Source organism: Mauremys reevesii, linkage group 4 (genome assembly GCF_016161935.1).
Source record: "Mauremys reevesii isolate NIE-2019 linkage group 4, ASM1616193v1, whole genome shotgun sequence".
Lineage (NCBI taxonomy): Eukaryota > Metazoa > Chordata > Testudines > Geoemydidae > Mauremys > Mauremys reevesii.
Window position 1 is genome coordinate 145,625,276 of NC_052626.1, and position 142,461 is coordinate 145,767,736.

Consider the following 142,461-nt stretch of genomic DNA (forward strand, 5'->3'; position numbering starts at 1 on the left):
GTTAGTTCGAATTAACGCTGCTAAATTCGACCTAAAGTCCTAGTGTAGACCAGGCCTGAGACAGAGACAGACACATGACATTATTGAGACACACAAATCACACACACAAAACAACACTAAGTCACCCAAATACACACACACAATATGACACTGAGACAACCAGACACGGACAGTCACAATCCAATGCTCCACTGACAGATAGACACACAAAAACCACACAGACACCCACTCACACACCCCTGCACTGAGACAACCACACACTTTTCTTACACCCTTAGCTGATTACTCTCGTTATAGTTAGTATGGCAACACCCATTTTTTCACGTCCTCTGTGTATATATATCTTCCTACTGTATTTTCCACTGCATGCATCCGATGAAGTAGGCTGTAGCCCACGAAAGTTTATGTTCAAAGGTGCCACAAGTACTCTTGTTCTTTTTGCTGATACAGACTAACATGGATACCACTCTGAACCCTATAGAAAAGGCATCACCCCCTACTGACCACTGTAGGCTGCATATTTCTGTTGCTTGTGTCTCGATTACATTGGACAGACCAGCGAGCCCACTACAGAGACAGGCTGGGCTTGTGGTTCAGGAATTAAACTGGACTCAGGAACCTAGGCCCTGTTCCTGGCTCTGCTACAGACTCCCTGTATGAGATCACACAAGTTACTGAATCTCTCTGGGGCTCAGTTTTCCCCACTACGGATAATGAGCCTTCCTGTGTCTACGTAGACTGAGTTCTTTATGGCACCGGTCGTCTCTCACTGTGCGTCTGCGCAGCACCCACACAGGTTGGACCCGGACCTTAGTCAGGCTCCGTGCAGCACCCCAGCCGTAGCTCCTTGTCTGGATGCTCCCAGCCAGCAACTCTGACTCCGGCCCCCAGTGTGTTACAATACAGCCATACTCTGGTCTCCACCAGCCTGGGTTACCGCTAGCCAAGTGACCCCAACATACCCCCAGCCCCAAATTTCCCAAAAACCTTCTGCCTTGAAATGTCCAGCCCTGTCCTGGGACATTCAGAGGAGTAATACAGACCACAGGTGCCAATTTTCTTGTTCCCAGGTGGGTGCTCCACTCCACCCCAACTCTTCCTGCCCCCTCCCCCAAGCATGCCCCACCCTCACTTCGCCCCCTCCTACAGCATCTCCCACGAAACAGATGATCGTCAGGTGGGTGCTTAGCACCCACTTTTTTTTTAGCACCCGTGGAGTCAGCACCTATGATACAGGCTCTGGCTCCTTTAAAGAGATAAAAGCCCAGCAGTTTGTTCCTTTAACTGGAGTGAATATTTACTTATAGGCAAACCCAGCATGCAGCTGATTTAGACTAAAAGCAAAACAAGTTTATTTCATCAAAATGAGCGAGGTTTTAAGTGAGTTCAGGGGTCAGGGATAAAGTCAGAAATCGTTACAAGCAAATGAAGTGAAAACCCCCTTTCTAGTGACTCAGGTTTAACAAAACTACAGTCTTGGTTCAAAGTAAGATTCTTACCACGCGTCCTTCCAGCTAGACGGCTGCCCACCCCCTAGTCAGGATCTCCCACAAAGTCCAACACGCTCAGCTCCTTTGGCATCTTAGGTGAAAAATCCCTTGGGGGACTTTGCCTCTCTCCTTTATAGTCTAGTGCAGTTTTGAGATGTATCCTCCACTGAGACCGATGCCCCAGCCTGGGGGAAGGTGCCAGGGAGTCTGATGGAGAACTTTCCAGCCTGGTCTCTTCCCTGCGGGTGCTTTCCACAATGCAGAGTGGATTTATCCATTCCCGCAGCCTCAGATATGCTCATGAGTGGCCACTTGACTGCGATCGCACCTGGATCTCATGGATATCCTTGACCTAGGCAATGGAGCATCCTGAAGATAAAAATCTGAGGTCTCAAACTTGAGTCTATTCTCAGGGAAGTCAGTGTAGAGAGCACAGGGCGTGTTACATTCAGATGTAGTATCCCTGTAGTGAGGCGGCCTGGCTCCCCGCCGCACCTGAGAAGGACGAGCCAGACCAGGTGCCGGAGTGGACGGAGCCACCGCTGCCTGTCCCCACCCCCTGGAAGTCAAGGGGAGGGACAGGAAGTATAAAAGCCTGGCCCCAGGGCTCAGTTAGGTGGAGGCTGCTGGAGAGGACAGATGTTGGTGTTTGAGCGTCTGCTGGGCTCAGCCTTCCCTGTGCCTGGTATCCAGAGGAGCGCTGGCCTGAGCCCCCCTATGCCTGGTATCCTGAAGAGCCCATGGTCTGGGACCCACTGGATGATGCTGGCGAGAGACAGGTACCTAGGGAGGGGGAGGTTGGAAGCAGCCTGGGGGTAGCTGACCCCAGTCAGGCTCCAGGGGACCCTGAGTCCATGTCAGTGTGTTGTGGCCAGGATCCCCACTGACTGCAGCGGATCTTTGCTGCTGCTAGGGCCCTGGGCTGGAATGCAGTGGAGTGGGAGGGCCTGTGTCCCCCCCTACCACCCCTCCAAGGGTGGCAGACTCCCCCTCCCCCTGGCCTGAGGAGGCCTTAGATACTGTGTTTGCTCAGTCTGCTGAAAGGCCTGAGCCTGAACTGCTACTGCCCTGCCCTGCCCAAGGGCCTGGGCTTAGATACTGTGTTTACTCGGGCCCTGCTAAAGGGCCAGACCTCTGCCTTGTTTAGAGACTGTTGGTTTGCTCTGCCCCTGCTGAGGGGTCTGAGCCCGAGAAGGATTGCTGCCCGTAGTGAGGCGCCCTGGCTCCCCGCCGTGCCTGAGAAGGACGAGCCCCTTACTGGACTCTTACAATCCCATACTGGGGAAGTGATGTTCTGCAGTGTTCTGGACTAGTTGGGTTTTCCTTAACACCTATGGCTTCATGCCCAGGTGACGGTCCATCAGATTACTGTAGTGCATCTGAGAGGTGGTGAATAGGTGTATAACTGAGGCCAGGTCTTTGTCCACTAGGGTGGGATGAAGTGATCTAGCCAACCGGAGATGGTGGAAAAGGTGACCCGCAGACGCTGCTATGTGAGAGATTAGCATCAACAGGGAACCCAAGAGTTCTCCTAGGCTATGGACTGAACTGACCAATTGTGAGTGCACTTGTCCAACTGGAGGAGACTGCGCCAGGGCTGTGAACTCTTCAAAGTACTTTCCTTTGCCCACCAGCAACATTCCTTGTCTTGCTTAGGTTCAGCTTCAGCCAGCTGTTCTTAACCATCTCGTCCAAGCACGGGCCATTTTTGATGGTAGTGGTGTGTTGGTATGTGGGCAAGGGTTTGTAGAGCTGTGTCTCATCTGCATATTGCTTACACTTGAGTCCATCTGACCAGTTCACATAGCAGTTGCAGGATTAAACAGACTGTGAATGGCTTGCCAACTACAAAAGCAGTTTCTCCTCCCTTGGTTTTCACACCTCAACTGCTAGAAGAGGGCCCCATCCTCCATGATTGAACTAACCTCGTTATCTCTAGCCTGCTTCTTGCTTGCATATATATACCTGCCCCTGGAAATTTCCACTACATGCATCCGACAAAGTGGGTATTCACCCACGAAAGCTCATGCTCCAATACGCCTGTTAGTCTATAAGGTGCCACAGGACTCTTTGCTGCTTTTACAGATCCAGACTAACATGGCTACCCTTCTGATACTATAGCAGTTGCATGTAGATATCGAAAAGGACTGGACAGAGTTGATCCTTGTGGGACTCCAATATCTTTCTGGGTATCAAAGTTCCTCAGTCCTCATGGTTTAAACTTCTGAGTGGCCTTCCCTTGTTGCTTACCGGCTTGGGCAGTGGCTTCCCATTTCTGGCTCTCACTACATAAAGGGACATTTAATTGCTCCTTCAATTTAGTCTGAAAGAAAGGTGCTTAACACTCCTAACAGCTTTGCCAATGAATGAAAGGATCCACTTGATGGCAGCTGTTAGCCCTTTCTTAGGGCATGTTTGTAAATAGCGTTGTCTCCTTTGAATTGAGTGGCTAGTCAATATTCAGGGTCTTATGGGTTTTTTCTCTGAGGTTACATTGATGATGGAGTCAGATATTCCTTTGATGCAATCCTGTTTGTTTACAAAGAACATACACAATCCTGTTTCCCTGAACACAGCAGGACTCAAACAGCAAAGACAATTTCTTTGCTCCCAACCCCCACTCCAACCAACCCTCACCCCACCCCCTTTTCTAGCTAGCACTCTTCCAAAAACCTCTCGCCTTTTAGTCAGGGTCAGGCTTTCAGTGCTTCTGTGGCTAATGTTTCCTTGCTGACTTCTGTTTCCTTCTGTTCACACAAAGAGCACCCAAAAACCCTTCCCCCACTCACAGCTCAGTTTCTGGCCGGCCTTTCTTTCATGACCTGCATTTTGAGCAGCGGCTCCTATGGTTTCAGCTAGCTATTTCATAAAGGAGATTGATGGTTCATTTCTTACTTGTATCCTGAATGAAGGGCAGTTTGAATTAGGGTTTATCCAACCCAGAACAATACCGTCCCCTCTCAGAAAAGCCATAATTTAGCAAATTACCAATGATACAGTCTTTAGTATTTCTATATTGACACAGTAACTTTCTGTCGAGATGTTTTTTCACACCAACTCAGATTTGATCTTACAAAATATTGTATCGGAGATGGAAGTGTTCCTGCTGTGCACAGACAGTATCACCTCTCCATACTACAGTAAAAACTATCTTCAACAGTGGCTGTGTTTGCCGAATGATTTTCCAGTCTATGCTGATATCGGGGTCTTCTATTTGGGAATCTTTCTGTTGTTCTGGAGTCCACTCCTGCAACCCCCCATGCCCCCCTTCACAGGTCCAACAGGTGAGTCAGGAACATTTGCATTTCTGCAAGTTATAGGGAGAGAGAGGAGACAGCCACTTCTCCCTAATGTCACTCATCCTCCTCCAGCACCAATTCCTTGCTCTCTGCGTAGGGCAGTGCTTGCCGTTCACATCTCAGCAAGGCCCTCTAAACATGCGCCCAGCCCTGCGCGGGACTGTGAAATCGTAGCTCTGCAGTGCTGCTAACCACGCAGCAAGTCGCCCCTCAGGATTCCTGAGTCTAAAGAGCCGTTTCAGAGACGCATGATCTGTCCTGATCAGAAACATCCTCCCATCCAAACCGGGCTGAAAAGGTTCTATAGATTTTACCACTGCCAGGAGCTGCCTTGGGCTGGTGCCATCATTTCTCTCTGGCAGACTTGGACTTTGGCTGTAATAAGCTCCAGCCCTCCCCAGTGCTTTGCGTCAATGCTGCCCTCGAGCCACCTGAGTCCATTTGGAACCTGGGTCGGCCCAGACAGGAGCAGTCACAGGAGCCTTTTTCCAACTCTGAGAAGGTTACGTTGCATTCTGCTGGCCACTGGAACATCTCACCCAGCCTACGCAATGGGTTTGCAACACTGGCACAGCCACAGCCAAATCTTCTGCAATAGGAGCAGAGCCCTACAATGGGATTTAGGCCATTTAAACACCCCCAACCCGGCCCTTTAGCTCAGAAAGCAGAGAGCGGCTTTACGCTAAAGTTCACTCCTTGCAGATGACTTGCCCCGAAGAAATGCCGAGAGGTGGCATCTGAGGGTGAAGTGCTCCCTGTCCAATACAGGGTCTTGGACAGCACTCATCACGGGCGTATCTGAGCGCCTTCCACTCATGCATGCTGCAATGGGACTGAGAGGGATGGGACAGATACACAGGGAGCTTGTGGGGTAGGGTTCCTCCAGCCCCAGAACCGGATGAGAGCGCGCGCACACACACACACACTAACAGAGCAAGTCTGAGTGGACTGGGTCAAGCAGCATTTTCAAGCTGACACCCTTATATGCCAAAGGTACCGCACAGGAATAGAGTAAGCCTGAGCAGACTGGGTCAAACAGCACCTCCAGACTGCCACCCTTATATGCCCCTGTACTCAGCGGACTGGGTCGAGCAGCACTTTCAAGCTGCCACCCTCGTATGTCACAGGTTCAGCATGTCCCTATCCCCACTTTCACATCACAAGTGTTCTGGTAGTAACCCACTTGATGAGCAAACCCCACAGGATTTTTGGGCTCTCCAGGGATCTTTAGCTTAGGTAAAAAGTGTTGCTGCAGAGTAAATGGGGAAGCTCAAAATACAAAAGAGTAAAGTTTGGTGGGGGGCGGGGGGTGGGGGGGAAAGCAACCAGCTTAACCATAAATGTTATTTATTGGATAGTAGTGATAGCTACACAAGGAGAGCCTAAACCAACACAACAGTTACATTATTAAAGGTGAGGGAGTGTATCAACAGCCTGTTCTCCTGCTCAAACTAGGCATGAAGTGGGAGCCAAACCTGCTTTCTGCAACCCTTCTGCCCCAACAAGTCACTTCAGAAATTCCCAAAATCAGATCCACTTATCAGGAGCCTCCTCTCCTGTTTGCACTTCACCAATGTTCGCCTGCTGTGTCTGGCTAGGCTCCTCCAGGGTAGAAAAGGGCTCCTGACTGCATGCATCTCCGATCTCCGAGTCAACCTCTGCCTCTGTTCCATCTCCCCCTCTTCATTCAAGATTGTCTCCTCCTGGCTCGGTCCACTCTCTACTGGCAATGAAGCCAACGAAGTATCCACAGGGGACTTCACAGTGGAGGTGGGGTCACCACCGAGTATCGCTTCCAGCTCTTTGTAGAACCGGCAGCTCGTTGGCACAGCACCGGTGTGGCGGTTTGCCTCCCGTGCCTTGTGGTAGGCGTTCCGCAGCTCCTTCACTTTGACCCTGCACTGCAGTGTGTCCCGGTCACGGCCCTTTTCTATCATGCATCTAGAAATCTGTCCATAGGTATCATAATTCCGACGGCTGGAGCACAGCTGTGACTGCACTGCCTCCTCTCCCCAAATACCGATGAGGTCCAGCAGCTCGGCATTGCTCCAAGCAGGGGGATCTCCTGGTGCATGGAGCAGGCACAGCCACCTGGAAAGATGAGCTGAGACCACTGCATGTATCACTGAGCAAACAGGAAGGGGACTTTCAAATTTGCAAAGGAATGTACGGGGTGGGGCTGACGGTTGGTCGCCTGAGGGCAGGGCAGTAGAGTTCAAACCGATGGCCAGAGAGGTGAGAACAGGCATAGTGGGACACCTCCCGGAGGCCAATCACAGTGCTGTAATCACCATGGTGTCTACACTGGCACCGCAGCGCTGTAGCCCCGGCACAGAAAACACTACGCCTCTCATCGAAGTGGTTTTTTTAGAGCGCTGCATCTGCACAGTGGTTTGGCGGTGTGTACATCTCGGGAGTTACAGCGCTCAAAGCTGTTTTACTGCACACAAACTTGACAGTGTAGATGGGGCCTTAGAGCTTGGCTGTAGACAATGGATCGTGTGATGTGGTCTGGATGAAAGCTGGAGGCATGTTGGTAAGTATAGCGGTCAGTAAGTTTCCAGTATAGGGTGGTGTTTATGTGGCCATCACTTAGTTGCACTGTACTGTCCAGGAAATGGATCTCTTGTGTGGACTGGTCCAGGCTGAGGTTGATGGTGGGAAGGAGTTCAGTCACAAATGTAACTAATGCATTTTTTTTTAACGACCATCATCAGCATGGAAGCATGTCTTCTGGAATGGTGGCCAAAGCATGAAGGGGCATATGAATATTTAGCATATTTGGCACATAAATAACTTGCAATGCCATCTTCAAAAGTGCCATGCAAACATCTGTTCTCACTTTCAGGTGACATTGTAAATAAGAAACGGGCGGCATTATCTCCTGTAAATGTAAAGAAACTTGTTTCTCTTAGCGATTGGCTGAACAAGAAGTAGGACTGAGTGGACTTATACGCTCTAAAGTTTTACACTGTTTTGTTTTTGGGTGCAGTTATGTAACAAAATCTACATTTGTAAGCTCTCACGAGAAAGAGATTGTACTACAGTACATGTACGAGGTGAATTGAAAAATACTAAAGATACTAAAAATACAAAAGAATAAATGGATACAAATTTGACATCAGGAATCATAACATTCAAAAACCAGTGGGAGAACACTTCAACCTCTTTAACCACTCAGTGACAGACTTGAAGGTGGCAATTTTGCAACAAAAAAACTTCAAAAACAGACTCCAAAGAGAGAATGCTGAATTCCAATTAATATGCAAAGTAGATACAATTAACTTAGGTTTAAACAGAGACTGGGAATGGTTGGGTCATTACACTAATTGAATCTATTTCTCTATGTTCTCCTCACACCTTCTATGGATCATCTCAATTATCACATCAAAAGTTTTTTTTTTCTCCTGCTGATGATAACTCATCTCAATTGATTGGATTCTTCCTGTTGGTATGCATACTTCCACCTTTTCATGTTCTCTGTATGTATAAATATCTCCTGTCTGTGTGTTCCATTCTATGCATCCGAAGAAGTGAACTGTAGCTCAAGAAAGCTTATGCTGAAATAAATTTGTTAGTCTCTAAGGTGCCACAAGTACTCCTGTTCTTTTTGTGGATACAGACTAACACAGCTGCTACTCTGAAACCTGTCACTATTTCTTTTATCATTTTACAGTGCAAATATTTTAACGGTGAGGGGAATTAACCATCAGAAGAACTCACCCAGGGCTATGGTGGAGTCTCCTTCACTGGCAATTTTTAAGTTACGATTGGAAATTTATATAAAAGTTCAGCTCCGGGAATTATTTTGGGGACATTCTCTGGCCTGTGTTATACAGGAGGTCAGATGAGATTACCACAGTGGCCTTGGAATCAATAGTGGTCCATCACATTACTGTAGTCCAGCTGAGAGGTGGTGAATATAACTGAGGCCAGGTTTTTGTCCACCAGGGTGGGATGGAGTGTTCTAGCCAACCAGAGATGATAGCAGCATCTATGTGAGAGATCAGCATCAACAGGGAATCCAAGAGTACTCCTAGACTATGGACTGAACTGACCAATTGTAAATGTGCTTGTTCAGGTGGAGGAGACTGTACCAGGGCTGTGAACTCTTCAAAGTACTTTCCTCTGCCCACCAGCAATACCCCTTATCTTGCTCAGGTTCTTCATCAGTCAGTTGTTTTTAACCATGAGTTGATCACATCCAAGCACTGGCCATTTTTGGTGGTAGTGGTATGTTGGTGTGTGGGCAATGGTTTTTAGAGCTGTGTCTCATTGAGTCCATCTGACCAGTTCACCTAGCAGTTGCATGTAGATATTGAAAAGGACTAGACAGAATTGATCCTTGTGGGACTCCAGTATCTTTCTGGATATCAAAGTCCCTCAGTCCTCATGGTTTAAACTTCTGAGTGGCCCATCTGGCTTGGGCAGTGGCTTCCCATTTCCAACTCTCACTACATAAAGGGACATTTAATTGTTCCTTCAATTTAGTCTGAAAGAAAGGTGCTTAACACTCCTAACAGCTTTGCCAGTGAATCAAAGACCCACTTGATGGCAGCTATTAGCCTCTTCCTTGGGGCATGTTTGTAAATAGCATTGTTCCTTTTGAATCGAGTGGTTAGTCAATAGTCAGGGTCTTGTGGGTTTTTTCTGTGAGAAGGTTACAGTGATGATGGAGTCAGGTATTTCTCTGATGCAATCCTGTTTGTTTACAAAGAACATACAAAATCCTATTTCCCTGAACACAGCAGGAATCAAACAGCAGGAGACGGTTTCTTTGTTCCCATCCCCAACCCCCTTTTTTAGCTAGCTTATGTCCAAAACCTCTCTCACCTTTTAGTCAGGGTCAGGCTTTCAGTGCTTCTGTGGCTAGTGTTTCCTTGCTGACTTCTGTTTCCTTCTGTTCACACACAGAGCACCCAAAAACCCCTCCCCCGCTCACAGCTCAGTTTCTGGCCGGCCTTTCTTTCATGACCTGCATTTTGAGCAGTGGCTCCTATGGTTTCAGCTAGCTATTTCATAAAGGAGATTGATGGTTAGTTTCTTACATGGATCCTGAATGAAGGGAAGTTTGAATTAGGCTTTATCCAACCCAGAACAATACCCTCCCCTCTCTGAAAAGACAGAGTTTAGCAAATTACCAACGATACAGTCTTAAGTATTTCTATATTAAAACAGCGTCTTTCTGTCAAGATGTTTTTCATGCCAACTCAGAGCAGGGAGCCAATCAGGAGCCTTGGGGCTGCTGCCCGTCGAACCCTTGAGGTGGAACAGCCCATTGTCTGTGTCCACAGCAGGCCATGGGAGGTGAAGCAGACATCCACCATAGCTGCTGCTGGGTGGTAGCCTAGAGCTATCAGCTGCCTGGTAGCACTACTAGTCTGGGTTCTTGACCCAGGGGGCCTCACGTTTGCTTGTCTCCCCCCCCCGCTCCCTGCCCCCCCCCCACACGCTAGGGCTGTCACCTGCAGGCCTTGGTTTGGAAGGTTTGTAAGATTTTGTGCCAAAACCACAGCCCAAACTGTGGACCCCCAATCATGGAAGGCTGGTGCGAAGTTGGGCGGATGGTCTTGGGATGCAGGCTCCCAGGATTGCTCTTCCAGGCCAGAGCCCTCCCAGCCTATAAGGAGTTGTGACTGATTTTTGAGTCAATTGTCGGAGAAAAACTCAGTTCTCGCTTTTTCTTTGGGTGCAGCAAAATCAAATACTTTATTATTTCTCCAGTAATTACAATAGAGGGAGGGAGTGCCCTAGGACACAGGGTCACCTCAGTCCTGGACAGGTCTCTCAACAGGTAAACAATTACAGCAGCATTTATACCTTTGTTACAGACTATAACAAGCAATAATACAGACAATAATAAGCAACAACTGCATTTTGTTTATACATAAGCCATCCTGCTATCTTATTTTTCTCACTTCTAGGAGACACCAGTCTACATATTTGGTTATCAGTTGCAAGGTCGTAATAACTTCTTACACAGTTCTTTCCCTCTCGCCTCACACCATCCTCATTTCTACAAGTCTCACGTCATTAGGGTTACAGTGTGGCCTAACTCTTGTTAACTACTAGTCTGACTCTCGCTAACTGACTGACATGCATTAAGATCCCCTTCAAATCCTTGTTAATTCTTCCCCTACTTCCACACCAGTATCTCTTGCACTTCGTACTCATTGTGTCCTCAGACCCGTACTGGAGGGGGTGGTGATTGAGCCTGGTGATTCCAAATATGGCCGAGGTCAAGCCAGGAGTTCCAGAGCATAGAACGGGAACAGTCGTAGCAGCTACCAAAGAGCCATGCTGTCACCTGGACACGTCCTGGACCACCCCTTGGGTTTTTATGGGACAGGGAGCCAATCAGGAGCCATGGGGCTTCTGCCTCAAACCCATGAGGCAGAACTTCCCATGGTCCGAGTCCACAATATAACCTCATAACATGGGGTACAGGTATTTCAGTGAGACCAGTGCCTGCGGCATCTTACACAAACATTCCATAAAGTCTAAACACTACACACATTTGTCAAAATCTAATACCTAATTTATCAATTTTAACACACAGGTGAGCCAGACTGGTTCCCAGGTGTGCATGTGTCAGTGTGCAATGAGGCCTGGAGGCCTGGGCATGAGCTGGGAGCTGGTCTGCCAGAGTCACAGATGGGTTTTAACGTGGCCAAATGCAAAGCTGAACATCCAGGACCAACGAGACTATCTTTGACACACTTACTGGATGGGGTGACTGGAAAGCAGTGACTCTGGAAAGCTCGTAGGGGGTGTGGTTAGGGCTGTAGGCACGTCATGGTACTAAAACAGTCTGCTGCGGTGGAGCCTGATGCGCAAAGAATATGTCATGTAAATTGCACCTATTAAGGAAAATATAGTAGCAGATGCCCTGCCCTGGAATGAGGGTTCTGAGCCAATACCTACAGATCAGCCAGTGACTGACCCTCTGCAGCTTTTTTTTTTGCAAGAGAGAATGGGTGACCCTGGGAGCCCCTTGGGTCACCTCCCATACCATAACTCATACCAGGCCTGATGCACTCACTGCCACCAACACACTGTTAAAATACCTTACACGACATTTTTTATGTAAACTAGTGACACGCTGGGCACAAAAATCCACTGTGTTATGTACATAGGGGTTGTGTTCAGAGTTACAGATGTGTGCCGGAAATATGTTCTTGGAATGTGTTTGGGAGGGTGTTCCTGCCCAGAGTCCACCCTAGACAAAGGAACGTGGATTTACCTGCGTCACCGGCAGGCCAAGGATAATGAAAATACATTGACATAGAAGTTAAATGAACAAATTGAGCTAACAAGCAATGGAGAGAAGAGCTTAGTGAGCTCACCGGGGGACAGAGTCTGGCACTCCTGGCAATCACCTTGGCTCTTAAGGCAGAGACAATGGGCTTTGGGGAAGTATAAGGAGACCCAAAAGATATTCTAGTTTCCAGCACATTGGGGACAGCACCCTCTGATTCTATGACCACTGCGACCCTGGGCCTGGGGAGAGCTAGAGATGCTGGTAACTAGGCATAAGTGAGAAAACTACTCAAGCAAAGATTGTAACTCACTAAGATTAAGTTTTAGGCCCTTGAAAGTGTGTTTGGTTCATAGCCAGACCTGTCCTTTTTTCTCTTGCTTAGTATCACTTAAATCTCTGTTCTTTGTTAAATAACTTAATTTTACTATAAACCATCTCCGTGCTGTTGTATTGACGTATGAAGAGAGTCCTCAGCTAAGTAAACAGGCTGGTGTGTGGACATAGAAAAATTCTGTGAACGTCCAGGGAGAGGGACTGGACACTGCAGAGAAACATGTCTGGGGAACTCGGGAACTGGGGTTGCTGATCATTACCAGCAAGGCAAGGCAAAGACTGGCAGAGCTTTGAGGAGTTGGCTGGAGAGGTGGATAGATGGGTGCAGGGAGCTGCCATGCAGTCTAATCTCCAGTATAGCTGACTCCTTCTAAGACAGAGGGGTGACACAGTGGCACACAGTTGTTGGTGTCCTATAAAGAACATCACACCCGTAGGCGGCTACATCTCAGAGTTGGGCAAGGGATCCCTGTATAAATGCTAAGCAGGGCCAGCGCAACCCATTAGGCGGTCGCCTAGGGCGCTAACATTTGGGGGGCGATGACTGCAGCCAGATGTTCGGCCGTTCCGGTCGTCGGCGGTATTTCGGGGGCGGGACCTTCCGCCGCCTCTGTTGGGGGTGCCATTTTGGGGGAGGGACCTTCTGCTACCTAGGGTGTCAAAAAAGCTGGCGGCACTCCTGATGCTCAGCCTGGAAAGTGTGTTGCTTTTGTGCACGTTTGAAGGCACAAGGAGACGAATGAGGGTCCCGCTGTCTATTTTTTGAAGGGGGAACAGGGTCCTGGCTCTCGGTTTTGGTTTTGCCACTTCCCTTTCTCTCGTGCGATCAGATGCCTCAGGCTGGTTCCAGATAAGAATTGGGGAAATTAGAAGCCAGGTTGCCTCACTAGTTCCCCATTTTTCTGAAATGACCAACTCCCCTCCATGTTTTTCTTTCCATTTCTGCATGTTCCGACAAAATATGTCAGACAAAAAAGAACGATCAAAGACAGCCAAGCTCCACAGCTCAGTGGAGAAGGTGAGCTGGTAACAGAAGATGATAAGAAGGCAGAGTTGCTCAATGCCTACTTTGCTTCAGTCGTCTCACAAAAAATAACATGTGACCGGATGACTAGCGAAGTTACCACAGACCATAAAGGGGAAGGGATGCTAATCGGGATAAGTAAAGAACACATCAGAGCTCTTCTGGCCAATGTGAATTAATTCAAATCAGCAGAGCCAGATGCTGTTCACTGGAGGGTACTGAAGCGATATTTCCAATCACTCCTGTTAAAAAATCATGAGGCAGGCTCACCAAAAATCATGAGATTGTTTTTAAAATCATGAGATTATGTAAAAACCGGAAATTTTGAGTTCCTTTTATTTGCCTTCTGCATTTTGAGCCTTTAGGCTGCACTGGGGGTCACATTTTGAAGCTTTCTCTACAGCCACAAGGGCTATAAATGTACTTTTTCTTTAAGCATGAAGGCTGAAATCATCACATATCCACTTGACTCCAGGAGCTGGGGCTATAAGGAAAACAATAATTATCATGAACCTTATGACAAAATCATAAGAGTTGGCAATTCTGCTGAAGAAATTAGCTGAAGAAACCTCAGTGCCATTAGCAATAATATTTACAAATTCGTGGATGACAGGAGAGGTCCCGGAAGGCTTGGGAAGGGCTAATGTGGTGCCCATCCTTAAAGAGGGGAAAAGGGAGGAGCTGGGAAACCAAAGGCCAGTCAGCCTAACTTCGGTACCTGGGAAAGTACTAGAGCAACATATAAAGCGTTCAATTTGCGAATACCTGGAGGATGATGGGGTAATCGATAGCAGCCAGCATGGAGTTTCCAAGAACAAATCATGCCAAACCTGCTTGATTTTCTTCTTTGATAGGGTAGCTGGTTTGGTGGATGGGGGAATGTGGTGGACATAATATACGTGGATTTCAGCAAGGCTTTTACACAGGACCACATGACATTCTCATAAGTAAGCCGGAGAAATGCAGTCTCGGCAGAACTACCATTAAATGGATACAAAATTGGTTCAACAACCCCAAACAAAGAGTATCTATTAATGGAATGATGTCAGATTGGAGGGAGGTCTCAAGTGGGATTCCACAAGGATCTGTTCTGGACCCGGTGTTGTTAAACATCTTTATTAATGATGTAGGAATCGAAAGCTTTCTGATCAAGTCTGCAGATGACACAAAGCTTGGGAACAGGGGAGGGAGGTTGCCAATACTTTTAAGGATAGAGCTAAAATTCAGAGGGATCTCGATAACTTGTTGAACTGGGCTATAGACAACAAAATGAAATTCAACAAAGACAAATATAAAGTGCTATACACAGGGAAGAAAAACCAAGGGCACAGATACAGAATGGGGGGAAACTGGCTTGGCAGCAGCACTGCTGAGAAGGATCTGGGAGTTGCGGTGGATCACAACCACAACATGTGTCAGCAAAGCAATGCTGTTGCAAAAAAAGCAAATGCTATTTTAGGTTACATAGCATGCAAGTTATGGGAGGTGATAGTACCACTCTACTCAGTGCTGAGTATGTTACCAATTTTGGTCACAGCTGTGTAGAATGGATACAGAGAAACTGGAAAGGATCCAGAGACTAGCAAGAAAGATGATATAAGGGGTGTAATGCAAGTAATACGAGGAAAGGCTGAAGGAACTGGGTATGTTTAAGCTTGGAGAAGAGGAGATTAAGGGGGGACATGATGATGGTCTTCAAATACTTGATAGCCTGCCATAAAAAATGTGGAGAAAACTTGTTCTCTCTTGCCACAGAGGGCAGGACAAGCAGCAGTGCGTTCAAGCTACAGCACAGTAGGTTTAGATTAAATCTCAGGAAAAACTTCCTAACTGTAAGAACAGTAGGACAATGGAACGGCCCTGCCTAGGGAGGCTATGGAAGCTCCTTCACTGGAGTTTTTCAAAAGGAGGCTGGAGCCATCTGTTCTAGATGGTTTAGACACCACAAATCTTGCATCTTGGCAGGGGGTTAGACCAGATGGCCATTGTGGTCCCTGCAAACCCTATGGTTCTAAGTTCCTCTGGACCGCAGAGTGAATGGGAATCAACCACACCTGGGATGGGGCGTGGGGACTGTTTATACAGTCATCACTTGACCAGCGCTGAGATGCAGCCACTGGGAGGGTGGACCACAGGGGTTAGCTGTCACCCAGGAACGCAACTTAGAAGAAGTGAAACCCACTGTGCTGTTGAAACCTACTCTGCTCCCCAAGTTTCCTCCATCATGGCCATGGCCTAGCAGAGCCCTGCTCCACTCCTGTGAGTTGCAACAGGGTGCAGCTGCCAAGGGGCTCAGGTACGAGCTTCTCACTGGTGCAGATCAGGTGGGAGCCCTCTGGCCTTCTCACGCCGAGCAGCTCACAGCCAAAGGGGAGGCACCGGCCCAGAGGGGTTTGCTCCTGTGGGAACGGCTGGGTGGGAACATTTGTCTAGTGGTCATCACTGGGTTTAAGAAAAGTGTGTGTGGTTGTGTGAGTGCAGGAGTGTGTGGGATTGTGACTATCTGTGTCCGGTTGTTTCTGTCATATTGTGTGTGCGATTATAATGGTGTCTAACTGTGCATGTTTTTGGGTGACAGTGTTTTGTGTGTGTGATTTGTGTGTCTCAGTATTGTTGTGTGTCTAGCTCTGGCTCAGTGTAGTTGTGTATATGTGTCTGTGTGTTTAGCTCTGTGTGTGTCCCACTGCAGTTATGTGTCTCTGTCTAATTGTGCATGTGTCTGTTTATCTCTGTGTAGTTGTGTGTGTCTCTCTCAGTGTAGGGGTATTTCTCTGTCTAGTTGTCTCTATCTATCTAGTGTTTTTTTGTCTGTCTAGTTGCGTGCCTCTGTGTGTGTGTGTGTCTGTGTATGTTTGCCTTGTGTTTGCCTCTCTCTCAATGTAGAGGTATGTGTCTGTATATCTCAGTGTAGTTGTGTGCATCTGTGTAGTTGCTTGTGTCTGTTTCAGTGTAGGTGTGTTTTTTGTCTCTTGGTGAACTGTGTGTGTGTGTGTGTGTGTGTGTGTGTGTGTGTGTAACAGGGTGCTGGGTAGGAGAAACAAGCCAGGCTCCTGTTAGCCCTGTTCCGGGGGAAGAAGGATTATTTGGGCTGGCTGAGGGCCCATGCCTTAATTACCAGAGTGGATCCACATGCAGGTCTGAGTAGCCAGCCGGCCCTATAAAGCTGGCTAAGATACAGGAAGCTGGGGGAGACAGGAAAAGGAGGAGTGTGGTCTCCAGAGCCCTGTTGTCTGTGAAGTTAGCAATCTCCCAGAGTGTTGGTCTCTGTAAATATCTGTAAATAATAGGTGGTGGGAACGGACACAAACAATAAAAGGACATGGGTGCGGCACTTCAGTCGGTCTCTGACTCCATTTGTGGAGGGGCTGAGAGCAGGCACTGCTACAGTGTGTCTGACTAGTTGTGTGTCTCAGTGTTGCTTTCTTTCTTCCACCTCCTCATAACACGCTCTCCTTCCTCTGGTCAGTGTTTCTCTCTTTTCAGGTATCACTTCTTTCCTCTGCACTCTGCTGCCTCCTCTCCAGGCAGTGTCCTTGAACCTCACTCCCTGCTCCCCACACACCCTTCACCCAGCACAGGATGGACCCCCTGCTTCTGCTCCTCTACCTGTGTGCAGGCAAGTGCCAGCCAGAGGGACTGGGAAAAGCTGGGCTCCTCCACATGGGTGCCCAGTGAGTACCCCTCTGGCAGGCGGATGGGAACAACTGGACGGGACTCCTGGGTCCTCTCCCTGGCTGGCTCTGGGGGTGTGTGCGGAGTGGGGTATGGTTACAAAAGGGCACCTGTGCATCAGGACTCCTCCTGGGTTCTCTCCTCAGATTGGGGAGGGGAATGGGACTGTCATGGCTTAGAGGAGGGATGGTGCGGGGCTGATAATCAGGACTCCTGGGTTCAGTTCCCTCTGTGTTCTGTTCCCCCAGACTCTCTGGGATGGGAGTGGGTCACAGGTGTGACTCCCCTTCTCTGTGGGGTGTGTGTGCTCTGTAGGATGTGGTGGCAGGTCTGGCAGGTGTGAAGTGGATGCAGTGTTTGCAATTGTGCAATCCTGCTATAAAACCACAGCTGCTTCCTCCTGCTTCAATGTCACGTCTCTTTCCTCTGTGAGGCCTGGACCCATCAGGGAATGGAGGGGGTCAGACTTAGGGGTGGCTGAGAGTGAGGGGGATGGACTGGGAAGGAGATACAGACTGGGAGAGGGGGTCTGAAAAGGGAAGAATGGGGGAGGCCACCTCAGCTCCTCCCACACTCCTAGGACCATCTCCGCCCCTGTCTTTCCCCTTTACCCCCCCAGCCCCACCCACCTGCACCCACTTTGCCCCATATCTGCTCCCCCTACAGCTCTGCAGGGTCTTTGCCCACCTCTCAGGGTTGGTGGCACCAAGGGGATTCTCCTTCCCAGGGCAGGGCTTGCAGGGATGGAGGGGGATGGAGGGGGCAGAAGGGAGGAGAGCTGTGCATCGGGGGAGTTGGCTATGCTGTGCATTAGGGATTCACCGATTGGCTGTTGGGTCTTTCTTGTACGACATGAGTTTGGTGGGTCTCAACTCTGGCTCCCACGGCACAAGCTTCCCAGACCCTGCACTAATTGATAGACTCGGCAGAGAGACCGAGAACTGCCCAGGAGCTCCCAGTGTGATACTGAGGTCAACCCTTGGATGCATGAATGGGGGAATCTCAAGTAGGAGTGAAGAGGGCCTACTCCCTCTGTATTTGGCAGTGGTGCGAGTGCTGCTGGAATCCTGTGTCCACTTCCGGTGCCCACAGTTCATTAAGGATGTTGATACATTGCAGAGGGGTCAGAGAAGAGGCATGAGAATGATGAGAAGATTAGAAAATTGTCTGATAGTGACAAGGAACAAATATTTGGCGACGGGCTCTTCAGTCTAGCAGAGAAAGGTCTAACGTGCTCCTGTGGCTGGAAGTTGAAGCTAGACAAATTCAGACTGGAAATAAGGTGTAACATTTTTAACAGTGAGAGTTATTAACCTCCAGAACAATTTACCAAGGGTTGTGGTGGATTCTTCATCACTGGATGTTTCTCACATGTTCTGGTCTGGTTCAGTTCAGGGAAGTTTGCTGGCTCGTGTTACACAGGAAGTCAGGCTAGATGACCACAGTGGTTCCCTCTGGCAGTACGTTCTGTAAATCTGTGAAGGCTGATTTGCAAGAAATTGCCCTCAAGGGGCTAGACATAAGGGAAGTTTTACTGAGCTGCTGGGGGAGGGGTGCTGGGAGTCAGGACTCCTGGGTTCTATCCCCAGCTTTGGGAGGGGAGTGGAATCTAGTGGCTTAAAGCAGGGGGCCTCGGAGTCAGTCCTAGAAACAGGAGGGGCTGGTCCCTGAGCCCCCACCACTGGCTCCACTCTGCATAGGGGAAGCTCTAATGGATGGGTGTTTAACCCCTGCAGTGCTGGCACCGAGCCGTGGATTCAGTGTGGATGTGGAGGGACCCATCACCTTCCAGGAGGCTGCTGCGGGATTCGGGCAGAGCGTGGTGCAGTTCGGGAATGCCAGCACTGGGAGGTAAGGGCCGAACATGGGCTCAGGGCCCCAAAGCTACGTGCCTCACACCCATCCCTGAGGGGCCCAGCTGGCTGGGCTGCCCTGCCTGGCCCCCGCTCCCCAGGGTTTGACGGGACATCCCCTGAGCCCCCTCTGCTCTCTCCCTGCAGGCTGATCGTCGGGGCCCCACTGCAGACGGGAGATGTGAATGAAACTGGCAAAGTCTACAAGTGTGACCCGGGCTCTGGACAATGCCAGGAGATCCCCATCCAGAGTAGGGGCCCCCTGTGCTGTGGGGTGCAGTGGGTTAGAGCAAGTGGTCTGGGAGTCAGGACTCCTGGGTTCTATCTCCAGGACTGTGAGATCTAGTGGGTTGGAGTGGGGTGGTGGGGGCGGGGCTGAGAGTCAGGACTCCTGGGTTCTATCCAGGGGGTGGGGTTTATTTGCTCACTCTGGTGTGTGTTTTTGCCCTCTCAGGGCCCCCTGATGCTGTGAAGATGTCCCTTGGTTTGTCTCTGGCTGCCCAGGGCTCCCAGCTCCTGGTAGGTACCGTGCATGGGGCGGGGCGGGGGAAGGTGCTGGGACTGGGGTCTGACACTTGGTTCCTGGGAATGCCATGGGCCAGCCCCCCTGCACAAGCCCCACTCCTCACAGCTGGTACTAACTGGGCCATGTCAGTGCAACTGGGACACCTGGGCAGAGTTCATGACTGGGTGACATCATTGTGATGTAACTCGAGGGGGGGGGTCCTTTGGTAACTCCTGTAATTAGTAGTGTTGCGTAATGCTGTGGTGGAGAAAGGTGGTCACCAGGTGATGTCGGCAAGGCAACAGTGACTGTGAACTGACTTAGCAGTGAGCATGGTGACCAGCTGACATCGCCATGGAGACAGTGGCTGTGCAATGTTGTAAGAGATGGAGGTAACTAGGTGATGTTGCCATGGCGATATCGGTTGTCCACTGCCATAGCAGGGTGTGTGGCAACTGGATGACTTCACCATGGTGACCTTGACTGTGCACTGCCATAGCAGGGAGAGCTGTAAACGGTTGATGTAGCCATGGCGACAGTGATTGTGTGCTGCCATAGCAGGGAATGCGGTAACCAGGTGATGTCCCCATGTCACTCCCCTGTGCCTTCTGAGAAACAAGTGCTGGGTCTTGGGGTCCCATCTGCCCTATGTGAGTCCCCTGTTCTGGCAGGAACTTTCTCTGCATGTCCATGGGGGAGCAGGCCCTGGGTCTCCCACACTGGGGATCTACTCAGGAGAGCCCAGTGACCCCGTCCCTCTCTCGTGCCCCAGGTGTGCAGCCCCACGGTGCACCAGGCCTGCGGGGAGAACATGTACGTCAAAGGCTACTGCTTCCTCCTGGACCAGAGCCTCCGGCAGCTCCGGCGCATCCCGGACAGTCTGCCAGGTGAGGGGCAGTCCAGTGGGTGGGGAACCAGAACCCAGGTGATGGGGGGGGGGATGTGGGCCAGAGGGGGAAGAAAGGAAGAGGCTAGATGGGCCCTTGGTCTGATCTGGGGCAGCAGGGAGGGGACCTGGCTAGATGGGTCCATGGGCCTGTTTGAGGGTGGCGGGGAAGGGGTGGGATACCAGGCTAGATGGGCAGATGTCTTGGCAGTTTCACTGCCATTTGGTGTCTCTTGGCCCATCTAGCTGAATTTGAATGTGTAACCCCCCTGTTCCCCAGAGTGCCCCAAACGCTCCACAGACATCATGTTCCTCATCGACGGCTCAGGCAGCATTGGTTACTCTGACTTTGAAACGATGAAGACGTTTGTCATCGAGGTCATAAGGCGTTTCCGTGGCACCGACACACTGGTAACTGGCAGCTGCTAATTCCAGATCCTTGAGCCGCCGGCATCCCCTGCCCCTGGCAGGCAGGGCAGCGTCAGAGGGTGCTGAGCTGCAGGGAGCGGGCTGGGGGCTCATACGGGGCCCTTTCCCCTCACAGTTATGTTGACCCCAGCATCTCTGCTGTTCTGACCCACTCTTTCTCCACCCTGCCCTGTTCCCCCTCTTGTCTCCCAGTTTGCCCTCATGCAGTTCTCCAGCATTTTCCAGGAGCACTTTGACTTCAACAAGTTCAAGAGCACCAGCAACATAGATTCACTCGTCGGTCAAGTTAGACAGCTCGGACAACTTACCTACACAGCCACTGCCATCCAGGAAGTGGTGTAGGTACCTCCTCTTCCCCTACAAGCGCTTCCCCTCCCAACCCACAGACATGGAGGCTGAAAGAACTAACCCCTCTGCCTGTGCCCCATTTCCAGGAGGAAGATGTTTATCTCACGGAAAGGATCCCGGGATGGAGCTGCCAGGATTCTCATTGTGGTAACAGACGGCATGAAAAATGATTACACTCGATACTCAGCCGTGATTCCAGAAGCAGAGAGAGCTGGGATCATCCGCTACGCCATCGGGGTGAGATCTATGTATCATAATGCTCACCTACAGAATCAGAGATTTGTTGGGACACTGCAACAAATTCAACCATGCAGACATCACTTTTAGTTGGATCTAAATGACAGGGAGTGCAGGGTTCATGTCCTTTAGGTCCGGCCTGTCTATTGTGGACAGACTGACTGCTTAAGATGGCAGTGGGCTGAGGTCCCAAGCACACCCTGGCAATTCCACCTCCACAACTGATCTCCCATTATGAGCTACCAGAACCTGCTGGGATATCTCTAAATTTTCTTCTACATCCTTCTGGGATAGTGGTTGAGCAGCCTCCTGGTTCACCCTCCTTTCTCCTTCAATTAATCTGTTTGCTGACTCTCAATGCATTACAAAGGGGCACACCCTTGTGTCCTATATGAGAACAGACAAGTTGTTTAGTTTCTTAGTCATGGTGTAAGGTCCCCACCGAAAAGAAGGAAGTTGGGTTTTTATCCAGGCTGCTTTTTCCAGGTGTATAACCAAAGCTTCTCTCCTTTGTGGATGGGCACGAAATTTTCCTGACGTCTTGTGCCTGTGTGGTAAGGCGCAGCACTCACTGGCGCAGTGCCTCCTGCTGGTTACCTCGGGAATTAGCTCTTCCAGCACTGGAGCGCCTTCTGCTAGCTGGTGTGTCTCCTGCTGTCACTACTTGTCTTACCACTGATGTCAGTGTATAGGCTCCGCATCCTCCCTGGCCCACAGTGCCCCTTCTCTGGGGTACTGCCCCACACTCTGGGTCTCCCCTCCCAGGGGAACCCCAACCCCCTATACCCACCTTGCCTCAGTGGCTACTGCCAGTTGTCATCTAGCCCCTTCTTTCAGGGGACAACTGCAGTCTGAAATGGCCGCTCATCACTGGCAAGGGTTGGACCTGTTGTCTTTCTAGCCCCACCTGCCTCCCTGCAGCCCTAGTACCTCCCCTGGCCTTTAGCCAGGCCTCAGCCTGTGGACTCGCCAGGCCAGAGCTCCTCAGCTCTGCCTGCCCTTCACCAGCCTTGCTCTGTCCCAGGCACCTTGCTTGTTCTCCCAGGCAACCTGGTCCTCTCTGCTCCTGAGCTGGAGCAAGAGTCTTCTCTCACCCTTTCAGCCTGCCCTTTTAATAGGGCCAGCTGTGCCCTAATTGGGTGCCACCACACCTGTGGCTGACCACCCAATCAACCTCCCTTGGCTGCTTTTAATCTCTTTCTGACTGGAGCGGGGTGACTGCCCCACTACCTCCCCGCCCAAAATTCCACGCCTGGGGGTAGGGGTGTCCTCTAGCCTGTGTGACCCGGAGATGTCGCACTTGCTTCTCTTCACTTTCCTTCAACTTCAGGGCCAGGTCTTTCTTCTCCTTGTGGGCTTTCTGCAGCTCCACTTCCACTGTCCAGCCAACCTGTTCCCCGGCCGCAGTCGCTTACGTAGGCTAGCATTCCCCGGACCATCAAACCTCAGAGTCTGGGTCCCCATCATAGCCTGCTTCCTCACAGCCTGGGTCCCGACCTCTCACTGGGTCCCCTCTGTCTCCGTTCCTCTGTCTGTGACCTCCTGTGGGGCATGGTTCCCTGGCAGGTCTACCACCATCACCACAGCATTGACCCTGCTGGCATTTGACCCAACCTGGGTCATTGGGCACCTCTTCCTTCACCCCTCATCCCTTGAGGGGGCAGTGCCTCTTAATTTGGCCCTGCTCATGGCAGCCAAAGCAGGCTTCCTGCCTCTTCGCTACCTTAGGCCTTCACCTTGGGCCTGGATACTCCCACTGCAGGTGTCCTTGTCACCCACAGGCCCAACATGTCTGTTTCCCCCTGGGTTTCCTCACCCAGCAAGGCTCTTGTCCCTCCCACCAGTTGACTTGGTGGTCCTCCCTATAAGGGAGGAGAGCTGCATCCCACCCAGGAGGAGCCTTTTCTCCCTGCTGCCACTAACCCTGCTGCGGCTTGCTTCTCACCCCTTCTCCCTGTCTCTCACTAGAACCAGGGGTTTTAAAGGTCACCGGCGGCCCTTAAATTGGACTCAGGTGTCTGTAGTTAACCTGGGATAACCTCTTTTCAGTTCACTGGGAAAAGGGCCTTCCCCATTCTAGGGTTGATAAACCTGCCTCCCACCACTCTCCTATAGCCGGAAGGTTGGACTTTTTCACATATCCCCCATCTCCTGCTCCATGCTATGGGGTTAGTCTACTTGGACCGAGAAGCGGTGTACTCTTGATAGGCCATCGCTGTTGCCAGACCTGATGCCAGCCCTACATTACACCCTAAAGGAGAAGGGCTGTTGTGACAGGAACCATCTTGTTACCTTTGTATTTTGTTCCAGTGCATCCACTTCAGGGCAGCCTGGCCTGTAACGAGGCTCAATCTCCGTCTGAGCAGGAAATAGCAGAGGCTTTCTGTGGCCCGTTTTACTGCGAGGCATTCCTTCTCCACTAGGGCGCACTTTCCTTCTCCATGAAGGAGTTTCCTACTAAGGTACCAGATTGGATGTTCTTCGTCTCTTACCATTTGAGACAGTATGGCTTCCCCACCTTTCTTCAGAGGCCTCCATTTGTAGTACGAGTTCCTTCTCAAAGTCTGGGGCTACTAGCACTGGGTGACCCACCAACATCACCTTTTGATTCTGGGCCAAGATTTTGGTCTCTAATCTTTTAGTAGGGCCGTTTAGTATGAGGGGACTCCTCGTTTGGAGGGAACTAGATTTCTTCTGCTGTCAGCAGTGGCTGATAATTAATAGTCACCAATTTAACTCCTGTAATACAAATCTTCCCCTTCAACTGTTCTCCATGGATCAGACTTATTTCAGATCCTGAGTCTAACAGCATTGTGGTTTTCCAGCTGTCTGTCTCCAGAAACATGGTAACAGGTATCAGGGAAGCTCTTCACAAGGGCCATGCTAGTAGATGCTGCTGATGGACCTACTACATCAACAACTTTCAGTATCCCTGGTGTGGCTTCTCTCTGCCTGGACAATTCCATCTCCAGTGCCTTTCTGTTGGGATCAAGGAGACGCGGAGTCAAGAGGTTTGTTAAGCAGGCGTCCCGAGCTCTCTTGAGCTGGGTTTTTATTAGTAATTAGATCAAAGAGCATGAGATCATAGTTACTTGTAACATATTGATTGGTTCCCCCACAGCCATCTCCCTTTGTGCAATATATCATGAATGGTGAAGAGACTACGTGAGCTATTAGAGAGGCTACGTGCGCTATTGCCTAGTCTATGCTTAATCAATAACCTGAGCATTGCTTTACCTTAAGCCAGGAGTAAATGTAATAAACACGTGTGTGGTTTGCCAGCACAGCATGTTTTCACTACATCTCCCCCTTTTTGTTTTTAAGCAATTTGCAGGCATAATGAATGCTCTGTTTTGTATTAAGTCGTTGCCAAGGGCAGCCGTGGACAAATAGGCTAATAAGTGAAGGAATACACTGTAATATGCAGCAACAAACTATTAATCCTGCAGCTATAACAATAACATATGCAAACATGTGCTTTAGCCAGGATAGGTCTGGCAGCCATCCTTGTATGGTCGAACGTATCGTGCAGGTACCCAGAGCGGGCCGCTTGGTGTTGATACAGCTGCGTAACCGCGCCCCCAGGTGATTAGTGGCACAGGTCCGCTCCACTCCGGGCCAGGTAGCTGACGATAGGTTACCTTTGGAGCAGGAAGAACTTCGGTCGTCTGATAATGCCGTTGTGCCCTGGTGAAAAATTGAGAATTGAAAGGTAATAGATTTAAATGATTGAGTGTAAACAGTACTTGAGCCAGCCATTCTTCCTTTTCTGTCAGGCTGCCGGGGACAATTCCCCCTTTTTGTTTTTGCCGCAGGAGAGCAGTTTTTAATGTGCGATTAGCTCGTTCTACAATGGCTTGTCCTTGGGAATTGTATGGGATGCCAAAGGTATGCGTGATTCCCCATCGCGTGCAGAACGCTGCCATCGCTGAAGAGCAATAGGCTGGGCCATTGTCAGTTTTTAAAGCTGATGGCTTTCCCATCACTGCAAAGGAACGAATGAGGTGATTACAGACATGTTTCGCCTTTTCCCCTTTTTGTGGCGTTGCCCATATATATCCAGAATAAGTGTCTATGACTACATGCAAATAGGACCAGGGAGCTAATGGTGGGAACCGAGTGACGTCCATTTGCCACAATTGGTTTGCACCTAGCCCCCGAGGATTTACCCCGATAGCGGGGCCTGCGAGGTTTCCAGTACATTCAGGGCACTGCTGAATAATCGCTTGTGCATCAGATAGTGGTATGGAAAATTGCTTGGCCAATGCCCTAGCATTTTGGTGATGTAAGGAGTGACTTTCCATAGGAGAGCAGGGGAAAGCCTTTAAGGTGTTATCAGCATAGGCATTGCCTTGCGAGATTTCTCCGGGGAAAGGCTGATGACTTCTAACATGTGCAATAAAAAATAGATGTCGTCGGTGCCGTAATATCAGTTGTAGGAAAGAAATAAACCAAGCAAATTATTATCCAAAGATGCAGTAACACAACTAGAAGCAATATTACTAACAACATTTGCAGCATACAAACTGTCTGTTATGAGGTTAACCGGTTGATCAGAAAATGTGTTAAAGGCAAGAATTAATGCAGCTAGCTCCGCACGCTGAGGAGAGCGTTGCTATGTAAGGTAAACTGGGATTTCCACTGGTCATTTTTCTTCCAAGCGACCACCCTCTAGAGGGCCACCATCGGTGAAAATGGTAAGAGCTTCTTGTATGGGAACGGAGATACCAAGTAAAATACTTTCAGTGGAATATGCTGAGCAACTTGGAGACGAGGATCCTTGGGAGTATGGTGTTACGGACCCAACATAATTGGCTAGGGCTATTTGCACCTCCTCCGAGTGCATACATGCAACTTCCCAGGTGGCGATGGGGATGGGGATAATAATGTTTACTAAATCCATGGCAAACAAGTTTAGTGCTCGATTGCGTCCTTTAGTGATTAATTGAGCAAACATTCCAGACAATGGGACGAGTGTGTTTTTGTGTGTGTGTGGTAAATACATCCACTCGAGGATAAATTCTCTCTCACTTGTATGTTGAAGTAATGCCCCCATGAATTGCTTAGTGTCCCCAAGAATGATTAAGGACGGGGGCACGTCAGGTACTGCTCTATCTACCCATCTGTCTGCCATGGCTTCGTTGACCTTATGCACTACCTCCTGTTGTTCGTTTGTTAGTGATATTATGTCTCCCGGTTGCTTTCCTAATTTTAGGGCATTAAACAGTGGAGTTAGCATAGATGTGGGAATCTTGTAATACGGTCTTATCCAATTTATGGATCCCAGAATTTGCTGTAGTACTACATATGTTAATTTTTTTGGCAAGGTAAGTTTTGGAAGTATGGGCATGGAGTATGCTGCAAGCATTTTATGACCTAAATATTGAAAAGGTTCGGCTTCCTGTATTTTTTCCGGGGCTACTACCAGACCCGATTGACATAAGATATCAGTTAACTCACTTTTCCATGTGGTGGGTAGGGGCCTACCGGCTATTAAGATATCATCCATATAATGGTATACAAGTAGCTTTTTGAACTTATTTCTGAAAGGCTGAAGAGCAGTATTTACAAAATACTGACACATGGTAGGGCTATTTAACATGCCCTGGGGTAACACTTTCCAATGATAACGTGTTGTGGGTTGGGCGTTGTTCAGGACTGGCACTGTGAATGCAAAATACTTTCTATCCTTTTCCTGTAACGGTATTGTAAAGAAACAATCCTTTAAATCAATTATTGCTACCTGGTAGTCATAAGGGATTAAATTTGGATTGGGGAGGCCACACTGCAGGGGGCCCATTGGTTCTAGTATTTTATTAATTTCCCTCAAATCGTGAAGGAGCCTCCATTTTCCTGATTTTTCTTAATTACAAAAACAGGAGTATTGTACGGGCTTGTAGTATGCTCAATGTGTCCATCTTTTAATTGTTGCTCAACTAATTGCTGCAAAGCTTCTAATTTGTCTTTAGGTAATGGCCATTGTTCTACCCAGACTGGTTTATCAGTTTTCCACTGTAACGGAAGAGCCTGAGGCTTACTCATCTTCCAAAACCAGTTTTGCCCCTATCTGTTCTAACAAATCTCTTCCCCAAATGTTAAACTGTAAAGGCAATATGCAGGGTTGAATATATGCTATTATGGGGCCTTGTTCCTGGGATTTTACCGGTAACCATTGAGAGCTCTTTTTAGATGCTTGGCTTCCTCCTACCCCGAATACCGCAGGGGCTATCTCAGAGGGCCATTTAGGTTCCCAATCCTTTTCAGCTATGACAGAAACATCCGCCCCTGTGTCCAACAAACCGGTCAGCCACTTACCTTGGAGGTTATACTTACGTTGAGGTTTGTGCAGGGATATTCGGTGTACCAACGCCGCCACCTGTGGGTGAAAGGAAGAGTCGCTGTCGCCTTCAGTACGGGTTGATCCAAAGCCTCCTGTATGTGTTACCTGTGATTTTTCTCCAGGGAGCTCATATGGCAACAGTATCAGTTGTGCCCAGGAGTCCCCTTGTCTTAAAGTAAAAGGCAGGTGACTCCAATACTGAACATATATTTTTCCCTGATAATCAGCATCAATCACTCCTGGAACTACCATAATTCCTTGTTTACTTGCTGATGACCGAGGGAGTATAATGCCCACCGTCCCTTCAGGAAGGGGCCCTTTTAGTTGAGTAGGCATTAAAAGAACTTCCCCCGGTAAGAATGAGGATTTTTCTTCTTGATTATACAAGTCTATTCCAGCACTGCCGGTCGTTGCCGGTTGTGCTCTAATCAATTCTTCCGCCCCCGTTGTTTTTCCGGGGCCCGGGGAGGGCCCGTTCACTGGTTTCCCTGCCCTAGTCCTGATCGACATTGATTTGCCCAATGATACCCCTTGTTGCATTTAGGACATTTTTGGAGGGCCTACCCTTCCTGGGGCCTTCCTTTATGTGCTCCTCCGGTGCCCTACACTGGCTTTTAAAGTGTCCCGGTTTTTTGCAATTAAAACAATTTCCTGCTGGTTTATTACCTTGTCTTATAGCCCCTGCCAAAAGAGCCATAGCGTGGGTTTGACTACCGACATCCGCGCAAGCCTGAATCATGTCCGCTAAAGTGTACGAGGGGCGATGTATTATAGATTGCAGTACCTTCTTGCAATCAGCATTAGCTTGCTCATAGGCCAGTCGCTGTAAAAGCTCTGTCTGTGCCTCCTCGTTATCGACCTGCCGATGTACTGCTTCCTTGAGCCTATCTATGAACTGCGGATACGGCTCTGTAGGCTGCTGCCGGGTGGCTGTGAAAGACCTAGTCGGTTTCCCACTTACGGGAACCCTTCTGAAAGCTCTCATAACACTAAGTTTAGTACGAATATATGCATCTGGGTCTAACTCCAACTGTCCCTCTATAGTGCTAAATTGGCCTGCTCCATAAATCTGGTCAGGCGTGGCAGCTGGGGTTGAGTATCCCACAGCAGCTAACCTAAACTCACTGTCCCACACCATATACTGGGCGGGGGTCAGCACCATACGAAATAAGTCTTTCCAATCTTGTGGAGCCATAATGTAGCCATTTCCAATTCCTTCTAAGATGCCTGCCACGAAATTAGACCTAATGCCTGTCTCCGTGATAGCTTTTCTCACTTCCCTCAGTACTGTATACGGTAGCGCCGTCCACTGTCTGACGGCATCGCCCTGTGCATCGACTCCTGCCGCTATAGGCATTAGCATGGGCAACTCCCCCTCCCACTGATGTTCTTCCTCCAAATTCAATTCCCCCGTCTCACGCGCCAACGCAACCGCCGCCCGGACGCAGCCCCCACGATTCCCCCGGAAACAAGGCTGATCAGTTCCTTTATCAACGGGGGGATCCGAGGGCCGCTGCCCCGTATCCGACACCGCAGGCGCTGGTGGTAGCACCCGCGGGTACGGAGGCGGTGTCGTCAGCGCGAGAAGCGGGGCGGCAGTGAGAGACGCCTGTGGCCCCAGTTTTCCCACTGCCTCAGTACAGCGCTGCCACATGAGCAGGTGCTGTACTGCTGCTCTCGGTTTCTCAAAGAGCTGTGTTCCTATCTTTTGCCAATCTTCTTGCTGCAGGGACCCCTCTTCGGGATACCAGGGGCATTGACATTCTATTTCCTTAACAAAATCCTCTACATGCCGCAGCGTAACCGCTGGGCAACCGCTCCCCTCAATGAGCTTAAATAATTCCTTAGCATGAGCCTTTTGTGGCACTGATAAATCGCTCCCCATACTCACGAGTGGCTGTTTCCAGCGGGTGCACCTAGACTATTCCAGTCGGATGAGCAGGGGTCCTCGGGATCCGGTGAATCACGTCGGGGTCACCAGATGTTGGGATCAAGGAGACGCGGAGTCAAGAGGTTTGTTAAGCAGGCGTCCCGAGCTCTCTTGAGCTGGGTTTTTATTAGTAATTAGATCAAAGAGCATGAGATCATAGTTACTTGTAACATATTGATTGGTTCCCCCACAGCCATCTCCCTTTGTGCAATATATCATGAATGGTGAAGAGACTACGTGAGCTATTAGAGGGGCTACGTGCGCTATTGCCTAGTCTATGCTTAATCAATAACCTGAGCATTGCTTTACCTTAAGCCAGGAGTAAATGTAATAAACACGTGTGTGGTTTGCCAGCACAGCATGTTTTCACTACACCTTTCCCCCCATATTGCCTCCAAATACCATCTGGTCTGGGACCCACCTGGGAAACCATCTCTCTCATCTGACCCACAGGAGGCTGAGAATTAACAGCTGATATTTTTAAGGAAACCCCCATTTCTGCTTCCTCATTTTGAACTCTGGGGGTAATCTGGTCTATAGGTTTATCCAGTTTATCCAGCAGGCTAAGAAGTTCCCTTTTTAAACCATTTATAAACTGGCATTTCACACATGATTTTCTCATGGCATGGCACTGGGTATATGCCCCTCTCTGCATTGCCACTCCCAGATTTGGAGAAACAGGTTCTGCTTCACTCCAGCCATCTCCCAGAGAGGGTGATGCAGGGAAAACTCTGTCAAACAATCTATGTAATGCACGCAAATAACTGTGCAGGGATTCCAGCTCTGTTCATTTACCATTCCTTCCGGTATTTCAAAAGGACCAATCCTCCATCAGAGCAGCAGAGAAGCATTTGTGTATTTGTCTGTAAGACCCTGAGCTGCATTGGGAAGCTGATGGTAAAATGCTTTGGCATCACCATCCAAGAGCATGCTAGGTACTGAACTGCTTTCTCATCCGTCCTGTCATTCATGACGACCAACAGCTCAGCGTCTGTCAAGGGCTCACAGATTCGTTTCATCTGCATGCCCAGTACATTTCTTCTCAGGCAAAAGTGTTTTTTCTGCCATCTTGAAGCTGCTGCTGCCGCCACCAGTTGTAACACTTGCTTACAGAAGCACAGAGACTTATTGGGACACAGCAAATACCAACTCCAGCACACACAGGCAAGACTGAACCTCCAATCCCCAGCCCATCAGATCACTGAACAACATAATAACATATAAGACAACAATGTAACACTAAGTTAAAGATCTAGCACCATCTACTGGTAGAGATGTTGTCTACATTAATTATCTATCTCCATACTCCCCCCTCTGGTTCGTACCAGCCCCCCACTTCAAATAAAATGAAGTGTATTTTTAACAATGAAGAATCTCCCTCGTGGGAGCCCAGCACACCTGGCATAAGTGCCAGAAAGGGATATGAGCCAGGATACAAGAGGCTGGATGGAATGGGATTCATGTGTAATTTAATTCTGTGGCATCCAGGGGGAAGCTGGGTCTAGAACCCTGGTCCTGTAACTCTGTGAAGATACGAGCTAAAGGGAGATGCTCCCCAAGCCTTGTAATAGAGCAGTAGTAGGTCTTTTATACTGTCCACGCACTGCAAGCACTAGGGGATAATAAAACAGACGTGTGTGCGTGTGCACACAGAGACACGGGTGGGTATTTGCCCAGGGCTCTTGGCTGTGACTTACTCTGGTGACTGTGAAATGCTCAGGGAGATTAGAGATGCTATAAAAACAGAACACTCGGTAATAATGGGGGATTTCAACGATCCCCATATTAACCGGATACATGTCACCTCAGGACAGGCTGCAGAGATAAAGTCTGTAGATGCCATAAATGACTTATTGGAGCAGCTAGATCTGGAATCCCCAAAGGGGTCATCTGATGAAATTAACAGGCAGCAGGTTTAAAGCAAACGAAAGGAAGTATTTCTTCACACAACTCACCATCAACCAGTGGAACTCATTGCCAGGGGAAGTTGTGAAGGCCAAAAGTATAACTGGGTTAAAAAAAACTAGATAAATTCACGGAGGACAGGTCCTCCAAGGCTGTTAGCCAAGAAGGTCGGGGATGCTACCCCATGCTCTGGGTGTCCTTAAGCCTCTGACTGCCAGATGCTGGGATGGCACAACAGGATGGCTCACTTCTGATTCCCTCTGAAGCACCTGGCAATGGCCACTTTTAGAAGACAGGATAAGGAGCTAGATGGACCATTGGTCTGATCTAGTCTGGTCATGCTTATGTTCTTCTGCTTCTGTTCCCTGGTCTCTCCTGCACCTTTGCCTCTTGAAGATCGGCGATGCCTTCTCCCAGCCTAGTGCCCAGCAGGAGCTCCAAGAGATCGCCTCTCATCCCACCAACGAGCACATCTTCCAGGTGAATGACTTTGACACCCTCCGGGGCATCCAGAATCAGCTGCAGGAGAAGATCTTTGCCATTGAAGGTACTGGACCAGGGAGAAGCACTTCACTTGCCCTGGGGCTGTGTAAACAGGTTCCTGGGGTAGCGATGGGCCAGGGAGCTGCTTGGATTCTGTATCACAAAGGGACCCAGGAACTATCCCTCTAAATAGTCCATTCTGTGCCCATCACCAGAGTATCTGAGCTCCAGGGTGAAGTGCTAGCAACTGCTAGCAAATCTGGCTGCTCCTGTAATGTACTGCTCAGGGGCAGGGGTGGCTCTAAGCACCAGCAAAGCAAGCAGCTGCTTGGGGCAGCCCATTTGCAGGGGCGGCAACTGGCAGGGATCCAGCCTGGGAGCTGTAGTTCCTTGGTTAGCTCCCTGCCTATAGAGCCAGCACTGGAGCAGGGAAAGAACTACATTTCCCAGCATTCTCTTGTCCACTATCAACAGGAAAGGGAGGGGGGAGGTAGCTGAGACCTCATGCTGCAGCTTGCTGTGAGTGGAGAGCTCGCTGCTAGAACCGGGTGGCACTGTGAAGGGGGAACAAGTGTGCCCATGGAGTAGAAGGCTTTGGCCCAGATATCCCCTTCAGAAGCCATCCCCAGACTGGATTACGGATACTGGTGTGACCTGGCCTGGCAGCTCCCAAAGAAGGAATTGTGGGGAATGAATGGACAGTGCCCCTCTCTATCTGAAGCCTAGCAAGGGAGGTACGTGGATCCCACTAGAATTTAAAATGAAAAGTAAGTGAGGGGAGGCTCTACTGGACCTGGGCAGCTTTAGATACAGTACCAGGCACGCAGGAGGATTTCCACTCCTGAGCCATGGAAGCAGAAATTGACTTTTCCTTTCCAGATGTATCTAATATTCAGAAAGGGAATCTAGCGCCTGCCTTCCAGATTTGAACACCGCAAAATTCAGGAGGGCTCAAGCTCAATTTGGGCAGCTGTTACTTCATTTCTCCCAAATCAAATATACTGATCCACTGTAACTTGCTGTAGAAAAAGTAGGATAACATTGAGCAAGAAATGCTTCCCAGTGGTTATTAGGACTGGAATTGCTATTTTCAACGGCCATTGCCTTTTAGTTTTATTTGTTTAAAAGGAAGACAGTGATATTGCATTGGCAAATTCCCCATAGAAACAAAGAGTGGAACAAAAGAATAATAAAGGCACCTCAACTTTTCCTCATTTATGTAGGACAGTCTTATAATATGCATCCAGATATCCTCCAATCACACAAGCTGAAAATTGTTCAATTTTACTGTAGTTCTGTAACCATATGGTAACCAGTCCTGTCTGTGTTCTGTGCACATCCAAAATTCCTGCTGAATGCCCCGCCCTGGAAGCAAGTTACCAGTGACCCAGGGCTGGGGTGGAAGGAGGGTGCGGGGGCGGGGGGAGAGCCCAGGGCTGGGGCAGCACAGGGTGTGAAATCCATCAGGGCCGCAGCATGGGACAAGCACCAGGGCCAGGCATCACTCACAGGGGACAGCAGGGAGCTGAATCCATCCTGAGACATCTCCAGCTGGAAGGAGCTGCCGCTCTGGGACTGGGTGCCTGTGGGGAGAGAAGGACAGACAGACACAGGAGAGATCATCCCTAGAGAGGCCTTGTGTCCCATCCCCACCCCCAAGAGCCAAACCAGTGCTCCTGAAAGGGAAAGGCCTCATGTCTCATACTCTGGCCCCCTGAGCCAGCCAGTCCCCTGCCCTAGGTCTGGACTGGAGCCCAAGACCCTAGAGGGGAAAGGTCCCATGTCCCATTCCCTGATGAGCCAGTCAGCCCCACTGAGTTAATTTGGCCTCCTGAGCAGGGCCGGCTCTAAGTTTTTGCCGCCCCAAGCAAAAAAAAATTTGGCTGCCCCACCCCAGGCCTGAGCTCGCCCCCCACCCCCTGTTGCTCCAGCCCTGGGCTCCCCTGCAACCCACACACACACCCCACACTGCCCCAGATCTTGGCTCGACCCCCCCCCCCCCACACACACGCCCTGGTGCCCCAGCACGGGGCTCTCCCCCCATCCCCCTGACTCCGGAGGGGGAGTGTGGGCTAGATGGTTACAGCAGGTGGGGCTGAGAGCTGGAACTTCTGGGGTCTATCTTTGGCTCTGGAGGGGGAGTGGGGTCTAGTGGGTTACAGGAGGGAGAAAGGGCTGGGAATCAGGACTCCTGGGTTCGGGTTCCAGCTCTGGGACAGGAGTGAGGTCTGTTGGTTTATGGCGGGGGTGGTGCTGAATCTCTCTGGGCCTCAGTTTCCCCACCTATAATAAGGAGAGAATAATAATATACTGTGAGCTGATTGGGGCAGAGCCTGTCTCTCACAATTTATCTGTGCAGTGCCCAGCACAATGACAACCCTGATCTCACCTCGGGCCTCAACGTGCTCTTGTAGTACTTCTAATAAAACCAGCCTCTCAAAGTCCTTTGCCTGACTTGTCTGAATTCTCAGGTCCTTGCAAAGTTTCTCTAAAGAGGGTGTTTGTGAGAGAGAAAGGAGCTGTGTTGTCAGCTCCGGGCCAACTTCCACCTCACGCCAAAAACCGAAATGATTTTTAATAGTACTGATTGAAAAGAAAAAATAGATGACCCTACACTGCGGATTGACCCTGAGGAGTTTGCTGCCCTACGACAGAATTAAGGCCGAGCGCTGCAGCCAGAACTGCAGAGGCTGATGTAGGGGAGAGAGAGAGAGAGAGAGAGAGAGGGAGAGCCAGCCTGGAGCACTGGGTCTGGTCTGAAGTCTGAACCAGAGTCCATAAACCAAAGTCAGGCCATCTCTTAAAGCACATGCTTACACGTTCACTGTTCAGTACGTGAACTTGGCAAAGTTGTTGCTAGTATACGAGGCACTAGATAGTTACATAAACATATTTCAGCTAGTACCAATACATTCCCATCTAGTACAAGATACGGCGGTTTGACAAAATAAGGGTATGCCTATACTACCCGCTGTATCCATGGGCAGCAATCAATCCAGCAGGGATCGATTTATCGCGTCTAGACTAGCTGTTGGTTTAAAATTGTTTAAAACATATACTGTATATAATGTCTTTTGTCTGGCGAAAAAAATTTCACTGGAACCTAACCTCCTCATTTATATTAATTCTTATGGGGAAATTGGATTCGCTTAACATTGTTTCACATAAAGTTGCATTTTTCAGGAACATAACTACAGCGTTAAGTGAGGCGTTACTGTAACAATAGCACTTACTCCAAGGACAGAAGCACTGGGCAGCCTGAACAGTGTTACGGAGGCAACGACATTCCAGCCTTCAGCACTTAACCACACGGGGCAGTACTAGCGAGATCTACCAAACCAGCTATCAGCATCGAGCTGGGACAGCGCGCGAGGAGAGCACACACATGCAAGCCGACTGAGAGGTTTGTATGGATCCTTTCATGTGCTCAGTCACAATGATGGTAAATTAAGGATTCAGTCTGTTTGGCTTATCAGAAAGAAGATTGAGAAGTCACTTGATTACTTTGTATAATGTTAGATAGGATAGGCTATCTATCTTTCTATCTATCACACCCAAGGAGATTACCTAGATTCTGGGGGCTCTGTCTGCTGGCAGCTCAGGGAGAGGCACACCGTCCCTGGTAGGGAGGGGGAGCCAAGGCAAACTCAGAGTCTGCCCAGCAACCACTAGGGAGCGAGAAGCCCTTCCCAGGTAGTTCAGGAAAGGGGAGAAGCCGTTTTGGAGAGGCTGGAGCCAGCCCGGGCAAGGGCAGGACTGGCTGTGTGGGGAGCTGGTGAGTCCCAGGCCTGCATGCAGGGTCCCCCCTGGGAACTGGCCTCTAGAGACCTGACAGCAAGATCCCTCAGCTGGGCTTTTCCTTCTCCACTGATGATTCCCAGTTTGTAGAGTTTTGCTGGGAAACTTCCCCAGCCAGGCTGAGTTCGCCCCCCAGCTCCCTCGGTGAGACCAGTCCCCACATGGTCAGCGCTGCTCTGGCTGCTCTGGCTGCTAGTCCAGGGCTGCTGCCTGCTGGGAGTGTGTCTGGGCACTGGGCCAGGAGACAAGAGTTTGGATGTTAGTACAGTTGTGTAATCTGCACCTTGAGCCCTGCACCCCTTTGTGGTGAGGGGAAATCCTGGGATCAAAGCAGCCTTATTCCTGCTTGAGGAGGATCCTGGCCAGCAGAGATCAGCCCCTCTGCAGTGATTGAGGAGTCCAGAGTCATCTTTGAACCTGAGGATCATTCGTGGAGTTTGCGAGGGCACCATCTTTTAGTTAGTCAGTCAGGGAATTTGTTTTGGGGACCCCCTACTCCCTGAACTGCATCCTCAAGCCAGGGAGTGAGGGTTTGGGGATTTTATAACCTGCTGCATATTAAACCTGTGGTGGGATTTACCACCTTCTCCCACTTGTGAGTCCTTTGAGCTGAACTGAACCCAGCCAGCCAAACTGCTAAACCACGGCAGAGAAGAATTTTGTGGTCATAGGTCATCAAGGGCCCCAACAAAGTACACGTACCAACGGGACACTAATCTTACATTTGCTACATCGAATCATGTGACTGCTGGGGAAAGTCACAGGTATTAGCAGTGCAGGCACCGGTGAACCCTGTTATGTTCTATTTGTCTTCTGTTTAATATAATTAGTGTGTTGAATACATTGCATTTGTTTGTGTTATTTTTTGGAAGTCTCCAACTATCTGGCAAGTAAGTGGGGGTTACCCTGTGGTTAGAATTCCCCTCCCAAGCTGCCCTGGTGACCCTGCCAGGAAGGAGGGAGTGGGGTGGACGCATCGCCAAATAAATTCATAGGAAAAATAAAGACGCTACACCCTGCTGAGTGGGTGTCAGGATCCAGAAGAACCCAGACCTGTCCCTCAAAACCTGTAAGCAGATTGGCATTAAAGAAGGTGACCAGGTGGAGAGGGGGCAATGCATATTTATCTATTGGGCTTTATATTCTTTATACTTATGTTAACAGTGTGTAACTGTGAATCAGATTCCCAGCATGCTTTTCACTGAGGCCAAGCCTGCAGGGAACTGTGTGTAATCCCAGTTCCTTGTGCATGCGGGACCTGCCCGATACTCAATGTATGTTGTGCTGAAGTTTGCCAGATGTGCTGGGTACAGGCCGTACAGCTTGGTAAGGCGAAGAGAGATGATGTTGTTGATGCTTGACCAATATGCAGGCTCACCTAGGGCTAGTGCAGGATGGGGCTGGGTTTGCTGACACCTGGAACCCTGTGTTCAAAACAAGATAGGCAACTCATTAAAAACTGGGTGCAGCCTTTCTTTGTTGTAAACAACTGAGGTATATACACAAGGAGGGTTAAGTTGATGATTTTGGAGAAGACTGAATGTTGCCAGAGAAGATAGATGAGTCTCTGCTTCCCAGATCAGAGTGATAAAGGGTTAACCCTTTCCTTTCTGCCTGTTACCCTTTCCTTTCTGGGTGGGGCTCTTTTGTCTCTGACTAATAAAGCTGATTGAGGCTGGGTTATTTGACATCTTCTCAATATTCTAAAGCAAACCCCAACAATTAGTACTTTCAAGGGGAGAAAACACCAGGTATGTTGCTGCTGCTGCTTTTTATTTTTATTTTTTTGATCGGCTCCTGGCAAGTGGGGGCAAGGGGGGAGAGAGTCGGGGTGCACAGAGGGCCCAACACAGTCCCAGACTGCAGGCCGGGGGCGGGGGGATCTAGTCATGTAGAGTACTGGGGTTCTTAGGGATTGGCTTGTTTTGAAATGGGATTAGCTTGAGTTTGGGCTTCTTGTGGCAATCGGGTGCTTATTTACCCAGGGTGAGAGTTGGCAACTGTGTTTCTCACATCATCCCCTGCTGCAGCTGGCTTTGGGCAGAGCTGGAGGCAGTATACTGGCTAGGGGCCCAGCATTGGTCTGATCCAGGGAGGTCTGGCTTGATAATGGAGCAGGGAGGAGGCTCTGGATTTCCCTGGTTCTTTCCCTGTTGGGAGCTCCCCTGCGGGCTGGAGAATTAGAGGGTTAAAACCAATGAGCTCTGAGCCTGGCCACTTCCCAGAGCGGTGCTGTAAGGGGCGGTTGTAAACAGTGCAGGGACCTTAGCTCCTTCCTGTCCAGCCCCCTGCACCTCGCCTGGATTCGGAGTCACTCCCTGTGCGCAGGGGCGAGTCTCCGTCTGCAGCGGGGCCGGGCGGTGAGTGGGGGCGCTGGGCGCGGGGGGGAGAAGCAGCCAGAGGCGGCTCCAGGGAGGGAGAGAAACGGCAGCAGAGGCAGGAAATCGCTGCCTGGAGGAAGAGGTGCCGGGGACGAGGGGATCGGAGCCAGCTGCAGGGAGCGTGTGTGTGTGTGTGTCACACACCCAGCAGGGTGCCCCCAACTCAGCCAGCTCCAGGGCAACGCACAGATATTAGACACACTGGGTTGGGTCACCAGAGGCCTAGTGGTTAGAACGGGGGTGGGGGGGCTGGGAGCCAGGACTCCTGGGTTCTCTCCCTGGCTCTGGCAGGGGAGTGGGGGCTGGGAGCCAGGACCCCTGGGAGCCAGGACCCCTGGGTTCTTCCCTCAACTCTGGGAAGGCACTGGGGGCTTGTAATTAGATCCCTGAAGATCTGTGTATCAGGATCTAGGACAGGGCTTCTCAACTGGGGGTCAGGACCCCTCAGGGGGTCGTGAGGTTATTACATGGGGGTTGCGAGCTGTCAGCCTCCAGCCCCAACTCCGCTTCGCCGCCATCATTTATAATGGTGTTAAATATAAAAAAAAGCGTTTTTAATGTATAAGGGGGGGTCGCACTCAGAGGCTTGCTGTGGGAAAGGGGTCACCAGTACAAACGTTTGAGAACCGCTGATCTAGGAACAGGACACAGGTGAGGAGTCTGTAGCCCAGAGGGCTGCCTTGCCTTTATTATATTCACTGCTTTGCATTATATTCAGCCACAGGCGCCTGCTTCCTCTTTTTCCTGGAGGTGCTTGACACCCCCTCCCCCAGCCCTGCCCCCACTCATGGGCAGCAGGTGCTGGCTGGTGGACGCTAACCCCCAGCTGCCCCCCCTCCGCTGCAGCTCCACCCCCTTCCCTTGTAGGAGTCCGGAACCCCCCCTCTGCAGGGCCACCAGCCCCCCGTACCTCAGCCCCCCCAAGCACAGAGTGGGCAGCCTGACCACCTCCAGCTCCCCAACTCAGCACCTGGGCCCCCGCAGCACTAGGCAGCCCCAACCCCCCAAGTCCTGGCCGCCCTAGCTCCAGCCCCAGCAGTGCTGAAGAGGAGCAGCAGCCTGGGCTGGGGCCAGGGGGAAGGGCAAGGAGGAGGTGGCTTCGGAGAGGAGCATGGCTGGGGCCATGTGGGGTTGTCTGAGGAGGCACAGCCTTCCCCAGCCTATTGGACACACCACCCAGGCCCCCACTCCACCCCTTCCCCAAGGCTCTGCCCCACCCCTCCTCTTCCTGCCCCCACTCCGCTCTCGCCCCACCTCTTCCTGTCCAGTTCCATCCCCTCCCCAAGTGCGCCCCCTCCGCTGCTCCTTCCCCCCTCCAGTGCCTCCTGCACACCATGGGACAGCTGATCACAGCGGGTGGGGAGCACCGGGAGGGAGAGGGAGGAGTTGATCAGCGGGAGGCACTGGGGGGAGAGGGGTAGCTGGCTGCTGGTGGGTGTTTTCTGTGGGGTCTCCAGCGCCTACGTATTCAGCAGTAATGCAAGGAACCTACAGGCCTGAATCCTGTAAGACGTTAGCTTCAGCCAGTTAGCATAAGGCTTGAGGCCTATGAACTCTGAACAGCTCAACTTTGCGCAGATAAACGGCCCAGTGGAAAACCCCAAGTATTTGGGGAGCTGAAAATAGAATGTTTAAGGGGAAGTTCTGACCACGGGTACATGATCCAACTTCAGAAGTGTCATGGCAACAAATTTACATACATAACAGGTACATGTGCTACATCCGCAGATACCTAACCACTAAAGGGCCATGGAAACAAATTGACAGATATGATGATAAGTTGAGATCACTGATATACTAACCCACAGAAGAAAGACAGTCCAAAATTGGAAAGGCGAGGATATACAAATAAGGAAAAAGGGAAATATCCCTACTGAATATGCATCAAACATAGTGTCGGCAGCGTATCATATTACAAAAGTTTCATCCAGCCTAGGAGCGGTAGGAGACAGAGATGATGTCCTTGGGTTGGACACTGGAGATGACGGGGAAGTTGATAGTAATGTTCTGCAAGGGATGGTGAGAGTATATGGCTGTGGAGCGGTACATTCTGTAGTATCTCTACCTACCTTACTGAGTGGGGTGTTTGTGACTGTACCAAATGTATTAATAGACCATATTTATCAATATAGAAGAGTTCCTATAATGTGAGTGTTGCAACTGTGCACATTGGGGTTCCCAACTATATAATAATTTAAATAATACAGGGCCTGATCTTGGGGGCAAGAACCTGTCAACCCTCAAAGTGATAATTGGGGATTCTTAAGTTTATATATATAATCTGTAGATCAGGCTACAAGTCCTAATAATGATACTTTTTTGGTTGATTTTCACTTCACATGGCCAGGAGGGGACCCAGGCGTGCAGAAGTACGTAGGTGATAGGAGGGAAAGAGTCACCAACTTTGGGGGCGCCTGGGCTGGGTCTGTGTCTCTCCCCACAACACTGGGGCTGGGGACAGGGGGCTGTTCCTGTGTGTCTCATTCCTTCTGTGGCTCTAATTTCTCTCCCTAGAGGTGATCATCCCCTGGGCTGATCTCATCCCCCCTTGGACGTGTCCCCCACCCCTGTACGGATGGTGCTGCAGGGGGTCCATTGCTGATGCCAGGCGATCCCCAGGCAGATACGGCCGTGCTCCGGCTCAGAGACGGGCCATGGCTGCCCAGGTGGCTCCCCCAGCCGCTCTCAGGCTCCCGTTCCAGCCCCCACCGGGATGTGGCCTGGTTCCCAAAGAGGAAGTGGAAGAGCCAGATGCCCACGGAGCCGTCGACATGGAGATGCATCGTCTGCGCTTCAGGGGGTTCCGCTACCAGGAGGCTGAGGGACCCCGGGAGGCATACGGCCACCTCTACCTCCTCTCCCGGGCGTGGCTGAGGCCGGAGCAGCGCTCCAAGGAGCAGATGCTGGAGCTGCTGGTGCTGGAGCAGTTCCTGAGCATCCTGCCCCAGGAGATCCAGAGCTGGGTAGGGGGGTGTCACCCCCAGACCGGGGAGCAGGCTGTGGCTCTGGCAGAGGGTTTCCAGTTAGCCAAGCAAGAGCCCGGAATATGGCAGCAGCAGGAGGTAAGGATGTGAAATCATTAGGGAGTGGGACACGGGGCCTTTCCCCTCTAGGGGGCGCCAGCTCCAATCCACCCATGAGGCGGAGGGGACTGGTTGGCTGAAGGGGGTCTGGGAATGGGACACGGGCCCTTTCACCTTGGGACGGGGAGGCACTGGCTCTGATCTGGCCCCGGGACAGGGGACTGGCTGGCTTTTCCTCCTAGATGGGGGGGACGGGGTGGCTCATGGGGGTGGGGAATGGCACAAGAGTCTCCGGGTCAGGAGTTCCCATCTGACGGTTTGAAGGCTGGCGGGGAAGGAGTGGATCTGGCTAGAGTTGCAGCTCCTGGTGACCAAACTGAAGCAGTGCTTAGGCCATAGGTGAAGGGAGAGACCGCGGCTTGCAAAACTCCTGTGCTAGTACTAGAGAGGCAATTTCCGTACAAGGAATGGAATCCTGCTGAGGAATGTGAAAGCAGCTTGCAAACAGATGGATTAACAAAATGGGAATTGCTTTACTACTCCACTATGATTGTATAAAGTGGCTGTGCAAAGCAAATAAGGCAGATGTATATCCATGAGCGTACTCTCCAAATTCTTTGTACTTGTACTACCATTTCCACTTTGCTGTGGAAAGCTCATGGGAGCTAAACGGTTGCAATCACTCTGCTGCTTACCTGTGCCTCTGTTCTCTGGATGGTTGGAAGCTTAGCAGGACCTATCAGAATGAGGATATCTGAGGCTTGCGAAACCCAGAAGCCTCCGGGTATCTGAGTCTGGCTGCTACAAGACACCTCTGTGTCTGGCAACTCGTAAATGGAGCTACGAGAAAATCAATGAGGTCTCCGTGTTAACCAATCTCATATCCATAATGCCAATCTATATCAATAGCATGTGTTATAGTCATGCTTTATGTGACTATGAATTGTATTCATATTAAGCTCTTCCCAGGGTGCTTTTCAGTTATGCTAAGATTGATTAACTGAGGGCACATATGAAGTGTTGCAATTTCAGTGTCAGGTACAGAGACAGGATAAGACGAATAGTTTTGTTGATGCTTAACAAATATCTGTTCAGTACCAAGGCACGTGTCTCTAAGGGTTGCTGACCTTTAGAGAACTATGTTCAAAACAAGATAAGAAACTGGTGAGGACTGGTACGTCAACCTTCGTTAATATCATGGGATGAGTAGAACTTTCCTTTTGTTGTAAACAACTCAGGAATAAATACGATTGGAGGTAAGCCAATAATTTCAGGACAATCTGTGCTGTGCTTTTTGGCCTCTGACTAATGAAGCCTGATTGAGCCTGGTTGTGGGATGGCTAAACTGAACCATAACATGCCGATCGGGGGCCCTTGTTATTCCAGGAGCTGGTGATGTGGAAGGAGGAGACTGTGTGTTCCTCTATGGCAGAGCAGGCAGAGCTGGATCCAGGACAGGGCGAGATCTGCAGGGAGGTTAAGGAGGAGAATAAGGAAGACACTCTCATTTTGCTGGGTGAGGAACCATTTCAGGAGCTGGGGGTGGGGGTTGGCAGGAGTGACTGAGTAATCAGGCTGCGTTGGGGGCATGTGGCTTGTGAAGCCCCCAGGCCCAGCAGCAAGAGACAGTCACCCTCCAAATGGTGATGCTGCGTCTTCCCAGCAGAGACCAGGCCTGGGGTTAAAATCGGGGCATGTTCTCCATACAAAGCCCTAGGGGGAGATTTCACCAGGTGCGTCTCACCCATTTCCTCCCCACCAGAAGGATTCACCATCCCCGACCCGGCCGCGATCCCCCAGATGGAGCCTGAGGAAGAGCCGAGGGTCCCGAATCTCCAGGGCTCTGAGGAAAGGTTGACCCCGAAAGGCGCCCGCCCAGGTGAGGAGTGAGCGACACCGGCTGGGAGTGAAGGGAACAGGTGGGATCCCAGCCGAGCCAGCGGGAGCCCCCCAGTTCTGCCTCCACTCGCTCTGTATCATTCCCAGCAGGTTCCTGTCCTCACGGCAAGTGTCACTCCTGGACCCCACCCCCGGCAGGAGCCCTCCCCTCCCCCAGCCTTTCTCTGAAGGCTCAGCTGGGATTCTGGGGCAGCCCCGGCCCTTCCTCTCCCCTCATGGAAGGGTTTGGGGGTTTCACTTCCTGCCCATCAGGTTTTCTGCTCAACGACAAACCCCTTTGCTGCCCCCTCTCGCCCGCACAGGGAACGAGCCCCGGCTGGATTCTCTCTCTCTCTCTCTCTCGTAGCAGGTGCCAGGACACATGAGGGGAATCCCCAGTGGGAAGGACCCGTGGGAGCTGAGCCACCTGGGACGTCCCGGAGCCCCGAGCAGGGAGATGCCTGTGGGACAGCATGGCTGCAGGGAGACCCCCCAGGGGAGAAGAGACCTGCTGGGTGTGATGACCCCCAGCCTCAGGGAACCCACATGGGACACAAACCCCGTAAATGCCCCGACTGCGGGAAGAGCTTCAGGTGGAACTCGGCGCTCCTCCACCACCAGCGATCCCACACGGGGGAAAAACCTCATCAGTGCAGGGAATGTGGGCAACGTTTTGGGCAGAAATCCACCCTGACGAGGCACCTGAGGATCCACACTGGAGAGAGACCCTACACATGTCCCCAGTGTGGGAAAAGCTTTAGCCAGAAGTACAGCCTGTCCCAGCATCAGATGACGCACCAGCAAGAGAGACCTCACAAATGCACCGCATGCGGGCAAAGCTTCGCTCTCAAATCGTACCTTGTTCGACACTTGGTGAAACGCCACATGGGACAGAAACCCTATAAATGCCTCCATTGTGGGAAGCAGTTTGCTTGGAGCTCAGACCTGAGGAAGCATCAGACGACCCACACGGGGGAGCGCCCCTATAGATGCCCCCAGTGCGGGGTAGGGTTCACCCAGAGGTTCAGCCTCCTAACACATCAGAGGACCCACCTGAACGAGAGACCCTACAAATGCCCCCACTGTGACAAGAGCTTCAACAGGCGATCAGGGCTTGTCAAGCATCAGAAGACCCACACGGGGGAAAAACCTCATGAGTGCACCGAATGCGGGCAAGGCTTCGGGCAGAAATCAAACCTGACTAGACACCTGAGGATCCACGCTGGGGAGAGACCCTACAAATGTACCAAATGTGGGAAAAGCTTCACTCAGAAATCGAACCTGGTTCAACACTTGATGAAACGCCATATGGGAGAGAAACGTGATGCAGCAAATGTAACTTCAGATTCAGTAGCTCTAGCATTGCGATAGGGACTCCACACACGGTGTGGTACTTCCTGGGCTTGGAGAGGGGCACTTCTTCCCCCATACGTATTAAAAAGTACAAGGTTTAAAGAGCCTGGGTGGGTAGTAGCGGCTTATCGATGGTGATAAGTGTGAGAATTGGGAGCACAGGCACCAGCTTCCCATTTTCCTTGGGGGTGCTCAACCCCCGCTCAGCCCCAGGCCCCACCCTTCCCTGCCCCACTCCTTCCCCACCTCTTCCTGCCGTTGTGCACCCTGTCCCCTCTCCTCTCCTCCCAATACCTCCTGCATGCTATGGAACAGCTGATGATGGGGGCCAGGGGGCGGTGGGAGGGAGGGGAAGGAGTTGATTGTCGGGCTGCCGGTGGGCGGGAGGCACTGGGGGGGAGGAAAGGGGGATCTTGACTGCCAGTGGTGCTAGACACCTGCTAACTTTTCCCATGGGTGCTCCAGCCCTTGAGCACCCACAGGATCAGCAGGGCCATCCAGAGGATTCAGGGGGCCTGTGGCAAAGCAATTTCGGGGGCCCCTTCCATAAAAAAAAGTTGCAATACTATAGAATACTATATTCTCTTGGGGGCCCCTGTGGGGCCTGGGGCAAACTGCCCCACTTGCCCCCCACACACACACTCTGGGCAGCCCTGAGGGTCAGAGCCTATGTTTGGGAGGAAGGAAGAGATCTTTCTCCGAGGGTGGGAGGGGGAGATAGTTAGGGGGAGTTTCAAGGTTAGATGATTGGATGTTGGAGAGAAGTGATCACAAGGGCACTAGTGGTAGAAAACTAGAGCAGAAACTGCAGTGGAGGTACGGACCATTTGGAAAGTGGGATGACGTAGGCGTGGGAATACGTGTGTGTTTCTGTGTGCGTGCGTGTGTATCTTTTAAACACACCTTAGGGCACGTCTACCCCGTGAGGTTTACTAGTATAATTATCCCTCTCTGGGAATACTGGTTATAACTTCCCCAGTGGACACGCTTATTCCAGAATAAGTGTGTCCACCCAGGAAGTTAGAGTTATAATTAGACTTGTATGCGGACGCCTGTAAAATACCCTGTGCTGACCAACCCTCACTGGGGGAAGTTTAAGGTGACAACCGAGTAGGAGTAAATCAGTCGTGCCACACCCAGACAGCAGTTTGCTACCATGCTCCTAACTGGCAAGTAGCATTATGGAATAAAAATGCAGCTCGTTGTCACAGAGCACATGGTGAACAATGGGTTACCAACCATCCCGTCTTAGCCTGCGGCTTCAGCGCTGAGCCGCTCCGTCTATCGCAGGGCTCCTGTAAGTGGTGGGCCCACGGCGGTTTTCCTGTGTGGCTGCTTCCTGTAACTGGTGATTCACAACCTACTTCCTCGCCTAGCTCTGCATCCCACAGTCCACTGTGAGTGTCTGAACTAAATAACGTCCTTGTGGGAGGGAGCTGCTGCTTGGCCAGCGTGGACAAACAGTCCAGGATATTTCACCGTTTACTCCTACAAACGCCGCTGGGCCGAGTGCTGGATGTGAACCCAGTTTTCTCGGCAGTGTAAATGGGGCGTCGGCCAGTCGGTTTCATAGGGATTGAGCAGGACGGTGTCCCAGAAGTGTGGGACTTTTAGGGGAGGGGATTGCAGGGGCACCACGAAGCAGCCATTCCTTTTCCTTTCCCAATAGGCTGATGGAACCAAACAATCACTACTTTACCTAATCAACCCTGCGTGCTGTTCATTAAGCATTAGTGTGCCCTGTGAAGGCAGCTGTACCTATTGCAGAACAGCGAGTTGGTGTATTTCTTTGGCTGTGCTGGGGACTGCTGTGACCCTGCCGCTCCCAACAAAAGACCCCTCCCCATCCCCTCCCCCCCCCCCCCATGGCTCCTCACTAGGGAACACATTGCTTTGAGTCTGGAAGGTGTGTGGGGGGGTGAATCCCTTGTTTCTGAAAAATGGATCCCCTTGGAGTCTCCTCAGCTGCCTGCTCACTGCCGTCCGCTGGGAAGAGACTGGGGGTATGTCTACACCCCACGTGCTACCGCAGCACAACTCCAGTGCTGCAGCTCTGCTGGTGTAGTGCAGACACTACAGTGATGGAAGGGGGTTTTCTGTCACTGTAGCAAATCCACCGCCTCGAGCGGCGGTAGCGAGGTTGGCAGAAGAATTCTGCCAAGATTTCAAGACATTTTTCACAGCCCCAAGCGATACAGCCAGGTCGACGTCAGTTTTGATGTAGACCAAGACTGCGATATGAGTTCTTTCCCTTTGCCCCTCGCCAAAATCAGCTCTCTTTTCTTTCACCATCTGCCATGATGTTCAATCCCCATAGGAACAAGCCACACTGGTGGCCGGTGGCCAATATTTAGGCCCTTCGTAGGAATATGAAAGAAATCCAGTAGTGGACAAAGGTGGCACAATTTGCCCCTCATCCAAGTGTCTTCCTAATCCTGTCAGCTAATTGTTGGGTTGTGCCCAGAAGCAGATTCCTCCTAGAAACATTTTTCACTTGGGCTAGTAGCGTACCTAGGGAGGTTCTCATTATCCATGTTGCTATCTGATCCTCCACTGAGCTCCAGGCCTCAGTGCTATCTAGTGGAAATGAGTTCCACAGGTTAATAATGCATTGTGTGTAAGTATGGGGGGGGGTGTATGAAAGTAGAACCTACATTTTGATGAATTTTCTCCCTCTGAAGTCACCCCTTTACCTTTCTGATAAACTAAACAGAGTGAACCATGTCCCTCCGTGTAAGGCATCGTTTCTAGCCCCTGAATCATTTTTGTGGCTCTTCTCTGCACCCTCTCCAGTTTGTCAACATCCTTGGACATTGTTTTCTAATATTGGTCTCCCCAAAGCCACGCAAAGAGGTCAAATCACCTCCCTCCTCCCCGCTCCTGTTTAAACAGCCATGGATGGCATTGGCCCTTTTTCCCCAGAGCATCTCACTGGGAGCTCATGTCCGGTGGCCTGTCGACAATGACACCAGAATCCCTGTCAGAATCAGTGATTTCCATATGAGAGTCCCGCGTGGGGTCAGTAAGGCCTGTATTCTTTGTTCCCAGGGGGATACCCTTTCATCTGGATGTATTGAAACACATTGTGTTTGCATGTGCCCAGTTTACCAAACGGAGCAGATCCTGCCCACGTTCCCACCAGCGTCACCAGCTCCCATCCGGCCCCAGGGCAGCAGGACTGGCTGGCTAATGGGGGTGGGGAATGGGACATGAGACCATTCTCTTCTAGGACCGCATGGCAGGAGCTCCCATCGGATGGTTTGTTGGCTGATGGGGAGCGAGTGGGTCTGGCGGGGATTGCAGGTGCTGAGCGGGGGTCTTTGTTGTTCCAGGAGCCGGTGACTTGGGAGGAGGAGGCTGCGTGTTCCTCCAGGGCAGAGCGGGCAGCGCTGGCCCCAGAGCAGGGCAAGATCTGCAGGGAGGTGAAGGAGGAGAATAAAGAAGAGCCTTTGATCTCACCGGGTGAGGAGCACTTTCCCCTCAGGGATTAGCAGCTGGGGTAGGGGGGAAGGGAGGTTCTGAAGCCCGTGTGATGCCTTTGGGGCATTGGCCTCTGGATCCCCCAGACCCAGCAGCACAGAGACCATCACCCCACAATGCAGATCCCACTTCCCCCCAGCAGAGAGCAGGGCTGGGGTTAAAATCAAGGAGCAGTTGTCCGTCACGAGCCCTGGGGGGAGATTTCACCGAGCGCCATCTCGCCTGTTTCTTTCCCCCGGGCAGGATTCCCCATCCCCGACCTGGCCATGGTCTCTCAAATGGAGCGAGGGGAAGAGCTGAGGGTCCCGGATCTCCAGGGCCCTGAGGAAAGGAGACCCTGCGAGGCGCCCGCACAGGTGAGGAATGAGCGACACCGGCTCAGAGACTGTCCGGGAGGAAAGGGAAAAGCTGCCAGGGTCTCCCCCCTATCTCCCTTCTGTTCTACCTTGTCTCTATCAGTACCGTCCCCAGCAGGTCCTTGTCATCACAGCAGGTGACACTCCCAGATTCCCACCCCTGGCAGGAGCCCTCCCCTCCTCCAACTTTTCTCAGAGGGCTCAGCTGGGCCATTGGGGCAGAACTGGCCCCTCCTCTCCCCTCAGGGAAGGGTTTGGGGGATTTGTTTCCTGCCCATCAAGTTTTCTCCTCAGCAACAAACCCCTGTGCCCCTCTCCCCGGCACAGGGAACGACCCCGGCTGGATTCTCTCTCTGTCCCAGCAGGTGCCAGGACAGAGGAGGAGAATCCACAGCAGGAAGAGCCTGCAGGAGCAGAGCCGAATGAGATGTCCTGGAGCCCTGAGTGGGAAGACCCCAGCGGAGCAGGATGGCAGCAGGGAGACCCCGTGGGTGAGGAGAGACCTGTTGGGTGTGATGATCATAATCCTCAGAGAGCCCACGTGGGACAGAAACCCCATAAATGCCCCGACTGTGGGAAGAGTTTCAGGGGGAACTCGGCGCTCCGCCATCACCAGCGATCCCACGCGGGGAAAACACCTCATCAGTGCAGGGAATGTGGGCAAAGCTTTGTGCAGAAATCAAACTTGACTAGACACCTGAAGGTCCACACAGGGGAGAGACCCTACACATGTCCCCAGTGTGGGAAAAGCTTTAGTGAGAAATGCAACCTTTCCCAGCATCAGTTAATGCACCGGCAAGAGAGACCTCACAGATGTACCGAATGCGGGCAAAGTTTTGTGCAAAAATCGACCCTGACCAGACACCTGAAGGTCCACACTGGGGAGAAACCCTACACATGTCCCCAGTGTGGGAAAAGCTTTCGTCAGAAGTACAGCCTGTCCCAGCATCAGCTAAGGCACCAGGAAGAGAGACCTCACAAATGTACCACATGTGGGCAAAGCTTCGCTCTCAAATCGTACCTTGTTCACCACCTGATGAAATGCCCCATGGGAGAGAAATCCTATAAATGCCCCGATTGTGGGAAACTGTTTTCTCGGAGCTCATATCTTAGGAAGCACCAAATGACCCACATGGGGGAACTTCCCACAGATATCTCCAGTGCAGGGTAGGGTTCACCCAGAGATTCAACCTTCTGGTGCATCAGAGGACCCACACAAGTGAAAGACCCTACGGCTGCTTGGACTATGGGAACAGCTTCAGTTGGAGATTGGGGCTTGTCCAGCACCAGAAGACTCACACGGGGGAAAAGCCTCATGAGTGCACTGAATGTGGGCAAGGCTTCAGGCAGAAATCAAACCTGACTAAGCACGTGAAGATCCACACCAGGGAGAAGCCCTATAAATGTCCCCAGTGTAGGAAAAGCTTTTGTTAGAAGATTGCCCTTTCCCAGCATCTGGTTATACACACCGGCAACGGAGCCCTCACAAATGCAGCAAGTGTTGGAAAGCTTCACTGTCAAATCAAACTTTGCTGAACACCCGATGCCATAAATGTAAGTTCAGATTAAATGCGTTCAGATGAAATGCGATCTAGCATCGCAATAGGGACTCCACACAAGCTAGAAACCATTGGCATGGTACTTTGTTTTCTTGGAGTGGGGCACTTCTCCACTCATATATATTAAAAATTACAAGGTTCAAAGTTCATGGATGGGTAGTAGCGGCTTATTTATGGTGACAGGTGTGAGATTTGGGAGGGGGAAGGAGCTGGTGAAGGAAGGAAGAGATGTTTCACTGGAGCGAGATGGTTAGTGGAAATTTCAAGGTAATATTATTAGGTGTTGGGGGGAAAGTGATTGCCAGGGACTGGCAGGAACCAAAAACAGAGAGAGCCTGGTTGTGTCTAGGGACTTATGGTGGTATAATTAACCAGGTATATTTGTGATGGTAAAATTCCCCATGTAGACGAGCCCAAATAAGATCCACCTGGACAATAAGAAAATGGTTCATATCATGTGAGACTGAAGGTCTTATAGCGCAAACTGTTACCCCGAGAACCAAAGCACATGTTTTCATCCCAAATGCGAAACTATACATCTGCTGTGCTTATCAATCAAATATACCATGGATGACCTGTTTTGTCCTATCAATATGTCTTCAACCCCAAATTTAGAAGCTGCGCACTTGTCTGCTCTGTGAATCTGATAAACTCTCTCTCTCTATGTAGATAACATCTTCTGGGCTATTGTGAGAACTAAATAGTATGAAATGCGTCTATACAATCAAAGAACGTATGGAATTTATCCACCAAATTTAGAAGACTATAATGGATTTTGTTTGTTTTCTTGGTATATGGTGGTTGCACTCCAGAAGCAATAGGCATTGGATAGCACAAAACGGAAGATTGAAAGATATAACCACCTCACCAGCGTACAGCCTTGAATTATTAAAAGAAATTGCTTAAAAGGGGTGAAATTCCAATAAACAACATCACAAGATGGGCGAGGTGATAAGTTATTTTTACTGGCCATTTGCCAAGGGAGTGCTCAGATTTCAGCTTAGTTTCTCTGCTGTTTCCAGGGGTATCCAGTAGATGGCGGTAGTGTATAACAAAAGTTTTCAATCCTTTTCCTATCAGAGTCTTTTTGTTTGATTCACTTCAAGGATTGTATTTCATATTCACCTGCCTCATTTATTGCATGCAGTGTAGTTGTAGTTGTGTTGGTCCCAGGATGCTAGAGAAATAAGGCTACTCTCATTCCCGTGCTGCTGCTGGTGGCAGCGCTGCCTTCAGCGCAGGGAGGCTGTGAAAAGTGAAATTAACAAACAAACAAACAAACAAACAAACATCTATCACTTTTCACAGCAGACTTGCTAGCGCAGAGGTCAGCAGCAGCGCAGAAGGAAGGGTGGCAATGGGGCGCTAAGTCTGCTGTGAAAAGTGATATTGACAAAATTCCTTTGCGCCACATCAACCGTATTAAACAGGAACTATTTTCCAAAATAACTTTTCTGCTTAGAATATTTCAGTAAAAATGTGTTTTAGTCTTAAGCTGGTCAAATAAAAGATATCACTTCACCCATCTTGTTTCTCTTGTATCCTGGGACCAACATGGGTACAACTACACTGCATGCAATAAATGAGGCAGGTGAATATGAAATACAGTCCTTGAAATGAATCAAACATAAAAAGACTCTGACAGAAAAAGGATTGAAGACTTTTGTTGCACACTACCGCCATCTACTGGTTACCCATGGAAGCAGCAGAGAAACTGAACTGAAATCTGAGCACTCCCTTGGCAAATGACCAGTAGAAATTACAGGGAGGCCCCCCTCCAACAAGGACTGGAGTCAGGGTGACCTCAGTTTTATAGACCCTGTGGGAGGATTCTAGGGTTGACTGAACCCTCGAAGAAGCTGCAGTAGCCCCAGATGTTTGGAAGCATTCTCCCCCTTATCCAGGGTTAACAGGATAAGAAGAAGAGGTGAGATTTCATTTCAAAGATTGTATTTCCCCTTCTGTTCTTTAACATAACTGAAAGTTGTATTGAGTAAGTCAGTATTCTCTAGTGAGACATCACCTAACAACACTATAGATTTTCACTAATGCTATAAGCACGCTCTCCTTTATAAACACAAACAAACGGGCCTGCGAGAGATTTAAAACAATAACTTTAATCAATTGCTTTTAATAGTCTAAATTTGTCTATTTTGGACCAATCCATTCAAGTAGTTCTTCAAAGTGCCTTAAAGATAAGTACCTCCTTGGAACTGCCATAATGTGTCAAGTACTAAAGTACCGATGCCTGATGTCATAATAAATGTCATAAGAAACCTTGGTGACTTGTATTATTCATTGATAATGACTGCAGAGCCTCAATGCTCGCAAGACTGTATTGTGTATATTCAGTACATCCCCAGAACGGGTGGTTGTATCTACACTGGATTGGTGAATTGGTGGTTCTACATTAGGGTGGTTCTCGGTGAATTCATACATTCTTGACTGCTTAAGAATAACCAGTGTCCTGATTGGAAAGACACTGTTCAAGTTTAACGCTGACCTGAAGAGAAGCTAGTGTTAAATGACTGAACTAGCATTCTCTGCATTCAATAGGAAGGGATTATCCTATTAGATTCCATTCTAATATTGGCCACACCCCCTATCCAACGGATCTAGTTTGCTTTAAATCTAACTGGCACATTGGCAAATTAATAAACTGACCCTCTTTCACACTTTCAGCAGGACTAAATCAGTCATGCCCCACTCAGCAGCTTTCTACCATGCACTAACTGACTCGTGTGCTATTGGCTGAATATACAGCTCATGTGCACAAATAATGTTAATAATGTTACCAACGGTGCATCTTAACTCACAGCTTCCATCTCTAGCTGCTCAGTCCATCCCAGGGTTCCTGCAAGTGCCTAGGCACACAGGGATTTTCCTGTGTGGTAGGTACCCTCAACTGGTCATTCAAATCCTACTCCTGCCCATGACTACATCCCACAGTCTGCTGAGAGTGTCTGAAAAACAAAACAAAACAACCCTGCCCCCCATGCCCAAAACACATAGTCCTTGCTGCGTGGCCAGTGTGGAATAGCTGCCCAGGATGTTTCACAATTTACTCCGAAAAACACATCTGCAGAGTGTGAACTGGAAAACAGAAAACGCCCCGTTTGACTTGTAACTGGTAAAGCCTGAGAGTCCCTCCAACCCGTTACAAAAATCCCAGTTCTCTCTGCAGCGTGAATGGGGCCTTGGCCGGTGGGTTTCTTAAGGACGGTATCCCAGAAGTGTGGGGCTTTTAGGGGACACTGAAAGGGAGAGAACTACAGGGCAATGAAAATCTGCCTTTACTTATCCTTCCCAAGAGGCTGATCGAACCAAACGCTCAATCCTTGACCTGATTAACCCTGTGTGCTGTCAATGACACCTGATGTTGCCCTGTGAAGGCAGTTGTGCCTATTGCAAAACAGGTTTGTGTATATTTTTGGTTGTTCTGGGAACAGCTGTGACACCACAGCTCCCAACACAAGCTCCCCCCCACCCCCTGATGGCTTCTCACTAGGGAACACGTTGCTTTGTATCTGGAAGTTTGTGGGGTAAATCAGAAGAATCTCTAAGCAAGCCCCTTGTCCCCAGCCGCCTGCTCCCTGCCGTCCGCTAGGAAGAGACTGGGCGTACGTCTACACTACACTTGCTACCGCAACACAACGCCAGCGTGGCAGCTATGCCTGTTGCTGTATATAGAGATCAAGTCACCTCCCTCCTACTCACTTTTCCTCTTTGTCCATTCAAGGATCGCATTTTCCCGCACAGTGTATATAGCCTTGCTTGTATCTTGTGCCTTATGTTGTGTTCCATAGATGCTGAGTCCTTTGCCTGTATCCTGAGCCACATACCGTCACTATCATCAGCATCTCCTTTCTCCAAAACTAAGCTTGGGTAGGGGGTGGTTATGAGTGGATTCCATCCACACCTATTTTGAGCCCCCCCTTTGAGCCTGCTGTTGGCTTGCCTGGATGGTTTTAGATACCGTGTTGTACTACTTTCTCCTTGGATGCCCGGGGCCTCTCTCTCCATGCACTAGTATACAGAGAACAATTGTAGATTGTCAGTATGGGGTCATTCTGGCATGATGGCCAAACCCCTTGTAGTTGTCACTGAGCTCTGCCTGGCAATCCATGAATGGGAACTCCTCTCCTGGAGCCAGGCAGCTTAGGTGCCTCAGCTGTGTCTTGGGAGAATGAGCTAAGCTGGTGCCTCGCTCCCCACAAAATAGCCAGAGGAGGAGGTGCCCACCTTGCAGGGGTTAGAGCACTCACCTCTGATGGGGCAGACCTCTGTTCAAATCCTTTCTCCCCAAGTGGGGAATTGAACATGGGTCTCCCACATCCCAGGCAAGTGTCTGAACCACTGGGCTAGACAGTAGAGTCACCCACATTGTCCTCCTCCTCCTCCAGACAGATTTTGAATAGGCCCTGAGCCAGTAGTTCGCCTTTGAGCACATCTACCGGATCAGGACCCACCCTCACCTACCATCTTCCCTGATTCATGAATCACTCCGGGGGTTCGATTGGATATCACCATCCAGATGCCTAGGATAAGGCAGCTGTGCGCATGCACAAAGGCAGAGGTGTAGGCCCCTAAGTAATTTTTACCCAGAAAATGCAGCTGCTGAGTTTGTTTAGGTGCCTAAAGGGTTTGGTGGGAGTTTTGGGAATTGCAAGCGGAGCCTAGAATTGGGATGTCGACCTAAGTCTTTACAAAGAGGAACAAAGGGACCCGGAGAATTATAGACCAGTCAGCCTCACTTTGATAGCTGGAAAGTGACGGGAACAAATTATTAAACAAACCATCAGTCTGTAAGCACCTGGAGGATAATCGGGTTTATAAGGAATAGCCAGCATGGGTTTGTCGAGAACAAATCACACCAAACCAACCCGATTTCCTCCTTTGACAGGGTTACTGGCCTAGTGAAAAGGGGGGACACAGTAGATGGGATATAGCTTGATTTGAGGAAGGCTTTTGACACAATTCCACATGACAATTTCATAAGCAAACTAGGGAAATGTGGTCTAGATGAAACTACAACAAGGTGTGTGCACAACTGACTGAAAGACCATACTCAAAGTGTAGTTATGACTGGTTTAATCTGGGAGGGCATATCTAGAGGGTACTGTAGGGATCGGTCTTGGATCTCACAACTATTCAATATTTTCATTAATGACTTGGAGAATGGTACTGAATGCACACATGTAAAGTTTGCAGACAATACCAAGCCGGGAGGGGTTGCAAGTGTTTTGGAGAATTAGAAATCAGGATGATCTGGAGAATTGGTCTGAAATAAAGAGGATTAAATTCAGTAAGGACAAATGCAAAGTACTCCGCTTAGGAAGGAACAATCAGTTCCACACATACAAAATGGGAAATGACTAGGAAGGAGTACTGCAGAAAAGGATCCCAGGGTCATAGTGGATCACAGGCTAAATATGAGTCAACAATGTAACACTGTAGCAAAAAAAGCAAACATCCTTCTGGGATGTTGTGATGGGATGTAGAAATCCCTCACTGGACAGCAGTGGATTCAAGAGCAGCTTCGGGCTCAGGAGGCCCCGCCCCTCCACCCTTGCTGAGCATGCTCCAGTTGGAGGCGGGGTTTAAAAGGGAGCCAGCGGCTCAATGGGGGCTGGACAGGGCAGGGAGAAGGACCTCCTCCAGGACAGAATGCAGCCAGGCCCTGTCTGGGAAAAGGAATGTCAGTGAGCGGAAGCCCCTATGAGTTGGAGGCAGGTAGGCAACCTGCAGACTGGTGCTTATGTGGACATCCTGCATCCTGGTGCAGGAAAAAGGAGGTAGGAAGTGGCCCAAGGAGGCGGCCTTAGTGCCTATCCCTGCACCTTCATGGGCCTCAAGAAGGGACCTATATGCCCACCGCTTATTTAAATGCCTCACAACTTGATTAATGTTGCCCCATCCCCTTTCAGAGTGGCTGAACCTAAATCTCTGAAAACCAGGAAGCACAAAGTCAAGGTACATGATCTCGAGGTACAAAAGAACCTTGGAGCTATTTGAGTCACGAAGCAAGTAGAGGGGTTTTGAAAACAAATTCTAGCTGCTTCAGTGTGGTGACATCCATTGTGCTGGCTGCAACATCTGAATGCTCTGTGTGTGTGTGTGTATGTATCTGTGTGTTCATGTACTGTGATGCAATAAGCCTGAAAGAACACACTTTGCAGAGAACAGATCCCATCTCATGAGGGAATAATTTCTCCTGAGGATTATTTTTAAATTTCCCACCCACTGTTTCTTAGAGGTGATGATGCATGCTGGGATTTTCCAAGGACCCTGCGGGAGTTAAGTACCAACATCCCAGCTGTAAAGAATTGCTGGATTTACAAGGAATAGTGAAGGGCATTCCCTCGTCTGTGCATTTGATCTTTCCCTGTAAAACAAGAGTATTTATACTTAAAATTACTAAATAATTTCCTAAACAACCTAACATATGTCCACAGGAGGGGAAGAACTTCTGCTGTTGAGCCTTACGGGTGCTATTTTCCAAAAGAGCTCAGCATTGCTCTAACTCTGCTTCCTTGGGAGGAGCAACTGAACAGGCTGCCCTGGGAAAGGGCCCATATCTCAGTGTCTGCCCTGGAGAAGTGTCCCCAGAAGACAGACACCCCATTCCTCTCCCTGCCTGTCCTTTCGTGAAGGTATTTGTGCATTGGATCCGGACTGTGTCCTGGTAGAAGGGGGTAGCAGTGTGGGAAGTTTGACACAGGGCAAATCTACACTACAAAATTAAGCCGACCCAAGTTGAGTACAGCCACTGCAGTAATTGAATCGGTTTTACATGTCCACACTACGCTCCTTGCATCGGCTGTGCACATCATCTTCAATAGAAGTGCTTGCACCAATTTAACTGCCAGGGTCGGGCATTGGGGGATGATTTCTGAAAGGCAGCAACTATCGATGTAAGCAATGCAGTGTCCACACTGACACTGTGTCAACCTAACTACATCAGCCTAAGCACTAACCCTCTCAGGGAGGTAGAGTTAAGTTGGTGGGAGCTACATGTCAGTATAGATGCTTACAAAGCTAGGTAGACCTAAGCTGCCTCACGTCGACCTACCTCTGTAGTGCAGACCAGGCAATTGTAGGGCACTGCTAACCCCATTTGGTTCTGATCAATGGTACACAGGAACTGACCCTCAAGAGGACAAGATTAGCCTCACAGACACAGTTGATACTCCCCCCTTTTATGATCATGTGAAGAAAAGTTACATTCTGCAAGAAAAGACAACTTCACGTTCAAGTTGAATTTAACAACTCAGATTGCACAAGATCAACACAATGGCTCTTCCAAAAATAAGGGGTAGAAAAGAAACTCACTATCTGCCCCACTCTAACCCGGAGGCCCCACTCCTCTGCCACAGCAAAAGTCTTGTTCGGAGCTCTGAATGATGCTTACCTCCACGTTTATTTCTCAGGCCTGTCTCTGCTGTGGATCCTCTGATGATCAAGGTACATCCTGGGATTAAAGCTCTTTCATCAGTTGGAGCATTTATAGGGTTACCCCCCCATGTGGATTTTCTGGTACCTATGAAGCTCTGAGCGGAGACAGAAGCTCTGGCTACAGTTGGGGCATTTACAGCATCTCTCCAATGCATGGGTTCTCTCTCTAAAGAGCCCAGAGTGCTCACAGTAGCATCTCCCAGAATTGGGTCACCTGTCAGGTTTACTCCTGGGCGTGGGTCCTCAGATGCCTGCTAAAATTTGGCCAGCCACTAAAGCTCTTCCCACAATCGGGACATTTGTAGGGTCTCTCTCCTGTGTGGATCCTCTGGTGGACAACAAGGCTGGAACTTACACTGAAGCTCTTCCCACACTCATCACATCTATAGGGCCGCTCCCCGGTGTGGGTTCTCAGATGCTGGGCATGGGTGGAGCTCTGACTGAAGCCCTTCCCGCAATGAACACACTTGTAGGGTCGCTCGCCTGTGTGGATGCGCTCATGCCGGGTCAGGACGGAAGGATCGCTGAAACACTTCCCGCAGTGGGCACATTTGTGGGGTTTCTCCCCCGTGTGGATCCGCTCATGCTGGATCAGGACTGAGAGAACGGCAAATGCCTTCCCACAGTGGGGGCATTTGTAAGGTCGCTCCCCTGTGTGGATCCTCATGTGTCGAACGAGCATGGAGCGGCGTCCAAAAGTCTTCTCGCACTCAGGGCATTTATAGGGTCTCTCACCTGTGTGGACCCGCTGATGGTTGGTCAGGGAGGAGCTGTGGCAGAACACTTTCCCACAGTTAAGGCATTTGTAGGGTTTCAGGCCTGTGTGGATCCTCTGGTGCTCTAGGAGCTTGGAGCTTTCTGAGAAGCTCTTCCCGCACTCATCACATCTGTAGGGTCTCTCGCCCGTGTGGGTCCTGCAGTGCTTGATCAGGGTCGCGTTGTGCCCGAAGCTCTTCCCGCACTGGGCACATGTGTAGGGTCGCTCCCCCGTGTGGCTCCTCTGATGGCGAAGGAGGTTGGAGCTGTCAGCAAAGCTCTTCCCACACTGGAGGCATTTGTAGGGTCGCTCCCCCGTGTGGGTTCGCTGGTGCCGCCTTAGGGTCGAGCTCTGCTTAAAGCTTTTCCTGCAGTCAGAACATTTATGGGGGTTTTCTTCCATGTCTCTCCCCTGGGATGGGGGGCGGGGGGGTGTCTCTCTCTGGTGCCAGCCAGCCCCGTACGGACTCAGGCTGGTGTCTCTCCCTGCTCAGGGCTTTGGGGCTCCCCGCCAGTGGCCTGGGCAGCTCTGGGCTCCAAGTCCCGGCCGGACGCGGATTCCCTCCTTTGTTCTCACCTCCGGGACAGGACGGAAACCCCGCTCCGACTGCTGCCCAGGGCGGGCTCGGCTGGGGGGGCCCTGCTGGGCTCAGCGGCACAGACCCCCCGCGCTGCTCCAGACCTGGCTGCGGGGGGGGGGGTGTCTCTCCGGTACCAGCCGCGTTTCGGCTCCGACCCCCCCGGCCCTGCGACCACTTCCTCCAGGCAGCGATGTCCTGCCTCGGCCTCTCCCCGGCGCCCCCACTCACCGCCCGCCCGGCCGGCCGGGCCGAGCCCTTCCCGGGCCCGCTGCCTGCAGACTGGGACTCGCCCCTCTCGGCGCTGCGAGCCAGTCTCGGAACCCAGGCGTCCGGAGCGCTCCCGACCTGCCCTATTCCAGCCCCTTTATGGCACCACGTGCCCCGGGAAGGGGCGGGGTTCGGATTAACCCTTCCCTGCCCAGGCGTCAGGGGCAAGGCGCTGGCGAGATTTAGCTATAGCCTGGGCATTAGCGCGTCGCACCGTCATCCACCCAGGGGGGCACTGGCAGGCAGCCAGCCCCTGTGCAAGGGAGCCCCGGCCGGGATCTCACCCAAGGTCTCGTCCACCCCATGGATGTTCGAGCGCAGATGGACACAGTTCCACAGGGATCCCTTCTCCCAGGGAAAGTGCAGCTGGGCGAGATGTTGGGACCCTGAAGGTTCCCTGGCAGCTACACGGAACATTGGGGCCATGAGGGGTCCGAGGCAGGTGAACAGAATGTTGGGGCTCTGAGGGTTCTGAAGCAACTGGATGGAATGTTGGGGCCCTCAGGGTTCTGAGGCAGTGGTGGGTGAGAAGCAGATAAAACTTGATTCCACAGGAAGGGGTTTCATGCCTCACCCTTTGACCTGGGGAAGGGTGTGCGGGGGGTAACTATTGAGGCTCTCAGGAGGGGATGGTGCAAGCCCACCCATATCTAAGGCACCCCTCCTCCAGCCTAACAGGGTTTGCTACTGGACCCAGCTCTCAAATGATTTTGAGGGACAAGTGAAAAAAACCCACCAGGGATCCAAGTCATAGGTTCAAAAACCTAGATCCAGGTGGGGCACCAAGCAGAGAACCCCAGACAGCGCTCACACCCATGCTCATGGCTCTGTGAAGAAGTGACCAACTAATATCCCCGGTGGGCCGTGGGACTAGCGTGAAATATGCACTTGCCCACCAAAGTTCCTCACCCTCCACAGGGGATAGGCCGTCCGACCACTTGGTGCTGGGGCAGGACACAAGGCTGAGGAAGTGAAGGGTGTGGAGCACAAGCCTCGACAGCTGTTTCCAAGGCACAGTTCAGAGGTGGGCCAGCTGCATATCACACAGCTGGCTCAGGTGGTGCACAGAGGGTGGCAAGGGAGGCTCATGGGTCAGGGGCCTGATTGTACTTGGGGTGGATAGCTGAGGAGGCAGAAATGTCTCATGGATTCATACTTCCTGCTCCCCACCCCGACAACTGCTTAGGAAGTTTGTCCATTGGAACTGGACTATGGCCACTACATCATTTCACTCTGGGGTCAATGAATGATCAGCAGAAGGGCTTTGCATTAGGTAGGAAAGGCAACTATTAGTACTCAGCAGATGGGTCTAACAAATATTTATTAAGGCAAAACACTCAGCAAGTTGTGATCAACTACTTACAAGTGGGAAGCTCCTCTTCCAGCATCAGACAATACAACTTCAACCTCCCTTTGTTACACAAACTTACTTATCAGAGGGGTAGCCGTGTTAGTCTGGATTTGTAAAAGCAGCAAAGAGTCCTGTGGCACCTGCATCCGACAAAGTGGGTATTCACCCATGAAAGCTCATGCTCCAATATGTCTGTTAGTCTATAAGGTGCCACAGGACTCTTTGCAAACTTACTTATAATTTTTATTCTTTTCTTATATATGTGTATTAGTTTCTCATTTCCATGTTAACTCTCCTCTCTCATCAGTACAAGTTTAATGTTAGTTCAAACCGGTCTTTTCTAGCTTTTTAGTCACTGGATCTTTTCTTGTTCTCACGACCATGATTGCTCTGCAGTTTCTTACACATACATAGCTCTGCTTCTGCTGTTAAATGGTATCAGAACAAACTCTTAAAATCCACAGCAGGCTTCTGCCTTCATTCCCAACAGCTCTAGTTCACGTTTTGTGATTTTATTTTGTACTGTGACCACCTCTCTCTTGTTTCTAGTGGAAACCTTTTGTTTTATTATAAGTGCTCTGAAAGTGGTGAGGCAAGGTCAGACTCGTAAATTGGGCTACACTACTCCAGTGTCAGGGGCTGTATGTCACAACGGGAATGCGTCAAGGAGACTAGAGTGAACCTCTTATTTACCTGCAAGGTAAAGACAGGGCTGGCATAGCCCAGAGGAGAGTGTTTGGTGGCTGAAGGATGGTGGTGATAGGGAGTTAACTCCCAGCTACCACAGGCAAGACTCCCTCTCACCAGAGGCAGGAGGGTAATAGGGTGACTTACAATCCTGGATACCCAGAGAGAACCATCGCAATTGTTAGCCGACATGATAAGCAAATGAATAATGTTGGACTACATGGAATTGAGAGAGCAAACGATAATGGGGAAAGGTTAAGAACTTGCTGTGAGATACACAACCTGATGACTGGCCATGCTTGGTTTCCTCCCCGAGTTATGCACACAGCTACATGGAATTCACCAGCTGATCAAACCAAAAACCTGACTGACCTGATTCTTATCAGCGAAAGGCCCACATGGCCACTGTTGGATGTTAGAGTCTAGAGAGTGGAAGGGATCACAAGCTACTCATGGGAATGATTAAGTGAAAGTCCACGAAAGAGATGGGTGCAATTGGGCCAAATTTGATTTTGATAAATTAAAGGAATACTCCATGAGGGAGACACACAAGGCCATGCTTGGTGGGGGTGGGGATTTCAGGTTATTAATTTGTGATGATGAAGAAATCTCACTACAGACCGAATGGGAACCATTCAAGGAAGATATATAAAATACAGCGGCAGAAGTTATTGGGAAGGTGTAAGCACACAAGGAAAAACTGGATAAGTAACAGAACAAGAACCATGCAGGAAAAATGGAAAGTGGAAGAAGAAAAAGTGTTCCACAAAGGAGTGAAGAAATCACAAAGATTGGACAAGCAAAAGTTCTGCAAAGAAGCAGCTCAACAACGAGAAGAGGCGTCAAGAGAACAAGATATGAAAACGCTAAACTGCCTAGGGAAGTGGTGGAAGCTCGTCCACCGGAGGTTTTCAAAAGGAGGCTGGACAGCCATCTGTCTTGGATGGTTTTCTATGACAGGAATTAATGGTGACACTGTATTGCTCCCTGGGTCTCCAAAGATGGATTGGGATGAGAAGAACCTCTACTGGAAGTACCTTGCCTGATACATCCTGGGATTGTGTTTGCCTTTTGCATGGCCACATGACATTGAGGCGCATAGGTATCCCAGCAATGGTGTTTATAAAACTAAAAGGTTAGGAAAGTAATCAAATGCCCTCCCCACTCTAACCAGTAGACCCCACATCATCCCAGAGCTGGGATGGAACCCAGACATCCTGACTCCCAGCTCCTCCTCTAACCCACTAGATCCCAACTCTCATAGCAGGGAACAAAATACAGGTGTCTTGACTCCCGGCCCCCTGTGTTAACACACTAGGCCCAATTTCTCTCCCAGTGTGGGGAATAAAACCCAGGAATCCCGACGCTCATCCCTCCCGCTGTTCTATCCCATTAGGCCCCACTCCCTTCCTAGAACTGGAAATAGAATCTAGGAGTCCTGATAATCCAAGACCCCTGCTCTCATCAAGGTCTGAGCTCCAAATTAAGCTTTCTTCCAAATGTATTTCTCGGGTCCATCCTGGGTATGTGTCTTCAGATGTCTTGTGAAATTTGGCCAGTCACTAAAGTGCTTCCCATAGTTGGGACATTTACCGGGTCACTCCCCTGTGTGGATCCTCTGGTGCATAATAAGCCTGGAGCGAACACTGAAGCTCTTCCCACATTCATCGCATGTAAAGGGTCACTCCCCTGTGTGGGACTGCTTATGCTGGATGTGGTTGGACCTCTGGCTGAAGCTCTTCTCGCAGATGACACATTTGTAAGGTCGCTCACCAGTATGGACCCTCCGATGGTCTGCCAGTGAGGAGCTGTGGCAGAACACTCTCCCGCAGTTCGGGCAGTTGTAGGGTTTCACGCCCGTGTGGATCCTCTGGTGCTCCAGGAGGTTGGAGGTCTGAGCAAAGCTCTTCCCGCACTCACCACACCCATAGGGCCTCTGGCCCGTGTGGGTCCTGCTATGCTTGATTAGGGTCATGCTCTGACAGAAGCTCTTCCTGCACTGGGCACACATGTAGGGTCGCTCCCCCGTGTGGCTCCTCTGATGGTGAAAGAGATTGAAGCTGTCAGCAAAGCTCTTCCCACACTGATGGCATTTGTAAGGTCGATCCCCAGTATAGATCCTCTAGTGCCTGTGAAGGTTTGATCTTCGGCTAAAGATTTGCCCACATTCGGAACATTTGTGGGCTTTTTCTCCCATGGTGATAGGGTTGGCTTTGGTTTGGCTGAAGTCTTCTCCATGCTGCGCGAGGGTTTCCCCACTGCAGTCCTGCTCTGCCCTGACTCTCGCTGATGTCTCCTCCTGATGCTCTCCTCCTCATCTCCTGGAAGAGAATAAACCACAGCTGAGCAGCAGATGAATACAGCCAAATCTTTCCTGCTTCACTGCTGCCCAAGAGCTGGCTGGGTGGGTGGGTTCAGCTCCCCAAACTCCCTCCCCTTGCTGCTCCGGAGCCCGCGGTGTGTGTGTGTGTGTGTCTCCAGTCCCTGTTTAGCTCAGATCCCGACCTGTCCCCTCCACACATGCACACTTCCTCCAGGCAGAGATTTCTTACCTCTGCTGCTATTTCTCTCCCTCCCCAGATCCCCCATCGCTGAGACTGCATCTTCTTGGAACCCTCGCTCACTGCCTGGCCGGGGCGATCCCCTCCTGGGCCTGGGGCTGCAGACGGGGACTCGCCACTGTCCCCCTTTACCACCCAGAGCCCAGCTGGTCACATCATCAGCTGATGGGGGTGGGGGAGGCAGGAAAGCGCCTGAGCTGTAAAACACTGCTCAGACGTTATGCAATAGCTTGGTTCTAGGCTGGCACCGGCTAGAGGACGAGGGGTGTCTGGGACACAGCTAACCCTTCTGGAAGGAGGCACGGGGTGCAGACGTCCCTGGGGAGCCATCCAGGACCTCATCCCTGCAGATGTTCAAGCGCATGTGGACCCAGCTGTCATGGTGCCTGGCCTAGGTCCCAGCTGAAAATGCCAAACTCAGAGCAGACTGTCAGAAACAGGGCAAACCTTCCCTCCCAAAAAAACGGTGGTATATTTTTGCATTAGATTTCACCAAGCCAGTAACAAAAGTCACTCCTGGAACACTGTATTAGTTTTACCTTGAAGCCACAGACAATTCCCTTAGACAGTCCAACCCCCAACTTTCTTTTTACCACCCAGACAAACTGGACTTTGTGATGAAAGCTTATTAAAACTAAATTCGCCACACATCAGGTTCATCCAGCCCTGGGGGGCCAGCCACTTACCAAGGTCAATGGATTCTTCATATCATAAATAAAAAACCATGCCGATAGCCAATTCTTTAGTAAGCGGTCTAGAGGTTATTAACTAAGAAAAAGAAATGAGAGTTATTAAAAGATTAAACAGATAAAGTACATTACAGTTGAATTATATAGCATATAGTCCAGAAGATAGCAGGGATGTTAAATCTGCCGGTTTTCTGTAAATCTCTCTGGATTGCCCAAGTAGTTTGGGGTGGGGTGGGGGGGGGGGCGGGACCTCAGTCTTTTTGTTCAGAATTCCCTTGTTAGAATTCATCAGTCCAGACAAGGGACAGGAAAGAGGTGGGGAGGAGCCTTTTTTCTCTCCTTGTATATCTTGACCCTTCGGGCTGGAAAAATACTGGCTGTCTCATGGGGCAAGCATCTCCATGGCACAGAGCAAAAGAAAGAAACCTCAGTACCCTATGTTGTGGAGCTCCTCCTGGTGCTGGCCAAGATGACCATCCACCAGACCAGGAGGAGGAAGCTGGACAGCGAGGTGCTCTGGAAGTACAGGGCCTACTTCCAATCCTCCCTTAAATCACATCTCCAGGCAGAGTTCCTCAGGTCCATGTCCACTGGCTCCCTGGATGGCTTTGAGGAGCAGGGCACTGTCCACGATTCCTTGCTCAGCGCCCCCCTCTGAATCCTTGTCTTTGAAATGGTGACTTTCACTCATGTCCCTGTATTTTTAACTTGCTGTCCCTCAAAATAATATCAGCCCTGGGTTCAGTAGCCCCTCCCTTTAGGCCCACCCATCCCCAGTACCCACCAAAGCAAATGATCAGGCATGAAATCCCTTCCAGTGGAACCTGTTTGTCTGCTTCTCAGTCATCCACTGCCTCAGAACCCGCAGGACCCCAACATTCCATCCAGTTGCTTCGGAACCCTCAGGAACCCAACATTCTGTGCAGCTGCCACAGAAACTTCAGGGCAGAGAACCAGTATTTCATCCAGCTGCACATTCCTTGGGATAAGGGATCCCTGTGGGACTGTGTCCATTTGCGCTTGAACATCCATAGGGTGGATAAGGCCTTCAGTGAGATCCCGGCCGGGGCTCCCTTCCACAGGGGCTGGCTACCTGCCAGTGCCCCCCTGGGTGGATGACGGTGCGACGCGCTAATGCCCAGGCTATAGCTAAATCCCGCCCTCGCCAGCGCCTTGCGCCTGACGTCTGGGCAGGGAAGGGTTAATCCGAACCCCGCCCCTTCCCGGGGCACGTGGTGCCATAAGGGGGCTGGACTAGGGCAGGTCGGGAGTTCCGGACGCCTGGGTTCCGAGCCTGGCTCGCAGCGCCGAGAGGGGCGAGTCCCAGTCTGCAGGCAGCGGGCCCGGGAAGGGCTCCCCCCGGCTGCCGGGCGGTGAGTGGGGGCGCCGGGGAGAGGCCGAGGCGGGACATCGCTGCCTGGAGGAAGCAGTCGCAGGGCCGGGGGGGTCGGAGCCGAAACGCGGCTGGTACCGGAGAGACCCTCCCCCCCTCAGCCAGGTCTGGAGCAGCGCCGGGGGGTCTGTGCCGCTGAGCCCAGCAGGGCCCCCCCAGCCGAGCTCGCCCTGGGCAGCAGTCGGAGCGGGGTTTCCGTCCTGTCCCGGAGGTGAGAACAAAGGAGGGAATCCGCGTCCGGCCGGGACTTGGAGCCCAGAGCTGCCCAGGCCACTGGCGGGGAGACCCCTGCGCTGGGAGAGACACCAGCCTGAGTCCGTTCGGGGCTGGTTGGCACCAGAGTTACACTGCCCCCCCCCCCCACCCCTTCCAGTGTAAAGACGACCCCGCCCTCATGGAAGAAAACCCCCCTAAATGTTCTGACTGCAGGAAAAGCTTTAAGCAGAGCTCGACCCTAAGGCGGCACCAGCGAACCCACACGGGGGAGCGACCCTACAAATGCCTCCAGTGTGGGAAGAGTTTTGCCGACAGCTCTAAGCTCCTTCGCCATCAGAGAAGCCACACCGGGGAGCGACCCTACGGGTGTGAGTGCGGGAAAAGCTTTGCCGACAGCGCCAAGCTCCTAGAACACCAGCGAACCCACACAGGAGAGCGACCCTACAAATGCCTGCAGTGTGGGAAGAGTTTTTCTGACAGCTCCAGCCTCCTTCGCCATCAGAGGAGCCACACGGGCGAGCGACCCTGCATGTGTACCCAGTGCGGGAAGAGCTTTGCCGACCCCTCCAACCTCCTTCGCCATCAGAGGAGCCACACGGGCGAGCGACCCTACACGTGTGCCCAGTGCGGGAAGAGCTTTGGGCAAAACTCAAGCCTGATGAAGCACTGCAGGGCCCACACAGGTGAGAAACCCTACAGGTGTGATGAGTGCGGGAAGAGCTTTGCTCAGACTTCCAACCTCCTGGAGCACCAGAGGATCCACACAGGCGTGAAACCCTACAAATGCCCCGACTGCGGGAGAGTGTTCTGCCACAGCTCCTCGCTGACAGGCCATCGGAGGGTCCATACTGGTGAGCGACCCTACAAATGTGTCATCTGCGGGAAGAGCTTCAGCCAGAAGTCCAACCACACCCAGCATCAGCGGACCCATACGGGGGAGCGACCCTTTACATGCGATGAATGTGGGAAGAGCTTCAGTGTTCGCTCCAGGCTTATTATGCACCAGAGGATCCACACAGGGGAGTGACCCGGTAAATGTCCCAACTGTGGGAAGCACTTTAGTGACTGGCCAAATTTCACGAGACATCTGAAGACACATACCCAGGATGGGCTTGAGGAATACATTTGGAAGAAAGCTTAATTTGGAGCTCAGACCTTGGTGCCGAGAGCAGGGGTCTTGGATTATCAGGATTCCTGGGTTCTATTCCCAGTTCTAGGAAGGGAGTGGGGTCTAATGGGATAGAACAGCGGGAGGGATGAATGTCGGGACTCCTGGGTTTTATCCCCTGCACCTGGAGAGAAGTTGGGTCTAGTGTGTTAACACAGGGGGCCGGGAGTCAAGACACCTGTATTCTATTCCCTGCTGTGGGAGTGGGATCTAGTGGGTTAGAGGAGGAGCTGGGAGTCATGATGTCTGGGTTCCGTCCCAGCTCTGGGATGATGTGGGGTCTACTGGTTAGAGTGGGGAGGGCATTTGATTACTTTCCTAACCTTTTAGTTTTATAAACACCATTGCTGGGATACCTATGCGCCCCAATGTCATGTGACCATTGACAAGGCAAACACAATCCCAGGATGTATCAGGCAAGGTACTTCCAGTAGAGCTCAGGGGGGATAGCTTAGTGGTTTGAGCATTGGGCTGTTAAACACAGGGTAATGAGCTCAATCCTTGAGGGGGTGACTTAGGGATCTAGGGCAAAATCAGTACTTGGTCCTGCTAGTGAAAGCAGGGGGCTGGACTCAATGGCCTTTCAGGGTCCCTTCCAGTTCTATGAGATAGGTGTATATCTCCATATATTTAGGTTCTTCTCATCCCAAACCATCTTTGGAGAGACAGGGAGCAATACAGCACCACCATTCATTCCTCGCAAAGAAAAGTTGGTCGGGAAGGGACCCCCTGAGCTCATCCAGTCCAGCCCCCTGCACTGAGGCAGGACCAATTTTGCCTAGATCATCCCTGACCAGTGTTTGTCCAACCTGTTCATCCAAAATTCCAGTAACAGGGGGGCCACAGCCTCCCTTGGAAGCCTGGTCCAGAGCTTAACTATCCTTAGAGTTAGAAAGATTTTCCCAATATCTAACCAACATCTCCCTGCCTGAAAAGTGAGCTGATTACTTCTTGTCCTGCCATTGGTGAACATGGAGAACAATGATCGCTGTCCTCTTTATAATAGCCCTTGCTATATTTGAAATGTTATTAGGTCCTCCCCTCCCATCTTCTTTTGTAAAGTCTAAATATGCTCCGTTTTTCCCCCTCATAGATCACGTTGTCTAAACCTTTGATCATTTTTGTTACTGTCCTCCTGGATTCTCTCCAGTTTGTCCACATCTCTCCTAAAGTATGGTGCCTAGAACTGGACACGGTATCCTGGTGAGGCCTCACCAGGGCTGAGCAGAGCAGGACAGTTACCTCGCATATCTTACGTACAACACTCCTGTTAATACATCCCAGCACGATATTAGCCTGTATTGTATTGACTCGTATCCAATCTGTGATTCACTATAATCCCAGATTCTTTTCAGTAGCATTACTGCTACCCAGTGCTCCACGTTTTGTAGTTGTCCATTTCATTTTTTCTTCCTAAATCCAGGTCTACACTCAAAAATTAAGTCAACCGAGTTATGTTGCTCAGACACCAAACACTCTCTTCTGAGCTGTGCTAGCTCTGTCTTTACTTTGCAGGTAACAAGAGGTGCACTGTAGTCTCCTTGAAGCATCCCCCTTGTGACATCCAGCCCCTGACACTGATTACTCACAGAAATCCCAGATCCTCTGCTCCCAAAGGAGCAGTGTACCCCAATTTACGAGTCTGACCTTACCTCACCACTCGCATAGCACTTGTGAGCACTTCTAATAAAAACAAAAGGTTTACTGAGGGAAAAGATAGACGTTCCACTAGAAACAAGAGAGAGGTGGTCACAATACAAAACAAAATCACAAAATGTGAACTAGAGCTGTTGGGAATGAAGGCAGAAGCCTGCTGTGGATTTTAAGAGTTTGTTCTGATACCGTTTAACAGCAGAAGCAGAGCTATGTACGTGTAAGAAACTGCAGAGCAATCATGGTCGTGAGAACAAGAAAAGATCCAGTGACTAAAAAGCTAGAAAAGACCGGTTTGAACTAACATTATACTTGTACTGATGGGGGAGGAGAGTTAACATGGAAATGAGAGACTAATACACGTATATAAGAAAATAATAAAAATTATAAGTAAGTTTGTATAACAAAGGGAGGTTGAAGCTGTATTGTTTGATGCTGGAAGTGACTGCAATTGTCCTAAGGAGCTTCCCACTTGTAAGTAGTTGATCACAACTTGCTGAGTGTTTTGCCTTAATAAATATTTGTTAGACCCATCTGCTGAGTACTAATAGTTGCCTTTCCTACCTAATGCAAAGCCCTTCTGCTGAGCATTCATTGACCCCAGAGTGAAATGATGTAGTGGCCATAGTCCAGTTCCAATGGGCAAACTTCCTAAGCAGTTCTCAGGGTGGGGAGCAGGAAGTATGAATCCATGCGGCATTTCTGCCTCCTCAGCTATCCACCCCAAGTACAATCAGGCCCCTGACCCGTGAGCCTCCCTTGCCACCCTCTATGCACCACCTGAGCCAGCTGTGTGTTATGCAGCTCCAAACTGTGCCTTGGAAACAGCTGTCGAGGCTTGTGCTCCACACCCTTCACTTCCTCAGCCTTGTGTCCTGCCCCAGCACCAAGTGGTGGGACCGCCTATCCCCCGTGGAGGGTGAGGAACTTTGGTGGGCAAGCGCATATTTCACGCTAGTCCCACGGCCCACCTGGGATATTATTGGTCGCTTCTTTACAGAGCCATGAGCATGGGTGTGAGCGCTGTCTGGGGTTCTCTGCTTGGTGCCCTAGCTGGATCTAGGTTTTTGAACCTATGATTTGTATCCCTGTTTTTTTTTCCACTAGTTGTCCCTCAAAATCATTTGAGAGCTGGGTCCAGTAGCTCCCACCGTTAGGTTGGAGGAGGGGTGCCTTAGATATGGGTGAGCTTCCACCATCCCATCCTGAGAGCCTCAATAGGTGCCCCTGCCACACCCCTCCCCAGGTCAAAGGGTGAGGCATGAAACCCCTTCCTGTGGAATCAAGTTTGTCTGCTTCTCACCCACCACTGCCTCAGAACCCTGAGGGCCCCAACATTCCATCCAGTTGCTTCAGAACCCTCAGAGCCCCAACATTCTGTTCACCTCGGAACCCTCAGGGCCCCAATATTCCATGCAGCTGCCAGGGAACTTCAGGGTCCCAACATCTCGCCCAGCTGCACTTTCCGTGGGAGAAGGGATCCCTGTGGGACTGTGTCCATTTGTGCTTGAACATCCATAGGGTGGATAAGGCCTTCAGTGAGATCGGGGCCGGGGCTCCCTTGCACAGGGGCTGGCTGCCTGCCAGTGCTCCCGGGGGCGCGTCCTAGCATGACGGTGCGACGCGCTAATGCCCAGGCTATAAATCCCGCCCTCGCCAGAGCCTTGCCCCTGACGCCTGGGCAGGGAAGGGTTAATCCGAACCCCGCCCCTTCCCGGGGCACGTGGTGCCATAAGGGGGCTGGACTAGGGCAGGTCGGGAGTTCCGGACGCCTGGGTTCCGAGCCTGGCTCGCAGCGCCGAGAGGGGCGAGTCCCAGTCTGCAGGCAGCGGGCCCGGGAAGGGCTCGGCCCGGCTGCTGGGCGGTGAGTGGGGGCGCCGGGGAGAGGCCGCAGGGCCGGGGGGGTCGGAGCCGAAACGCGGCTGGTAGCGGAGAGACACCCCCCCCCAGCCAGGTCTGGAGCAGCGCGGGGGGGTCTGTGCCGCTGAGCCCAGCAGGCCCCCCCCCAGACGAGCCCGCCCTGGGCAGCAGTCGGAGCGGGGTTTCCAGATCAGCTGTGCGGGGTTTCCGTCCTGTCCCGGAGGTGAGAACAAAGGAGGGAATCCGCGTCCGGCCGGGACTTGGAGCCCAGAGCTGCCCAGGCCACTGGCGGGGAGCCCCAAAGCCCTGAGCAGGGAGAGACACCAGCCTGAGTCCGTACGGGGCTGGCTGGCACCAGAGAGAGACACCCCCCCCCCCGCGCCCCATCCCAGGGGAGAGACATGGAAGAAAAACCCCATAAATGTTCTGACTGCAGGAAAAGCTTTAAGCAGAGCTCGACCCTAAGGCGGCACCAGCGAACCCACATGGAGGAGGGACCCTACAAATGCCTTAAATGTGGGAAGAGCTTTGTTGACCACTCCAACCTCCTTCGCCATCAGAGGAGCCACACGGGGGAACGACCCTATGGGTGTGAGTGTGGGAAGAGCTTTGCTGAGAGCTCCAAGTTCCTAGAGCACCAGCGAACCCACACGGGGGAGCGACCCTACAAATGCCTACAGTGTGGGAAGAGTTTTGCCGACAGCTCCAACCTCCTTCGCCATCAGAGGAGCCACACAGGGGAACGACCCTACACATGTGCCCAGTGCGGGAAGAGCTTTGGGCAAAACTCGAGCCTGATGAAGCACTGCAGGGCCCACACAGGCGAGAAACCCTACAGGTGTGATGAGTGTGGAAAGAGGTTTGCTCAGACCTCCAACCTCCTAGAGCATCAGAGGATCCACACAGGCGTGAAACCCTACAAATGCCCTGTCTGTGGGAAAGTGTTCTGCCACAGCTCCTCGCTGACCAACCATCAGAGGGTCCACACGGGTGAGAGACCCTATAAATGTCCCGAGTGTGAAAAGAGCTTCAAACACCGCTCTGTGCTTATGCAACACGAGAGGATCCACACAGGGGAGCGACCCTACAAATGCCCCCACTGTGGGAAGGCCTTCGCCGATCGCTCAGTCCTGATCAAGCATGAACGGATCCACACACGGGACTGACCCCATAAATGTGCCCACTGCGGGAAGTGTTTCAGTGATCCCTCCGTCCTGACCTGGCATGAGCGCATCCACACAGGCGAGTAACCCTACAAGTGTGTTCATTGCGGGAAGGGCTTCTGTCAGAGCTCCACCATGCCCAGCATCTGAGAACCCACACCGGGGAGCGACCCTATAGATGTGATGATTGTGGAAAGAGCTTCAGTGTAAGTTCCAGCCTTGTTGTCCACCAGAGGAGAGAGACTCTATAACTGTCCCGATTGTGGGAAGAGTTTTAGTGGCTGGCCAAATTTTAGCAGGCATCTGAGGACCCACGCCCAGGAGTAAACCTGACAGGTGACCCAATTCTGGGAGATGCTACTGTGAGCATTTTGGGCTCTTTAGAGAGAGAGCCCATGCATTGGAAAGACCCTATAAATGCCCCAACTGTAGCCAGAGCTTCTGTCTCAGCTTAGAGCTTAGTAGGTACCAAAGAATCCACATGGCGGGTTACCTATAAATGCCCCAACTGATGGAAAAGCTTTAGTTCCAGGACATACCTTATTATTCATGAGAAGATCCACAGCAGAGGCAGGCCTGAGCAATAAATGTGGAGGTGAGCGTCATTCAGAGCTCTGAACAGGACTTCTGCTGTGGTAGAGAAGTGGGGCCTCAAAGTAGGGCCTCAGAGTGGGGCAGATAGTGAGTTTATTTTCTACCTCTTATTTTTGGAAGAGGCATTTTGCTGATCTTGTGGAATCTGGGTTGTTAGAAATTCAACCTGAACATGAAGTTGTTTTTTTCTTGCAGAATGTAATTCGCCATCCTAAAGGGTGGGGAGGGGAGATTAAATGTGTCTGTGAGGCCAATTTTGTCCCTTTTTTGGGCCAGTTCCTGTCCTTCTCAGCCCTGTGACTGAGGGGTGAAAACATTATCTAAATTGATCTGTACCATACGGGGTGAGCAGTGCCACACTGCTACCTCCTTCTGCCAGGTCACAGTCAGGAGCGCCGGCAGCCTTTTTGGCACCCTAGGCGGCAGAAGGTCCCGCCCCCAAAATGACACCCCCAACAGAGGCGGTGGAAGGTCCCGCCCCCGAAATACTGCTAACAACCACGGTGGCTGAACATCCGGTCACTGCCCCCCAAATGTTAGTGCCCTAGGTGACTGCTTGGTGACTCCCTCAAAGAATTCTAATGGATCGGTGAGGCAGGATTTCCCTTTACAAAAGCCATGTTGGCTCTTCCCCATCAATTCATGCTTATCTGTGTGTCTGATAATTCAATGTGCCTGGTATTGAAGTTAGGCTTACTGGCCTGTAATTGCCAGGATCACCTCTAGAGCCTATCCTCCAGTCTTCTGCTACAGAGGCTGATTTAACGGATAGGTGTTATGGACTGGGGTGTAGGTGGTCTGGCCCAGTAGAGCGGGAGTCAAGTCTAGAGGGTGGAGCAGTCATCCAGGTTGGGGAATGAAGCCAAGGGTCAGCACCAGTTAACTACCAGTTATCAGAGCCTGGGGTCAGGGCAGAGTCAGAACTAGGAATCGGAGCTGAAGGTCAGAGCCAAGGTCAGATGCCAAATTCCAGAGCCAGGATCAGAAGTCAGAGGATGGGGTCAAAGCCAGGATGGGTCACTGAGGATTGAAGGTGAGGCATAAAGACAGGAGGAGAGACCAGGATCAAGCACAGAGCAGGAGCATGGTGGGAAGAAGAGTGAAGCTGAGGGTAAGGCAGGAACCAGGAGCAGGGATGGGTGCAGGAGGCAGGCACAAGCAGGGTCCAATGCAACCACAGCAGGAAACCACCTTGTTGCTCAGACAAACATCCTGTTCTGCCTCCTGGCTTAAATAGCGTAGTAGGACCAATCAGCAGAGCCGGGCAGTACTCCAGTCAGAGCGATCGTGGGTGTTTCATATAACCCCAGTAGTGTTTCAGCCCACTTGAGTTCAATAGCTATTGGGTGGAAGCCAGGATGTGGCAGCTGTCTGGGGATGTGTAGGCCTGAGTTCAAGTCCTAGGGCATCATAATAGGTTATGTACCACAGTTAGTAGTTCTGGGATTTCATATTTGACTTTCTCTAGAACTCTTGGGTGTATCACATCTGGTCCTGGGGACTTAGTACTGTTTAATGTATCAATTTGTTCCAAAACCTCCTCTACTGACATCTCAGTGTGGGACAGTTCCTCAGATTTGTCACCTAACCAGATTGGCTCAAGTGTGGGAATCTCCCTCACCTCCTCAGCCATGGAGACCAATACAAAGAATTCATTGAGCTTCTCCACAATGACCTTGTCTTCCTTGGGTGCTCCCTTAGCACCCCGATGGTCCAGTGGCACCACTGGTGGCTTGGCAGCCTCCCTACTTCTAAAAAAAAAAAACTTTTTACTGTTAGTTTTTTGCTTGTTAGCCTTCAAATTCATTTTGGGCCTGCCTCCTTATACTTTCACACTTGACTTGCCAGAGTTTGTTCCTTTCTATTTTCCTCAGTAGGATTTGACTTCCAATTTTTTAAAGGATGCCGTTTGGCCTCTAATCAACCTTTTTACTCTGCTGTTTAGCAGTGGTCACAGTTTTCCATTTTTTTTTGTTTTTTTTGGGGTGTGTGTATACATTTAGTTTGGGCCTCTTACGGTGTTTTAAATCGTTTCCATGCAGCTTGCAGGCATTTCACTCTTGTGGCTGTTCCTTTTTATTTCCATTTAACTAGCCTCCTCTTTTTTGTGTAGCTCCCCTTGTTGAAGTTAAATGCTATCGTGGTGAGTTTCTTTGGTTATTCCCCCCCAAGGTTGTTCAATTTAATTACATCACGGTTGCTATCACTGAGCCATCATGTTATAATCATCTCTTGGACCAGATACTGTGCACCACTTAGGACTAATCAAGAATTGCCTATCCCTCTGTGGGTTCCAGGACTAGCTGCTCCATGAAGCAGCCTTGAAATGCAAACACTATTTGACGGTAGGGACGTACTTTATAGTAACATTTCTGTAACTTTGCCCTGTTCATCAGATTGCCTGCTAAAAACTGCCACGAGAAATATCCTTAACTATGACTCCCTTGTGGATTCGCTCACTGTGTGACCTTAGGAAAATAATTTTGCATCTGTTTCTGAGTTTCCCCACCCATAAAATAGCAATTATGAAACTCACCTTTGTGGTCTGCAGATTAAAAATGATATTTAGGTATTCTTACTACACTGGAAACACAGATTTGCAGCGAAGCAAACTTTGAACTGACACTCAGGCCTCACATTGGGAACAAGTGACAACTGAAAGCGTAGCTTCATCTGCAAGCATCAGAAATGCAGAACGTTGCAGCTCCTGGGGAGACACTGAAATGGACGGAGGGGAGGATGGGGTCAAACAGCTCATGTTAAAACCACCTGTGCCTATTGATAATAAATCAAAGTGGAAAGCACTTCGGATGTATGTGTTTCTTTAAACAGACTGTGCTACTGTGCAAGACAGGGCACCACTGCTTTATCCCGCTGTAGGAGAGCATGGCTGTCCCTCCCTGTCAGCCTCAGAGGGAAGCCACATGTCCTCGCTGTCACATCTATAGAATGGCATTTTTCCAGAGGGGGTATTAACAGTTTGTGAAGCTCAGGCCCTCTGTCACGGCGGATTCCCCACTCTGGCACTTCGAGTGCAGAAGGTGGGGGCCCGCAAGGATTCTAAAAATGAATACTGGCCACTCCAGGCTTGTATTAAACTCCCAAGATTACAGCTTCAATGTGACCTTGGATGGGTAGATGCTGCCACCATCCAACTGCAAAAAACCCCTTTGAACCCAGGAAGGTGCACTTGGGAATTCCTCCCTGTGGGGTACACACAGGGACTGCCGCCCCTTGCAGATTGCCGCCCCAAGCACCAGCTTGGAATGCTGGTGCCTGGAGCCGGCCCTGCCTCAAGCCCTTTCACCCTCCCTCCGGGGAAGAGCTGGGAAAGAAAACAAATGAAATCAGCTGTTGCCACCACACAACAAAACAACATGTGCACAAACCTCTTAGGACACAAAACCCAATCCTGTTCTTAACAAAGGTAAATTTTATTAAAAATGAAAATAAACCTGGAACTTAGGCTATTGCTAGATTTAAAAAGAGCAAATCTAATTAAGCATAAAGAATGGTTTTCTTGAGGTCCAGCTTAATGGTTACCAGCAAAACAAAAGCATTTGGGGGTTGGCACAGAGGAGTCCACAAGTCTTACAGAAATAAGAGATAAACCTAATCACATCTTCCTAGACATTTCCTGATCTAGTTACATATCTGGGGTTTCAAATTGAGTAGTTCTACGTGTGATCTGGTGACTTTCAGACCTGGTTCACAGCTTTTTACAGCATGACTTTAGCACTGTCTCTGCTCTGTCCCCTCTCTCCGGAGAACAACAGACAGACAAAGGGAAAGTTGTTTCCCCCCACCCCCTCAATTTTAAAAAGTTCTAGCCCTCCCATTGGCTCTTTTGGTCAGATGCCCACTCACTTCCTTTTACCTGTGGGCTTTTTTAACCCTTTACAGGTAATGCAAGTAGAGAACAGCTACTAACAGGGATTTTGTAGCTAACTGGCTGGCTGGCTGTCCATAAAAGGGAGCTACCCCTTCCCCCTTCATTTATCACCCCACCACCAAATCACAGACAGTGCTGATCAGCCTGGTTCAGGTCAAGGATTTCTTCCTGGAGGTATAGGAAACAGAGTTAATAAGATACCTGCACCTCTAATTTTACTATTAATTACATGAAAAACTAAACAGTATTTTTCACCTTTCAGGAACTACAGTGATTTAGAATACAGGGACATTTTTACCCGGCTGATTCTGGGAAACCTTTCCAAGAGAGATCAGCCACTTTGTTAGACTCCTGAAATGGGTTGTATTTCAAAATCAAAGTCTTGAAGAGCTAAACTCCACCGAAGACGTTTTTTGTTAGTTTCTTTGACTGTGTGAAGCCACTTCAGTGCAGCATGGTCAGTCTGCCGATGGAAACGCTGTCCCCAAATGTATGGGCGTAGCTTCTCCATAGCACACACAGTGGCATAACATTTTTTTTCTGAGACTGACCAGTGGCTTTCCCTCTCAGAAAGTTTTTTGGCTGAGAAACACGACAGGATGGAAATGTTGATCTGGTCCTTCCTGCATTAAAACTGCTCCTACACCACGCTCGGACGCATCTGTGGTACAATGAAAAGGTGGTCGAAGTCCAGGGCCCTGAGTGCAGGGTCAGATGTAAGGGCCACCTTAAGCTGGTTAAAGGCTTTTTGACACTTTTCAGTGCACTGAACTGCATTTGGCTGTTTTTTCCTGGTTAGGTCTGTCAGTGGGATGGCAATTTGGCTGTAGTTTGGTACAAATTGTCGGTAATACCCGGCCAAGCTCAAGAAGGATTGGAACTGTTTCTTTGACTTAGGGACAGGCCAATTTTGGATAGCATTTACTTTAGCCTGTAGGGGGTTGATAGTTCCTCCTTGACCCACCTGGTGTCCAAGGTACGTTACCCTGTTTAGGCCTATTTGACATTTTTTGGCCTTAACAATTAATTCTGCCTCCCTTATGCACCGGAAGACAGCATGGAGGTGTTCCAGGTGTTCTGCCCATGAATCTAGCCACATTGTCAAGGTAGGCTACTGCAAATTCCTCAGATTCAGACAGAAGGTTATCCACCAGTCTCTGGAAGGTGGTGGGTGCATTTCGCAGTCTGAAAGGGAGCACATTAAATTCATACAGCCCTACATGGGTGATGAGGCCTGACCTTTCCTTGGTGGGGTCATCTAGCAGCGCTTGCCAGTACCCCGTAGTTAAATCTAAGGTGGAGATTAACTGGGCATGTCCCAGTTTCTCCAATAGCTCATCTGTGCGTGGCACTGGATAGTTTTCTGGGTGAGTTACAGCATTTAGCTTATGGTAGTCTATGCAAAAGCTAATATCCCCATCAGGTTTGGGAAGCAGAACCACTGGAGAGGCCCATTCGCTCTCAGAGGGGCAGATTACACCCATCTGTAACATGTCCTTCATCTCCCTTTCTATTGCAGTTTTGGCTTGAGGAGAAATCCGATAGGGTTGGTCTCTAAGTGGGCGAACATCACCTGGGTCAATGGAGTGATACTCCCATTCTGTCCATGTTGGGGTGGCTGAAAACATTGGCACGAAGCTGGTGCACAGCCCCTGGATTTGCTGTCGCTGCTTATGCCCAAGGGTGATGGAAAGGCTCACCTCTTCTATGCCACCGTTGCTTTTTCCTTCATAGTAGTCTTCAGGCCACTCGGTGTCATCTGTCTCCTGGGCTGTAAACTGGAGAACCTTGATTTCTTGGGAATAAAAGGGCTTTAGAGAATTAACATGGTACACTTTAGGTTTTAGAGTAGGGTCTGGGAATGCTATGAGGTAATTAACAGCTCCCAGGCACTCTCGGACCATAAATAGCCCCTCCCATGACACTTCCATTTTATTAGCCTGGAGCGCTTTCAGGACTGTGACTTGGTCACCTACTCTGAAGGAACGCTCTCTGGCATGTTTATCACACCAGGCCTTTTGCTCTTGTTGAGAATTTTGTAGGTTTTCTCAAGCAAGGACCAGAGAGAGTCCGTGAGGGTGTTTTGAGGGTTCGTGGCCATAAAAGAGCAACTGCTGCAACACTAGATCCCAATTACTGGAGTGCTTGTTCACGAATTTACGTATGATGGCCCCCAAAGTCCCATTAAAGTTCTCCACTAGGCCGTTTGATGGTGGTAAGGGTTGGCAACCAAGTGGTTCACTCCATGAGCTTCCCAAAGATGTTTCATGTTCCCTGCCAAGAAGTTAGTTCTCGAATCCATAAGGATGTCAGAGGGCCAACCTACCCTGGCAAAAATGTCTGCCAATGCCTGACTCATGCTTTTAGGCCTGGTGTTGCTTAGAGCTACTGCTTCCAGCCATTGGGTGGCAAAATCCATGAAGGTCAGTATATGCAGCTTTCCTCTGGGGGTCTTCTTAGGAAAAGGACCCGGAATATCCACAGCTACATGCTGAAATGGAACCTCAATTATAGGGAGTGGCTGGAGAGGGGCCTTGACCTGGTCTTGAGGCTTTCCCACCCGTTGGCACACTCACAAGACCGGACATAGGTAGAAATGTCCTTGCCCATTCCCTCCCACTGAAATGACTTCCCTAAATGGGAAGTGATCGTGAGTGATCATGGGTTAAGTTCAAGAGCTTTTCCCTATATTTAATTGGAACTACTAACTGTCTCTGAGGATGCCAGTCCTCCTTGTGCCTACCTTGTATGAGTCCTCCTTCTACAACAAATCTGGACCTATTGGAAGAGCTGAGAGGCAGTGGGTCTGCCACTCCGTGCCACCGTCCAATCTCCCTTAAGGCAGTCATCCGTTTCCTGTTCTGCCTGGAACTGCTCCCTTGATGCTGGAGACATCAGTTCTTGTTGGGGTTGTGGATTTGGGCTTGGACCCCCTGGAAGCGATGCAGAGGGTGGGGGCTGGGGTGTGTGTGTCTCCGTTGACTGTAAACCGCTGTCCACTGGTGCACTGGGCTCCAGTTGACCTTCTTGTTCCAGTTTAGCTGCTGCTGCAGGTGCAGGCTCTGTGGCGCCCTTTGGTTCTGGCTCCCCTAACTCTGATGGGGTTGCAAACACGGGCTCTGGTGCTGACTGCTCTACCAGTTCTGATCCTTGGGCTGGTTCTGGCTGGGTCCCAGAAACTGGATCTGCAACCACTGTCATAGACTCTGGTCTGGGGTCTGGTTTCACCACCTCTGGCTGGGTCCCTGTAGGAAGCTCAGGAATGGAGTTAGGTGTGGAGGCCTGTTTAGCCTGGCTGCGGGTGACCATTCCCTCCCTCTTGGCCAAGTTTTCCCACAGCGGCATGGGAATGGGATAATCATCTAAGATTGAAAAAGTCCTCATTCCTGACCAGCCCTTGTCCTGGACAGGCAACTTGGCTGTAGGCAAGTTAAAAGAGTTGGCCTTAAAGGGTTGCACCATCTCTTGGGCCTCTGGCTTGATGAATTTGGAGTCCATCAGGGATTGATGGATAGCTGACACCTGCACTCCAGTGTCCTTCCGCGCAGTAATCTTCCTCCCACCCACACTCACAGTTTCCCTTTGCTCTGGGGGTATTTGCGAGGCATCTGGGCCTGAAGGCTCTTGGTGGGACCCTGGGGTGATGAGTTGCAGTTGGCTGGTGCTCTTGGGGCAATTGGTCTTCACATGCCCCAGCTCATTATATTTGAAGCATCGCCCAGCTGAGTGTGGGGTGGGGTGAGGTGGGTGGTTGGAGAGCAGGGTGGTGGGATGAGAGGGCATCTGGGGTCTCCCTGGCTGTGTGGAGGGCTCCTCCTTGTGAGGTGGGGCCTTGGGCTGACCCCGATGGTGTGGTGTCTGCTCGAGTTGCCCCTTCTGGTATTCGCACCAACTACTACTAGCTTTTTTCTTCTCCTCCACCCATTTGGCTCCCATCTCCCCTGCCTCGATTACAGTTTTGGGCTTCCTATCTAGGATGTATCTTTTTATTTCCTCAGGAACACCCTCTAAGAACTGCTCCATTTGTATTAGGAGAGACAGATCTTCCAGAGACTTAACATTTGCTTCTGATATCCAGGCCTCCCAATGGTTTACAATGTGGTAGGCATGTTGTGAAAATGCGATGTCTGGTTTCCACCTTAGGGCTCTGAACCGGCAATGGGCATACTCGGTTCTTAGCCTCATCCTAATTTTGGCCTTGTGTTTATAAACTTTGTACTTGTTCATGTGTTCTTTAGGCATTTCAGCTGCCACCTCTGCTAAGGGTCCAGTGAGTTGCGGTCTCAGTTTCACCATATACTGGTCTGTAGGGATGTTGTACCCAAGGCAGGCCCTTTCAGAATTTTCTAAGGCCTCTGTATCATCTCCTACCTTGTATGTGGGAAATTTCTTGGAATGAGGAGTGGTACCTGGAGGAGGACCGTTAAGCCCACCTGGTTGATCCAGCTTAGCCTTTTCCAGCTCCAAGCGCTTCAGCTCCATTTCCGCCTCCAAGGGTATGTCTACAGTACCCACCGGATCAGCAGGCAGCGATCGATCCCCGAGCACTCTCCCATCGACTTTTGTACTCCACCACCGCAAGAGGAGCAGGCAGAGCCGATAGAGGAGCAGCAGCTGTCGACTCACCATAGTGAAGACACTGCGGTGAGTAGGTCTAAGTACATCGACTTCGGCTATGTTATTCACGGAGCTGAAGTTGCGTAACTTAGATTGATCCCCCTCCCTAGTGTAGACCTGGGCCAAACGCTTCTCCTCTTTTCTCTCTTCCGCCTCCAAGCGCCCTGCCTCTCTTCTCTCCTGCGCTTCCACCTCCCAGCGCTTTGCTTCTGCCTCCAAGCGCTTGTCCGCCGCTTCCAAGCACTTCATTTCTAGGAAGAAATACATTTCTGCCTCAGTTAGAACCTGGCCTGAGTTAAGGACATCCCTCCATCCTCGGTTGGTTGAGGGCTGACTCTTCCCTTCTGGGAAGTTTCCATTCCCTCCCTCCCTCCCTCCCTCTATTTCCATCGTGGAGCTGGATATCTGGGCTTGATCTGGGTCTGCCTCCTCCATGGCGTGCCACTTTGGGAACACTGGTTTTTCTAAGGTTTTGGTGCCTGACCTCAACCTGATGCACAGGGCTGCCCTACTCTAGCCTAGCTATTTCATTACCACAAAGCTAAAGAAAAAAAAATAAACTGCTTGTGGGGCTCCCTGGCTTGGCAGGCTGAACCCTTGGTATCCCTGTTCTCCCTTAGGCAGCAAAGAAAAGAAAAGAGAGAAAAAAAATGCCTGGCTTTGCAGGCTGCCAAGGTAAAAAGGTAAAATGTGTCCTTTTAAAATCCTGAGGTCTGTTCTTTTGGTTCAAAATGATCTCACCTCTGTCAAGGCTGATTCCCCACTCTGGCATTTCGAGTGCAGGTTGGGGCCTGCAAGGATTCTAAAAATGAATACTGCCCACTCCAGGATTGTATTAAACTCCCAAGGTTACAGGTTCTCTCTGACCTTGGATGGGTAGATGCTGCCACCATCCAACTGCAAAAAAACCCTTTGAACCCAGGAAGGTGCACTTGGGAATTCCTCCCTGTGGGGTACCCTCAAACCCTTTCACCCCCTCTCTGGGGAAGAGCTGAGAAAGAAAACAAATGAAATCAGCTGTTGACACCAGCTAATGAAACATGTGCACAAACCTCTTAGGACACAAAAAACCCAATCCTGTTCTTAACAAAGGTAAATTTTATTAAAAATGAAAATACATCTGGAACTTAAGCTATTGCTAGATTTTAAAAAGAGCAAATATAATAATTAAGCATCAAGAGTGGTTTTCTTGAGGTCCAGCTTAATGGTTACCAGCAAAACACAAGCATTTGGGGGTTAGCACAGAGTCGTCCACAAGCGTTACAGAAATAAAAGAGATGAACGTAATTGCATCTTCCTAGACATTTCCTGATCTACTTACATATCTGGGGTTTCAAATTGAGTAGTTCTACGTGTGATCTGGTGACTTTCAGACCTGGTTCACAGCTTTTTACAGCATAACTTTAGCTCTGTCTCTGCTCTGTCCCCTCTCTCCGGAGAACAACAGACAGACAAAGGGAAAGTTTTTTCCCAATTTTAAAAAGTTCTAGCCCTCCCATTGGCTCTTTTGGTCAGGTGCCCACTCCCTTCCTTTTACCTGTGGGCTTTTTTAACCCTTCACAGGTAATGCAAGTAGAGAACAGCTACTAACAGGGATTTTATAGCTAACTGGGTGGCTGGGTGTCCGTAAAAGGGAGCTACCCCTCCCCCCTTCATTTATCACATGTCCCCCAAATCAGACGGTGCTGGTCAGCCTGGTTCAAGTTAGGTCCACACCGGCTGGGATTTCTTCCTGAAGGTTTAGGAAACAGTTAAGAAGATACACCTCTAATTTTACTACTAATTGCATGAAGAACTAAACAGTATTTTTCACATTTCAAGGACTACAATGACTTAGAATACAGGGACATTTTTACCCGGCTGATTCTGGGAAACCTTTCCGAGAGAGGGCATCAGCCACTTTGTTAGAGACTCCTGAAATGTGTTGTATTTCAAAATCAAAATCTTGAAGAGCTAAATTCCACCAGAAACGTTTTTTTGTTAGTTTCTTTGACTGTGTGAAACCACTTCAGTGCAGCATGGTCAGTCTGCAGATGGAAACGCCATCCCCAAATGTATGGGCGTAGCTTCTCCAGAGCATACACAATGGCGTAACATTTTTATTCTGAGACTGACCAGTAGCTTTCCCTCTCAGAAAGGTTTTGACTGAGAAACACGACAGGATGGAAATGTTGATCTGGTCCTTCCTGCATTAAAACTGCTCCTACACCCTCTAAATTGGGCTGAGCAGTAATCAGTCTCCGGGGCTCAAACTCTCTGGCAGGGTGAAGCACCAAATAGAAAAGTGTGTTTGTGTGGCGGGTGAGGTGGGCAGGGCAGGGCAGGGCAGAGCAGTAAATTGAGAGCCCTGGCTCTCAGGCAGAGCGGGGCAGCAAACAGTCTAGGAGCCCAGGATCCCAAGCAGGTTGGGCACCAAACAGTCTAGGGCTCTGGCTCACACTCAGGACACAGCACTAACGGTCAGGCATCCTGGCTCTGGCAGCTGGCTAATAAGCCAGGCCCCTTGGCCTCAAGTCGGGAGGCTGCCACCCAGGGGTGGACTGGCAGGGGGACCTGGGCCCACCCTACTTCACCGGGCTCCAGTCCAGGGTCCTAGCAGTGGCAGTATTCTGCCACTAGGTCAGAGCAGTGCATGAGCGTGTGGGGGAAGAGAATGACGGTGTCATAACTCTGCAGTGGAAGCTTCAGCTGGGCCAAACTATAACCACTATTTCCATCCCCCACTTCAAAATGTGCCCCCAAATTACTCCATCTCGGTTCCTGCTCTGTTCCTGCATTGTCTGCCCAGCTCCTCAACCCAGGGGGTCCCTGTCAGTGCCTGCCCCATGCGGGAAAGAGAGCTGGTAAGGGATAACTGCCCTCAGAAGGAATTCTCAGGGCAAAGGAGAAGAGTGGTAACGCTTAGCAGGTTTGGGGCAGTTTGTGTGGCATAAGCACAATGTCTGAGTATAGGCAGTGCCTGTTCACTATACAGTAACTCCTCACTTAATGCTGTAGTTACGTTCCTGAAAAATGCGACTTTAAGCGAAATGATGTTAAGCGAATCCAATTTCCCCGTAAGAATTAATGTAAATGAGGGGTTAGGTTCCACAGAAATTTTTTTCACCAGACAAAAGACTATATTTATATACAAACACACACAGTATAAGTTTTAAACAATTTAATACTGGTGCACAGTGATGATGATTGTGAAGCTTGGGTGAGGTGGAGAAGTCAGAGGGTGGGATATTTCCCTTACTGCAAAATGAACTAGCAATTGGCTGAGCCCTCAAGGGTTAACTCTCACTCTGCAAGGCAGCAGGAATGAAGGAAAATATGTGCATTTCCTTTAAGTACACTGCCTTGTTAAGTAGATCAGCTTGCTGAGATTGCAACTGCTACAAGCTCCCTCCATCCTGAGCCTTGCTCTATGGAAGATGGGGTAAGTGGAGTGCAGGAGCAGGGGGGAGGGGGATACCCTGACATTAGCCCCCCTTTTCCTTCCTTCCCCTCCCCTGCCCCCCAGCACTGCAAGCAGGAGTCTCAGGGAGCAGCTCCAAGGCAGAGGGCAGGAGCAGCACATGGCAATGGGGGGAGGGACAGCTGAACTGCAGGCAGCTGCCTCACAGGGAACTTAGGGAAGCGGGGAGCTAATGGGGAGGCTGCCGGTCCACCCTGGTTCCAAGCCCCCACCAGCTAGCTGCAAAAGACTGCTCTTCCTGCAAAGCACGTGGCTGCCAAACGACGTTAAAAGGGAGCATTACACAACGTTAAACAAGCATGTTCCCTAATTAATCAGCAACATAACAATGAAACAATGTTAACTGGGACGACTTTAAGTGAGGAGTTACTGTACCTGGCCTAACCCTTGGCAAAGTGAAAGTGTTAGATTGTTTCCTACATGGCTCATGCATTCTGTTTCCTGGGTATTCAGTAGCATCTGCAAGGGTAAAGGGCTAGTCTTTGTGTCATTGACATGTGTGGGCATCACCCAAATAGGGCAGAGTTAAGGGTGAGTTGAGGGGGTGGCGGGTAACTTAACTCTTCATTTTCTGGTCTTCAGAAGTTTGAGTGTAGCTGAACTCGACGTTCTGGAAGGGCACAAGGACAACTTGGCACCTTAATGGCACATTAACAAAGTTTTTGGGCAGTTAATATAGAGGTAATACCACCTCCCTACTTCTGGGTGATAGTCCTCTGCTTACACATCTAGCAGATACATTAGCCGTCTTAGCAACATCCCACTGGGGCTCATGTTCAGTTGCTTATCCATCAGTCCCCAAGTCCTTTTCAGAATCACACCTTTCCAGGATACAATTCCTCCACTGAGTAAGTGTGACCTACATTCTTTGTCCTTAAATATATGACCTTACATTTGACTGTATTAAAAGACATGATGTTTAAAATAGTTCAGTTTATCAAGCGATGCAGATTGCTCCATGCAACTGATCTTCCTTATTATTTATCGCACTACCAATTTCTCTGTCATCAGCAGATTTAAGCAGCAATGATTTTATATTTTCTTCCAGATCATTGATAAAGAGGATCATTACGATGAGGATCCATGTTAGGTTTGGGTTCGGTGATGGAAGGGGTGGCTTTTTCCCATTGGTTCTTCTATTGAATATTTGTGTGGCACTGACGCTCAGTCAGCTGTACAAACATTCCAGAGCGTAGGTGCCAACTTTGTGGGAAAAATTAGTGGGTGCTCTATACCCACTGGCAGCCAAGCTCCCCACCCACCTCACCTCCTCCTCCGCCTCCTCCCCGGAGCATGCCATGTCCCCGCTCCTCCGCTACTTCCCAGCGCTTGCTGCAAACAGGGGGGAGGAGTGGGAACGTGGCGCGCTCAGAGGAGGAGGTGGGGAAGATACGGGGTTGGGGTGGGAATTTGGGGAAGAAGTTGGAATGGGAGCAGTGGGGGTGGGACAAGGGTGGAGTCGGGGTAGGGTTGGGGGCAGAGGGGGGTCGAGCACCCACCGGCATCAGTAGAAGTCGGTGCCTATGCCCTGGAGGACATAGTCCCTGCCCCCAAGAGCTAAATCAGGAAGTCTGCTCTGCCCAGGCAGCTGTTGGTCTTTTTCTTTATTAGTGTTGTGACCTTATTGCTGGAGCCATCTTCTGTTCCATATGTGCCTTATTGCTGCGGGAAGGGGCTGTTATTAGTGCGGGGGCGTTTCAGTTTGGCTCTCCTATTATTTATTTGTTGGCTTTGTTGATTGGTTGATTTATCACTGTTTTCTGGACAAAACACAGGAACTTTCTGGGGCACCAAGCAGGAGTGTGAGTCCCTGTGCCCAATACACTGTCTCACCAAAATAACAATTGGAGTATTGCTGCAGCTACCTGGGTTAGTGTCAGAGTTTAGTAACTGAAAGTTTGTCAGATTTACTCAGCTATTCTTGGGTGTCCTGAATATTCTATCTAGGATTGAGAAGTTATTAAGGGAATTATGCCTCAGTCTTTGAGAAACTGTTTTTTGTGTCTTGCTGGGGCTCAAAAAGTAAATAGAAGTTTTGCTCATTTTCTGGGAGCAAATAATGATTCCTCTTGAAGTCATGAATGTGGAGCCTGGGAACATCATGGGTTCTGTTAGCAAAACTCAACTCAGCCCAAGAAAGCGCCTAAGCAGATAAGAAAGGCACTGGATGGGGGAGGCTGGGGCTGACTAGAGACCTGTTTCCCAAGCGATACAATTCTGGGAGGAAGGAAAGAGAGTTTGCAAAGGCCGTCCTGCACCTTGCCTACAGCTCACACAGACCAAACATTAACTTTGAGACAGCTCTGCCGTATTTCAGCACTTTGACAAGAGTTTATCTGTTAAAATATTTGTGATCATTTGTTCTCCTTTAAAATTATAAATAAGCAACACTAGATTTGACATAGATTCTCTGTTTACAGGTATGTATGTAGGGCTGCATAACCAAAACTGCATCTGCTACTAAAACAGCCTGCTGCACTGTCTCTTCTTCATGCAAGAGCTCAGAGAGGCCATCCTCAGGTGAGGATATTCATGATAAACCCTGGGGTTACATCAGCAACGTGCAGTTAGGCTGGACAGCTGCATGGTTCTGGTGCTGTGGGACCCACTGTAAGACTGACCTGTTGAGACAAGACTGAAAGGGCAGCACTGTGCCAGGTGTGGTGGGAGAGGGAAGGAGACCTGCGGTGGCGGGGCGGGGAAGAGAAAGGAACTGGAGGTGGTAGCAGGCTACAGAAGAAGGGAAAAGAGATGAGGCAGCAGTTACCTGCCTTCATGTCTGCAAGTGACTAATAGAGAGTGGGGTGAGGACTGTTGTGTGGCTGGCCATGGGATGCTGGAGCAGCAATCCAGTCCCATAGAACCTGCCCTGGTAAAGCCTAGGAATAGCTGGGCACTGAAAAGGGCCAGAGGAAATTACCTGGTTACACTTTTCTTAGTGACCTTACACAGGGGGTCCCAAACTTTTTTCTCTGTAGCCCACCTGTGCAGCTGCAATAGACACTGTCGCCCACTATTAGCACGCATCTGTCAGGGAGGGGGCACCATGGGCCAGGGGCATGCATGGCTAGGCCCCGCCGACATCCTCCACCTCTGCAGCCCGCTGAGTGTCTTGAGCTGGTCACCTGGCAACACTTCTCTTTGTGTCAGCTCCTGGAATCTACCTGTGAAGTGATGTATTTATTGCATGTCTCTCTGGTATTTTGTAGTTGCAATAATGTTGGTGACTCCGTCATCGTGTGCCATCTGCAACAGCTGTTTAAAGAGCTGATGGCTGGTGATTCATCACCTACCACTGAGAAGATTACAAGAGCCCTTGAGATGGCCAATGGTAAGAGGGCTCTGTAGAGACCTATGCTATGTGGTTTTTGTATTCACAGATTCTGGTTAAACAGTTGTTCACAGGGAGACCTAGGATGTGATCCTAAGACATATCAAACAAGGTATTTCTAGTAGACAGAGAACTATTAATGTCATTGTACAAGGCCCTGGTCAAACCAGATCTGGAATATTGTGTACAGTTTTCACTGGGGCTGTCAAGCAATTAAAAAAATTAATTTTGATTAATCATGCAATTAATCTTGCTGTTAAACAATAATAGAATACCAGTTGTTTAAATATTTTTGGATGTTTTCCACATTTTCAAATAAGAACATAAGAAGAACATAAGAACGGCCGTACCGGGTCAGACCAAAGGTCCATCTAGCCCAATATCTGTCTACTGACAGTGGCCAATGCCAGGTGCCCCAGAGGGAGTGAACCTAACAGGCAATGATCAAGTGATCTCTCTCCTGCCATCCATCTCCATCCTCTGACAAACAGAGGCTAGGGACACCATTCCTTACCCATCCTGGCTAATAGCCATTTATGGACTTAACCACCATGAATTTATCCAGTTCTCTTTTAAACGCTGTTATAGTCCTAACCTTCACACTCTCCTCAGGCAAGGAGTTCCACAAGTTGACTGTGCGCTGTGTGAAGAAGAACTTCCTTTTATTTGTTTTAAACCTGCTGCCTATTAATTTCATTTGGTGACCGCTAGTTCTTGTATTATGGGAATAAGTAAATAACTTTTCCTTATTTACTTTCTCCACATCACTCATGATTTTATATACCTCTATCATATCCCCCCTTAGTCTCCTCTTTTCCAAGCTGAAGAGTCCTAGCCTCTTTAATCTCTCCTCATATGGGACCCTCTCCAAACCCCTAATCATTTTAGTTGCCCTTTTCTGAACCTTTTCTAGTGCCAGTAGATCTTTTTTGAGGTGAGAAGACCACATCTGTACACAGTATTCGAGATGTGGGAGTACCATGGATTTATGTAAGGGCAATAATATATCCTCAGTCTTATTCTCTATCCCCTTTTTAATGATTCCTAACATCCTGTTTGCTTTTTTGACTGCCTCTGCACACTGCGTGGACATCTTCAGAGAGCTATCCACGATGACTCCAAGATCTTTTTCCTGATTAGTTGTGGCTAAGTTAGCCCCCATCATATTGTATGTATAGTTGGGGTTATTTTTTCCAATATTTCCAAATATATTGATTATATTTACAACACAGAATACAAAGTGTATAGTGCTCACTGGAATAGGTACAGAGAAGTGTTACAAAGATGATCAAGGAATGAAGAGCCTATCTTGAGACTAGAAGAACATAGTTTGTTTAGCCTAGCAAAAGGAAGGCTGAGAAGGGCTATGAATGCTCCGGGAGGCACTGAACCAGGGATTAGTGAAGTGGAATAGGGCAGCAGGTTGGGGAATCTTCCTCTGGATGTTTTAAATGGTACTGAAAGGTCTCAGTGTGATCACCTTTTTAAAACAGGAATCTTTGTGACAGCTGCCTGATGGGTTTTCAGGGTTCCAGCCAGTCATATTTTCTACTTGTGCATGTGAGTTCTGCTATCTTAACAAAGAGGCCCCTCTCAGAGGGAACCAGGAGAGATGGAAATGGGCAGAAGACACTACCCCAAGGGCTTGCAGCTCTTCTTAGCCACCACAGAACAGAGGAACAAGACACTGAAATTACGTGTTGATCATTCTGTTTTGTGTGTGTGTACAGTGCACCAGCAGGTGGATGTGAAGGAATGTTTCCAGCTTCTCATGAATAAAATCATTGAGGACAAAGAAGAGATTCAGCAGGTAACTCATCTTCCCTGGAAGTGTAGGTGTGAGACTTTATTTTAGAGCATATGTGATAAATGAAGGGTAGGGTAGCTCCCTTTTATGGACACCTAACCAGCCAGTTAGTCATAAAATCCCTGTTGGTAGCTGTTCTCTGCGTGCTTTACCTATAAAGGGTTAAAAACTTCCCCAGGTAAAGAAAAGGATGTGGACACCTGACCAAAAGAGCCAATGGGAAGGTAGAACTTTTTAAAATTGGGAAAGAAACTTTCCCTTTGTTTGTTGTTCTCTCTGGGCTGCAGGGACATGGAGCAGCAATGCTATAAGCAGGAATGCTGTGTAAGGTTTGAACTAGGTATGAAAAATTATCTTCCATACCTAGAAGGAATCATTGGGACAGGGAATGTTTAGATTAGTGGTCCCCAACCTTTTCTGAGTGGCGGGCGCCAGATGAGCCACTGAGGACCGTGGCGGGGGGACAAGCATCCGCCGAAATGTCACCAAGAAGCGGCAACATCAAGAGGCGTTGCTGCCGAAAGACGCTAAAAAATCAGCGGCATTTCAGCGGTGATTCCTCTTCATGATGCCGCTTTTCGGCAGCATTATGGCAGATGCTTAATCGCCGGCCAGAACATGGGCGCACATAGATGCCCCGGCAGGCCCCATAGCACCCCCGGGCACTGCGTTGGGGACCACTGGTTTAGATAGACACAATCAGGTTTATTTCTTTATTTTGGCTTGTGGATCTCCTGTGTGCTAACTCAAGATGTTTTTTTTTGCTTGTCACCTTTAAGCTGAACCCCGAAGAAAGCTATTTGGGTGATTCATTTTTTGAATTGCTCTTTTAAAATCTAGCAAAAGCCTAAGTTCCAGATGTATTTTCTTTTTTTTTTTTTAAATAAAATTTACCTTTTTTTAACAGAGAGATTTTCTGGGAAGATTGAGATTGAAACACCACCACCACCCAGATAAAAGGCATGTCTGTGCATTACCTGTAGGATTGAACCTCTCTGGATGGGCAGAAACCCTTGTAACTAGTAATTCTTTTCCTAGCTATGCCAGATGAAAATGGTCTATCTCATCACTTGCCATGGATGCGGCCATCAGAAGACGCTGAAGGAAACCAACCTGAGTATTTGTCTCTCAGTTCAGAAACAAAATTATAATTGGGCAGTTAATTCTGTGGTAAGGAAAATATCCTGGTATTTGTTAGGAATTGTGAGTAAGCTACAAAGGCAGATCTGCTGGTTAAAGTTAAACCTTAAATAGGAAGTCTTCAATCTTCTTTCCATAGACATTAAGATGGGGAGGTTTTTTTTCCTAAATGTACCCTGAACACTGGAGCTTTTTATCCAACTGTCCCCATGAATTTGGGGATTGATAAGAAAATTAGGTGTGGATGCATGCTAACTTTGCATTCAGCTCTGCATAACCACCTTGGTTTTGTCCATTTCCAAATGTCTCCCCACATTGGGCCTAATGAACATCTGGGAATTTGCTGATCTCAACTGTTCATTTATTTTAAAAAATTTAAAATGGTTTCTGCTTTAATTCTATTGCCTAAATTTAATATAACATAAGAGGATCATTGATTACATTGAGACACTAGGGATTATGTCCTCCAGGGTGTTTGTACAGCTGACTGAGCATCAGTGCGCACAAATATTCAATAGAACAACCAATGGAGAAAGCCACCCCTTCCATCACTGAACCCAAACCCAACATGGATCCTCGTTGTGGCTGTGGGGTCCTTAGAACCCCCTCCTTTTCCATGTGCTGAAAAGGCTGCACTTTGCACACAGCACCTGAAGAAAGGGCTCTCAACAGGCTGTAGATATGCTGGGGAATTTAGGCGACTCATTGAACCACATCTGTATGGCGTAATGTGTGGTAAAAGACCAATATAAGACACACAGAGACTCTTGAACAGGACAGAGTCTGGGGAAAATGGTGGGTCCCAAAGCCCTTCCCAGGGGTTCTATTTACCCAGGAATAGAATCTTCATGGCACTGGCCTCTCCCAGACCCTGACCCTCCCTGGCAGCAAATTGAACCAGCTCCTCTCACTGGCCCTCCCATCAAATGGTGGGAAGCAATCCTCCAGTAACTTCCCTTTGTCTTTGACAGCAACTTGTATATGATAAGAACTCGGCACTTACTTGGCTTAGCATCACAGGCCGCCTTGCGGTACATTAACAGATATGCAGTGGAACTACAAGAGAAAAAAACAGAAGTGAATATTAATACCTAATCAAATGGATGCCACATCTCTCCCCATAAACACCTTTCCAGTCTGGGAGTTTACTGGCCACTTCACCTTGACTGGTCCCTTAAAATATATGTTAACTACTTAAGCTAAGCACTCTGTTCCACCTTGTATTTAGCTGTGACACTCTGAGTACATTTCCCAGACTACTAGAAGAATGCTGTTTAAGCTCAAAAGCTTCTCTCACTCATCATCTGAAGCTGGTCCTGGTCTTTTTGATATCCTGAGACCAACATGGCTACAACAACACTGCATACATACTTAGATGAACCAGAGATTCTGCCTGCCCAAGGAAAGAACCGTGACTATAGCCTGCAACTACCTACCTACCATCAGACCAGGAAAGGAACAGCTCTTCTCCTGTCTCTCTTTTTATTTACATTTGTTTACTGTATGCTCGCTGGGGGAACTGGGCGTGACAAAACTTGCAGCTTTGTAAATAAGCTGACATTTTGATTATATCATCATTAATATTCCAAAATTAACAAACAAAAGCTGGGTTTGGATCTTTAAATTTCCCTGCACATTTAGGTTAATAAAGTGGAAAGGTTCACACTGTGTGTGGATACTGACTACATAAAGCTGAGGCTAATAAAGATGCCTTTGACAAAGCACTAGCCATGAGGTGCAAAAGTAATATCTAAATAACCCTACAACCATGACAGATCTAGACTCCTGCTGTATTCTCTCCTTCCTAGCTAAGGAGATTTATCCTGTTCCAGTGCTCACTACATGGTCCTGACAAGCTAGACTATATACCAAGCCTTAGATCCAAAACCAGTTAGGATCTGAAAGAGTTATCAGATCCTCACATGCTTTGGCAAGTAGAACAAGTTACTAGATGCTGGAATCAAGGAGTGACTCTAGACTAAAGTGGGAACTGCCTCTACCTAGGCAGCCTGGAAACTGTGCTCCAAGCAAAGCAGAATTAAGTGGTGTCCTTGCTCAGAGCAACGAATAGGCGTGAACACAGCATAGACAAAGGAGCAGAGACAAGGTGGGCAACACATCACTAGAAACCATTGAGATATGTGAAGGGTTAACCCAGATCAAAAGGGGAGAGATTTTTGGCTGTGCTGCAAAAACACCAGCAGGTATTTTTCAGCAAGCCAAGTTAAATTCATAAGATGGCCCATACGATTACCACTGTGGGATCAAAGCCTGCCCCTAGCAGAGCTTATTGAACCACTGGAAAAATGCAGGATCAAATTTGTAAAGAAATACATAGTTGTGACACTCTATACCTCGGGGGAGCACCCTGTAACCCCCATATTCATCATCAGTATGTGGTTATGATATTTCATATACAGCATGCCATGTGAGGTATCATGGGAAAGGTTATGATATGCTGAAACCCACTGTTCTATTAAAATATGTATATGATTAATCCATATGAGAATTGTGTTGTATGGTTGTCACTAAAACATGCTGAGTTTGGGAAGTGCCCAGATGCTAGCTCCCCAGAGACAATAACAAGGGAGGTAACCAGTGCTCAGGCAGGTGCTGAATAGACTTCACCAGCCATTGTCCAGCAAGGGAGTTACAATTCAATGACTCACACAAGACACACCAGGGGTATTGCTCCACCTTGTGACTCAGCAATGCCCACCAGACATGGCTGGATTGTGCTTTCCAAGACCATGGACTAAGCGTATAAAACAGAACACAGTGACCCCATGCTTCATTCTTTTTCTTCTCTCGCCACCTATGCTGCAAGCATGAGAACATTGGAGCTGAAGAAACTAGTTCCCAGGCTAAGAGGGAAAACTTGCATATGAAAGACTGTAACCAACCTGCAGTATCCAGTGGGATGAGAAAAACTGCTTAATCTAGCTGTTGCCTAGTTAAATGTTTAAGGCTAAAAGTTTAGACTGCATGCTTATATTTTATTTTATTTTGATTACCACTCTGACTTGTTGCCTATCACTTATAATCCCTCTTTTGTAATCCATAAATTTGTTTTACTGTTTATCTTGACCAGTGAATTTGCCTGAAGTGTTTGGTAAATCTGCTCAGGTTACAAAGGCTGGTGCATGTCCACTTTCCCTTGATGAAGTGGTGAACTAATTAATAAACTTGCATTGCTCGAGAAAGGGTCTTGAGCAGCGTGAGATGGTATACTCCTGAGATGCAAGAATAAGAGCTGCGGGGACTTGGTTGGAGCCTCTCCATTGTTAGTTCATGAGTGGCAAGAGAAGCATTCATGTAACTTAGCCCTGGTCTATACTATGAGTTTAGGTGGAATGTAGCTGCATTAGATCAATTTAACCCTGCAGCCATCCACACGACAAAGCCATTTTTGTCGACTTAAAGGGCTCTTAAAATTGATTTCTGTACTCCTCCCCGACGAGGGGATTAGCGCTAAAATCGACATTGCTGGGTCCAGTTTGGGGTAGTGTGGATGCAATTCGACGGTATTGGCCTCTGGGAGCTCTCCCAGAGTGCTCCATTGTGACTGCTCTGAACAGCACTCTCAACTCAGATGCACTGACCAGGTACACAGGAAAAGCCCCACAAACTTTTGAATTTCATTTCCTGTTTGGCCAGCGTGGTGAGCTGATCAGCACAGGTGACCATGCAGTCCCAGAATCGCAAAAGAGCTCCAGCATGGACCGAACAGGAGGTACTGGACCTGATCGCCAAGACTGCCCCAGCCAGGAGGCTGCAGATAAGAAAGCAATGGGCTGCTTTTGTTAAGTAAGGAGCTGACACCCACTGAACAGAATTATTCTGGCATAGAAAAGATGTTATACAATTATATGGGCTGAACACACTCAAGGGAGTGACCAGCAGGAATGCTGACCCTAATACAGTATTTTCACATCCTATGAGGCATGTGTCTTGAACTCCAAACACCTTGCAGACCCAATCGCATTGCAAAGAGGAAGAAGCAAACAAAAGAAGGAGTGGACAGAGTTTGGCTGGCATCCAAGCCAATCAACAGGCACACAGAAAAACCACTGAGCTACGCAATGATCAGTGAACTATAAGAACTTAGTAGAAAAATGGCTGCCAAGGAAGGAAAGAGCTTTGAAAATGTCACACTGGCATCGGAATGGCTGAAAATCCAACCATAAAACATGGCATTGGAAATACCTGTTCTTGGCACCTGTTGTGTTCCATTCTTCTTGCACCTGTATAAACAAACAGAAAGGATCATTTCCCAAGAGAATTGCCAAAGTATTTATTATATATCAATAACAAGCACTATATGGAGGTGAAGGCAATATCTCATGTATCCCTATGACTGTGTTAGCGCTAGATCAGAGATTGGCAACCTCTGGCACGCAGCCCATCAGGGTAAGCCCCCTGGTGGGCCGGGACGGTTTGTTTACCTGCCGTGTCTGCAGGTTAGGCCAATCGTGGCTCCCACTGGTCGCGGTTTGCTGCTCCAGGCCAATGGGGGCTGCGGGAAGAGGTGCGGGCCGAGGGATGTGCTGGCTGCTGCTTCCCACAACCCCCATTGGCCTGGAGCTGCGAACCGTGACCAGTGGGAGCCGCGATCGGCTGAACCTGTGGACATGGCAGGTAAAACAGTCCCGGCCTGCCAGGGGCTTACCCTGATGGGCCATGTGCCAAAGGGGGGAGGGATAGCTCAGTGGTTTGAGCATTGGCCTGCTAAACCCAGGGTTGTGAGTTCAATCCTTGAGGAGGCCACTTAGGGATCTGGGGCAAAAAATTGGTCCTGCTAGTGAAGGCAGGGGGCTGGACTCGATGACCTTTCAAGGTCCCTTCCAGTTCTAGGCAATTGGTATATCTCCAATTATTACCTAATAACTGCCATCTGAACAATCATTTCAGATGCTCTCTTCCAATGGGACAGTACTACATCTGGGAGGAAGGGTGAATGCTGTGCTATTTAAACACCATATTATATTGAAGTGAGGCTAAACGGAGCATGTCCATGTTATAACCACTAATATACGCATGCCAAATTTTGCTCTCAGTTACATAGGAGTAAAGCCAGAAGAACTCCAAAGGCTTTGCATGATTTGCAGATTTACACCTATATAAGCAAGTGCAGACTTTGGTTATAGGGTTTTCAATCTGCTAGAGAGGTAGTTCCAGATATGGTACTTCCCTCTTGTACTACACTTCTCAGATCCCTTAGTAGAAACCTGGACGTGTCCATGTTTTCTTTCCCTGAACTCAGGCACCCATTACCTTATTCACCGTGGTGTCGTTGAAGGAGTACCAAGAATCGTTTTCAAATGACTTTATCTCAGCCACATAATGGCCACCGTAAATTCCTCCAGAATGGTGACAAATTGCAAAGAGCTCATACTGTGTGTTCTAGAAGAAAATCATGATCAAATTCAGATCAGCAATCTTTTCAGTTGCACTACAAACAGATGTTTAGAGGGATGTATAGAGAGCTAATTGCAACCTTACTTTTAAGCCAGAACGCATTTTTGTCACTTATAAGCATTTCCTAGGCCTCTGATCTGAATTCTTCAATGGCAAAGAAATTACAGACAGCATGGAAATAAAATTTGGATTTCTTTACAAAAAGAGGAAGATGTGATTACATTGGTGATGCTGTAGTAACAATGTAAAGACTGGCATCTCGTTGTGCGCAAATATGACTGCATAAACATTCACAATGTAAACAACAATTTCATATTTATTATTATAAACAAATGTATTAAATCTGTGTCATATATTAAATGTCTTATGTAAAAAAATTAATGAATGGTCTGTTTGGACATGTGAGATCATGATACTGCTTCTTTCTAACAGGAAAACTGGCAACTTCTGAGCTCAGAGGACAGCTCATTTTCTGGATTTATTTAATTGTGTCCTTTTGCGCATGCATTTAGCCAGTGTGGAACAATGTGACAACTATTGTTTATAGATTGGTTTAACTACAGACTATTCTGGATACAAGGAAGCATTTGAATCAGGATTACATTCTCCAATTGAACCCTATACTATTATATCTGAGGGACTGACAATGAAAAAGAGGTTACTTACCTTATAGTAACTGATGTTCTTCAAGCTGTGTTGTCTATATGCATTCCACTCTTAGTACTGCAGGCCTCTCATGCCGCAGATCAGAATTTTTTCCCCCTTGTTCATCCTCACATGCTCCCTGAACGCCCTTGCACTCCCCCATTCCTGCTCTCTCAGGACATGAAGAGGAGGGGCATATAGGGAGGACCCGACATCAGTGCAAAATTTCACCCACTGTACATGTAGAAGTAATCACTACTCAAAACACCATTTTCATGGAGAGAAGACTTAATGGGTGGGTAGCTAAAAACTCACATGGTATTTTCATTAAACTAGACAATACTAATATTCAGATCCCATGGCACAGATGGATATACTTAAAGTAGATGCATAAGGAATCTTTTAGAAATAGGATGAGAAAACATAGAATCTTAGGATGATAGGCAGATACTGGAACTAGATATACTTTAATAGACCTAACTGATAACCCAGGAATTTTAAGGATAAAATGTAATTAAAATGAAGGGACTGTCTGCCTGAAAAGGGGTCATAGTATGATTCTGGGAACAAGCATCAAATCTTTTCCAGTTAGAGCTGTGAGTGGAAAGTTTTTTATTATTTATTAAAAATGTCCTGAACCACTTGCGAAGAGGATTTTTGAGTCTCATTCAAGCAGCCATCATCCAGGCTGTCAGATGTAGGGATGACAAGTCCAGATGAAGAACTGTCCTGCCGTTCTGCAATATCAAGTTGGGAATGAGAGGAAGGGAAATGCTGGTTGTATTGACAGCCTGATCGGTTCTGGAAAGCAGTATTGTCTGTGCCATATTGGTGCATTGAGAATCTTAGAAGCTGAGTCTTGTCTGAGCTTCACTGAAGTTCTTGGAATCAGTGAAATTGATGGTTAAGCATAATGAAGGCCAAAGATTCTGACGTTGGGAGTGAGTAAAAATATTCACATCCCTAAGAAGGAATCTGGAACCTTTTTTCTGTTAAAATGGCAGTGAGCATCAGAGAGGAGGGAGTTTGCCAAAGGATCATGGTAAGTGCCCAGATAGTCTCATGAATAAGCAAAACTACTCTAGCAGGCCCAGCAATATGTCAAATATGAACTAACTTATATGGATTGTCATTAAGGATTTCTACCTGTGTACCCAGGCTGCCCTTTTCATAAGTTCCTGGTACACCTTATAATTGTCAGGAACAGGGAGGATGATTCAGAGACAGTGGCCTCTGTGATGCTGGCAGACCAGGTGCCAGCACGTGACACGGCCCCTAGGTCTCAACTGAACACTGACCAATACCCACCTGGAAATGAGTCTGGCTCACCTGTGTGTTTGTATTGTTAAAATAGATATTAGAGTTATAAAAATGCATGTAGTGTATAGATTTTATGGGATGCTGGTAAGCTGCTGGATGCATTAATTTCACTTATTGTATCTGTATCCCAAGTTCTAAGGTAATATTTAAGTGGGTCTCTGTAATTGTAAAAGTATTTGCTCTGAAATTGTAACACCCCCCCTCCAGTCAGATGAGAAGCATCGCCCAAGTGTGAAATGCTAATTTGCCACAGCAAATGTTATCTTCTGTCCAACAAAAGAAGGCCCATAGACACCAGACAAGCCATTGTGGAACATCAGAGAACAAAATACTTTGTTGATTGCTCTCCAAACACCCACGAAGAGAGGTGTAGGTGGAATCGTCCCATCAGCTTGGACTCTGGAGGAAGGGAATAAAAAGCCCTGACAAAAAGAAACTAGATCTCTATGCTGTTTGGACTCTGAGGGGAAAAGTTTTCTAAGCAGAAGCAAAGGATCCTCGTGCTTGGCCTGGGTTAGCTCTCAAGGACACAGACAGCTTGCTTATTATTGAAGCTTTTACCACCTTTTGGAACCTAAGACTGTAACTCACTTGTGTGCGTGTTTTTACCTGCTTTCACCTTGTAAATAACTCCTAATTCCTTTTCCTAGTTAATAAGTCTTTAGTTAATTTATTATAGGATTGGCTACAAGTGTTGTCTTTGGTGTAGGATCTAAGGTGCAATTGACTTTGGGTAAGTGACTGATGCTTTGGGAAGGGGAGTAACCTAAATATTGTTGTGATTCTTGGTGTACAGGACCATCTATTACAAAAGCAGGCTTGCCTAGGTGACAAGGACAGTCTGACTCCATGGTTAGGCTGTTATAGTGCCTTAGATTTCTCCAACCAAGTGTGAACTAAGTACAGTAGATGCTCGTTAGTAGCAACACACTGGTGCCCTTTTGCTACGTTGCTCCTAAGGGTATGTCTACACTGGCAAGTTTCTGCACCATAAGTTATACCACTTTTATTAAAACGCTAGAATCAAACCATTGTTGTGTGTCCCCTCTGTACTCCTTGTGACACTGGAGTGCATCCACATTAGCAGCTCTTGCAACAGCAAAGACAGCAGTGCATTGTGCTAGCTATCCCACTGTGCAACTGGCCGCAGGGTGCTTTGGGAAGGGTTTGCAACGCCTCATGGGGCAGGCACAGTGTCACATGATGCAGGTTTCCCAATTCCATTGTTCCATGAGCATCCTACTACATTGCCAGCTGCTTTTCAACTGAAAGGGGGTGGGAGTGTGTGTGTGTGTGTGTGTGTGTGTGTGTGTGTGGAGTGGGAGAGAGAGACAGTATGTTTTGTGTGACAGGGAGTGTGTCAGCATGCTGTCTTGTAAGTTCAGACAGCGGCAGGAAGCAACCAATCCTGAGGCAGGGGGGAACCTCCTGCCTCTGCCTCCCTCCCAGGGCTATCTGCACAGCAATCTCTCACACACACACACACACACACACACACACACACACACACACCCCTGCCTCTGTGTTCAACAGCACAAGCAATCCACATTAATGGTTTGCTTTGTGTCCCAGAGCAGATCAGCAGAGCATGCAAAGGCTGTCAGAAAGGGTGCTTTGAACTGGGAGAGGCGCATGTCTCCAGTTCAAAACAATTAGCAGAGTGGTCACTTGAGACATTATGGGACAGCTCCGGAGGCCAATTACAGCGCAGAAATCAATCAAGTGTCTACACTGGCAACAGAGTGCCAGAGCCCCTGTGCAAATAGCCTCGCAACGCTTGTTGAAGTGGTTTTTTTGCAGCGCTGCAACTGAGGAGTTTCTGAGCACAAAGTGGCTTGGCAGTGTGTATACGTCTGCAGTTTGAGTGCAAAAAGCTGCTTTACTGTGCAGAAACCTGCCAGTGTAGACAAGCCCTAAGTAGCTTTTGCTGTTATGGAGAGCATTGACCATTCACAGCAGAGAAAGTGTTCCCAGGGAAATGTGGCTCATAAGCAGTGGTTGCTCTTACAAGGTGTTGCTGCAAACAAGCATTTACTATACAGAACTCACGGCAATTTGGGCTTTGTGCCCTGCTTCTTAACAGTCTGCCCTGAGGTTGTTGCTCACGCTCATGAGTCACTGCAGACAGCTTGACAGCCTCTTCTGGGAAAGATGAGAAATTGTTCAGTCATGTCGCTAAAGTGTCCACCTATTCTGATAGCTGTTGAACCTCTGTACCAGAAACTGGAGTTATAAGATTCCCCCAGTTGCTAGGTACTGGGACTGGTACTGGGTAGAGTATGGTGCCTTGAGGGAGACTTAGCGGTACGGGATTTAGGAAATGAGGATCTAGAGCCTGGAGGAACCACTGTCCCTTCCATAGAATTCCAAAAAGTCCATTGTTGGACCTGATATTGAACCAGGGCAAAACCCCAATGCATCCTCTCCCTGAACCTGCTCCTGTAAGAATACTGGTGCCAAGAACTCAACCTTCACAAGGATGAACAAGGGGAAGCTTGAGATCTTCTGAAACGGGACCCTGATGTGAAACATCTCACCTACGACTCTAAGGAGTAACAGTGGTCCAAAGGACAAGGTGGTGCAGTACCAGGCCCTGTAGCAGGAGACCAGGATCTGGACAGATGAAAACGAGATGGTACCATGGTAAGCATCGGTGGCTTTGACATTGAAGGTAATGTACATCCGCCCTGCTGCACAGTAGAGCTTTTGGGACAGCTCAGGAAGCCAATTACAGTGCAGAAAGAAATCAAGTGTTTACACTGGCAATAGAGTGCCTGAGCCTCTCTCACCAACAGAAGTTGGTCATATAAAAGATATTACCTCACCCATCTTGTCTCACTAACATCCTGGGACCGACACAGCTACAACAATACTGCATAATAACTGACCCTGTAATTCTTCCTCAGAGGAAACCTGCTGATGTAGCACAGGAGATGTATGAGGTTGCTTATCCAGGATGACCAATTTCTGGTTTCTTGGGTGATGGAGATCTTTGCCTTGAATGAGACAAAGATGGGGCCTTCTACCCCTGAGGAGGAGCAAGCGGTACTAGTAAGGCCACATATGGACAATAAAGGAACTGCTTGGAAGCTCAAGAAAGAGGAAACCAACAAGCATGGGAAGGTCTAGTTTTAGGATGAACCTCTGGTCATTGATAGGCAGGTGTGTAAGAAGGAGATCCCTACAAACTTGCCTCAGAAGCCGATGAAGATAATTCATATTCTTCCGAACAAAGATAAGTAGACGTTTGTGGGGTCTTCATTAAGTGAGCATTAGATCCAGCAGTCAGATGTTTAATAGACAGTACCAGTGATTCACCCAGACATAATACTGACAGTGGATTGTCAGCATGAGCCAGTAAAGGTGATTCTCTTTGCCCAGATACCAATTAATAAGGGAGCTTGAGTAAATGGTACCAATGCTGAAAATGTGGACTCTCCTGGTACTGAAGTATGTGGTACCAATGAGAAAGGAATCATGGAGACAGAATCCTTGGCATTAGATGATACCTGTGCACACAATACTAAATCCTTGTGTACCAATGGAGCACTTCAGAGGTGGTACTGAAACTTTAACAGTACCAAGCTCTTACAGGTATGCTTCAGGACTTGAGGGCACTTTTATATGCCTTGAAATCCCTTCCAAAGCCACAGCTTGAGGTGATCTCACTTTCTTTTCCTTTGAAGACCTGGGGAATGAAATCAGCGTCCCTTTTCAGTCTAAGATCCTTTAACTGCACCAGGAGCACTACTTAGATAGGGAACACTGGTGATTGACAGATCTGACTGACCAGGATCTGAGTCAGGTCTCGTGGATCTATCCAGGAGATACGTCCTGAGTTTAATCTCCCTGTTCTTCTGAGACCTTTTACCGAAAGAACAGCAGAAACACATTTCCTAGGAATATGCCCCTCACCTAGACAGTAAAGACACTTTTCTTGAGTGTCGCAGTCCAGCACAACAACATGACATGAAGGGCATGTTTTGAAACTGGGAGATTTAGGAGACGACACAGCTGCCTATCACCCACTACTCTAAAATACTAAGAAAAAACAATCTAAAACTAACTAACTAAATCACTATTTGCAATAGACTATGCTACTGGAGTTTAAAACAGAAGTAAGCCACTGCTAAAGTGTTCCATCTCCAGCCTAAGGCTGCAGTTGAAGGAAATGAGTGGCGGCTTGTCTGCTCCGCCTGGAGGTGGCTGGGAGAGCATGAGGGCATTCAATGAGCATGTGGGGACCAACAGCAGTTTGCTAACTAGGAAAAAGCACGAATCTCTGGCACTAGGGGACACACAATTCCAAGAGTGGAAGATGTACAACGTCACTCAATGAAGAACCTCCCATGGAGGTTTGCTTACAGGTTCAAGTTCATGAACGCATCTCTGCAAGAGGGCACACTCTAACTCCTGAGCCTAGTATCCCCCAATGACTGAGGCAGTAGGAGTCACCAGGACCAGTAGGTAGTCAGAGGAAGCCATCAAACCCCAACCTGAAGTTGGAAATGGTACCTAGGGATCCCAGGGCTCAGAGATGTCAAGCTAGGGACACTACAGCATAGTTCACAGATTTCCCTTGAATGGCAAATTTCTGTCCTTCAGATTCAAGACCTCAAATCTCAAGACAGGGCGCCATCCAACACAGGTTCAAGGTTCACTACAATAGGTTTGCACAAGGGTAGGCCTGAACTCTATGAGTCCTCATTAGGGAATTTGTTAGCATATTTTCTTTCCCATTCTTTTTCTCATTACCTGTACTAGACAAATAGAGAATAAAATTCCCCTGAGAGCTCAGAGGAAAGTCCATGTACTTACAGGCTGCTCTTCCGAATTCACAGTCAGTGAAAAAGGCACAGACACCTCATAACGTAGCTTTTTAAACTGGTTACCATCAAACTGATATCTCTTCAAACTGAGAACAAGAATCTGGGGTAGAGTTTCAAAGTAGCAGCACTGAAAGAGGCAACAAAGCAGCACATTACATACCATATTACTATCATCTCCATTCTAAAAAATTTCCTTTTGTAGACAGATCATTGCAATAAGATATACATTGATTAAAAAAATCAATTTCCCTCTTTTTTACATACATCTTTCAAGTCTGAGCAGCTCATCTCAGCATTGCATACAATAGAACATTCTAAACAATCCTTGCTTACCGATGTGGCAACTTGTTTGCTTCTACATGTTTCACAGTAGAACTGCTCATCGCCAATAAATTCATTTACTTTCTGTACAGCATCCAAAGCATTATGCTACAAAGAGACAGAAATTACAATTTGATGTATACATTATTATGACTGAAAGAGAAAAGTAAATTTAACAGCATGGATCATAACTCACAGGGCACTGAAGGGACAGCATTATAGTAAACAGTATTTGATCTGCTTTTTTTCCCCTCTATGAAGAAGTACACCAACTTTGCTAACAAATGAGTTTTTCCCCCAGACAATTTTTTAGTGCATAGAGCGAACCTAGTCAGGAAACAGCATATTCAGGAAAACACTTAAGCAGGTGCTCAACGTTAACCACATTCTCAGTGCCCCTTGACTTTAATGGGACTTTAGCATATTATAGATATATTTATTTTACACTCAAACATATGCGTAAGTTCTTATGTGAACAGGGATTGACCTTAATTTTTTACCTTAATTTTGGTTTTGTTTTGAATTGGGGCCGTAGAGCAGCTGAACAGCAGCTCTGAGTTGCAACAGGGCTCTGGCTGTCCCTGAGAACTGGCACCGAAACACCCTCCAAAAAACTCTCTCCTACGCCACACAGACCTCTGGCAGAGAATTTACCTTGGCATTATTTTTCTTTTCAAATTTACATTTTAATTATGACATCAACTTCCTTTGAAAGTTTTTTTATCTCATCAAAGCAACAGAGAAGAATTCAATAACCTCCGTTTAAGCAACTGCAGTTTTTTAGTTAATTACAGGGCACCGGGCATTGCCCCAATTCTGCAAAGACTTAGAGCTTCCCTACACTTTCAGCACTAAACCGCTGTAGAGTTTAGTGAAGATGCTACCTACGTTGATCGGAGAGCTTCTCCCGTCAGCCTACGTACTCCACCATCCCAAGAGGCAATAGCTATGTCAGTTGGGGAAGCCATCCTGTCAACATAGCACGTCTACTCCTGGGGTTGGTCAGCAGAACGTCAATCAAAGGTGTTGATTTTCCACCCTCCTGAGCAATGTGCTTATACCAACCAAAGTTTGTAGGGTAGACCAAGCCTTACACACATGCTTAACTTTCAGAATGTGTTACACTCAATATGACTATTCTCATGCTTAAAGTTACGCACGTGCCCAAGTCATTGCAGGATCAGAGCCCATACCATGCGCCTTTTACACCAGTATATAAGGTGAGAATGTGTTTCAAGTATGAGTGAAGTTTTACAGTGAAAGAAAACTGCCCCATCACTCAAAGATGTACCATTACTTAGTTCACACAGGGCGCAGGATTCATCTGGCAGTATAATCCTCCCTGGTGTACTGGTAACAAGCTATTCCTTACTACTTTCAATAGTAATTGAAAACTGTTAGCAGCCCTCACTGTATATTTAGAAATGTACCAGTATGTAAAACAAAAAGGAAACTGTCACAAGAATGAAAAGCTCATCATTTCACAAAAATGATATATTCATTAACCCCAAACAATAGGACAAATCTGACCCGGATCCCTTTATAGTTCTGGAAGGTTTGAATGATCACACAACACCCAGACAAATGAATTTTGGGTACTTTCTCTGACAAATCTCTCCCCCTTTTTTTGCCCATGAACAGAAATGTAATGGTTTCCTATTTATGGTTTAACTGGAACCAATAGATCTGCTGTTGTAGGTCACCCAATCAATGCCAAGATATTTTCCTTACCACAGAATAAACTTCCCAATTAGAAGTGTACTGGTCAAGAGAGAGAGCAAGACTCAGGACAGGATTCTGCTGGATTCTAGTTTGCTGTCCGCATCCATGGCAAGTGATGGAATGGACCATTTTCACCTGGTATAGCTAGGGAAAGAGTGATTAGTTAGAAGTATTTCCAACAATCCATAGAGAATTAATACTACAGATAGCACACAGACACGTCTTTTATCGGGCGAGGAGTGATTGCCCAATCTCCATCTTCTCATTCACTTCCCCAGTAGTGTTTAAAGTTGCTTCAGTCTTTTATCGCCTGGAAGAGCAGACACAGCCCTAAACTGCTAAAAATAATCAATGCCACAAATCTAAGAGTGAGGAGTGTGATGCTGGCAAACTGGGTGCCAGCTCTTGCCAAAGCTTTTGACCTCAGCCGGGCACTGACAAAGTCATTGTTGGAAACCAGGCTGCTTGTCTTGCCTGTTAGCATGGTTACAATGGGTATTGAACTTATAACAATGTGTTTAGACTTTATGAAATGTTTGTAAGTTGTTGCATGCGTAAATCTCACATATGACATGCTATAAGGTATTTTAAGTTTTTGCTTTATATCAATAAAAAATGTTTGCTCTGGACCTGTGAACCCATCAGGAGGGATTGTCTGTCTCCTGTCCATCAAGGAGGCTATCAAAACTAAGGGCAGGTCTACACTTAACACACTGCATCGGTGCAGCTGCACCACTCTAGCGCTTTAATGAAGATGCTCTATGCTGATGAGAGAGCGCTCTCCTGTCAGTGTAGTTAATCCACCTCCCCGAGAGGTGTAGCTATGTTGACGGGAGAAGCTCTCCCACCAACATAGCACTGTCTACATGGGGGGTTAGATTGTTTGCAAAGAGGTGTGGATTTTTCACCCCCCCCCCCAAGTAACACAGTTATACCGATTTAGGTCTATAGTGTAGACCAGACCTAAATGGGCCATAATGGGAGATCATAATACAAAACTTTGTTAACTGCCTCTGCACACCCATGAAGAGGCTATGTGCAAAGGGGCTCATCCCATCAGCTTGAATTCTGGAAGAAGGAATAAAGATAGCTGACAAGAACATTTTTCATCTCTTTGCTGTTCAGACTCTCACACAGATACGAAAGAGAAGCACAGATCCCCAGAGTCAGCCTGGGTTAGCTCTAAAAGACATTCAGAGCTGTAAAAGCAGCAAAGAGTCCTGTGGCACCTTATAGACTAAGAGTCTAGACATATAGGAGCTCATGCTCCTATATGTCTTAGTCTATAAGGTGCCACAGGACTCTTTGCTACTTTTACAGTTCCAGACTAACACGGCTACCCCTCTGATTCAGACCTGACAGATTACTACAGCTCTGCCACATTTTGAAACCATGGACTATAACTCATTTGTGTCTATATGTTGCCTGCTTTAACTTGTAAATAACTCTCATTTCTATTGTTAGTTAATAAATCTTTAGTTAGTTTAATATAAGACTGGCTACAAGGGTTGTCTTTGCTTTGAGATCCTGCACCCCAAGCCCCTCATCCCCAGCCCCATCCCAGAGCCTGCACCCACAGCCCAGAGCCCTGACCCCGCTCCTGCACCCCAACTCCCTGCCTGTGATGGGGTGCTAAGCAGAAAACTGATTAGCCAACCCTCTGTCACTCCAACTCCAATTAAGGGAGGTGAATTGGAGCTGGGTACATCACCTGGCCCTGACTGGGGAAGCTGGAACAGCTGCTGCCTCATCAGGCTGGGGCTGGATAAGAGCCCCATGGGAAGGAAGCCAGGGAGGAGCTGGAAAGCAGGAAGCTGCAGTAGAGGAAAGGCAGTGAGGGAAGCAGAGAGAGAGAGCTTGCCCCATTTCTCCTGCCGCTGGACTGTAAGAAGGGGGACTACATGTATGGTGGAAAGGTGGTGGGAACACAGCCTGTAAATAAAAGCCCCAGGTGAGCACTGCACCAAAAGGTCTCTGTGTGACTTTCTCAGCCCAACAAGGGGTCTCTACCCTGCTTCTTGACAATCTGCTCTGAGGCTGGCACTGTGTCAAGGATTGTCTTGCACTGGAAGCTTGACATGCACAAGTGAGACTCATGTACAGATGACTTCTTAAAAAAAATATATTGCCTTTAAAAAAAAAAATAGGCAGCACAGGTCAGTGATTCCTGTTGGTAAGGCTGCTCAACGCTTCTGAATAAAACTCTGTTTTCAGTTGCTTATAACTTTGCCAAACTGTAACCATTTGGACTGAAATTCTCCATGCTGGTGTCTGCCTTAGGCTGAATTCTTGTGGAAAGTTTCAGGAAAAATGGTTCTGTCATTTCTGAGAACAAGATTAGTTTAAAAAAATAAGCTGTTTAATCCATGTGAGTAATTGGTAGAGAAGCTCTAGTCCTTCCATTCTTTGGAGGATGGACTTGGATATTTGGCAGGGATATCTTCATGGTATGGTCAAGCAGAGGGGAGGGGGACAGGGAGGTATATGGACATGGATGATGGGAGATTAGGAACAGAGGGGGAGTGGGACAGGAACCAGGAAGTGGAATATAGGAGGAGAGGGCACAGAAACAGTCTTGGGGGAGAGGGGACAAGGGCCAAAGGATCTATAACCAGTAAAGCACATTCTCCTACAGAACTTGGAATTGAATCAAGAAGTCCCGAGCCTCTACACTTGTCTGCTGTCAGCAAATAGCTGGCAAAGTGTGTCTCTCCTCCCCTTCTAGTGCCTGATCTATATACTCAACTGACACAGCTACCAGTTACTCCACTCGCTCAAGTGGTAGAGCTCTGTGCAGTGGATCTAAAGGTACAAACCCTGCTGATGCACCAGGCTGGGGGGGTCAGCATCGGTCCATATGATAGAATTTACTTTTTTGGTTTGTTTTTTAAAAATCTGAGGAAATCCCATTAAAAAAACTACATTAAAATAAGGATAAGGTTGCCGTGACAATCACTTAAAGGTTAAGAAATGTCAGAGGTTAAGGTTGCACCCCCTTGCACATATATGCATTATGATACAGTATTTAATTACATGATCACATGCTATGTTTTTCTAATGACCCCCGCCTCATGCAGTGACTAGGAAATTATTCAATATTTATTTTTATCGTCCTCATTCAATGTGTTCAATTATTCTCCACAAACCTTGCAAACCCTGCACGGAATCCAGAATTATTAATTTCCTCCTGGGTGTTTCTATGTTGCTCTCACTACAGTATCTGAGTGCTTCACAAATGCTAAAAAATTTGTCTTCCCAACACCCTGGGAGATTAGGTGGTGCTAGCATAGCAATTTACAGCTGGGGAACTGAGGCAAGAGATTAAAGCCAAAATTGTCATAATTGTCCACTGATTTTTATAGCACCTTATATGTTCAAATTATGGCTCCAGTCCACTTCAGTTGCACCTAAGCATACTCAGCACTTCTGCAAATCTAGCCCCAAGTGTCTCATGTTGGGCATCCAGAAAAGGAGGAACACACAACTAGTGGCCAGCTGTGAACATTTTGGTTGAAGCGACTTGCCCAGTAACACACAGGAACTCTGCAGCACAGGCAGGGATAGAAGCCACTTCTCCAGGGTGGTGTTCAACTGCCTTTATCATAAGACTCACCCGTTCTCTTTCTGCAGCCCCCTGCCTCATTACACACCTTCCAACTTCTGCAACAAATGCAGCAGGGGTCCTATGGATAACAGCCTCCTTCACTACACAAGCCTGATTCATCCTCAGAGCACCATCCACCTGTGCACTGAATTATCCAGTGTGGCCAGTCCCAGCAGCTGTCCCAATGGGGAGGGACTCCTCCGGCAGCAAAGTTTAGACTCCTCTGTCCTCTGCTCACTCTGCACTATTGGAACCTCAGCTCCAGTTGCTGCTGCACCTGCTTGTCCAGCAGTGCCACCTCCAGAAGATGGACTGTCTCCAAAGGACAACATACCCACTCACCAGCTGCATTATTTCAAGCAACTATTTAAAGCAAAAGATACCTCTTCAAAAGCCTGAGAAGTGGAACTTTCTCAATAACTATTGACAGAAAATGACAGGTGCCAAAATATTTAATGCCAAGGACCTTTAAAATAAGAAGTTTTATATAATTTAACTCACTGAGCACCTGTTGAGACCTCTATCAATAGCCAGGCCCCTGTGCATTGAATAAAACAGGGATCGCTGGAAAAAACAGTGCACGATCATGTCATTGAAGACTGTATAATAAATAATGAATATGCACAAGGGGGCTGAAATAAGATAGCATGCACAATCTTACGTCTGGCACTTCCTGGATTTTGCAATGTAAAGTTCTTTAAATGGAGGGTTTTCTTGGAAGTAATGATCTAAAAGAGTCTCAAAGTTACCGTCTGAATCTCTTCTTTCTCCTCAACGATTTTATTCATCAGAATCCGGAAATATTCCGCAACATCCTGCTGCTGGTGCACTGTACCAACACAAACCAGAATGATCAACATCTATCTGTGCTAGCTGGTTACTTAATCCTAACAGGGGCAGTGTTCGGTGGCTCAGTTTCCATTTCTTCTGTTTCCCTTTCAGCAGAGACTCTGCTGTAAGATGGCAGATCAGATACAGCAGGGATGTTTCTGGAACTCACAAGTACAGGGAAAACCTGTCTTGCAACTGCCACAAAGATACCATTTGAGGTTGTTTTCTTTTAAAACAAACAACTATAAAACCAAAACAAAACAGTGAGGCTCTGAAATACTGCTTAAAACAGTGGTCACCAACCCATAGATTGCAATTGACTGATCGATCCTGGAGCCTCTGACAGTCAATTGTGATCTCTGGCCGATAACAGTCCAGCGGCACAGTGGGGCTAAGGCAGGCTCCCTACCTGCCTTGGCCCTGCACTGCTCCCGGAAGCGGCCAGCACGCCCCTGCGGTAGGTAGGGGGTCTCTGCACACTGCTCCTGCTTGTGAGCACAGCCCCCGCAGCTCCATTGACTGGAAACAGGGAACTGCATCCAATGGGAGCTGCGGGGGTGGTGCCTGCAGAGAGGTGCAGCGCGCAGAGTCACATGCTGCCCCCCAGGGCCACAGGAGCATATTGACCACTTTTGGGAGTGGCATGGAGCTGGAGCTGGGGCAACTGCCTTAGCCCTGCTGCACTACTGGCTGGGAGCTGCCTGAGGTAAGCGCCGCCCAGAAAGTGCCCGCACCCCAACCCACAGCCCTGACCCCAATTCTGGAGCCAGCAGCCCATAGCACCCTCCCACACCTCAACCCCCTCCCCAGCCCTGAGCCCCCTCCTGCATCCAAACTCCCTCACAGAGCCCGCATCCCATATCCCCTTCTGCACCTCAACCCTCTGCCCCAGCCCTGAACTCCCCCCTGCACCCAAACTCCCTCCCAGACCCTGAACCCCTCACCCTCTCTCATACCTCAACTCCCTGCCCCAGACCAGTGAAAGTGAGTGAGGGTGGGGGAGAGTGAATGATGGAGGGAGGGAGGGTGGAGTGAGTGGGGTGGGGCTTTGGGGATGTGGCAGGGCCTCACAGAAGGGGCAGGGTAGATCCTGAGATGCACTTAAATTCAAAAAGTGATCTTTTGTTAAAAGGTTGGAGATGACTAACTTAAAAGATCCAGAGGATGGTGCTCCATACTGCTGCCCTATTCATTTCTTAATCCCTGGTCAGGTGGATCCCCTAGAACTTTTCATGCCTCTGAGCAGAGAGCACCCTGAGCACCTCTGAATGCAGCAACACTCTAAGGGCACATCTTCACTGCAGTGAGCCTGGGTGACTGACACCCTCGTTAGCCTAGCCCAAGTGTGAAAACAGTCACATCACAATGCCAGATAATGCATCATCATTGGCACTGAGATCCCCTGTGTATTTCTAGGGCTTCTGGGGGACATATCCCATGGTTCTGTGTGCTGCAGTAAACTGAGCAACTCCATGATTCTGTGCCGTTGCATTGTAGGAAATCTTGTCTGTCCTCCTGGGCACATGGGGAGGTTTGTTAGAAGGCACTGGAGGACTATCAGCACTTGAGTGATTTAGCCTGTGTTCTCTCTGCAAAGTTATTACCGGCCCAAGTGAAAGTAGAACCTGGGCTCTAACCCACCCACACGGCTGGGCCAGCCAGACCAGGCTCAAAGTACCACTAAACTCGGGTGAGAGGTTTGTGGGTGTGAGCGGAAGGGAGGCTAGCAGCAACACCTGGGAAAGGCCTTGGGCTGCAGGAAGAGAGACCCTAAGGACCCAGCAGAAGACAGTGTGCCTGACACGGCAAATCTTCAGAAGTACAGGGATCTGAAGAACTTTTATTGTAAAGGAGGAGGAGAAGCTGCCTAGGGAGAGGGCAGGGGAAAGTCATGGAGCAGACATGGGATTGTGGGAACCTTTTCTATTTGGCTGAGAAATCATCTTGTATTAACAGAGAGGCAGGGGAGCAAATAAGGGATCAAAAGTAAACATGTTTGAGAATTCAGAGATATGAACAGGAAAGACACAAGAACCTGTTAGGGACAGGAAAAGGAGCAAGATGGGACCAGGGAAGAAACAGAGGAGAAATCCAAATATGCAAACAGGCTTTTAGTGGCCTAGGAAAGAGGGAACTTCCAGCCCTTTTGATGATTAGCATCAATAAATGAGATGTTACTTAGGTAATGTCTGTCTCCTGTTTGATAGAAATCTGTGTGAATGTGAATATGCCTGTGAATAGGCACAGAACTGTAGAGGAACATCTTACCATTTCTCACCCCAAGGCATTTCGTAATCCCTTTGGTGGAAGGTGCTGATTTATCATGCTTCAAAAGTGTTTGAAACAGTTTTTTCAGCTGACACACGATACCGGAGTCACAATTATTGCAGCTACAAAATATCAGAGACATAAAATTAATCAACTACTTTCCAGGTAGAATCCAGGTTCTGACCCAACTACTGCTGCAGCAGTGCTTCCAGGAGAGAGTGGTCCCTCCTCCAGGTGTCTGGGTTGGGTCCTGCGGGTGGCACACTTGGAGGAATCCCAGAAATGAAAGATCCGACTGAGATCAACTCTCATCTCGGGGTGGGGGATTCTCTCTGGCTTGGTGATAGTGCAATAGGGGACCGAGTAAGGAAGTGACAAGAATTGCCTGCTCTGACTCTTTTCTGTGACCAGTCTATTTGTAGGTTTTACAGGGATGGCTTCTTTGGGACTGGATTTCTGACCCAGCATCGTATTTCCATTCTAGCCAGATACACATCTCTCCTCAGTCTGCTCTTTATTAAACACTTGCAGAAATGAAGCCAAGTAACTATTCCCCTTTCCCAGACTGCCACAAAGATTGCAGATGAGAGTCAGGTTACAGGCCATAAGTCCCTGCAGAACCTGGGTCATGGAGCCTGGGACAGCTGATGTTCCCCCCACATTGCCACCTGAAGGCCATGGAGAGCTATAGCCAAGGAGCACTGTGGAGATTAGGCACCACAGGAAGTACCGCCTGCAGGGCCCAGAGTGACAGCACCCTGCGGCTTTCTGATTGGCCCCTGCTCACTATTTAACTCTGGTGGTTACCCTGGATGCTGTCTAGGCAACCACATGGACTGCTGGCTTGCGATGACTCCAGGCCTCCCCCGCACTTTCTGACTTCCGGTCTTCGACTCCAGTCTGACTCTGACCCTGACTCTTACCTCCTGATTACAGCCTGGTAGCTACCGCTGATCGCCAGTCTCTGACCCTGCTTGCTAACTACCACCTGGTGGCTGCCTTGTGGACCCCAACCCAGCTGTGGTTACTAGGCCAGACCACCTGCACCCCTACACAGACACAACATGTTACAGCTAAAGAGGTGTTTATTGAAAGATAACCTTTGAAACCCTTTCCTTCTGGTTAACACCAAGACAAGGTCTAACCAATTTGAGCTAGTGTCTCAGTTGTACAGAAGGAGGGAGATATTAAAACATTAAGTATTATCCAGCAGCCAACCCCTCTGGCTCCCGTCTCCAGCTCTGGCAACCTGGGTCCTATTTGACCTCTGGTCTCTGATGGCTGTTTTCATCACCTTCTCCCGCACTGTTCCAAACCCTCCTCGGTCATCCTAGGCAGGGTGAGTGAATATGGGGAGCTCTCAACAGATTTCTGACCGGTTCATTTAAACCCCATCACACTTTTCAGCACTTTGAATGCTGATTTCACTTGCAAATGGTCCAGCTACACACAGACCTACAGTGCCTGCCTAGCATAGAGACTGCCTCCTTCAGAGAGCCTTTCCTTAGAAAAGGTGTCTCTCTGCTACCGTGCCCTGGTCCTCTCTCTAGGTAACACTCTGCCACCCCACTGGACATGATCATCACGTTGCCTGAATGTGCCATGAAGCTACTATTAGAAGTGGGCCTCATTTTCCAGTATAACTTCAAGGTGCCTCTTCCTCTGCCCTCCTCATACCTGTGGACTGCTGCCCCTTCTCTTTTCTCTTCCCCCTCACACCCTGCATCCAGCCATCACCACCTGCCCCTCTCTCTTGCACAGTGCTGCCCTTTCAGTCTTGTTTCAATGGGTCAATCCTACAGTGGATCTCAGGATCAGAACCATGCAGCTACCCAGCTTAACCGCACATCCCTTGTGTGCTGTTGCTCATGTAACCCCAGGGTTTACTGTGAACGCCCTCACCTGAGGATGGCCTCTCTGAGCTCTCGCGTGAAGAAGAGACACTGCAGCAGGCTGTTTAAGTAGCAGGTGGAACCCTGGTTACGCAGCCCCACGTAAGTGCCTGTAACCAGAGAAAATCTATTTCACATCCAGGTTGGTTGCTGGGTTGATTTATAAAAGGAGAGAAAACGATCAGAAAGTGACTAGCCAGAGAGCTGTAATACAGCAAAGCTCCCTTATCAGAGGTCGGTAACAGCTCTGGGTAAATGCAGCTCTAGCTGTGTTGCAGGGCAGCATCTGAGGAAAAACCACATTTCCTCTGCCAGGATTTTACTGTTTGAGAAACAGGTCTCCATTCAGTCCCAGTTCCCCCTCAGCCAGTGCCCTTCTCCTCCCCCCCAGGTACTCTCTTGGTCTAGTTTGAGTTGATTTAAGCAAAGCCATTATGTTCCCAGGCTTCAGAAGGATCAGATTCCTGATGTCAGGAGGGATCATTCTGGCTACCAGAAATCTATCAAACCTTCTGTCCTACCTTTGGGTTGCTCCAACTTAGGAACCATAGTTATGTAACATCCGAGGGATGATTCCCTTATTAACCTCCCTATCCTAGATGGCATGCCTCAGGGGACCGGAGAATATCAGAGCACATTCCTCACTTATGAAACTCCAACCCCAAGTCGGATGGCTGCAGCAATCACCCAGCTGTTATTTTGCCAATATAGTGCATTAGTTGTAGGGACTCACACTCACGCTGTGTGTCTTCCAAAGTTTGCTGGGTTCTTTTTTCTAAACCAGTGGTTCCCAAACTTTAACAATCTGTGAACCCCTTTCACTAAAATGTCAAGTCTCACGAACCCCCTCCTAAAAATGAATATTTCCAGGGATTTTCTCTTTTACGTGAGTATAAATTATAAAAGCAGTGATCTTGGAAATATAAAATTTGTTTTTATGACTTGCAGATTACACACTATTATTAATTATTATTTAGCAATACAGTATTTTTATTACATTATAAAAATGGCAATGCTCTTCCAAGATCTCACTTTCGTAGCTTGTATCACTTGGAATAAGCCTGTTATAAGACAAGGCTCCTATGTTTCATCACGGAGTATCAGATGTAAAACAGCATAAAGGTATTTAAGAAGCCAACTCAGAGAGTTCCTCCTACACAAGCATTCAGGTCTTGAGCACTCCAGGCAAACAACGCACGTTACAACAAAGCTTCAACTTGTTCTTCATAATAATTTTAAAAACTATACCAGCTGCCTATTTAATTTTAAAAACAGCAAAAAATATCCACCTCCCTTTCCATTTCTTATAAGGAGTCTTGAAGTTTAAATCTCCTCAGTGTGATAGATCTGCTTGCTTTGATCTGCTTAGCTCTTGGACGTGCAGGGGCTCTGCTGGCCCCATGCTGCCCAGGGTCCCTGGGGACAGCTCTGTCTGCCATTAGGGATTTTTTTCCTGAAAATCCCCTGTAACATTTCGTGAACCCCCAGGGGTTCCCAAACCCCAGTTTGGGAACCACTGTTCTAAACTAGCTGCCCAACAGTGATATATAAACCAACAAACAAAACTAACAGGAATGACCAACATGGATCCCCTGCTGTGGGGTCCCCAGAACCCCTTCCCCTCTCCACATGCTGAACAGGCTGCACTTTGCACACAGCACCTGAAGAAAGGACTCTCAACAGGCTGTAGATATGCTGGGGAATCTGGGCGACTCCATGGACCATATACGTATGGCTGTTAGGAGTAAAAAACATGGGTGGCCCAAACTCTTATGCACTTCAGTGCCCCAGACGTTACATAGATGTGGCTAATGTGCCCATAGGGCTGTGAATGGCAGCTTTAAGGTGAGCTCCCACTTAACTGAGTATTTACGCCACTACTCACTTTACTTAAAGAAAAGGAACCAAATTCCTACTGCTTTGCCTTCAGCCTGAGCCCTGCCTAAAGCTCACTTACCTGGGTTTGGGGTCATTCCAGAGTTTCCTAAACTTTAGAAAGCGAAGTCACCTACTTCAGGAAAATGAAATCAATCATTGTTCTGCCAGTGCTGCTAATATTTTATACATCATACCAGCACAAGCATACCTATTTTAATTGATATACCAGTAACTCCTTCCCCCTTCATGTACCACTGGCTTAGATAGTCACATAATACTTCCTCAGCTTTCTTACAGGCTTGGAGCAGTGAGATAATTAGCATTGTTGGCATTTCAATGATCATCACTGGCATCTGAGTTACAGGCCATTGAAATGAATGGGGCAGCTAACACATTAGAGTTACTTCAGGCTCCCTGCAAACTCAGGCAGACATGGTTACACTCAGTTCATGTTTTGAAGGCTCTCTTCACAACCACGACAGCTAGAGATTAATCTTTCTAAAATGAAAGCTGAAACTTCAGAGAATAATTGAGAGGCCTATCTGTGGCCTCCCAGGCAGTCTTCACATCACCCCCAGGGGACTTACCCCACACTTTGAGAAATTCAGTGTTTTAGTCTACGCCTGAAAAGTTGTTCCAAGAAAAAAACAACATTCTTTCTTTAGAAATGTAGGTGTTGTATATCCTGGAAGAGAGCAGCTACCCCTATGGTAGGACAATGCCAACAGACAACAAACAAGTGAACATGGATTAATTGAGGGGGTAGTGATTTTTATTAAGATTGTTTAAAACTCTTTGGTTTTGAGGTTATTTTTGTTAACACCGATTTAACTTCAATGTCTGAGTAACACTCGAAGAAAAGATGTCTGAGGGTATGGCTACACTTGAGAGTTGCAGCGCTGGGAGTTAAAGCGCTGGTCGTCCAGCTGTGCAGGGACAGCGCTGGTGTATGGCCACACTCACAGCTACCAGCGCTGCAGTGTGGCCACATTTGCAGCGCTGTTGGGAGTGATGCATTATGGGCAGCTATCCCAGCGTTCAAGCGGCAGCAACGTGCTTTTCAAAAGAGGGGGGTGGGGTGTAGTGTGTAGTGTGACAGGGAGCGGGGGAGAGAGAGACAGGGGATTTTTGGAGCCGACACTGTGAATCGGCTCCCTGCTTTGCAAAATCAGAAACTTTTTCCGACCCCTTAGTCTTAACAGCAAACAGCCGCAGACCAGATAAGCAGCTGCCGCCTCCCGCTGCTGTTTCTCTCCTCAAGCAAAAAGCAAACACTCAACCCCTGTGAATCAGGCAGGCAGGGGGGATATCTCATTTGATTGTTCACAGATTGATCACAGCAAACAGGAGCTGTGTTTGTTTTTTTAGATAAGCAGCTCTGGGAGCGGAGCCCTGGGTTCACAACAAAACAAAGAGAGGCTGCATAACAAAACAAAGGGAATAATTTAGTTAAAAGCATTCTGGGATATCTCCTAATACCCTGGAGGCCAATAACAGTGCTGGTGTGTGGCCACACTTTATGAGCAGCGCTGGATCACCAGCGCTGCAATGCTTATTCCCCAGGCAGACCCAGGTGTACGGCCAGCGCTGCAGCCAAGGAGTTGCAGCGCTGGATGTGCCCTGCAGGTGTGGACACTTACTAATTGCAGTGCTGGAAAGCCTCCACCAGCGCTGCAAATCTCAAGTGTAGCCATACCCTGAGTCATGATTCCAATCAACTTCCTGGAGACAACAAAATCCTCCCAGTCAGCTAAAGGGGAAGACGAAGTATTTAATTCCTAACATTTATAAGGTGAAATCAAGTAGAATTTTTTTAAACCAACTCACTCACAGGCCTTTGGGACACACCAGGAAGAGGAAGAGAGCCCTTTTTTGTAAGTCTCCTTTAGAACGTATCAGGGTAGATCCAGGTTGCTACAGCTATTACTGTGGGTGCAGAGCAGGTAACACCAACACCTACCCCTGTAAGCACTATCTGTAAATGATGGGGAACCTGAAGAACTCCTGCCTCCTCCAGTTACTTTGGCATTTTTCAATGCTCTGGGCCACCATCCCCACAAACGTGGGTTGCCTTCCTGTGGGACGCCATGGCACAACAAGTGCACCTGCCTCAATTTCCCCTTGGCGAAGCCATAAAGAGAACATGGTCTCTCTGCATCGTCAAGTTCAAAGTCCCACCTCTGGGCATAATTTATTTGAATACACATACAACAGTCCTTGGGAGAATTGTTTTACCATGAGGGTTCCGATTCCCAAAGTAAAACAGATAAAGGTACAGTGATTTTCCATTCCCCTCTCCAGGGGCATCACTTCCAGGTCATCCACCCACAAGTCCACCAGCACACATTGCCCAGTTCCTTTCTGCCCATGTTTGATTTAGGGGCTTGTCTATATTGGCAAGTTTCTGTGTTGTAAAGCAGCTTTTTGCGCTCAAACTGCAGAGGTATACACAGTGCCAAGCCACTTTGTGCACAGAAACTCCAGTTGCAGCGCTGCAAAAAACCACCACCACCTTGACGAGATTCATGAGTCTCTTTGCGCAGAGGTCCCAGCGCTCTATTGCCAGTGTAGACACTTGATTGCTTTCTGTGCTGTAATTGGCCTCCGGAGCTGTCCCAGAATGCCTCAAGTGACCGCTCTGCTCATTGTTTTGAATTCGACTGCCCTGGAGACATGCGCCCCTCCCCTTTCAAAGCACCATTTCTGACAGCCCTTGCGTGCTGTGCTGATCTGCTCTGAGACACAAAGCAAACCATCAATGTGGGATGCTTGTGCTGTTGAACACAGAGGGGTGTGTGTGTGTGTGTGTGTGTGTGTGTGTGTGAGATTGCTGTGCAGAGAGCCCTGGGAGGGAGGAGGGGGCTGATGTTGGGGTTTCCCCCTCCCCCTGCCTCAGGACTGGTTGTCCTGCCACTGTCTGAACTTACAAGACAGCATGCTGACACCCTCCCTGTCACACAAAACACAATGTCTCTCTCCCCTCCTCCATACACACACACACACACACACCCTGTCACACTCTTCCCCCCCGACCCCCTTCAGCTGAAAAGCAGCTGGCAATGTAGTAGGATGCTCATGGAACAATGGGATTGGGAAACCTGCATCATGCGATGCTCTGCCTGCTCCATGAGGCATTGGAAACCCTTCCCAAAGCACCCTGGGACCAGTCGAACAGTGAGATAGCTACCACAATGCACTGCTGTCCTTGCTGTTGCAAGAGTTGCTAATGTGGATGCGCTTCAGTGTCACAAGGAACACAGGGTGGACACGCAACAGCGGTTTAATAAAAGTGATGGTATAACTTGTGCCGCAGAAACTTGCCAGTGTAGACATACCCTAGGAGATGGGAGTGGGTGGGAGTGATGCCCAGGGGCTGCTTCTTTTCTTGTTCCTTTTTCATTTATAAGGCTAAAGAACCTTTTACTATTTGTTTTAATTTCCTTTGCAAGGTCTCGTACTCAGCTCGACTTCTGGGAATTCTCACTTTATCCCTACACTTTTTGACCTCCCAGACATAGCTTTCTTTGCGGATCAATCCCATCTTCTGTTCCTTGCAGTCTCTCTGCTTACTCCTAATCACCTTTTCGAGGTACTTATTCATCCACTTAGGTCTGGACCTCTCTCAAATTTTTGCCCCTTGTTTGGAATGCAAATTCCAGATCATTTTTGCATCTTTACCTTAAAGAAATTTCAAGGCTCCTCCACATTTGCGACCTTGAGCTCTTCAGTTGACTTCACTAGTTCCCTCAGTTTCTCACTCTGAACTTTTGAAATAAAAAACCTTAATTAACAAGCTAGTGTTGATTGCCCGTCCATTTAATTTAAACTGAATCAACTCAGGATCACTCCACTCCATCTTCTATGATATCTGCACTGCTGCCCAAACCAAGTCTTCACAAGCAGGCTGGCTAACCTAGTAAGGAGGGCTTTAAACTAGGTTCACCAGGGGAAGGAGACCAAAGTCCTGAGGTAAGTTGGATACCAGGAGAGAAAGCAGGATGATCAGTGAGTTATCTTAAGAGCCTATACACAAATGCAAGAAGCCTGGGAAACAAGCAGGGAGAACTGGAAGTCCTGGCACAGTCAAGGAACTATGATGTGATTGGAATAACCGAGACTTGGTGGGATAACTCACATGACTGGAGCACTGTCATGGATGGATATAAACTGTTCAGAAGGGACAGGCAGGGCAGAAAAGATCAGGGAGTTGCACTGTATGTAAGAGAGCAGTATGACTGCTCAGAGCTCCAGTATGAAATTGCAGAAAAACCTGCGAATCTCTGGATTAAGTTTAAAAGTATGAGCAACAAGGGGGATGAGGTGGACGAGGCTTTCTTCCAGCAACTAACAGAAACTACTAGATCACAGGCCCTGATTCTCATGAGGGACTTCAATCACCCCGCTATTTGTTGGGAGAGCAATACAGCAGTGCACAGACAATCCATGAAGGTTTTGGAAAGTGTAGAGGACAATTTCCTGGTGCAAGTGCTGGAGAAACCAACTAGGAGCCAATCTCTTCTTGACCTGCTGCTCACAAACAGGGAAAAATTAGTAGGGGAAGCAAAAGTGGATGGGAACCTGGGAGGCAGTGACCATGAGATGGTCGAGTTCAGGATCCTGACACAAGGAAGAAAGGAGAGCAGCAGAATATGGACCCTGGACTTCAGAAAAGCAGACTTTGGCTCCCTCAGGGAACTGATGGGCAGAATTCCCTGGGAGAATAACATGAAGGGGAAAGGAGTCCAGGAGAACTGGCTGTATTTTAAAGAATCCTTATTGAGGTTGCAGGAACAAACCATCCCGATGTGTAGAAAGAATAGTAAATATGGCAGGTGACCAGCTTGGCTTAACAGTGAAATCCTTGCTGATCTTAAACACAAAAAAGAAGCTTACAAGAAGTAGAAGCTTAGACAAATGACCAGGGAGGAGTATAAAGATATTGCTCAGGCATGCTGGAATGAAATCAGGAAAATCACACTTGGAGTTGCAGCTAGCAAGGGATGTTAAGAGTAACAAGAAGGGTTTCTTCAGGTATGTTGGCAACAAGAAGGTGGTCAAGAAAAGGGTCCTTTCTGAATGGGGGAGGCAACCTAGTGAGAGAGGATGTGGAAAAAGCTAATGTACTCAATGCTTTTTTTGCCTCTGTATTCACGACCAAGGTCAGCTCCCAGACTACTGCACTGGGCAGCACAGTATGGGGAGGAGGTGACCAGCCCTCTGTGGAGAAAGAAGTGGTTCAGAACTATTTAGAAAAGCTGGACAAGCCCAAGTCCATGGGGCTGGATGCACTGCATCTGAGGGTGCAAAAGGAGCTGGTGGATGTGATTGCAGAGCCATTGCCCATTATCTTTGAAAACTCATGGGCGATCGGGGGAAGTCCCGGATGACTGGAAAAAGGCTAATGTTGTGCCCATCTTTAAAAAAGGGAAGGAGGATGATCTGGGGAACTACAGTCCAGTCAGCCTCATCTCAGTCCCTGGAAAAGTCATGGAGCAGGTCTCAAGGAATCAATCAATTTTGAAGCACTTAGAGGAGAGGAAAGTGATCAGGAACAGTCAGCATGGATTCACCAAAGGCAAGTCATGCCTGACTAATCTAATTGCCTTCTATGATGAGATAACTAGCTCTGTGGATGGGGGGGGAAAACCTGTGGAACTCTTTGCCAGAGGATATAGTGAAGGCCAAGTCTATTACAGGGTTAAAAAAAGAACTAGATAAATTCATGGAGGACGAGTCCATCAATGGCTATTAGCCAGCATGGGCAGGAATGGTGTCCCCAGCCTATGTTTGCTAAAAGCTGAGAATAGGTGACATGGGTGTGATGCTCTGTGCCTCGGGGGGGAAGAGACACCCTATGTTCACCTTTATAAAATGATTGTGGGGTATTGCTGGGTGTCTTCGGAAGACTCATAATGCATTGAGCATGGTTGTTATAGTGATGTTATAGTAATTGCTACAGTAATGTTATAGTAAGCTTATAGGTTATAATTTCATGTATATAGTTATAAGGCTGAAAATGTATCCTCATGGCTTAAAGCAAGCCCAGGCAAAACTCCCCCGGAACAGAGGGGCAGTTCACACCTCATCAGGGCATGGATGGGACAAACTCAGCCCAGCCTCAGAGGAACAATGGACACTGGCTCAGGCACAGCAAAAGGATCTGTTAGACCCTTGAGGGAGTCACCCCCTTCCTTTGGGCAGTTTGGGACTGTGATGAGCTAATGCTCACCTGACTCTGAAGTCGGGGTGTGGGGGTGAAGCCAAGAGGAAAGAAAGGACATGATAAAAGGGAGAGAGACATTTTGCCATGCTCTCTCTCTTCCACCTACATCTACAGACACCATCACCACCAAGCAACTGAACCACTGATCAAAGGGGAAAGCCTGGGTGAAGGGCAACCAGCCAGCGTGTGGCAAGAAGCATCTAAGTTTGTAAGGACATTGAAAGTGTTAAGATCAGCTTAGAATGTGTTTTGCTCTTATTTCATTTTACCAAATCTGACTTGTTATACTTTGATTTATAATCACTTAAATACACCTTTATCGTTAATAAATCTGTTTATTCTACCTAAGACAGTGCATTTGGTTTAATGTGTGTCAGAAACTCCCCTTGGGATGACAAGCCTGGTACATATCAATTTCTTTGTTAAATTGACAAACGTATATAAGCTTCCAGCATCCAGCCGGCATAACTGGACATTTCAAAACGGAGGTTCCCAGGGTTGTTTCTGGGACTGGAGATATTGGCTAGTGTCATTTGCTTGCAAGTAGCTGGAAGCAGCTTACATGCCAGAGGCTGTGTGTGAACAACCCAGGAGTGGGGGTTCTCATAGCAGAGCACGGTAAGGCTGGCTCCCAGAGTCAAGGATTGGAGAGGCCTAGCAGATTACCAGTCCAGATAACACTAGAGGGGAACATCACAACGGGATGGATTATTTGATGATTATCTGTTCTGTTCATTCCCTCTGGGGCACCTGGCATTGGCCACTGTTGGAAGACAGGATACTAGGATCGATGGACCTTTAGTCTGACCCAGTATGGCCCTTCTTATGTTTAAGAAGCTGTTCCGAGTCATGGCACGTATACACAGGTCACAACTCCCAAAAGGAACTCTCTTGCAGGTGCCAAATCCAGTTGGACCTGCTGAAAAATCATGATCAGCAAATAGAGGTGGGGCAGCCCACAGACCTGGTCTGTGAGTGGGAGAATTTTGGGATTCCACCAAGAAGAGTGAAAGGACAGGGTCTGCCCTGGAGAGGGTGTACTCAAGAGAGATTGAAGAGGAGTCAAAGGGGCAGCTACCCCATAGCTGTAACATATTAATATCTTCCATCTAGTGGGGAGCCCAGGGTGAGCACTTGCAACTCCCCTCAGATACCAGCATGCTTTACAGACAGGACTAGAGACAAAACAAAATATCCTGACCTTATTCTATATACACTTCTCATCAGTGCAACGAGATAAGATCATGTCATGTCAAAACAAGAGCACACATTAACTTTGAAGTAAAATTAGAAGTAGCAACAGTCCCAGTAGCAGGGTCACATTGCCCCCATGCTGCTAGCCAACTAAGCATGAGCTGTTCTCAGGTTGGAGAGTGGACAGCATCTCCCAGACATCCTGATGATTCTCCAAGGGTAGGTCTACACTTACCGCGCGGGTCGACGTGGAGAGTTCGACTTCTTGGAGTTCGAACTATCGCGTCTAATCTAGATGCGATAGTTTGAACTCCCCGCACGCTCCGGTCAATTCCGGAACTCCACCACTGCAAACGGCGGTGGTGGAGTCGACCTTGGAGCCGCGGACTTCGATCCCGCGGCGTCTGGACGGGTGAGTAGTTCGAACTAGGGTACTTCGAATTCAGCTACGCTATTCGCGTAGCTGAATTTGCGTACCCTAGTTCGACCCCCCTTCTTAGTGTAGACCAGGGCCAAGAGACAAGCCTCTTACTCAGTAAAGTCACCAAGACGAGACTCTTTGGCAGAGGAGAACATGCCGCAGCCCTGTGTTCTGGGTGGGCCAGTGGAGGGGATCTATCCTTCTGCATAGCCTCATGCAGCATAGGAGATGGCCAGCCAGGGAAATAGGAAGGGTGAGTTTGGTTGGGACACGTCAATACCTTCTCTTGGGTCAGACGGTAACTGCACTGGGGATGCACTCCTGCTGGAAGCTGGTGATCCACCCTCTTGCATGGCAGCATTCTCCATCTCCCAAGACATCTCATTTTCACATGCAGGTGAGGCACCTTGGCTGGATGTATCACCAGTGTCAAAGTTCCCCATAGACTCAGCAGATGGCCCAGCAGGTTTACCTATGATTTAATGAGACAGAAACAGTACTGAGGAGACAGTCATCTTTCTTCCACAGCACACTCAGTGTCCATTTATGGCATCCTTACTGCAGGTTGCTATCTCTTAGTGCTACAATGATATTCAGAATAGTGCTTGCAGAATGGAGAGAAGTGGAAAACCATTATCCATCTTGGATACAGGCCTAAAGAGCCCTGAAACAGAGACCTCAGGTGTACGGGTGTGTATGTGTAACCTTTGGGCGGGCTAGAGTTCACTTCATTTCCCATCTCCAGTGCCTTTAAAAAAAAAACCCACCTCCCATAGAAAGTAGTTGGCCTGACTAACCTAATTGCCTTCTATGATGGGAAAACTGGCTCTGTGGATGAGGGGAAAGCAGTGGGTGTATTGTATCTTGACTTTAGCAATGCTTTTGATACAGTCTCCCACAGTATTCTTGCCAGCAAGTTAAAGTAGTATGGGCTGGATGATTGGACTATAAGGTGGATAGAAAGCTGGCTAGATCGTCGGGCTCAGTGGATAGTGATCAACGGCTCCATGTCTAGTTGGCAGCCGGTTTCAAGTGGAGTGCCCCAAGGGTTGGTCCTGGGGCTGGTTTTGTTCAATATCTTCATTAATGATCTGGAGGATGGCGTGGACTGCACTCTCAGCAAGTTTGCAGATGACACTAAACTTGGAGGAGTGGTAGATATGCTGGAGGGTAGGGATAGGATACAGAGGGACCTAGACAAATTAGAGGACTGGGCCAAAAGAAACCTGATGAGGTTCAACAAGGACAAATGCAGAGTCCTGCACTTAGGACGGAAGAATCCTATTCACTGTTACAAACTAGGGACTGAATTGCTAGGCAGCAGTTCTGCAGAAAAGGACCTGGGGGTTACAGTGGACAAGAAGCTGGATATGAGTCAGTGTGCCCTTGTTGCCAAGAAGGCTAATGGCATTTTGGGCTGTATAAGTAGGGGCATTGCCAGCAGATCAAGAGATGTGATCATTCCCCTCTATTCAACATTGATGAGGCCTCATCTGGAGTACTGTGTCCAGTTTTGGGCCACACACTACAAGGAGGATGTGGAAAAATTAGAAAGAGTGCAGAGGAGGGCAACAAAAACGATTAGGGGGCTGGAGCACATGATTTATGAGGAGAGGCTGACGGAACTGGGATTGTTTAGTCTGCAGAAGAAAAGAATGGGGGGAGGGAGATTTGATAAATGCTTTCCACTACCTGAAAGGGGGTTCCAAAGAGGACGGATCTAGACTGTTCTCAGTGCTATCTGATGACAGAACAAGGAGTGATGGTCTCAAGTTGCAGTGGGGGAGGTTAAAGTTGGATATTAGGAAAAACTTTTTCACTCAGAGAGTGGTGAAGCACTGGAATGGGTAACCTAGGAAGGTGGTGGAATCTCCTTTCTTAGAGGTTTTTAAGGTCAGGCTTGACAAAGCCCTGGCTGGGATGATTTAGTTGGGAATTGGTCCTGCTTTGAGCAGGGGGGTTGGACTAGGTGACCTCCTGAGGTCCCTTCCAAACCTGATATTCTAGGATTCTATGAGACCCAGCGTTCAGTCTAAGGATTTTAATCAAGGATTGCACAAGGTCAACCTCCCCACATTCAAGTCCCAAAAGGAACTAAAGAAATGAATTTAATTAAATAACTTTATAAAATATGATAATGAAACAAATCTATTTTTTACAGCATGACATGGCTATTTTATAATCCAGGGACATTACCTTCACAGTTATACATAAAGATAAATAAAGAAAACAAATGAAAATCTGAACAGTTCAGTCCCCACAGAAATACAGTGAGAAGAAACTGAAAGTTCCCAACAGCTTAGGTTTTGTTCACTTAAGTCTCAGTTAGAGTCTTTGATCACCAAATCTATACAGTCTGCTGGGTCTAAAACATCATCTTCCCTCCCCTTGCTTGTAGGAATCTTCAGCTGGAGTCCATCCAGACTCTTCCTCTGCTGTAACCATGAGCAGTGATTTCAGTTTAGATGTATGAGAAATACTTTCGGCCCTCTGGTGGGAAACAGGCTGTCTTACCAGCCCCACACTGCATAGGGCACGTACACCAGTTCCCCTGCCTGTTGGAACCTCCTCATTTATAGCCTGTTCTGTGGTCTGCGAGTGCCTTCTGCACTGGTGAAGCTGGGGGTGGGGTAAACAATATTTTCCTCACAGTGAATCACAGGGATCAGTGTGTGGTTCGTGCAAAATTAATCAGTTGGACGGAACCACTATGAGGCTGTTGAGAGAGCGATGAACAAAGAAGGTTGCCACTGTATTATCAGGAACATGTAATTAGGCACCTCATAGAATGGCTGAGGGCCTGACCCAAAGCCCATTGAAATCAATGGAAAGACAACACAGGAAGGGAGGGGTGCACAGCTGTGACTGACATGGGGGCTCCGGTCCCAACGAGGGCCCAGCTCTGCTCCTGGACTCCCAACTTCCATCCCCAGAGACCCCAGCTCCTGCCTTCTCCATGAAGCTCGTTCTGGGAACTGCAGTCTTCCACTGCCCCTGAGCCCACAACATCTGCTTGGGGCAGCCTCCCCCTGCCACTGCCTGAGACCCTGCAGCCAAGGCTCTTAGCACAGGCACAGCCCTGCCAGGCGTCTGCAAACCCTGAGTCCTGGGGAGCCCTTCATAGCCCCCCGGCACCCAGGCCAGCCCCTGATTGGCTGTTCCAGCCCCTGATGAACGAGGGTGCAGGTGGCCCCTTGCGGGGAGGGGAGCTCAGAATGACCCTGAGGTGACAGTTAAACTGACATAACTGACCCCCAGGGAGCAGGGGGGGATGGGTTGAGCTCAGGGGGCCCCTCAGGGGCTAGAGAGGGGGGAATTCAGGATGGAGCCAAGGATAAGGGGAAGGAGGAGCTTGGCAGGAGGGATCAGTTGGAGAAGATAAACTGGGGGGGGCGGTCAATTGGCTGACGGGAGCTTGGGAGGGGTGTTAATTGTGAAGGGGGCATTTTGAAGGGTTGCCAACTGTCTAATCAGAAAAACCCAAACACCCTTCCCCCGCCCCTTCTCCGAGGTCTTGCCCCCACTCACTCCATCCCCCAACCCTCACATCAAGATGGGGCACGGGTCCTTGTTGAACCTCATCAGATTTCTTTTGTCTCAATCCTCTAATTTGTCTAAATCCCTCTGTATCCTAACCCTACCCTCCAGCAAATCTACCACTCCTCCCAATTTAGTGTCATCTGCAAACTTGCTGAGGGTGCAATCCACGCCATCCTCCAGATCATTAATGAAGATATTGAACAAAAACAGCCCCAGGACTGACCCCTGGGGCACTCCGCTTGATACCGGCTGCCAACTAGACATGGAGCCATTGATCACTACCTGTTGAGCCCAATGGTCTAGCCAGCTTTCTATCCACCTTATAGTCCATTCATCCAGCCCATACTTTTTTAACTTGCTGGCAGAATACTGTGGGAGACCATCAGGGCTGCTCCAGGCACCAGCTCAGCAAGCAGGTGTTTGGGGCGGCCAAGGGGAATGGGCAGAACGTTGGGCTCTTCGGTGGTAATTCGGCGGTGGGTCCCTCGGTCCCTCTCAGAGAGAAGGACTGGCTGCTGAATTGCGACTGAAGAAGAAAGCGGTGCGGTGGAGCTGCCACCAAAGTGCCGCCAATCGCGATCACGGCTTTTTTCTTTTTGCCGCTTGGGGTGGCAAAAACCCTGGAGCCAGCCCTGGATACCATATCAAAAGCTTTTCTAAAGTCAAGGAATAACATGTCCACTGCTTTCCCCTCATCCACAGAGCCAGTTATCTCATCATAGAAGGCTATTAGGTTAGTCCTTGGTTGCCCTTGGTGAATCCATGCTGACTGTTCATAAGCACTTTTCTCTCCTCCAAGTGCTTTAAAATTTGATATAGGAATGTCTGATCTGTTTGACTTAGTGATTCCTGAAGGTTTAGTTGTGCAAATCACTCTTCTCCACTTCCCTCTCTTCAGCTCAAATGCTGCAGGTGGTATCAGAAAATCTAACCTGGAAAGCTGTCATTCTGTTGCAGTTTGAATACTTTTACAGAACGATGTATTTTATGGCAGTAAGCTCATATGGCACCTAAGCTGGACATTTGCCTTTTTAACTGTTTCTCCCACAGTGCATGCATTCCTTGCCCTTCTTTTCAAACCAATGCTCTTTGTTTTTGTCTGCATTTGTGTCTATCTTGTATATGTTGTATGCCTTTTATATTGTTAAGGATTTCCATTTTTGTAACAGCTCATAGAATATGAGGGTTGGAAGGGACCTCAGGAGGTATCTAGTCCAACCCCCTGCCCAAAGCAGGACCACTCCCCAACTAAATCATTTCTTTGTTTGGTTGCTCCGGTGGCATATATCAAATAGCATGGTTAAATTCCATCTGATTGTCATAACATATGCACTCTGGCTTCATTGCCTTTGGTGCCAAATTTGTGTGATCGAAGCTAATTAGTGTGGTCTGGCTACATATTGGTCCACAGTTTCTTTCTCTTAGATCAGATGTGTTGAAAATATACCACTCATATTACATTTCTTTCAAATACAAAGTTTTTTTTTTCTAAATCTTCTAGGACTGTAGTTGCATCTTGCTTTTCTTCATCTGCTACCTTCAATGTGGCTGCTCTGATTTGCATGCTTTTTTGAGTCCGTTTGCCCAGAAGGCCACAAAGAAGCTCCAGTTTTCACTAATATCCCCATGTATTTTCATAATAGCAGAGAGTGAATAGTTAGTCGTAGAGACCACGGCTAAAATGTGACTCAATGACTTTGGTCAGCTACAACAACCAAGTAAAGCAGTAACAGCTCTTTGCTTCTGACACTATGTTAAGAGCTGCACACAGGCAGCTATTTGCTCTGCATAACAACAAACATTTTATTAAACCTATATATTTATGAATACAATAGACACTATTATCCTTGTCTTTATATGTAATAATTATACATACAGCATATCCAGATACTGTAAAAGAGTGTACAGAAAAAGAGTACTGGTTGAGGGCCATTGATTTTTTTTCCCAATCACATGTCGAGCCTCAGGCTGGGGTAATGAGAAAGGTCTGAACAGCCACAAAAGTATATTACTAAAAAGAAGCAAGTGACTAAGGTGAGGATAAAGTACTATCCGGGGGAGCGTGTCTGGGTTCAGAAGGATTGGGAAGCTGCCATGCTGAGTGAGATGAAGGAAGGGTAGATGTGATAACTGTTCAGTACATTTTATTCAGAGCTGCAAAAGGAAACCTCAGGCTGCACTAGAGACGAGTGAAGGGCAGGAGGTGACCAGAGGCAATGACTCTCAATGACACCATCATATCAGCCAGGGGAATTAAGGTTCTGCCTCCTGTAGCCAATGATTTTAGTTTATTGTTCATTTATTGTGTGATGTTATAATTTATTAACATGTAATCGCATATATAATCATTGTATGCTAAATGCAGTTAAGTTGAAGGATTATAGAAGTATCAGATTGATAATATGTAGAGGGAATAATCATGTATTAGGTCTCTAAGTAAGTTGGGCTGAAATGCAAGGCCTACAGGCTGAGGCCTGTAAGATATTAGCCTAGCCATACTAGGCCATAGAGTTAAGATATGCTGATGTGTGCCACTGGTACGTCACAAAAGCTGCTTTGGCATTCACATGGTTTGCCCAGTCATCACCTCAAAGGGTGTATGAGCTGTGATGGCAGTGGGAGTTCCCCGAGTGCCATTAAAATGAGTGGAATCAGGGTATTCCAACTGCATCCATTGGCATCTACCAGTTTCTGCAGCATTAGCTTGATGGTGTGATTTGTTCTTTCTAGCATCCCTGAGGATTGACATCTATATGGAGGGTGCAATTTTGTTGCACTCCAAACAACATCTTTGGAACACTCGTGTTTAGCAATAGCATTTATATATTTCGTCACTAATGGCTGCACATTTGCCTTTCCCTTTGCAGTGTTTTTTGGGGGGGGATAAAAAACCACTGGGCCTGGTGGCCTTAAGCTATCTATCATTATGGGTCCTCCTTCTCTGCCCCCTGCTAGAGACTGTAAATCTGAAGCAAGTAGCAGAAGTGACTTTCACTCTGTTAAGCTTGAAATTGTAGCCACCAGAGCTGAACCCACGATGATGTAATACCACATTACAAAATTCACTTTAAACAAAATACAAGGCTACACTCAACATTCCCAAACCCCTTCCCAGGGTTACATTTTCCATGTACCCAGTTCTCACGGAAACAGAACATTGATAGAATAGGCATCTCCTGGACCCTCCCACTATTGCAAATTGCAGCAGCTCCGTCTCACACTTGCTAAACAAGTGGTACGAAGCAAGTTTCTCAGTACATGGGCCAAGTTCATCCTTGGCAGCAACTTATAAACAAACAATGAATGTCACTTACTTGGCCTAGCGTCGGAATACACTCTGTGGTACAGTAACAGAGAGGAGGTGGCACTATGACAGAAACAAGAGACATGCATATTAATACCTATTCCAATGGATGCCACCCCTTGCACCCATCCCACGGTAACCTTGGCTGAATTTTGAGACAACCCACAAGAAGTGAGCAAGAGTCCACTTTTCAAAACAAAGTTCCCCTGTTTTCACAATCATATTGTTTGGGTCAGAAGACCTACCTCTGCGAGAACAATTGTGAATAGCACAATATTTTTCCATTGATTGGGAATTACAAAACTAAGAAAGCAAAGTGGAACCAGTACTCATCTTTGGTTTGTCAGTTTTGTTTTGACTCGCTCCCTCCCTCTCCCCTCCTCCACTTTTTTTTTTTTGCTTATTTTCCACTCCAGCTTAGAAGCATCAAGCCTTTTGAACTTCTGCAATGGGGTTTCTTGGATGTTACCAACATGTTAGCTAGTCACATGCTCACCTGAAGCTTGTTCTCGCTATTGGGAGAGATGAGGGGTTCAGATAAACCAAAGACTGAGCCATAACTCTAGCCTGCAACCACCCACTTACGAACAATCTGGCTCCTCTTTTGCTATTCTCCTTTCTCTCTGATTTTGCATTTGATGGGGAAATGAACAGTGTTTTGGTTGCAATATCATTAACATTCCAAAAAATAATTTAAAAATGTAACTCAATATTTTCCTCTATATTTAGGTCAGTAAAGTGAAGGGACCCATCTTGTGTGGTTACTGAATGGTTAATCATGACAGCATTAAGGAAACCTAAGATGAGGCGCTAGCCATGGGATGCAGATCTAAATAACATGACAGATCTTGTCTCTTGCTATATTATCTCCTTCCCAGCCACAGAAGATTCAGCCTGCTCTAAGGCCACTGGCCTAACACATGGCCCTGACAACCTGAATCATTTATCAGGCCTTCGATTCTAAGTAGTTCAAGACTGTCAAATGCTTTGCCATGCAGAACAAGGCAATAGCTACTGGAATTAAGGATTGAGTCTAGACTACAGTGGAAATTACCTTTACCTAGCAAGCCTGAAAAGCTATTGCCGGGAAAAACAGTTTAAAATGGTCCTTCTGCTCCAGGCAGGGTTGGGCAGGGGGAGAGGAAGGGGGACATTGCACAGAAAAGATACCCCTTTGGGGAGTTCCCCTCACCCAAGCTCCTGAGAAGCCAGGTTTACTAGCCTGATGGCAATGTGTATACATCACATTGAAATCTGACCTCCTAGCCAGGCCCACAGTCAATGCCAGGGAGTGGTAGGAGTTTCTACAGATATGTAGAAAATCAATTCTTTTAAGTATGCTAAAAAGTGACTTACCTGGGGACCACTACAACTGATAGAGAACATGGGGAAAAATGGATGCAAAGGACAAGAGGAGCCTAGGCTATGTCTACATTGCAATATAAGCCCAGGCTGAAGCTCTGGCTCAAAATTACCTCCCCCCGACTTCTATCTACACTGAAATTGCACTAACCCAGGGCTTGGACCCAAGGTCCCAGGACCCCGCAGGGCTTCAGGGTCTGAGCACGAGTCAAGACGGGACCCAAGGTCCGAGCCCTATTGCTTTGCTATGTGGACACAGCCCTCCTCATCTTGTGTCCTGGGAGTCTGCCAGAAACACCTCACAATTCCGAGGGTTGACTTCCTTTGTCTTCACTATCCCAACAATCTGCCATTCAAAATGGAAGCCACCCCTCCCAGGGTGCAGCAGCAGCTCAGTTAGTCTGCATTTACCCATTACCATATAAGCTGCAAGTACACCTTCAGAGACCCTCCTGGATTTGCCATGGAGACCGAACCGAGCAAACCTTTTGCAAAGCAAACTACTTCTTGATCACAGGAGCACAGCCAAATTTTGGTGAATCTCTGGTACAAGGCCAGTAAAACTGTGGATTTTGGCGAAAGCATCAAAATGGCCATGCATACCAGCAGATAGCTAAAAAGCTGGCAGCTTTGCAGATTTTCCAGACAGATGACCAGTGCAGGGAGCATAGTAAGAGACTGAAGAGCGAGTACCAGAAGGTCAGGGACCAGAACCATGACCATGTTTTGGGCAACTTGCCAATGTCATGCCCATTATAGGAGGAGTTTGACTGGGTGCTGGGCACTGTGCCCAGCACAGAGCCAACTGTGGCTCTCATCAGCCAGAATGATGCCTTGCTGTCACCTGGATCTAGCTTGGGGACTGATGGGAGCTAGCAGAAGGCTCTGAGCGAGGAGCAAGAATGCCAATTTCCTGACACAGGAGTGAAAGCACAGGCAAAACAAGTTCTTCTAAAGCAGAGGTTTTCAAACTTTGGGTCACGTCTCATCAGGGTAAGCTGCTAGAGGGCCACAAGATGCTTTGTTTACCTGAGCGTCCACAGGCACGGCTGCTCGCGGCTCCCAGTGGCTACTGTTTGCCATTCCTGGCCAATGGGAGCTGCAGGAAGAGGTGCAGGCCGGGTGACCACTTCCCGCAGCTTCCATTGGCCGGGAACAGCAAACCACAGCCACTGGGAGCTGCAAGTGGCCATGCTTGCAGACACTCAGGTAAACAAAGCATCTCATAGCCTGCCAGCGGCTTACCCGGACGAGCCACGACCCAAAGTTTGAAAACCCCTGTTCTAAAGGTCCCTCCTTCACATTGCTGGCTCTAGTAGTTGGGAATGTACAGACAAGAAAAACTGCTTCTGAGGCTGGGTTGACGGGCTGTTCAAACTTCCTATAATGTGCAGGATGAGCTGTAAAGTTTTCCCCACAGTGCACTACAGTCAAAATGCTAGAGAAGCCACATTTCAGGAGAAAGCTAGGGACTCCTCAATATGGTGGTTTTGACTCAGGGCTGCATGCTGCAGTCTGGATGCCAGACCCCCAGGTTCAAGCCCAGGTTAGAAGAGACTTAATTGTGACAAAGCTCCTTTTTCCCCATGGTGGGTCCTATGCTTCTGGTTAGCAGTAGTCTGAGAATTCTATCCCTTCCAGGGAAAAACCTGCAACTCCCAGTTCTAGTGCTCACCTCAGTGGCTCACTATAGTTCTCAGGGGCATGCTGCAGTCTGTTTTAGCCACTCTCATAATCGGCCAGTAAGGGGGATGGGAAGAAGCAACTCTCCTTCGCACAGAGTCAGTTGTCTCACAGTCTCTGTGATTGATCAGGGATGGGAGGGAGCCTGGGCCCACCCTTACTCCAGACTCCAGCCCAGGGACCCTAATAGTAGCAGCTATTGGTAGCTGATTTTTTAACAACAGGACAGGTACAATTCCCTGGGCCACTTCCCCACAGCAGCCCCCATCCCCTTCCTCAATATCTCCTTCACCCTTACCTCAAGGCCTCCTTCCTTGTGCACTGCCCAGTTTCTCCAGCAGCATGGCTTCCTCCTAGAGCTCCTGACATGCCCTTCCTAACTGAATAACTGGGAGGCTTTTAACTAGTTCCAGCCAGCCCTTGATTGGCTTCAGGTGTCCCAATCAACCTAGCTATCTCCACTACTTTCTAGAAGGATCTTAATTGGCCTCAGGTGTCTTATTTGACCTGGAGCAACCGCCCTTTGGTTACCATGGTAACAGGGATTTATTTAGGCTGGGGCTAATATACCTGTGTCTCATTACTTTCCTATAGCCATCTGGCCTTGCCACATCACATGATGTAGGATTAAAAACCAGTGCAGATGCTCAAGCCTAGAATTCTCTAACATGGGTCAGCTGACTCGAGTCCCACTAACCCTGGGCTTACACTGCAGTGTAGACAGACCCTAATGGGTCCACCCTCACTGCTGCACTGGGCAGCAATGGGTGGATAGAGCCAGGCTTGTAGCTCCTTACATGCCCTGCCTCATTTTCTTGTCTGATGTAGCTTTCTAGAAGGCCTGTGATTCTAGGCTGGGAGTACATGTAGAGTACATGTGAGTATATGGCAAAGTGGGTCAATTCTAGTACTTGAAGGAGAACAGAAATAGTCGCTATGGGGACCTGACTGGACCAACTCAGTCGGAGCTCCAAAAAGATCACACTGGCATTGGAATGGCTGAAACAGTGATTCCCAAAATGGGGATTGGAGATACCTCTGCTGTTCATCCACGCAGATCTGTCCTTCTGGGTTCTGTAAAAAAGAGAATAGAACGGATCATTTTCCAAGGCAACTTCTAAAGTATTTATTAAATATCAGGCACTGGGTGGAGACGAAGGCAATATCTCCTGTATCCTTATGGCTGTAGCTGTGACATAATGGGTGACTAATGTACATCTTAATTTTAACACCAGTTACTCTGCCTTGTTCCAGCAGTAAGAAAAGTAGTCCAGTGGGTATGGCACTAACTTGGGACACCTGGGTTCAATTCTATGCTCTGCAGAGAATTCAATTTTCACACACTTCCTGTGTGACCTTGAGCAGGTCACTTAATCTCTCTGGGTACAGCTATGCTCCAATTTAAGCACCCGCGACTGGCCCATGGCAGCTGACTTGGGCTCATGGGGCTGAGGCTAGAGGGTTGTTTAATTGTGGTATAGACCTTTGCTGGAGGCCAAGCTCTGGGACCCTGCAGGCGGGGAAAGATCCCAGAGCTCAGGCTCCAGCCCAGACTCAAACATCTATCCCACAATTAAACAGCTCCTTAGCCTGAGCCCCACTAGCCCAAGTCAGCGGACACGGGCCAGCCCTGGGTGCTTAACTGCAGTGTGGACATCCCCTCTGTGTCCACATTCACTATCTGTAAAATGGGGATAATAGCACTGGTCTGCCTCACATGGCTGTGTGAGAATAAATCTGTTAAAGATTGTGAGGCTCTCAGATAATGCGATGCTGGGGACCATCTAATCATCATACAGCAACAGTAAATTTCAATAGAATATTTAATTTCCATGTGAACAGTCACTTCAGATGTCCATTGGATAATGGCATAGAGAGAGCACTTATAAAGTTTGCAGACAACACCAAGCTGGGAGGGGTTGCAAGCACTTTGGAGGACAGGATTAGAACTCAAAATGATCTGGATGAACTGCAGAAATGGTCTGAGGTAAATAGGATAAAGTTTAATAAGGACAAATGCTAAGTACAACACTTAGGAAGGAACAATCAACTGCACAAATGTAAAATGGGAAATGACTGCCTAGGAAAGAGTCCTCCAGAAAATGATCTGGGGGTCATAGTGGATCACAAACTAAATACAGGTCAACAATGTAACACTATTGCAAAAAAAGCAAATATAATTCTGGGATGTATTAGCAGGAGTGTTGTAAGCAAGACATAAGAAGTAATTCTTCTGCTCTACTCCATGCTGATAAGGCCTCACCTCAACTGGAGTACTGTGTCCAGTTCTGCGCACCACATTTCAGGAAAGATGTAGGCAAATTGGAGAAATTCCAAAGAAGAGCAACAAAAATGATGAAAGGTCTAGAAAACATGACCTGTGAGGGAAGATTGAAAGAACTGGGTTTGTTTAGTCTGGAGAAGAGAAAACTGACAGGGGGAGGACATTATAAGTCTTGAAGTACGTAAAAACGTTGTTATAAAGAGGGGTGTGATAAATTGTTCTCCTTAACAACTGAGGACAGGACAAGAAGCAATGGGTTTAAATTGGAGTAAGGGAGATTTAGCGTAGACATTAGGAAAAACTTCCTAACTATCAGGGTAGCTAAGCATTAGAACAAATTACCTAGGGATGTTGTGGCAGCTCCGTCACTGGAGGTTTTTAAGAACAGGTTCAAACAAACACTTGTCAGGCACAGTCTAGATAATATTTAGTCCTGCCTCAGTGCAGGGGAATGGACTAGATTACCTGTCCAGTGTCATAGTGAGAGATGTAGAGCACTGGTCCTGGTGCAAGACTTGAGGCCTGAACCAGGGGCTGTGAACCAAAGTCAAGCTTTGAATTAAAGCAGATGTTTACAAGTTCACTGTCCGATACATGAATTTAGCAAGGGTACTGCTAGTGTTGCTAAAACACAGGCACTTGTAAGAAACAACAGATACTGGGTACATATGTGAATATACTCCAGAAGATTAGCCCAGTGACATCCTGAGCTTGAACAAGAGAAAAGAGTCTGACAGAAGTGATGAATAGGGATTTTTTTTACCCAAGACTTCTGGAGCAAGGTACAAGAGGAAGTAACAACCAGGTGTCATGAAACACATAAGATGGTACGTAAGTTGTTTGTCTCAGTCTATCAATGTCAGGGTACCTCGCTTTAGCCTGTTGTGCAGCTGAGGGGACAGCAGAAATTCCCGCTGCTGACAGACATTCCTTGCCACTGGGCACTCGTGATAGTGTACCTGTAGCACCTATAGGACACTAGGACTGTGCCTTGAGGGCAGTAAACCTGGCTCAGTGCCTTTGTCTCTGAACTGTACCTGTGGTCATTCTCTATGAGTAACAAACATTGAGGTCTGCTGAATTAGCAGGCTGCACTATCTGCTTGTGTTAATAACTCTGGATTTTCACAAACAGAAGCACTGAGCAACCGGAATGACCTGGAAGCAGTAACAACATTCTTCATCAACATTCTTAACAACTTCACGGTCCTTTCCAGTCCTATGTTTCTATGATTATGTCTCTGATCCAATAGGACGGTACTATACCTGGGGCAGGAGGAATGCTATTCTTTTCAAGCAGCATATTGTGTTGAGGTGAGGCTAAATGGGGCATGTCCAGGTGGTAACACAGTAACAGATGTAGGCCAAATTCTGTTCTCATTTACACTGGAGTAAATCCAGAGAAACTCTAATGGCTTCAAGTCAGTAAGATTTAATCTGCATAAATGAGAGCAGAATTTGGCTTACTTAGTTTTCTATTCCCTGTAGGGGAAGTTCTCATTATAGCCCTTGTACTACACTATCCTTTCCTCATAGGTCACGTTTTCCAAACCTTTTATCATTTTTGTTGTCCTCATCTGGACTTTCTCCAGTTTGTCCACATGTTTTAGAAAGTTCGCACCCAGAACTGGACACAGTCCAACCGCTGAGGCCTCAGCAGTGCTAAGTAGAGTTGGACTATTATTGCTTTGATTTACATATGACCCGCCTGTTAATACACCCCAGAATGTTAGCCTTTTTCTCAGTTGGAGCACATTGTTGACTCATTCAATTTGTGATCCACTATAACCCCCACATCTATTCCAGCAGTACTACCACCTAGCCAGTTGTTCCCCATTTTGTAATTGTGCATTTGATTTTTCCTCCCCAAGTTCTATGCGCTTGTCTTTATTGAATTTCATCTCATTGATTTCAGACAACTTCTTTAATTTGTCCAGGTTGTTTTTTATTCTAATCGTGTCCTCCAAAGTCCCCCACCCCTGCAGTCATCCTCATATTTTATAAGCATAGTTCTGGACACAAGCCTGATCACCAGGGCCCAACTAGCTACACTATCTTAGTAAACCCTTGATAACTCTTTGAGTACGGTCCTTCAACCAGTTGTGCACCCATCTAATGGTAATTTCATCTAGATCACATTTTCCTAGTTGGCTTATGAGCCTGTCATCTGAGACTATGTCAAAAGCCTTATTAAAATCAAGATATTTAATCCCTACTGCTTCCCCCTACCCAGTAGGTCAATAACCCTGTCAAAGAACGAAGTTAGGTTGGATTGGCATGATTTTTCTTTACAGAACATTTTCAAAACATAGAGAGAGTTTAGACAAATCTATCAGCCATTCTGCAACTCATGAGCTTGGCACACAGCTCCCCTGGTTTGGACCTGCAGGGGCAATGCATGCAGAAGGACAATGAACATATCTAAAGGTAATGCAGAATTTGGGGCATTATTCTTTGGGATTTTGAATGACTCAGATTTGTCTGTATTAGAAAAAGTGAATGAACCTATTTTCAAATCAGAACTCCTTCCCCCCACACAGTTCAAGGCATTACATACTTTTCCTGCACCCACAAGCACATTTTACCTTTTGTATGTAGGTGTCAGTGAAACGGTGCCAGCAATCATTTTTAACTGACTTTATTTCAACCATGTACTGATCACTCCGAATTCCCCTAAAATGATGACACACCACAAAGAGCTCATAGTCAGTGTCCTAAAAGAAAATTATGATAAAGTTCTGTGATCAATAATATTGTATTTGCACTGCAAGCAGACTGTCAGTACTCATAAATCATGAAGTCCTGGAAGAAACTCACAATAAAGTTCAAGATCACCAATCTTTTTAGTTATACTGTAAACAAATTTTCAAAGATCTAGTCCACAGAACTAACTGCAACCACAGGCACCGACTTTAAGTGCCAGGGAGGGCTCGACCCCCAGCTCTGCCCCAGGCCCTGCTCCCACTCCACCCCTTCCCTCAAGGCCTCACCCCCACCCCACTTCTTCCTGCCCCCACTGTACTTCCACTCTGCCTCTTCCCACCCAGTTCTGTCCCCTTCCCTGAGCACACATCCTCCCTCCTCTGCCCTTCCCCCCAGAGCCTCCCGAATGCTGTCGTCGGGCACTGATCCATAGGGGCCACCAGTGGGTGGGAAGCAATGGGGGGGGGAGAACTGAGGGGGGCTGCCGGTGGCCTCTTAGCACCCACTAATTTTTCCCAGTGGGGAAGCACCCATGGAGTCGGCGCCTATGACAGCAGCTGCTTTCAAGAGAACTCTACTTCTAACCAGATGACATTTCTGTCACTTTAAGTACAAGCATTCTTCAGATATCTGAGGTGGTTTAAATTGGTAAGGGCTTGTCTTTGCTACCCGCTGGATCGGCGGTTAGCGATCGATACAGTGGGGGACAATTTACCGCATCTACTCTAGACGTGATAAAGCAACCACTGAGCACTCCGTCGATTCCAGTACTCCACCAGAACGAGGAGCGCAAGCGGAGTCGATAGGAGAGCATCAACAGCTGACTTACCGCAGTGAAGACACCTCAGTAAGTAGCTCTAAGTACGTCAACTTCAGCTATGCTATTCACATAGCTGAAGTTGCGGTATCTTAGATTGACCCCATGCGGTAGTGTAGACAAGCCCTAAGAAATCAAAATATTGAATTTCAATATAAGGGGGAGAGAGAGAGAGAGAGAGATGATTACATTGGTGCTATCATCTTAACAATATAAAGACTGCCATTAGTTGGTGTTGTGCAATTGTAGTCACATAAAAATTATACTACATCTATCTCTATTGTTTTAAACAAATCCATTAAATCTGTACTTATTTTTGATTATTTGAAGGGAAAATACTGTTTGCATCATGATGATGTTCAGGAATTGAGCCCTACATTGTTGTATCAGATAGATGGCCAGTGAGCACCAAATGCACATTTGAGCTTCTCTTTCCAAGGAGAAATGCCCTAAGAAATCAATTATTTTTTGTCAAAGGCCAAATTCCTTAATCAAGGTCCAGATTCCAGAGAAAATAATACAAATGTAAGAATAATGACAATAATAAGTACATTAAAAGATTTTGGGTCTGTTCAAAAACATCTGACAATCCAGATTTGGCCTGCAGTCTGCCTATTGACTACCCCTGCCCTAAGCCCTGACCCTATTGTTCCCCAAAGGTGACTGATGGGTGAAGCCACTAGGAATATGAAGCAGGAGGAGATGGCCATTAGACCCTACCTGAAGATGGAAATAAGTACCGGTTCCAGAGTTCAGAAGGGGGCAGATGTCAGGCTAGGGGTGTCCAGCAGCGTTAATGGATTTCTCCAATTGGCAAATTTCCTTGCTTCAGGTTCACAAAACATCAAACCTCAAGACCAGGCTTAGTCCAACATATTCAAAGTTCATACTATAGCTTGGCACACTGGTAGAGCTGAACTCTATGACATGTGACAGATGTGTAGTCAAGTTGCTTGATGCACTGCTGGAAGGCTATACAGATACTAGGGTAACAAGTAGGGTGACCAGAAAGCAAGTGTGAACAATCAGGACAGAGGGTGGGGGGTAATAGCCTATACAAGAAAAAGCCCCAAATATTGGGACTGTCCCTATAAAATCGGGACATCTGGTCACCCTAGTAACAAGTACAGTGTAAGAACCTATACAGAACAGAATATATGAGTTCTCTTTTCCCCAAAGGCCAAAAGGACAGTTATTACCACCTTTAATACCACATGAATATACCAGGCAATATTCCTAAATTTGAAACCAGGAAGTTGTTGGCAGGCTCTCCTTTCCTGTTTTTTTTTAAGATCAGTTAGGTAAAACAGAGGATAAAAATATTGAGAGCCCAGTAGGAAGTCCATGTACTTACAAGCTGCTTTTCTGTTTCCAGTTTCAGTGAGGGGAGCCCAGACACCCCAGCATTAATGTCAGCCGGATCTCTCTTCAAATGGATGACCAGAATCTGGGGTAGAGTTTCAAAACAGAAGCGCTGAAAGAGAGTGCAGTGCAGGACACTATATCATTTTGTCCATGAGTTATGAGATACACATTTATAAAAACGTTTGCCTTCTGTTTGGGCTTGCCTTTTACATTTTAGCAGCTCAGCCCAACTCTGTTTGGGCCCATCTGTTGTATTAGTTGGCCCTGCAAATTTTCTTTAATTGTGAGCTCAGCTGAGAAAAGTGAGTCAAAGCTCAGAAACTATCACAATAACCTATTTGATGGGAAATTGTGCTAAAGAGACAGTCTTTCAATTATATACATAGGACCCTTTATTTGGACTAACTCAGTCTGTGTTAAGACCATGCCTAGCAAACGAGAACAGTGGGAGACCAGAAATCAATGAACCAAAATTGTTGCATTGGAAATTAGCCCTAACTGGTGGACAAAATAATGAGAAGGAGGGGTCTTCCAGCCAGTACTTCCCTTCTGGGAAGTTAACTTTACTCTGGAGGGAAAAGCTGCTTACCACAACACTGGCTGATGGGAGAAAGGGAAGGAGGGAACTTCACCACCATGGCTGCCACCCCCACAGTGTCCTGGGACCCCAGACCTTCTTCACCCTGATCCTCTGAGATGTCCTGACCACACTTGGCCAGAGAGAAGGAGCCAGAAAACACCACCACCTCCAGATAATCACACCCACCACCTAGGATGTGAGACTGCGACACACTTCCCCCTCCTTAAGTGTTCTTTTCCTTTCCCACCTATTTCTTTTCCTTCCTACCCCCTCCTCTCCTTTTCCTTCTGTCGAAGGAGAGTCTGGCTTAGGTGCCCAAGGCTGTATATATTACAATGCTGCTGTGACTCTCTTATGAGAAAGGCAACTAAATGCAATGCGCTAAATATCCTTATGCTGGTGCGAGTTTGCCAGGTCTCGGAATAGCTGATAAGACCATGTGTTTCTCCACAGTGAGGTTACAGGCAGGGCCACTGATGGGGGCAGAGGGCAGGTGCCCTGGGGCCAGATGATTTAAAAGGGCTCAGGTCCCTTTAAATCGCCACTGGAGCTCCAGGCAGCACGGTCTGGGCAGCTTGAGGGATACTAGTCACCAGCCCCACCCCTTCTGCCTGAGGCCCTGCCCCTTCAGGGGAGTTGCCCCCCCGCCCAACTTGCCTAGAGGCTGGCAAGTATGTCGGCTGCCCTGTTTGCAATTGAGCATCATCCCTGAGACAAACGTTATATTTTCTATCTTGCTGTTCTTTTCTTTCCCCTTTGTGTGTGTTTGTCTTGTTTTGTCTTCCAGGAAATGGGATCAGACTTTAACAACAACAGCAACGCCAGCTTCAGTCCATCTCACCTAACTTCTCTATTCCCTAAAGGTTACATGGCCCGTTATTACCATCTTTAATACTATCTAACAGACTATCAGACAAGGGGAACTTCCTTGTTCCCAGCCAAAGGAAAAGGGAACCAGGGATGATGTTCAAATGAAAGCCTTACTTAATTCTTTTCATTTCAAATACTTTAACTGTCTGTTTCCTCCATTTTCTGTACCTTTAATACAAGGGTACAAGAGATTTTTAATGAGGTGTTTGCCATGGTGCTGAGCAAGCGGAGGGCTCTGGACAGGGCCGACTTTAGGGAGAGCTGGGCCACCACCCCGGGCACCATGCCCGGGTGGGGGGCGGGGAGCGCCAGGCAGGTACCTTCCACCAACCTGACCTGCCAACAGTCAGTGGGGCTTAGACGCAGCCATGGTGGCCCCTGGAGAGGACAGATGGACTGTGTTGCAGGGGGGCGGATAGACCAATCAGGTAACTCCTCTGAAGCAGTGGGAGAGGAAAGGCTCCACTACCATCTGCAGCCGTCCCTGCTCCAGCTCCTCCCCCGCCACCCATGGAGCCGCCCCTGACCAAGCTGCTCGGGACCGGCAGCTGGCCTCCTGTCTGCTGCACAGAGCATGCAGCGTGGGGAGGCGCTGATGTCGGGGTGTTCCCTCCCCCGACCCATGTACCTGGTCCCTACTGAGCTGGGGTGGGTGTCAAGGGCAGTGTGGGAGCTTCTGGCGCTCCTGTTCAGGCCTCTGAATGCTTTGCTTAAAGAGACAATGCGCTGACCCAATCACTCAGGCGCGCACACACACACACACACACTCTTGCACTCGCTCTCTCACACACACACTCCCTGCAACATACACGTACTCTCTAACACAGACACTACCCCAACACACACACCTACTCTCTCCCACACACACACACACTGCCCCCTGCTCTCTCGCTCTCTCTCTCTCACACACACACACACACACAC

General features: G+C 48.5%; 5 protein-coding genes, 1 long non-coding RNA gene and 1 pseudogene across 9 annotated transcripts; 4 read left to right on the forward strand and 3 right to left on the reverse strand.

Moving 5' to 3' along the window:
• Positions 1 to 18,790: 18,790 nt before the first annotated feature.
• LOC120404075 (integrin alpha-D-like) lies at positions 18,791 to 19,289 on the forward strand. The gene is made up of 2 exons (XM_039536083.1): positions 18,791 to 18,930; positions 19,080 to 19,289. Exons 1-2 carry the CDS (start codon positions 18,791 to 18,793, stop codon positions 19,276 to 19,278), a joined length of 339 nt encoding a protein of 112 aa, XP_039392017.1. The 3' UTR covers positions 19,279 to 19,289.
• An 11,806-nt stretch (positions 19,290 to 31,095) lies between these two features.
• On the forward strand, positions 31,096 to 50,746 carry LOC120403239. Its single transcript, XR_005597497.1, has 3 exons — positions 31,096 to 31,106; positions 31,518 to 31,520; positions 50,286 to 50,746. It is a non-coding gene; the product is annotated as an uncharacterized LOC120403239 (long non-coding RNA).
• LOC120403144 (zinc finger protein 436-like) lies at positions 35,209 to 50,746 on the forward strand. 4 transcript variants are annotated; one of them, XM_039533916.1, is made up of 7 exons: positions 35,209 to 35,398; positions 40,689 to 41,236; positions 42,584 to 42,713; positions 42,960 to 43,076; positions 43,443 to 44,410; positions 47,761 to 47,890; positions 48,630 to 50,746. In XM_039533916.1, the coding sequence occupies exons 2-7, from the start codon at positions 40,829 to 40,831 to the stop codon at positions 49,433 to 49,435; spliced, it is 2,559 nt and encodes an 852-aa protein (XP_039389850.1). In that variant the 5' UTR covers positions 35,209 to 35,398; positions 40,689 to 40,828; the 3' UTR covers positions 49,436 to 50,746. The 4 variants fall into 4 exon arrangements, with proteins under 4 accessions (XP_039389850.1, XP_039389852.1, XP_039389849.1 ...); XM_039533918.1 differs by lacking the exon at positions 35,209 to 35,398 and adding an exon at positions 37,972 to 38,153 and having other exon boundaries at positions 42,963 to 43,076; XM_039533915.1 differs by lacking the exon at positions 35,209 to 35,398 and adding an exon at positions 37,976 to 38,153.
• Positions 50,747 to 57,006: 6,260 nt separating this feature from the next.
• On the reverse strand, positions 57,007 to 58,705 carry LOC120403196 (zinc finger protein 572-like). Its single transcript, XM_039534046.1, has 2 exons — positions 58,476 to 58,705; positions 57,007 to 58,444 (listed from the first exon to the last, which is right to left on the reverse strand). Exon 2 carries the CDS (start codon positions 58,435 to 58,437, stop codon positions 57,502 to 57,504), a length of 936 nt encoding a protein of 311 aa, XP_039389980.1. The 5' UTR covers positions 58,438 to 58,444; positions 58,476 to 58,705; the 3' UTR covers positions 57,007 to 57,501.
• A 3,896-nt stretch (positions 58,706 to 62,601) lies between these two features.
• LOC120404076 (zinc finger protein interacting with ribonucleoprotein K-like) lies at positions 62,602 to 63,509 on the reverse strand. Its single transcript, XM_039536084.1, has 3 exons — positions 63,473 to 63,509; positions 63,087 to 63,241; positions 62,602 to 62,958 (listed from the first exon to the last, which is right to left on the reverse strand). The coding sequence occupies exons 1-3, from the start codon at positions 63,507 to 63,509 to the stop codon at positions 62,602 to 62,604; spliced, it is 549 nt and encodes a 182-aa protein (XP_039392018.1).
• A 2,448-nt stretch (positions 63,510 to 65,957) lies between these two features.
• On the forward strand, positions 65,958 to 74,370 carry LOC120404077 (annotated as a pseudogene).
• Positions 74,371 to 77,872: 3,502 nt separating this feature from the next.
• LOC120403160 (pollen-specific leucine-rich repeat extensin-like protein 1) lies at positions 77,873 to 80,668 on the reverse strand. The gene is made up of 2 exons (XM_039533972.1): positions 78,853 to 80,668; positions 77,873 to 77,904 (listed from the first exon to the last, which is right to left on the reverse strand). The coding sequence occupies exon 1, from the start codon at positions 80,589 to 80,591 to the stop codon at positions 78,888 to 78,890; it is 1,704 nt and encodes a 567-aa protein (XP_039389906.1). The 5' UTR covers positions 80,592 to 80,668; the 3' UTR covers positions 77,873 to 77,904; positions 78,853 to 78,887.
• Positions 80,669 to 142,461: the final 61,793 nt, after the last annotated feature.

Coding starts and splice junctions, on each gene's coding strand:
- LOC120403144 (XM_039533916.1), top strand. CDS start 40,829: ATGGCTGCCCAGGTGGCTCCCCCAGCCGCTCTCAGGCTCCCGTTCCAG. Junction 41,237..42,583: donor GAATATGGCAGCAGCAGGAG/GTAAGGATGTGA, acceptor TTGTTATTCCAG/GAGCTGGTGATGTGGAAGGA. Junction 43,077..43,442: donor CCCGAAAGGCGCCCGCCCAG/GTGAGGAGTGAG, acceptor TCTCTCTCGTAG/CAGGTGCCAGGACACATGAG.
- LOC120403196 (XM_039534046.1), bottom strand. CDS start 58,437: ATGGAAGAAAACCCCCATAAATGTTCTGACTGCAGGAAAAGCTTTAAG.
- LOC120403160 (XM_039533972.1), bottom strand. CDS start 80,591: ATGGAGCTGAAGCGCTTGGAGCTGGAAAAGGCTAAGCTGGATCAACCA.
- LOC120404075 (XM_039536083.1), top strand. CDS start 18,791: ATGGATGGGTGTTTAACCCCTGCAGTGCTGGCACCGAGCCGTGGATTC. Junction 18,931..19,079: donor GGGAATGCCAGCACTGGGAG/GTAAGGGCCGAA, acceptor CTCTCCCTGCAG/GCTGATCGTCGGGGCCCCAC.
- LOC120404076 (XM_039536084.1), bottom strand. CDS start 63,509: ATGGGGGATCTGGGGAGGGAGAGAAATAGCAGCAGAG. Junction 63,242..63,472: donor GGAGAGAAATAGCAGCAGAG/GTAAGAAATCTC, acceptor ATTCTCTTCCAG/GAGATGAGGAGGAGAGCATC. Junction 62,959..63,086: donor AGCCCACAAATGTTCCGAAT/GTGGGCAAATCT, acceptor TTTCACCATCAG/AGGAGCCACACGGGGGAGCG.